The 124,634-nt window shown below is 60.2% G+C and overlaps 10 protein-coding genes across 23 annotated transcripts; 6 read left to right on the top strand and 4 right to left on the bottom strand.

Annotated features, from left to right (window-relative positions):
• Positions 1–7,604: 7,604 nt before the first annotated feature.
• Positions 7,605–8,830, top strand: ZNRD2 (zinc ribbon domain containing 2). 2 transcript variants are annotated; one of them, XM_037518271.1, is made up of 4 exons: positions 7,605–7,662; positions 7,759–7,910; positions 8,042–8,126; positions 8,465–8,830. In XM_037518271.1, the coding sequence occupies exons 1-4, from the start codon at positions 7,644–7,646 to the stop codon at positions 8,806–8,808; spliced, it is 600 nt and encodes a 199-aa protein (XP_037374168.1). In that variant the 5' UTR covers positions 7,605–7,643; the 3' UTR covers positions 8,809–8,830. The 2 variants fall into 2 exon arrangements, with proteins under 2 accessions (XP_037374168.1, XP_037374167.1); XM_037518270.2 differs by having other exon boundaries at positions 7,609–7,910.
• An 800-nt stretch (positions 8,831–9,630) lies between these two features.
• On the top strand, positions 9,631–11,104 carry FAM89B (family with sequence similarity 89 member B). Of its 2 annotated transcripts, none has more exons than XM_037518269.2 (2): positions 9,631–9,930; positions 10,320–11,104. In XM_037518269.2, the coding sequence occupies exons 1-2, from the start codon at positions 9,631–9,633 to the stop codon at positions 10,557–10,559; spliced, it is 540 nt and encodes a 179-aa protein (XP_037374166.1). In that variant the 3' UTR covers positions 10,560–11,104. The 2 variants fall into 2 exon arrangements, with proteins under 2 accessions (XP_037374166.1, XP_037374165.1); XM_037518268.2 differs by having other exon boundaries at positions 10,281–11,104.
• A 1,876-nt stretch (positions 11,105–12,980) lies between these two features.
• EHBP1L1 (EH domain binding protein 1 like 1) lies at positions 12,981–27,547 on the top strand. Of its 4 annotated transcripts, none has more exons than XM_037517574.1 (19): positions 12,981–13,126; positions 15,477–15,534; positions 15,732–15,827; positions 16,101–16,154; positions 16,235–16,413; positions 16,488–16,630; positions 17,180–17,248; positions 17,342–17,504; positions 17,650–18,076; positions 20,042–20,199; positions 20,284–20,332; positions 20,717–21,346; positions 25,627–25,696; positions 25,805–25,860; positions 25,952–26,075; positions 26,342–26,441; positions 27,072–27,145; positions 27,236–27,350; positions 27,448–27,547. In XM_037517574.1, exons 1-19 carry the CDS (start codon positions 13,023–13,025, stop codon positions 27,545–27,547), a joined length of 2,769 nt encoding a protein of 922 aa, XP_037373471.1. In that variant the 5' UTR covers positions 12,981–13,022. The 4 variants fall into 4 exon arrangements, with proteins under 4 accessions (XP_037373471.1, XP_037373470.1, XP_037373472.1 ...); XM_037517573.1 differs by having other exon boundaries at positions 17,650–19,609; XM_037517575.1 differs by lacking the exon at positions 17,650–18,076 and having other exon boundaries at positions 17,342–17,382.
• An 804-nt stretch (positions 27,548–28,351) lies between these two features.
• On the bottom strand, positions 28,352–30,964 carry KCNK7 (potassium two pore domain channel subfamily K member 7). The gene is made up of 3 exons (XM_037518267.2): positions 30,646–30,964; positions 28,856–29,254; positions 28,352–28,571 (listed from the first exon to the last, which is right to left on the bottom strand). The coding sequence occupies exons 1-3, from the start codon at positions 30,962–30,964 to the stop codon at positions 28,366–28,368; spliced, it is 924 nt and encodes a 307-aa protein (XP_037374164.1). The 3' UTR covers positions 28,352–28,365.
• A 951-nt stretch (positions 30,965–31,915) lies between these two features.
• Positions 31,916–47,701, bottom strand: MAP3K11 (mitogen-activated protein kinase kinase kinase 11). Its single transcript, XM_037517572.2, has 10 exons — positions 45,207–47,701; positions 40,780–40,960; positions 40,502–40,650; positions 40,233–40,408; positions 39,872–40,115; positions 39,331–39,444; positions 38,640–38,775; positions 38,463–38,554; positions 33,676–34,083; positions 31,916–33,048 (listed from the first exon to the last, which is right to left on the bottom strand). Exons 1-10 carry the CDS (start codon positions 45,940–45,942, stop codon positions 32,711–32,713), a joined length of 2,574 nt encoding a protein of 857 aa, XP_037373469.1. The 5' UTR covers positions 45,943–47,701; the 3' UTR covers positions 31,916–32,710.
• Positions 47,702–48,040: 339 nt separating this feature from the next.
• PCNX3 (pecanex 3) lies at positions 48,041–66,983 on the top strand. 4 transcript variants are annotated; one of them, XM_037517569.2, is made up of 35 exons: positions 48,041–48,233; positions 48,573–48,760; positions 48,991–49,090; positions 49,193–49,232; positions 49,333–49,428; positions 49,650–50,777; positions 51,262–51,382; positions 51,470–51,648; positions 52,077–52,167; positions 52,461–52,596; positions 53,778–53,938; positions 54,579–54,732; positions 54,982–55,014; positions 55,272–55,443; positions 55,537–55,647; positions 55,945–56,036; positions 56,189–56,298; positions 56,437–56,542; positions 56,624–56,716; positions 56,826–56,976; positions 57,720–57,864; positions 58,151–58,328; positions 59,155–59,263; positions 59,416–59,545; positions 59,953–60,011; positions 60,100–60,315; positions 60,956–61,209; positions 63,756–63,986; positions 64,136–64,239; positions 64,558–64,705; positions 64,790–65,020; positions 65,151–65,425; positions 65,711–65,844; positions 65,943–66,241; positions 66,318–66,983. In XM_037517569.2, the coding sequence occupies exons 1-35, from the start codon at positions 48,081–48,083 to the stop codon at positions 66,510–66,512; spliced, it is 6,123 nt and encodes a 2,040-aa protein (XP_037373466.1). In that variant the 5' UTR covers positions 48,041–48,080; the 3' UTR covers positions 66,513–66,983. The 4 variants fall into 4 exon arrangements, with proteins under 4 accessions (XP_037373466.1, XP_037373465.1, XP_037373468.1 ...); XM_037517568.2 differs by having other exon boundaries at positions 51,259–51,382; positions 51,473–51,648; XM_037517571.2 differs by having other exon boundaries at positions 51,259–51,382; positions 53,817–53,938.
• Positions 66,984–67,591: 608 nt separating this feature from the next.
• Positions 67,592–78,667, top strand: SIPA1 (signal-induced proliferation-associated 1). The gene is made up of 16 exons (XM_037517566.2): positions 67,592–67,626; positions 69,761–70,521; positions 71,190–71,317; positions 71,403–71,579; positions 73,550–73,724; positions 74,329–74,432; positions 74,689–74,846; positions 74,933–75,542; positions 75,853–76,127; positions 76,967–77,185; positions 77,299–77,410; positions 77,503–77,611; positions 77,686–77,787; positions 77,872–77,926; positions 78,145–78,223; positions 78,314–78,667. Exons 2-16 carry the CDS (start codon positions 69,849–69,851, stop codon positions 78,440–78,442), a joined length of 3,105 nt encoding a protein of 1,034 aa, XP_037373463.1. The 5' UTR covers positions 67,592–67,626; positions 69,761–69,848; the 3' UTR covers positions 78,443–78,667.
• A 2,250-nt stretch (positions 78,668–80,917) lies between these two features.
• Positions 80,918–115,743, bottom strand: RELA (RELA proto-oncogene, NF-kB subunit). Of its 2 annotated transcripts, none has more exons than XM_054697467.1 (11): positions 115,553–115,743; positions 88,390–88,416; positions 88,146–88,297; positions 87,844–87,992; positions 86,951–87,042; positions 86,498–86,629; positions 85,637–85,741; positions 85,249–85,461; positions 83,403–83,483; positions 83,242–83,316; positions 80,918–82,536 (listed from the first exon to the last, which is right to left on the bottom strand). In XM_054697467.1, the coding sequence occupies exons 3-11, from the start codon at positions 88,236–88,238 to the stop codon at positions 81,914–81,916; spliced, it is 1,563 nt and encodes a 520-aa protein (XP_054553442.1). In that variant the 5' UTR covers positions 88,239–88,297; positions 88,390–88,416; positions 115,553–115,743; the 3' UTR covers positions 80,918–81,913. The 2 variants fall into 2 exon arrangements, with proteins under 2 accessions (XP_054553442.1, XP_037371589.1); XM_037515692.2 differs by lacking the exon at positions 115,553–115,743 and adding an exon at positions 88,987–89,075.
• KAT5 (lysine acetyltransferase 5) lies at positions 115,471–122,554 on the top strand. Of its 5 annotated transcripts, none has more exons than XM_037517561.1 (14): positions 115,471–115,586; positions 115,824–115,890; positions 116,207–116,275; positions 116,366–116,502; positions 116,788–116,943; positions 117,033–117,107; positions 117,215–117,289; positions 117,585–117,833; positions 117,908–117,997; positions 119,499–119,639; positions 119,716–119,809; positions 121,560–121,719; positions 121,845–121,926; positions 122,013–122,554. In XM_037517561.1, the coding sequence occupies exons 1-14, from the start codon at positions 115,494–115,496 to the stop codon at positions 122,145–122,147; spliced, it is 1,623 nt and encodes a 540-aa protein (XP_037373458.1). In that variant the 5' UTR covers positions 115,471–115,493; the 3' UTR covers positions 122,148–122,554. The 5 variants fall into 5 exon arrangements, with proteins under 5 accessions (XP_037373458.1, XP_037373459.1, XP_037373461.1 ...); XM_037517562.1 differs by lacking the exon at positions 115,471–115,586 and adding an exon at positions 115,660–115,724; XM_037517564.1 differs by lacking the exons at positions 115,471–115,586; positions 116,788–116,943 and adding an exon at positions 115,663–115,724.
• On the bottom strand, positions 121,106–123,839 carry RNASEH2C (ribonuclease H2 subunit C). The gene is made up of 4 exons (XM_037517565.2): positions 123,606–123,839; positions 123,220–123,413; positions 123,024–123,143; positions 121,106–122,752 (listed from the first exon to the last, which is right to left on the bottom strand). Exons 1-4 carry the CDS (start codon positions 123,775–123,777, stop codon positions 122,726–122,728), a joined length of 513 nt encoding a protein of 170 aa, XP_037373462.1. The 5' UTR covers positions 123,778–123,839; the 3' UTR covers positions 121,106–122,725.
• Between the last annotated feature and the right edge of the window lie 795 nt (positions 123,840–124,634).

Here is a 124,634-nt window from a genome sequence, read left to right as displayed (position 1 = left end):
GCCTTGCACCTGGCTCAGGTCACGCTGAGGTGGGAACTCACAGGAGCTCTAGACACCTACCTGCAGGCGTGCGGCCCAGCGGCTGCAGCCCTTGTCTCCTCACAGTCCTGTGAACCTGTCCTCCCACCAGGGCATAGTCTAATGGGGGGCGGGGGGGGGTGGTGCGTTGTTCCACCAAGTCTGTTTCCTCAGCCATGAAATGGGAATCTCCTCATCCCACAAGCTGAGGATCTGCCACATGCCAGGGTCTTGTCAGGAAATAGAGCCGCCCCTCTCCCTGCCCTCGTGGAGTGTCTGTACTGGGGAGACAGGGAGACCGGCATGTGACAGCAGTGTGCGCACAGGGGGCAGCCACAGAGGGTGGAGACAGGAAGGCAGAGGCCTAGGGGCTGCCGCTGGTGGGACCTGCACGTCCAGGAAGCCCCTCTGGTAAAGGGACTTCTGAGCTGGACGCTGAAGGAGGCTGGAGTTAGTGGTGCGCAGCCTCGGCTGAGGGGAGCCCATTGGAGGCAATTAACAGAGGATTAAGGGGTGGGGAGGGTCCTTTCTGTGAACTGAGAAAAAGTCAGTAGAGGTAGGAGGCCTGGGTGAGGAATTTGGGTGCAGGACAAGAGAGAGTGCTGTGTCCTCTCAGGGGAGATGACATCGCTGGGACCCATGGAGTCGGATTTGGGAGGTGGACTCTAGCGTTGGGGTGAAGTGGAGGGGCAGGTGGTGTGAATGGCTCCCAGGTCCCTGGCCTCCACCCCTGAGAGGGTGGGGAAGACGGCAGGGGGTCGGGAGGCCGGGAGGACCTGGAGCTGTCTGGGGCCTGCTGAGTTTAAGAGGTTTGTGAGTTACCCCAGAGGAGACAGATGTCTCCAGGGGTCTGGAGCTCGCACAGGACATCGGGCTTGGAGACACAGGGCCCCAGGGTACAGGGGCGTTTGCAGCCTCAGCTGGAGAGAGAAGAGGGCCCAGAGCGAACCCCGTGGGTTACCCCGCCCAGGTCAGGGGGAGGAGGCAGCCGCTGAGGGCCCAAGGCGGGAACCAGCGGGAGGGCGAGGGAGACCTCGTGCAAAGCTGCTGAGTAACATGGGGGTCGTGACTGCCTTTCCCAGGACTGTAGAGGGGCCTCGACACTGAGCCCTGAAAGCAAGGCCCCTCTGTGACACAAGGCCGCGTGTGCTGGGGAGAGGGAACCAGGCTCAAGAGGGCGGAGGGGCCCTCCAAGGGCCGTGAAACCTCGGCGCTGGCAGCAAGGGACACTGAGTGCCACAAAGGGATTGGGGTGGGAGCCGTCACCCCCTTGCTAACTGGAATGCTGGAGGGCTGCCCCAGCACGGGAGCGGGGTGCCTGCTCACCTGCGGCCTGCAGAGAGGGCTCCGGGGAAAGAAATAGCACCCTCCCCTCCTCCTAACCTCTGGGCCTCCCAGGCCCTGGCGCTGAAAGCAGGGCCGTGGGCAGAGAGCTGGGGCGGGGGTTTCACGGCGAGGTTAGCCCCCTAACCTCTAGAGGGGCACGGGTGCAGCACAGGGAAGACAGGGATCCGGAGTGGCTCTGCCGGGCCCAGCGTGACGCCAGCACACCCGTGGCCTGATGGTCCTCTCTCGCCTCACCACCGTGCGCCTCCACGGGCCACCAGCCTAGCAGCCGACATCCATACCTCGACACCAGGTTCTGGGAAAAGAAACTATTGCAAATCGCTTGGCAAGGAGGCAGGACATAAACTCAAATCTGCCCCCCCCCCCCACATTCCAGGGGTTTATACTGACGTGGGGGAGCAAGGTTGAGAACAAAGGAGTTAAGTATTATCGATAGGAAAGTGGCTTGGGGCAAAGAAATATGTCCTTGGCCATAAGCTCGTTGGCTAATCGCGGGGTAGAGCAGATACGGAGCCATGTGGAGAAACTCTTCTTCAGGTCACTGCAGTTTGGGATTTCTGTCAGGAGATGTGGCCTCCGGGTCACCCCTCCTCTGTGGGGGCTCCTTTGCAGTCTCCTGGCTCCAGTGGCCTTCAGGCTCACCCAGCTCGAGGTTGGTTTCGTCTGCCTGCTCAGTCTGGGTCACCTAGATCGGTGAATACAGCCTCAAAGAGAAAGTGAGATTGTGTTTTGTTTTGTTTTTCATTTGTGTCCTAGGGTCTGAGAGCAATTTGACCATTTGGTCTTGGTTTCAACCACACCCAGCCACCTCCCCTTCCCAGAACCCACTGGTGTAATTTTCAGACCTCCCAAATGTATGATGTCCTGTGAGTCCAAGGAGTCCATGACCTTTGCATTCATTCCAGAGTGTTCTGCCACCTAACCAGTCTCCCCTCGACCCTGCCTGCTCCTCCACCTGCTGCCAGAGCCATTTTTTTTAAAGATTTATTTATTTATGCATATAAGAGCTGGGGTACAGGCCAGAGGTGTGGGGGTGAGAGAATTCACCAGAGTGGGGAGCAGAACAGGCAGACTGACCAAAGTGCACTGCTGAGGGGAGCAGCAGGCAAGACAGGAAAGGTCTGCTGTGCCATGTGGGTTGCTCTGTGGCCGGCCAGGGATCGAACTCGTGCTGCAGAGGCTGCAGATATCTTCATAGGTTTTGTCTTAACCCCTTGTGCCACCAGGGAGCCCCTAATTCCTCATTCTTTAGTGAAGTTTTTTTCTAAACATCTCATTAAACAACAGCCCAGGGCCTCCCTGGTGGCACAGCGGTTGAGCACTGGGTTGCGAAGCTGCCCACAGCCTCTGCAGCACCGGTTCGATCCCCGGCTGCTCCCGGCCACCGGAGGAGGGTCCCACATGGCGCGCAGACCTCTCCTGCTGCCCGCTGCTCCCCTCAGCAGTGTACTTCGGTCTTTCTGCCTGCTCTGCTCCCCGCTCTGGCTCTGGTGAATTCTCTTACCCTCCCGTGCTTTCGACTGTACCCAGTGCGTGTATAAATAAATAAATAAATCTTCAAATAAATAAATAAATAAATAAATAGATAAACAGCCCAGAGGAAAAAAGAGAAAGAAAATTGCAATGGACTATATATATATATATATATATATATATATATATATGTATGTGTGTGTGTGTGTGTGTATATATAAATTTTTTGAATAAAAGAAAATTGAAAGAATTGAAGCCAAAAAAAAATGTTATTAGCATGGTGTCTGATCCAAAGACAACATACACCAAAAGTTGACTACAGTTGACCTTGAACAGCGCAGGGGCTAGAAGTGCCACTCTCACATGTCCCGTATAACTTTTGAGTACTCCCAAACATGAGTGCAGCTGTCCCTTGGTGTCTGCAGGGGACTGGTTTGAGGACCTCCTCAGATCTGAAAATCCGAAGATGCTCCAGTCCTTTGGGGCGGTCATCCACATCCTTGGGTTCTGAATCCTCCGGTTGAACCCAGGAATGTGGAACCCCTGCATATAGAGGCCAGCTGTGTTGATTTTTAAAAAATCCACATATGTGTGAGCCTGCACCATTGTTCAAGGGCCCACTGTGTCGTCTTTATTACTGTATCAGCTAGCTCGCTCCTGTTCACAGACATGTAAGGTCAATTCACACCACAGTGAAAAACCAGCAAAAAGCCTGCCCCTCCTCATGCCTGTTATTGTGGAAATACAACAACGTGTATTATGTTTCTGAGCATCACCACTATGTGGTGCAGCCACGTAATCTGTCTGCCGTTGGCACTAAGCCTTCTCCTCCACCTGCTGCCAGAGCCATTTATAAAAAACTAATTCCAAGGCCTCCTTGGTGGTGCAGGGGTTAAAGACACAGCGCTATCAAGCTGTCCGCAGCCACTGCTCAACAAATTGGATCCCCGGCTGGCCAGGGAGCAACCCACATGGCGCAGCAGACCCCTCCTGCCTCCCCGCTACTCCCCTCAGCAGTGGATTTCAGTCAGTCTGCCTGTTCTGCTCCCCGCTCTGTCTCTGGTGAATCCTCTCACCCCCACACCTCTAGTCTACACCCCAGTTCTTGTATGTATAAATAAATAAATCTTTAAAAAAAAAAACAAACTAATTCCAACCACAGTTCTTTTTTTAATTTTTGTTGATTTTATTTTATGAGGTTTAACTGAAACACACTGCTGAGGGGAGCAGCAGGCGAGACAGGAGAGGTCTGCCGCGCCACGTGGGTCAGCTCCCTGGCCAGGGATGGAACTCAGGTCACAGTGGTGACAGCCCTCCTCTCCTAAGAGACCCAGCCAAAGTTCTGATTCGTGTGTCTTTCTCCGTAGCAGTAGCAAATTCCCCTCGTTCACGTTTAGTGTGTGTGTGTGTGCATAGCAGTAAATGCTGTCCGAAAGCGGGTGGAAGTTTCTGTACTCCCATGATGCCTCTTAGTGCTGGTTTTTACAATGGGGCAGACCTGAGACTGACCACTGGACGGTGAGGAGCTACCCCTCTGTCCCAGCCCCACCCAGAGGAGAGTTAGCAATAACCAGGACAATGTCTGGCACCTGACTTTGAACCTGCTTCCTGGCATTCAGGAAATAAAGTGGAAGATCATCTGTTCCTTGGCTGATTATACAGATTGGTCAACAGATGTACTGCTAATCACCTAGCCTTCCCTTAAAACTTGGGTTGTTGGGTTTTTGTCTTTCTGTCCCCAAAACCTGTTAATCAACTCATGAGATCCTCATCCCTTCTCTTACAGAAAACCATGCTTCTATCAGCATTTTGTCCTCATTGTCAAAGAGCTAAGAAGCGTGAAAGGGGCCTCCTTGGTGGCCTAGGGGTTAAGTCTCAGCGCTGTCATTGCTACAACCTGAGTTCCATCCCCGGCCAGGGAGGTGACCCACATGGCGCAGCAGACCTCTCCTGGCCCCCCTGCTGCTCCCCTCAGCATTGGATTTCAGTAGATCTGCCTGTTCTGCTCCCAACTCTGTCTCTGGTGAATCCTTTTACCCCCACCCCACACCTCTGGCCTATACCCCAGTTCTTCTATGCAATAAATAAAATAAACAAAAATTAAAAAAAAAAAAAAACAGTGAAAGGCCTCTGATTTTACCATACTTTCAAATAAACGAGTTAGAGTGACACAATTTCATGGATGTAGGCAGAAGACATGAGATTTCTGCGTCAGAGACAAAGGATTATCACTCACAGCACAGCGAGGTTTATGCATGTGGGCACATTTGTGTCACACTCCTTTACCCTCAAGCCTCATGCAGTCAATGCGGATGAACTCCCATGGGTATCGACACACATGGGAAACTGTGCTACAGAGGAGGAACGCTAACCTTACGGTACCCAGGTATTTTTTAAAGGGCAGTGTGTATACCTGCCCTTTGCACTAGAGGGAGCCATTATCTCTGTCATCCAAGACTGTTCACTATAACACATCCTGGAGAAGATAGTCCAGACAAAGGTAATGATTCTGCTCACTAGACCTGCATAAACATGAGACTGGTAGAGAACTGTCTCTTAATCTCTCTCTCTTCTGGCACTATTTTACAGATGAGAGGAACTGGAATCTAGACAGATGGAGTAAATTACCCCAGGGGACATTGTCAGTGAGCAACAGGCCCAGGATCAGGCCCAGGGGTCACTGACTTTGGGCCTGGGCCTTGTCCACTCTCCTGAGGAACTTGAGGAGGGGCCCTGAGGGGAGAAAAGTGAGGGGGATCCCCTTGAATAGTGTGAGAGAGGAAGAATGTAAGCAGAGTGAAAGGAGGTGAGGGGGTCATGTTTGTAGGACCTTAGAGACAGGAGTAAGAACTTTGGCTTTTTGTCCAAATGTGATGAGATGCCTCAGAGTTTAAGCAAAAGAATGACAAGATCTGACCCATGTTTTATTTATTTTTTAAAGATATTTATTTATTTATTTATGCATACAAGAACTGGGGTGTAGACCAGAGGTTCGGGGGATGAGAGGATTCACCAGACACAGAGTGGGGAGCAGAACAGGTGGATCTACAGAAGTACACTGCTGCAGGGAGCAGCGGGGAGACAGGAGAGGTCTGCTGCACCATGTGGGTCAGCTCCCTGGCCGGGAATCAAACTAGCTGCAATGGCTGGGGATAGCTTGACAGCGCTGAGACTCTAACCCCTGCACCACCGGGAGGCCCTGACTCATGTTTTAAAGCAATTACTCATTTTCCTGCTCTGTAAAATGGGGATAGCAGTAGTACCTCCTCCGTAAGGTTGTCATGAGGAAGAAACGGAAGGAATTAAGTGGGAGGATGTCTGTGTGAGGTCTTAGTCAGTGCCAGGCAAAACAGACCATTGAGTGGATCCTGGCCATGATGACAGCAGAGGGTGGTGGGTGGGGGTGAGAACTGAAGACATTAATGACCGGGAGGTTCTGGAGTCCAAGAGACAGCCCAGGGGTCGCTCACCTAGTCACCTGGCAGCACTGTCCTGGAATCAGGCCCTGGGACAGGCATACTGAGTCCAAGAGACTGCTGGTAGCTGGAGAGATTGAGAGGGGTGTAAGCCCTGCCTCTAAGTAAGCAGGAGGCAGCCAGAGTCAGAAAATGGCAGCCCCAGGGAGTTTGTGTAGGAAGACGGAGCCAGTAGGGCACTCAATCTCCAGGTAAGATTGTAAAAGCAGGTGCTGTCTAGTCCAAGAAGGCTGCCGATGAGATTAGGGAGTCTAGTCCCAGCTCCTTCTCCAGGCCCCTCGTGGGCCTCGAGGCACTGGCAGGCTTCATATCTGGGGAATGCTGCCTGCACCACCTGCTTCTCCAAACCTAAAACGGGAGCGGCTGCATATGGAAGAACACGGGAGAGGGAAAACAAAAGTAACCACGGCCAAATAATTTTAGTCACCGAGCAGTAGTAATTTTAACAGCAACCTACCTAAGGAAGGCGTGAGGGTCGCGGGCACAGACGTGGTAAGTCGCTCACCCCCACCCTCCAGCAGGCATCGCTCCGGGGCAGCTACAACCGGAACTGTGCTGGCCCAGCACCCCTCGTTCTCCACCCACCGCCCCTCACCCCCGCGCCAGTCGGCAGGCTTTGGGAGGGCTCAAATTTCGACAACACAGGAGTCTGCTTAGGCGTTTACTTTGCATCCGTCTCAGGCCTTGAGGGAGGGGGTGAACTGAGGGAGGGGCGAGCAGAGGGAGGGGCGAGCAGAGGGAGGGGGCACCGATCCTGCAGCAAAGGGGCGAGCCTTGAAACAGGCGAGCCCTGAACGGTTTAGCAGGCGGTTGCGACCCGGGCCGGCGTGCGTCGCCCAGCCACGAGAAGCAGAGGCCTGAAGGGCGCCACGCGCTCAAGGGGCCGTTTGTTATCACGAGAGGCTTGTTATTGCGATGACGCCACTGCCCCGCCGACCCCAGCTAGGCCCACGCGGACAGGGAGAGCCCGGGGAGGCGGAGGCCGGTGGGGACTTGACACGCCTGGGAGTCCCCTAGGTCCGCGGCGGGCAGGAAGGGCGACCCGGCACCGCCACTTCCGGGTTCCGAGCGTAGTCACCATGGAGACGCCCCTGCCGAGGCCACGCCGATAGAAAAGTTTTTGTTTTCTCGGCTCCCGCCTAGGGGAGCGCCCCCTGGGCCGGGTCCAGAGTGCGGCCGGCACGCCCCACTCCGGGCAGCGCGGCGTCGGAGCAGCACCGGTGCGTCATTTCCGCCCTCACCTTAGGCCCCTCAGGGAAGGGGCGGGCCCGAGCGGCGGGCGCGCTGCTTGAGCGTCACTTCCGGTGAGTCTGTCGGGAGAACGGCAACATGGCCCTAAACGGCGCCGGTGAGGGCTTGGGCTGCGCGGGCCTATTGCTGCGGGGTACGGGAGGCAACCCGCTGGGGCGAGACCCCCCGGCCCCTTGTGCCTCTCTCCCCCCAGAAGTCGACGATTTCTCCTGGGAGCCTCCGACCGAGGCGGAGACGAAGGTGCTGCAAGCGCGACGGGAGCGGCAGGATCGCATCTCCCGGCTCATGGGTGACTACCTGCTGCGTGGTTACCGCATGCTGGGCGAGACGTGCGCGGACTGCGGGGTGAGGACACACTCGGGACGTGGGATGCGCGAGGGGGCCGAGGATCCGGCCGCACGGCCCCTCCCCAGCTTTCCCCTCTGTACCCCACGGCCCGTCGTCTCACCCCTGCCCCGGTGCTTTCTGGCTCCTAGACGATCCTCCTCCAAGACAAGCAACGGAAAATCTACTGCGTGGCTTGTCAGGAGCTCGACTCAGACGTGGATAAAGATAATCCGGGTGAGGGGCCGAGCGTGGTTGGTGGAGAAGCGTGTTGATACAGTGGGTGGGGCGGGGGACAGGGCGCTTTCTCTGTCAGCTCTGGAGAGGGCCATTAATTCAGTGAGAGCACCAAACGTTTTCTGTGTGCCATTCCCAATGGGAGAGTTCAAGCTCAAATCAGGATTAGTCCTGATGGGGGAGATGAAGCAAAAGCATAAATAACTCTTGATACAAAGAAGAAAATGGTCTTATAGAGGGTCAAGGGAAACATCTCAATCACAGGAACGGTTAAGGAAGTGACTCAGGGTTTTGGTGGGCAGGCATCTGACCATTCTACCTACTTTCTCCTCTTTTAGCTCTGAATGCCCAGGCTGCCCTCTCTCAAGCTCGGGAGCACCAGCTCGCCTCTGCCTCGGAGCTCCCCTTGGGCTCTCGACCCACTCCTCAGCCCCCTGTCCCCCGCCCAGAGCATTGTGAGGGAGCTGCAGCAGGGCTCAAGGCAGCCCAGGGACCACCCCCTCCTGCTGTGCCTCCAAATGCAGATGTTGTGGCCTCCACACAGGAGGCCCTCCTGCAGAAATTGACCTGGGCTTCAGCAGAGTTAGGCGCTAGCACCTCCCTGGAGACTAGTATCCAGCTGTGTAGCCTCATCCGGGCTTGTGCTGAGGCCCTGCGCAGCCTACGGCAGCTGCAACACTAAAAAATCCCTCCTGAGAAAAACCTCCAGAAAAACAGCTGTTCCTCTTGTATGGTTTGTTCTTTTCTTGCTTCTGGGAGTGCATGTCGGCTCCAGCTCCACTTGCCTCTCCTTTTCCCTGCTTTTGGCCTCGCACCCAACCCCTGTCAGCTCTCTTTGATGCCCTGAGGGATGACTTGAGCTTGTTTCTGCTGTTTCCCCAGAGCAGAGGATCAGGAGGGGGCTGGGGAAGAGGGCTTGGAGATGGACCCTGCAATCCCTCAGCCACTCAGTTCTCATTCCCCACCCTTAAGTGGGATTCCGGGTTCCAGGTCCCTTGATAGCTTCTCCTTCCTCAGAGCATCCATCCATCCTGTGCCATCACCCTGCCCCACCCCATGCCTCTCCCAGGCACTCAGACACTGACAGGTTGTCAACTTGGACCTTAGGAACCAAGTATGGCCCTAAAGTGTCCTGTTCCTTTTCTGTCCCTTTCCTTGGGAGTTATTGGGCAGAGTAACTAAATAGCGGGGAAGGAGCAAAAGGAGCTATGACGGGATCGCTCCCGCGCTCTGGGGCTCTTCCCTCCATCCCATTTTGTGGCCTCAACCCCTCCCCGGCCCTCGGGTTGTGGCGCTGTGCGGCCCCAAAGCCATTGCCCTTTTAAGAGAGGCCCCGCCCACCCGGGGCGGGCAGGGGCGGAGTCGGCGGAGTCGGGAAGGAACAAAGCGCGGCCTGCGGGCGGCGGCTGGGCTCGGCCGGCGGGGCCTGCGGGGCCTGCGGGCGGCGGCCCCGGCGGCGAGTCGGAGGGGACGAGGCGGCATCGCGGTCCGCGCCGGCCGGGCCATGAATGGGCTGCCCGTCGCAGAGGCGCCGGGCGGCGCGGGCTGCGCCCTGGCCGGGCTTCCGCCGCTGCCGCGCGGCCTCAGCGGGCTGCTCAACGCCAGCGGGGGCTCGTGGCGGGAGCTGGAGCGCGTCTACAGCCAGCGCAGCCGCATCCACGACGAGCTGAGCCGCGCCGCCCGCGCCCCGGACGGGCCCCGCCACGCCGCCGGCGCCGCCACCGCGGGCCCCGCCGCCGGAGCCCCCGGCCCGCGCCGCCCTGTCAACCTCGACTCGGCGCTAGCGGCGCTGCGCAAAGAGATGGTGAGTCGCCGGGCGGCCGCGCGGGGGAGGGCGCTGTCGCGGAGCTCGGGGGCCCTGGCCCGCGGCTGCTGGCCTGGGGCTCGCCGCACCCGCAGAGGCGGGTTTCTGCTCACGCCAGTAGCTGCCGTGCCGTTTCAACGGCTTCGTTCCTACCGTTTCACGCTCCCCTGCTAGCTGAACGCCGTCCCCGTTGTGCAGAGGCGGGCCCGTCACTTTGCCTAAAGAGTTACCGTTTGGGGGGATCTGATGTCCACGAAAACTGTGCTAAGGAAGGTGTGGGAAGATGGAATATGGGCCAGGCCAGGGGGTGACCTCGACCCCAACCCCAGCCCACCCTCAGTCTTTTGCAGGTGGGGCTGCGGCAGTTGGACATGTCCCTGCTCTGCCAGCTGTGGGGCCTGTACGAGTCAATCCAGGACTACAAGCACCTGTGCCAAGACCTGAGCCTGTGCCAGGACCTGTCCTCCTCCCTGCACTCAGACAGCTCCTACCCACCTGATGCCGGCCTGTCCGATGACGAGGAGCCTCCCGATGCCAGCCTGCCCCCAGACCCGCCACCCCTCACTGTGCCTCAGACGCACAATGCCCGCGACCAGTGGCTGCAGGATGCCTTCCAGATTAGCCTCTGAAGTGTCAGGGAGGCAGGGGACGTGCATGCCCGCAGCAGGCTCAGAATCTCAACCCTCAGCAAGTGCTCAGATGGTAGTGCCTGCTTTTCCTCACAGCAGCTCCCTTCATAGGCGGCAAGGCCCGAGACCCCAGAGGCAAAACTGCCAATCCTCCTAATCTGGGTTAGCTGGCACTGAGGTGGGCACCTCAGCTACACAGCCTCTGCCCGTGGTACTGCTCCCACACCTGTGTGCCCCGATGTGGCCACCCTTCAGTCTGGTGGTGGGCCCCACGCATCTCGCCTCCGTGGCTTCTCGACTTGGGACGAGTGTCCGGCTCCCGACTCCCTTTCAACCTTTTGCTGCTCTTGGCAGCTGCTGGCTCAGGGGCATCCCACCTCCGGTCCCTGGTGCCCACTGCCTAGACCAGGGCTCCAGAACCCATTCCTGCGCCCACCCACGGCCGGGAGGGTCCGTGCTGGATATTTAAGTGTAGGGGCGGCCCCCGGGCGCTAGATGAATAAACGCTCTCAGCGATCCTGTGTTCCGACTGCCTGGCTCCTGGCGGGAAGCTAGCGGGTCTCGGGCAAGTGCGGCCCCGCGCTTCGCCGGCAGGTGGCGCCCGAGGCCCCCGAGTGGAGACGGGCTTGGCGGCGGCGGGGCGCGAGTCCTCCGGCCGCCGGCCCTGAGCGCGCGGAGGGGTGACTGCGGCCGAGTCACTTCCCCTCTCTGGCCCGAGGCCTGGGAGCCCAACCTACCCCCCTCGCCTAGGGCTTTCCTGGCCTGCGGGGGAGGAAGGAGCCGCCCATCTTGAGAAGAGAAACTTTCCACCCCGAGTGGGGGTGGAGTTGGGGCGGCGCAGGAAATGGGTGGGCCGGAGCCGGCGGGCCGAGGGGCCCCTCGGCGGGGAGGGGGAGGCGCCTCCAGGAAGGCCCGGGATCCCGCGAGGGCCTGCGGGTGGGGAAGAAGCCCCAGAGGCGGGCGGGGTGAAGTTCCCGCGCCCCGGCCTCCCCAGGGCTCGGCTCGGCCCCGGAGAGGGGTGCGGAGCTCTCTGCGCGGCGCTGCGGCGGCGGTGAGGGGCGCCGGGGGCCCCAGACACCCCCAAACGCACTTAAGTCTCATGCCGATGGCCGGGCCCCGCAGCGCTGCACCTCGAGGGCCGCGAGTGGAAGGGCCGCAGCGCGGGCCCAGGGGAGAGGCCTGCGCACCGGGGGCGCCGTGCTCGGGCCTGGCGCAGCGGGCGGCGCCGCCACAGCTTCGGCGGGGGGGGGGGCTGAGGCGACACACAGGCTCCGGCTGCTCGGCCCCCGCCCTCGGCCCCCTGGAGACGGCTCAGCCGGCGCCCCTGCCCGGTCAGATGCCCTGCTCGGGCCGAGGACCTGTCCGCGCCCACTTCGGCCCGTTCGCAAACCCGACCGGCGCCCGCGGGGGGACGCGCGGCGCGTGCCCGGGCGGGTCTCCCCGGCGACACCTGCTGCGCCTCCGCGGGGCGGGCCGGCGGCTCCGCGATAAGGGCGCTAATCTGGGTGTGAACAGCGCGGCTCACGCCCCGGGCCAGGCTTCCCGGGGAGCGGAGCAAACACTCTGCGTCGCGATAACGGGCTCCGCGGCAGGAGACCCGGGGCCTGGGCCCCGCTCCGGTGCATCCTCGCAGTCGCCCCGGTTTCACAGGCAGAAGCGTCAGAGTCAGTGCTCGGCCCAGGGTCACGGCCCGCCGCAGGCAGCCGGCGGACGCTTGGCCGTCGTCCCTGGACAGCCGAGGAGTCCGCAGCGGAGACCGGCCAAGGGGGGCCCCCTCGGAGGCGCCCCCGCGGGTCTCTGCGCTGCGGCTTCCCGCTTCCGAGGGCGTCGGTGTCGGCAGGCGTCGCCCCGTCGCGGGTGCCAGGCCGGCTCCGTGGCCAGACTCGCGGGGCGACCCTGCGCCAGCCCCTCGCCTTCTGGGTCGCTGTCCCCGGCCGGCGCAGCGCGGCCGCCACGACTCACCCCCAGGGCCGGGCAGGAAGGGAGGCGCCGCGCGGCGGCCGAGAGGGCGGCACCGAGTTGCGGGGCTCCCCAGCCCCGGCCCCCCACACGGCCGGCGCCGCGGCCCCGGCACCCCCGCCCCCAGCCCCAGCCCCAGCCCCAGCCCGCGGTGGCGCGAGGCCCCGGAAGCCCGGGCGCCCCGCCCCGCCCCCGCCCGCGCCCGCGCCCGGCCCCCGCCCCGCGGAGCCCCGCCCGCCTTCCGACGGGGGGTGCGGCTCCAGGAAACGGCGCGCTCGCCGCTCGGCGCTCCGCGACCCGGCGCGCCCCAGACGACCCCGCGACTCCGCCTGGCCACCCGGCGGGCCTCGGCGGCCCCGGATCCAGGCCTCGGACACCTCCGCCCGGACGGGGCGGGCGGCGCGGACGGGAGCCCCGGAGGCCATGGGCGCCCGGGTCGGGCCGGCGGTCGCGGGCCAGCGGGAGCCCCGGGTCTGAGCAGCGGGTGGCGGGCCTGGCGGGGCCATGACCTCCGTGTGGAAGCGCCTGCAGCGCGTGGGCAAGCGGGCCGCCAAGTTCCAGTTTGTGGCCTGTTACCACGAGCTGGTGGTGGAGTGCACCAAGAAATGGTGAGTGGCACGGGACGCGCGGGGGCTCCCCAGATTTCTGGGATTCCAGCTTTGGAGCCTTGAGAGAATCCTGCCTCCAGCCCACTGCCCAGAAGGGTCCCCACCCTGCCTTGGGCCCTGGTGTCCCAGCCATGAGATTCAAAAGTGCCCTTGCAGCCTGTGGGGCCCGCAGAGTTGGGAGGTGTGGGCAGCTTTCGGGGTGAAGGAGTCAAGACTTCCAGGCCTGAGAGTCCATCTGTGCCTGAGAATCAGCTACACTCAGCTCCCGGTGGTTGGGGCCAGAGGGATGGCGCAGGGTGCTGTGGGAAAAGGGAGCAAGTTTTAAGGTCCCTGGCGTAGGGGCTGGGGCAGCAACTTCCATGGAACTTAGTCCAGCTGCCCCCACCTCCCCTGCCCGCTGGTCAGCTGGAGTGGGCCCTTGGAGGTTGAAGCTGCTCCACCATGTCCTTAAAAGGGGAAACTGAGCACTGAGAGGGATGAGGAGGGAGGCGGGAGTTTGGGGGCCTGGAGGGCCTCAGAGGCTGTGGGGGCCGGGAGGCGAGGGCCTGGGGAACGCCAGGTGGAAGAGCAGGAGAGATACGTGAGGGGGTGTGGGACAGTCCGGACTGCTGAAGGGCCCAGGGGCATCTTGTTCTCAGCCCCCCCCCCCCCCCCCGTAGCTGCCCGAGCCCCTGCGTCACACCCTAAATATACGCTGGCTGGTGTCAGCTTCCCTTGGCTGGATTAGGGCACAGCTGTGGGGGCCTCATTGGCCAGGCGGGGCTAAATTTAGGCTCCCAAGGGGAAGGGCTGCCCTGGCAGGAAGGGACCATGGTGCTCAAGGGGAGGGAAGGAGCAGGGGCTGGGGTCCCCTGGGCGACTGCCTTAGCCTGGTGTTGACAGGATCAGCCGGGGACTGGGCCTGGGTCGGCCTGGTCACAAGGCTTGGGGCTGGGACTTGAACTCTGGCTTCTGCCTTTTGCCTTCTGCCCCAGTATCAGGGTGAGGCCAGAGGGACACCAGGCTTGGCCTCGGAAGGCATGCCGAGGGTGAGGGCAGTGGCCATGCGTCTGAGTCACAGGGGGTAGGCAGGGCCTCCCGGAGCCCAGGTTAGGACGCTGCCTGGCCCAGGTCGCAGCTCCGCAGGCGGGCGTGCACAGCTTGAGTCAGACTGCCCGGCCAGGCCCCACCCTCCGTAGGCACCCTGGTTGGTTTCCCTTTTCTGGGAAGGCCGCCCTTGCTCGGCCACTGCCTGCAGTTTGGGGCCAGGGAGGATGGCCTGGCGCTGGGCCAGGGGCTCGAGCTCAGCTGTGTGGCCTTCCCAGGCTCCAGCATCTCTGGGCCGTGGCATCCTCTGGGGTGAATAGGAGACCGCTGAGCCCTGCTCCACCCCCAGCAGTGAGCCCGCTGAGCCCCAGTGTCCTGGAACTGAGTGGATGCAGGCAAGAGGGCCCTTGTGCTACCCTTGGCCTGGTGGCCCCCCTCAACCGTGCCCCACCTCCTGGCAGTTGGCCCCTCTCAGCAAAGGGCCCCTCTCCCCCAGGCCCAGCCGTGTGCCCGCCTGCGTGCTGGACTGTGCCCTCTGTGCTCTCACTGTCTCCTCCGAGTCTGCCCTGGCATATGCAGTTCAACTTAGAGGGCACCTTCTGGAAGTCTTGTGGGCCCTGCAGAATTCGGGTCCAGGGTTCTGGGTGTGAGAGGTTGGAAGCATGGCTGACCCGCTGGGCCCCTGGGCTCGGCAAAGGGTTGGGCAGGGAGGGTCCTAATCACGAGCTGGTCCTGCGCCGCTCTACCCGCCCCCCAACTCTGACCCACACCTCAGGCCTCACGCCCTTGCACTGCCACCTGGTCTCCCTGGAGGCCTCCTCCCCGGGGCCTCGCCTGGCCCATCCCTCTCTGACCGCCTCTGCTCAGACCCCCGACCTCAGGGCGGCCCAGCGGCTCACTCCTGACCTCTGTGGTCAGCTGTTCATTTCTTTCCTTCTCCCCCTGGTCCTCAGCCCCAGCAGGTCACTCCTCTCCTTTGCTCTGCTCTGCCCCTCCCAGCGGGGCGTGTGCTGTGCACCCCAACACACTCCCGACCCGGGGCTGCTTCTCTCCCTGCCTCCGAGTCGGTGTCTCGCTGGGCCCTCGCTGTGTCTGTGTCTCCGGGGCGGCTGCCTCTGCACCGGCTGCCTCTCCCGTCCTCACAGCCCGTGCGGTCTGGGCCTTTGCCCTCTGCCCCTGTCCCCACCCTGCCTCTGCCCCACCCTACTCCACTTGGGCCCCAGATAAGGGATGGCCAGCCTCTTTGGGGGGAGGGGGGCCCTGAGAGAGATGGGGAGGTTCAGTGCCTCGCTGAATAGCCCCTGTCTGCCCTCGCGCCCCCCAGGCAACCAGATAAGCTGGTGGTGGTGTGGACACGGCGGAACCGGAGAATCTGCTCCAAGGTGGGAGAGGACGTCAGCAGGGGTCCGGGTTTTAGGGGGACTCGTGGGACGTTTGAGGTTGGTGGGTGGTGGAGGAGTGGAGGCTCGGTTCAGATCAGAACCCACAGAAGGGGGGGCTGGACGGGGTCAAGGTTGGAGACGAGGCCTGGGGAGCAGGGGGAGTTACGATCTGGTGAACACTCACACTGCCGTTGTAGGCCCACAGCTGGCAGCCGGGCATCCAGAACCCATACCGGGGCAGCGTGGTGTGGATGGTCCCTGAGAACGTGGACATCTCCGTGACCCTCTACAGGGTGAGTCTTTGGTGATCGCGCCCTGGCGAGCTCTCCCTCCAAGCAGGCAAGAACCAAGGCCCAAGACCGAGCATGGCAGTCGGTGCGGGGCTTCTCGGAGTGAGCGCCCCGGGAGGTCTGCCTGGAGGAGGTAGCACTTACCCACCACATGTCATCTAGAGACAGCTGCAATCTGGAGGAGCTGGGCGGGCCAGTCCCCACCCAGCACTTCCCGAGGCAGGCCCTTCTCCCTGCGCTGCCCCCACCCAGCGGCCCTGTGCGCCCTCTCCCCAGGACCCCCACGTGGACCGGTACGAGGCTAAAGAGTGGACGTTTATCATCGAGAATGTGAGTGCCTAGGGTGGGCTGTGGCCTCGCGTCTTGGGGGCCGAGGAGGAACAGCACTGATGCTCCTTCCTGGCCCCCAGGAGTCCAAGGGTCAGCGGAAGGTGCTGGCCACGGTGGACGTGGACCTGGCCCGCCACGCGGGGCCCGTGCCTGCCCAAGTCCCGCTGCGGCTGCGGCTGAAACCCAAGTCGGTGAAGGTGGTGCACGCCGAGCTGAGCCTCACGCTCTCGGGGGTGCTGCTGCGGGAGGGCCGTGCCACGTGAGTGCCCACCTGCCCTCCTTGGCCCTTGCCTGAGAGCTGTGACCCCAGCCTCACCTGCCCGCTGCCCGCAGGGACGACGACATGCAGAGCCTGGCCAGCCTCATGAGCGTGAAGCCCAGCGACGTGGGCAACTTGGACGACTTTGCCGAGAGTGACGAGGAGGAGGCTAATGGCGCGGGGGCCCCTGACGCCCGGGCTCGTGTGCCCCAGCCAGGTGGGCTGCCAGCCTGCCGTGGATTGAGAGCAGGAGGGGGGATAACGGTGCCACAGCCACAGCCGGTTGGGGCAGTGTCAGCAGCCGCGCGCCCATGAGGGGAGCTCCCGCCCCAGGAGTCCGCACCTGCGTGGCCACTCTGACCGCCCAGGCTTGCCCCGGGCACCCCAGGGCATCCCAACTGCTCAACCCAGTCCTGCAGGCCGGGTTCCCAGGCCTCTCCATGACTGCATCCGCCTGGGACAGTTGGACCAGAAGCACAGAGTGGGGCTGCAGCCCCAGCTCCCCCACCCCCCACGCCTGGTCACTGGATTCCTCGTCCCTCCCATGGCTGGTTAAGGCTTTTCCCTGTCCTCCTGGTTCTCTCTCTCTCTCTCCATCTTGAGCCTGTCTCTTCTTGAAGGCAGGGGTGGTGCCCTGAGGCCGGGGTGTTTAGGTAGACTCAGGTAGACCCAGGTAGATCCAGACTCTAGTGGCGGGCGTGTCGGATCTGCAGGGTCTGCCCTGGGCTGACGCTGCCCCCCACCCCTTCCCCATCACCTACTCCAGATCCCTCTCGGGAACTGCAGACACTTTGCGAGGAGGAGGAGGAGGGTCGAGCAAGGCCCTGGCAGGCAGGTAAGGCCCAGGCGGTGGTTGGTGGTGGGCACTGGACCTCAAGTCACAGGGCCCAGCCCTCAGTGCCCCCTCCCTGCTTTGCCTGCACCCCAGCTGCCAGCCCTTCTAGTGCTGAGGAGACCAGCCCAGCCTCTGTGAGTGCCCCAGCGCTGCCAGCCAGGGCCTCCCGGGGCCAAGGGTCAGAGCCAGCTACTGTAGCGGGGGGCCAGGTGGGGCCTCAGGCCCCCAGGCCCCCAGGAACCCCACCGGAGACAAGGTAAGCTCTGGGAGCCGCCCCAACCCCGGTCCCTACTGGAAAGTTGCCTTTCCGGTGCCCCAGCCCACAGTCAGAAGGGTGGGGACACGGCTGGGAGTGGGGAGCAAATGAGCCCCCGCAACACCTCCTCTTGGTCTTTCCTCAGGTCTTCAAGACAGCTGGGTCAGGATGTGGCCCCCACCCCGGCCCCCCGGCTCCGGAAAGGCTCTGATGCCCCCGGGCTCCCAGCCCCCCAAGGGAAACACGAGGCTGCAGAAACCTCAGGGGCTCCCGCTGCAACAGCGGGTCCTACTAAGGCGACCCAGGACCGGGCAAGCCCTCAGGAAGGAACCGAGACCCACGGAGCAGGGCAGAGCCCAGGCGCTGAGGACCGAGGCTCCAGAGACTTTCAGGGGGAGCAGACACCCAAGGCTGAGGAGGGAGACACGGGGGACAGACCGGAGCTTAGTGGAGTAGACGCTGAGCATGGGCCAGAGGTCAGGGAGGGGTGCACTGAGTGTCCGGAGGTCAGAGCTGGGGGCGCTGAACAGAATTCAGAAGTTAGCCTAAAGGGTGCCGAGCAGAGCTCAAAGGTGAGACCTGTGGGCACTAAGGGGCCAGCGGCTCCAGGGGTAACATGTGAAGCAAGAGCCAAGGGGATTCCTGAGGCTCCTCCAAGGGGTCCAAGGGGCTCTCAGGGAAAGATGGGGGTCAGGACCAGGGACGGGGCTCCCATAATCCTGGGCCCACCCCCAGCAGAGCCTGCAGGGCACTCTGGGCATCTTGGTGACATCAAAGGGACCAGGGCTGCTGCAGGCCAGGAGGGAGAGAGTGCAGAGGTGAGGGGCAGAGCCCCTGGTATCGGGGGGACAGGCCTGGAGCAGGTCCCCTCTGTTGGAGAAGCAGATGCCGGGCCCCAGGTGAGCAGGTCTCAGGGGCCGCCCTCAGCAGTTGGCCAGGGGGCAATATCTAGTGGTCTGGGAATTTGGGGGGTAGGAACTGGGGATTTGAAGCTCCTGGGAACAGAGACTGTGGAGGCAGAGGTATTGGTGGCCCAGGAGACAGAAGTGCTGATGTTCCCAGAGATAGAGACTAGGACAGCAGAAGCTGAGATACTGAGGGCCCAGAAGACACAGGCAGAAAGGTCAGGGCTCCTGGGGTCAGAGGGTGCTGGGATAGCAGAGTCTGAGGGACTGAGGACCCTGAAAACAGAGGCTGGGGGCTCAGGAGTTCTGGGGACAGAGACTAGGATGGCAGTGAGTGAGATATCTGGGCCCCGGGTGATATCTGGGGACTCAGGGATACTGAGGGGAGAAGCTAAGATAGCAGAATCTGAAATACTGGGGGTCCAGGAGACAGAAGTAGGCAGTTCTGGGGTGCCAGGGAGAGAGGCTGAGATATCAGGAACCCAGAAGACAGAGGGGAGGGGTTCAAGGACAGCAGGGATGAAATCTGAGGCAGCAGGCGTCCAGGAAACACAGGTAGCGGGTTCCAGGGTTCCAGGATTTGAGACAGCAGACAATGAGATATTGGGGACCCAGAAGATAGCAGCTGAGGGTTCAGTGGCCCCAGGGATAGAAGCTGAGACAGCAGGAGCCCAGGAGACGAAGGTGAGGGATCTGGGAGTCTCCGAGCCGGAGGTTGGAGTCACAGAGGCTGAGAGATTGGGGACTCAGCAGACAGAAACTACACTCTTTAAGGTTATGACTTTGGGGGCCCAGAAAGCAGAGTCTGAACCCTGGGGGACCCTCAAATATGGGGGTTTCGCTAAGCATGGAGTTTTAGGATCCCAAGAAACAGAGGCGGAAACTACAGTTTTGAAGGTACAGGAGGCAGAGGCTGGTATTTTAGGGGGTTCAGAGGCCAAATCTGGGATTTGGGGGGCCCAACAAGCAGAGGTAGAGCTCTTAGGGCCTCCAGAGAACCAATCTGATATTTCTGAGGCCCAGAAAACAGAGGCTGCTGTCTCAGAAATCGAGAAGGGAAAAGCAGTGGAGGGAAACCTCCAAGAGTCCAGCCGAATTGAGGCGCAGGCGACCAAGGGGTCAGGGGCTGGGGTGCCCAGGCCCTCGGGGGCCTCTTCCCCAGAGGAGCCTGAAGAGGACAGAAGGCTCCCGGGCAGCCAGGTAGGGATGGGGGCCGCCGAGGACCCAGCCTGTTGCTTTCCACTAACCTGGGCTGGGCGGACGGCGGCTCTGCATGGACCCACCTGGTGCTCAGGGCAGGGGCTCAGCTACCAGGAGCCCCACGCCTCTCAGGATGCCCCCCCCACCCCTGCCTTCCCTGCGCTGCATGGAGCGGGGACCCCCCAGCTGATTTTCGGGGCTGACCTTGAGGTGTGGCTGCTGGTGACTTTTGACCTTGCCTGGGGGCCAGACCTTGCAGGTGACCTCGGTAGTTAACCCTGGAGCTGAAGACCCTTTTGCGCAGGCGACCAGAGGCTCTGGGCCATGGTCCTGGTGACTCCTGCGGACTCCCAGCTCGGCTGTTTTGTGCCCAAGGGGCAGAGGGCACGGGTCCCTCATGCCCATTCCCTGAGCCCAGCTCTGTGTCCCCAGGCGCCAGCTTCCCTGGTCAGCTCCAGCCAGTCCCTGCTGGAGTGGTGCCAGGAGGTCACCGCTGGCTACCGTGGCGTCCGGGTCACCAACTTCACCACATCCTGGCGAAACGGTCTGGCGTTCTGTGCCATCCTGCACCGATTCTACCCAGAGAAGATGTGAGCACTAGTGGGCATGGGAAATGTGGGGGGTGGCGCAAAGAGGGCACTGGCTGCAGCCCCTGACCCGAGCTCTCTCTGCAGTGACTTCGCCTCCCTGAACCCTCTCAACATCAAGCAGAACAACAAGCAGGTGAGACGGTAGCACCCTGGAGGGAAATCTCTGCAGCCCCCCCACTGGCCCCAGATTGGGGTTCGTCCTTCAGTCTGTAGGAATCTGTGGGCGGCAGCACCCCAGCAGTGGCTTTTGAAATCCTGCCACTTTGGACTCTTGCTCATTAAAATTTTCATTTTACATAGTTCAGTTATATTTTAAGCTTTTTTCCCTTAGATTTTCCAAAACCCCCGTAGGTGTGGGGTTGCTAGGTAACGCGGGGGCGGGCCCTGCGGCTAGACGTCCCCCCCAAAACAGGGTGAAGGCGTTGTCGGCAGACCCTGGGTGCGAGTCCCAGGACCCCCCCCCGGGGTGCCCGGTGGGGCGGCCGCGCCGCTGACCCCAGCGCCCCTGGGTTCCTAGGCCTTCGACGGCTTCGCGGCCCTGGGCGTGTCGCGGCTGCTGGAGCCGGCGGACATGGTGCTGCTGTCCGTGCCCGACAAGCTCATCGTCATGACGTACCTGTGCCAGATCCGCGCCTTCTGCACCGGCCAGGAGCTGCAGCTGGTGCAGCTGGAAGGCGGCGGCGCGGCCGGCACCTACCGCGTGGCGAGCGCCCAGCCCGGCCTGGCCGAGGACCTGGACGCCGGCGACCTGGCGCAGCGGCTGCGGGAGCACCGGGCGGAGGAGCCCGAGCTGCCCAAGGAGGCCGCGAGCCGCGCGGACGGGCCGGCCCCCGAGGCCCCCTCCAGGGACCCCGCGCCCGAGGCCGCCCAGGACGCACGCCCCGCCGAGGCCCCCGCCGAGGCCCCCGGAGCCCAGGCCTCCGCGACCCCGGCCGAGGGGCTGGTGAACGGGGCGCCGGGCTCCGGGGGCGGCGTGAGACTGCGGCGGCCGTCGGCGAACGGGGAGGCCGCGCCGGTGCCCCCGCCGCGCGCGCACGGCTGCTTCTCCCACGTGCGCGACGCCGACCTGCTCAAGAAGAGGCGCTCGCGGCTGCGGAACAGCAACTCCTTCTCCGCCGACGACCCCGACGCCGGAGCCTGCCCCGCGGTGAGTGTCCCCGGCGGCTCAAGGGCTGGTGCGGGCCCACGGGGACCCCAGGGCCGCAGAGAGGGGGCGCGCCGTCTGGCCCTGCCGGGCTCAAGCGGCCCTTTCCCGGGGAGGGAGCAGGTGCAGGCGCAGAGGCCCCTGGCCCGGTCAGGGACACCTGAGCCTCTGCTGCCAGCCTCCGAGTCTGCTGGCGGTTTCAGCGGTGCGTCCCTTTGTGGAGTCACGTCCCCGAAAGCCCCCCACTCAGCTCAGGGCTCTTCGGGGACTGTCAGGGGGCTCTCAGGGGCCCCCCAACCCCCAAATTCTCTGTCTTGGATTTTTTTCAAAAAAAGATTGATTTATTTATAGGAGCACTGGGTACAGTCAGAAGCGCGGGAGGGCGAGAGAATTCACCAGAGCCAGAGCGGGGAGCAGAGCAGGCAGAAGGACCGAAGGACACTGCTGAGGGGAGCTGCGGGCGGCAGGGGATGTCTGCGCGCCATGCGGGACCCTCACCAGGGGCAGGGGATCTAACTGGCTGCTGCAGAGGCTGTGGGCAGCTTCGCAACCCAGCGCTTAACCACTGCGCCACCAGGGGAGGCCCCTCTGTCTTTGATTTTTAACTCCAGATGCCAGAGGCCAGTTTCCCTTCTTTTCTGATAACGGAGATAGGAGGCCCAGCTGGGTGGCTGTGGCTCCTCACCCCAGCAGGTCTGTGGCCCCCCACACCTGCAGGTCTGTGGCCCCCATCTCTTGCAGTCCCCCAGGGTGTCAGGGGGTCACTCCACCGAAGGGGAGATGTTCCCAGAGAGGGAAGAGATTGTCTCAAGGACACATAGCAGCTGGGGTGCTGCCCACTGCACTGCTCTGCAGGCTGCCCCCAGTCTTTGGCTGCCCGGGGTGGACCCCTGAGTTCTAAGGAACAGTGGGAATAAACTGGGAAAGGCTTTCTGAAAGAAGCAGCCACGTCAGCTAGCTGCTGAGTTGGGCAGGGTTTTGCAGGTGAAAAATGGCAGGGGTGTGGGGGCGGGTTCTCCAAGGGAGGGGCCCACTCAACCCAAAATGTGGCAGCAGGAATGCTCAGGTCTCCTGTGGGGACTGGCCGATCACCCATAAGGCCCACAGGCTTGGAGAGCAGAAGCCTGGAGTGTGGGTCAGAGGCCCGGCCTCTGGGGAGGCACCCCTCAGAGACATGGGAGGCAGGACTCAGGGGCACAGCCTCCCAGGCCTGTCCTTTGGCCTCTGGCCACAGTCTCGTTAATGTGTTGGTGGCCTTTTAAATCTTGAAGGAGCGGCTCCCTCCTGTACTCTTCTGGGCCCAAGCCCCCAGCATCTGATCCTTCCAAGCCAGGTGCCCCTCCAGCCCTTGTGCCACAGGAAGCATTTGAACCCAGGGACTGGAAGGGACTCTCCCTCCTGGCCATCCCTGTACCTCTGCAGTGGGAGGTGGTCAGGCCTGGCTCTACCTGTGGGAGCTCCCAGAATCCTGGACTGAGGTGAAGTCAGGTACCTTGAAGCTGGGGTGGGGCTGAAGCACGAGGGCAGGGTGCATTTCATGCAGCCCAGGAAGGCTTCTTGGAGGAGGGGCTACACATGAGGGTGTGGAAGGGGAATTTGGGTCACACAAGAGGAAGCATTGGAATTCCCATCAGAGCTGGCATGAGTAAGCTTAGTTGTTGCTGAGGTTGGGGTTTCTCCCCTCTCTTGCGTCTGCCTGCTTTGGCAGTGGAGGCCTCTGTCTGTCTGGCCTGTCCCCAGGGCCCCTCCCTGCTCCTCATCATGATGCCTGTCTCCCAGGGAGGAGTGATTACCCCATTTTACAGGTGAAGAGTCCATACAGGTGTGAATACAGATTCTGAGCCTGAGTTCTTTTTTTTTTTTGAAGATTTATTTTATTTATTTATGCATATAAGAACTGGGGTGCAGGCTAGAGGTGCTGGGGGGGGTGAGAGGATTCACCAGAGACAGAGTGGGGAGCAGAGCAGGAGGATCTACTGAAATATACTGTCAAGGGGAGCAGCGGGCAAGGTAGGAGAGGTCTGCCGCACTGTGTGGGTCAGCCCCCTGGCCGGGGACTAAACTCATTCCGCAGTGGCTGGTGCTAGCTTGATAGTGCTGAGTCTCTAACCCCCGTGCCACCAGGGAGCCCCTGAGCCTGAGTTCTTAAATGGCCCAGCACTAATAACTGGCTGTGTGACCTTGGGCAAGCTCCCTCAACCCTCTGCGCTCTTGCCCTGAGGATGAGGCCCATGAGTGCTCTCTCCAAGTGGCATCGAGGCATCTCTGCAGGGTGCTGTCACAAAGGGAAATCGTGTTTCTCCCCAGAGGCCTTTTTTTTTTTTTAAGATTTATTATTTATTTACGCATACAAGAACTGGGGTACAGGCCAGAGATGCAGGGGGTGAGAGGATTCACCAGAGACAGAGTGGGGAACAGAACAGGCAGACTGAGTGAAATACACTGCTGAGGGGAGCAGCGGGCGAGACAGGAGAGGTCGGCTTCGCCACTTGGGTTTCTCTCTGACCAGCCAGGGATGGAACTCGTGCTGCAGAGGCTGCGGATTGCTTCATAGTGCGGTGCTTAACCCCTTGTGCCACCAGGGAGGCCCCCGGAGGCCTTTTTGGAGCCCTGCAATCCCAGGTGTCTCTGGGCTGGCATTTCTCCCCCATTTATGTTCAAGGACACAGGGACTTGGTGGGTGGGACTAGCCCAGTAGCAAACAGCAAATGGGTGGCCAGGCCTGGGGGCAGCCTTTGGATCATACAGCCCCAGGCCCCAGGCCAGGCCCCTGTGAGCCTCTCTCGAAACCTCAGCTTCCTCCCCTGTGAAGTGGGGATGATGTGGCTCCTGCCTCACAGGCTGTTGAGAGAACGAAATAAGTTAGCAGGGCCCAGGGTTCTGTGCCTAGCACATGAGTGTTTTACAGATGTCAGCACCTGCTGTTCATCCAGGCTCCCTGGGCACGTTCTCTGGGCTTATTCTGTCTGCCAGTGTTACCTCTGGCAAGGGAGCCCTGGGTAACCAACTGCATGGTGGGGTGGGCTAGGGATCGGAGCTGTGATGGGGGAGGCCCAGGAGGTGGTGGTGGGAGCCAAGGGGCCTCTGGAGGAGGCGAGGGGAACCGGGTCATGGAGACCTACTTGGTGCCTGGGCTGCGGAAGTGCTTTGGGGAAGTGAAAGTCTGTCACTGTGGCTGGAAGGAGGCATCTGGGTGGGGTTTGGGGTGGTAGGACTTGAGATGGGAGCTGGCAGTAGGCCTTGGCGATGGGGGAGGGAGGGGAAGCGTGCTGGGGAGAGTGACACCGTCCAGTAAAGGTTTTAGGAAGACTCCTCAGTTGTGACTTGAGGGTAAGAGCCGCTGGGAAGCACGTGTGGCCTCTGGGTGGCACTGTCCTGGCCCCGGGCCAGAGAAATGGCACCTGAGTGGGGCGAGTGGGGCTATCCAGGGCTGCCTGGAAACAGCTTGGAGGCACAGCTCTGGCTTCTGGGAAGCCACACGTGAGCAAACCCCCTCCCCAGTCCCTGGAGCCCTGTCCTGGCACAGTGTTGGTGGCAGGTGCAGAGAGACACAGGGTGGGGCCGTTTAACCCCTCTCACCCTGCACAGGCGGCTGGGGCAGGAGCCATCAAGGGGGTCAGGCTATCAGCGGAGCTGAGAGTTGGGGGCCCCCGAGGGATGACAGTCCCAGCAAGTTGCCAGGACCGGGCACATGGGAACCAACCCTGCCCTTCCAGGCTAAAGGGGCAGGTCCTGCCAACCTGTCCTGTTGACTTCTGTGAGGAGCCCAGCTGGTGTGGGAGCTGATAAAGCAGGAGGGCGCCCCCTTTTGGCCAGGAGCTGGAGGTGCTGGCTCAGGATGCTCACCTCAGATGGTTTCAGTTTCACTGTGAGGGGGGTCCTGGCCATGATCGAGGTGCCAGCACTAGGTGACAGGATTCAGAGGTCCCCTGAGGGGGTTCCGTGGAGGAGGAGGGAAGAGAGGGAAGGAGAGATTCCACCTGGAGCCTTCACGCCCTACTCTCACAAAGCCCCGCGAGGCCCAGGAACCAGGATATCCGAATGTGAGGCTGGGAGAGTGAGTTTCAGGTGCAGGGGCCAGGGAAGGCTCAAAGCCTGGGCTTTGCTAGAGGAGGCACTTTTGGGGGATGAGGGGAGTTCTGTGCTTCCAGGACTGGAGAAGCAGCAAGTAGCAGGGCCTGGAACTGAGGGCCCCTCTTCTCCAACAAGTGTGAGGCTCCAACTGCGCCTAGGTGGAGCTTCGGGGTGCCCCTCCAAGCCCTCACTGGCCCCTTGCTCCACAGGAAGGCCTGAGCTCTGACCCCAGCCCTGCCCCTGGCCTACCCACTGTCACAACCCCACCGCTGCCCCCTGGTGAGTAGTTCAGACCCAGCTCAGCTCAAGCTGTGCACACAGCCTGAGCTGGGGACCTGTGGGGGCAGGTGACAGTTGGAGGTGGCTTAGTCTGGTATCTGTCTGCAGGTGGAAGTTCCCCCTCGGAGGAGCCACCCCCTAGCCCAGGGGAGGAGGCTCGGCTGGTAAGGAGGGCCGAGGGGGAGGAGCTGACGGGTGGGCTGACGGGTGAGCTGACAGCTGGGCTGCTGAACCCTCCCTGTCCCCTGCCCCCAGCAACGCTTCCAGGACACCAGTCAGTACGTGTGCGCGGAGCTGCAGGCCCTGGAGCAGGAGCAGCGGCAGATCGACGGGCGGGCTGCTGAGGTGGAGAAACAGCTAAGGAGTCTCATGGAGTCAGGTGAGGCGGCCATCTTGGAGCCCCCCAGTACCCCCTGCTCCTCCTGGCCTTGGGGGCAGTGGGAGGAGGCAAGGCTGGGGCAAGCCCCGGGCAAGCTGGTGCACTGCGGCCCTGAGCCGGGAGCAGCTTGCTAGAGGCACACAGCTCTGGGAAGTGACTTTCTGGGAAGTCGCAAGGGTGCAGGCCCCCTCCCCAAACCCTGCACCCTGCTCCCCACCCCAGGGCTAGGGGCCATCCTGTGACAGCCCCGGCCCCGCCTGCTGCAGGTGCCAACAGACTGCAGGAGGAGGTGCTGATCCAGGAGTGGTTCACACTGGTCAACAAGAAGAACGCGCTCATCCGGCGGCAGGACCAGCTGCAGCTGCTGTGAGTGCACCTGCCCGCCGCCCGGGGCGCAGCGGTTTGCTTAGTGCTAGTCACCGCTTCTTTCTAGAAAGAACTCCTTGAGAAATGGCTCAGCCAGCTCAGATTTTTAGATTTTTAGATTTTTCTATCTAAAAATCCCGTCTAAGGCGGGCATGCCTTAGGCTGTCACTAGTGAGAAAACCGAGGTAGGGCCAGAGGCACACGTGGCTCGGGAAGGTCAGTGTTGAGTGCAGCCTCCTGCCCGTTTCTTTATCGTAGGGAAAACTGGGAGGCCCACGGGCATCTGGGCTGCTTTCCTGAGTGGGGTGAGAAGCCACTGCCCTGGGGGCCTGCGAGGTCTGGCAGGTGGAGGCCATGTTGTCTCCCTTTTGCATCAATCTTCAGAATCACTTTAGGCCCCTGCTTGCTGCTCACGAGTAACGTTGATCCCGTGGATCCCGACGGGTTGTTTCTTTGTAAAAAAAAAAAAAAAACAGGCGTGGGGGAGACGGTGTAAACACCAGCGATTGGACCGGAGTGGGGGGAAGGGGACTGGCACTGGGGGGAAGCCTTGGGGGAGGTGGGGGCCGGCGCATCAGGGGCCGGCACTGCCCCCATCCCCTCTGCCTGACCTGGAGCCCCGCCCCGCAGCATCGAGGAGCAGGACCTGGAGCGGAGGTTTGAGCTGCTGAGCCGGGAGCTGCGGGCCATGCTGGCCACGGAAGGTGGGGCGGGGGCCGCGCGGGGCCGGACGCAGGGCGGGCAGGGGCCCCCCGCGCCGGCGCGTCCTCACCCCCGGCCTCCTCCGCTCTCAGACTGGCTGAAAACGGCCGCGCAGCAGCACCGGGAGCAGCTCCTGCTGGACGAGCTGGTGTCGCTGGTGAACCAGCGCGACGAGCTGGTCCGGGACCTGGACCACAAGGAGCGCATGTGAGTGGCCCCGCCGCGCTCGGCCAGGTGCGGGCGGGGCGGCCGGCGGCGGGTGGGTGCGGGCCCGAGCTCACGCCTTGACCGCCCTGCTCCCCAGCGCCCTGGAGGAGGACGAGCGCCTGGAACGCGGCCTGGAGCAGCGGCGGCGCAAGCTGAGCCGGCAGCTGAGCCGGCGCGAGCGCTGCGCGCTGAGCTGAGGCCGCGCCTGGCCAGTCCCCGCCCCCTGGGCCGGCTCAGACTTCGGCCCGCAGCTTTGCCTCCCGCCGCCGCGCCCGCGAGCGCCGCTGCAGCCCCGCGCTCCCGAGCACCCGGGGCCTCCCCGCGGCCGCGTGAGACCTCAGGGCCTGGAGCTGGAGAGCAGACCCTCGGCCCCGACGGACCGCAGGGGCTGGACGGCCGCGCCGTCGGGCCTGTATTTATTCATGCGTGTGAGTGTGTGTGCGCGCGCACGAGTGTGTGCGAGGGGAGGGGGAGCTGAGGGCCCCGGGGCACCCCGCAGAGCTCCTCCCTAGACGCGGGCCTAGATGCCCGCCAGCCCTGGGGAGTGGGGTGGCCCGAGGCTGCCGCGCGCCGCCTCCGCCCCTTCCTGTTCTCCCCAGCAATAAAGTCAGACAAGGATACACCCGCGCAGCCTGTTCTCTTGACCACCGGGCTTTCAATAGAAGGAAGGGGGTGGATCTCGGGCTGATAAGGTTGTCTGGGATCCATAATGGGGCTGTGCCCGCGGGGGAGGTTCCCAGATGCCAGTGGAGGCTGGACCTGAGCCTTGGAAGGATGATACATGAGGAGGGTTTGGACAGGGAACTGGGGGGCTGGGGTTGTAGATCTGGGTAGGGAAGTCCCTTTCCAAAGAGAGGAACACACGCTTGGTCGGTGCCCAGTTTCTTTTTTATTAACACAGCTTCCCCAGGCCCTCACCCCCACCCTACCATCTCGGAGGCTCTCCAGCCGCTCCCTGCTGCTTCCTCCCAGGCTTCTCTGCCAGGAGCAGCTTGGCTCCATCACCTGACACCTGTCAGCAAGCTGGGGCCTGCTCTGACGCAGCAGCTGTGGAGGGCAGGGTGCTCAAAGCCAGTTCGTCCTGGCTTAGGATGCCACCCTGGTCCTCAGCGCTCGGAGGGACGCTGGACCCGAAGAACTTCACCATGGCACGGACCTGTGGCAGCTCTGAGATGGTCTCCACGGCCAACAGCATGGCCAGGAGCCCCAGGAGCAAGTAACCTGGGGAGGAGAGGTTGCTAGGCAGCTGTTGGGGTGCCAGTGATGCACCCCACCAACCTCCCAGTGTGCTAACCCCTTCCCCCCAGCACCTAGTGCCACTCACAGCCCTTTTAACACAGCCACCAGGGGGGAAGGGGGCTCTTGTGGACTCCAGTGGTACATGGGACCCTAGGGCAGGGCTCTACCCGGTCAGGCTCAGTCTCCCCAGTGGCTTATGGGAGTTGTAGTCCAGGCTCCTCTTCCGGCCTCCCCTTCCCCTCATGCTCCTTAGTGGCTGGACTCACCGAGAAGTGCGAACTGGCCCAGATGGAAAAGCGCTGGGTGCAGGCCACGGCCTCTGCTGGGCAGCAGGTCCCCCAGGCCGATGGTGCTGAGTGAGCCGAAGCAGAAGTAGACAGCTTCCAGCAGGCTGCTGTCGCCCTGCACACTCCACAGCACCACGGCTGGCAGCAGCACGAAGGTGCCAGCCACGAGCAGGCCCAGTCCGGCAGCCTGCAGCAGCGCAGCTCTGGCCGGTGCCAGCTGCCAGCGGGCAGCTACCCAGGCACACGGGCAGCTGAACAGGGGCAGCAGGCAGTGGCGCAGTGTGGCCACAAGCACGAGTGAAGCCGGCAGCCCCAGGGCTGCGAAGACCACGCAGAAGGCCTTGCCACCTGCTGACAGTGGGGCCATGTGCCCATAACCTGGGGAGGAAAAGAGCCGAAATGAGCGCTTGGGCCTGTCTGCTGCGGTCCCCATGTCCCCCCCTGCACCTCCGGCAGAAGGCTGCCCTCTGGTGGCCGAGATGGCTGCACCCAGGCAGGCCCTGCTCCTCATGCTCTGGGGGGAGCTTGGACAAGTCCCTTGGCCTCCCTGGGCCACTGTTTGTTTTCTGGAAAAGGAAAGGATCGACAGAGACAACTCCTTGGGCCTCTTGTAATGGGGACAATTCTGACCTGTCCCCGAGGGAGCTTGGCTGTTCTGAGCGGTTCCCCAGCTTGGCCCTTAACAAAGTATGTCCAAATCCACTAGGTGGCATGTCACCCACTTTCATTCCCCAAGGGGTATCGCATCACCCTGTGTTCCAAGACTGTGCTAAAGCCTGACTGCCCAGGCCCCACCCTTTGGTGGGGGAGGCAGGCAGAGGGCTCTGTCAAGACCCCTGAAGGGCTGTGAAGAGCAGGCTGTGAGCAGGCTGTGGAGAGAGCATGAGAGCAGGCTGTGGAGGCTGGAGATGTGCAGAGGTGGGGAGAGGTGAGGACAAGGAAGTGGGATGTGCTGGGAGAACAGGATCAGCTAGACAGAGGCTGAAACACAAAAGCCTAGATGAGCCAGACGTGAGGCAAGAGGGAGTGGTGGGGAGTGGGGTAGACTGGAGAGCATGTGCTCTGCCCCAAAGGGCTGGCTGGCTGGCCCTGTTCCACTCCAGCCTGTATTTGCCTGGCAGGGCTACTGGCTCAGTGCAAGTAGGTTTCTGGAGTCCCCGAAAGAAATCAGAAATACAAATTTAATTTAAAAAAAATACTTGGATCCTTGGCAGGACAAAAAAATAAATAAAAACAACAACATCAAACACAAAAGAATCCCCAGGACTGTGCATCCCATTGTTTTATTTCTTTAGATCTTTGTATACACTGTTCCCTCTGCTAGGAATTCCTTCCTCCCTCAGCTCTGTGCCCTCTTGCCTTGTACCATCTCGCCAGGACTTCCGCCCCAAGAAGCCTCCCCTCGCGGCCCCCTCTCCCCGAGTCAGTGGTCCTCATCTCTACTTCCCGGCTGCGCTCCATTTCCCTTTCATGCCTCAATCCACCCCACACTGCACGTTCCCTGCCTCCTCGCCTCAGGCCCACAGGGGCCGAGTACCTCTCCTGGGTCTCAAAGGGTGCCTAGGGGTGGGGCTGGGGAGGCCACACCCCTCCTGGCAGCTGAAGTTGAGGCACCAGTTGGGGTGTGTTGGTGTGGGGAGCCCCAGCTGTGATGTCAGGCCTAATGGGGCCTGGATTCTCTGTCACTTTGGGATGGGGGAAGGGGTGCACCCCCAGGAACCCCAGTGGCCTCCGGATCCCCCTCCTGCCCGGCCGTCTGGCGGCCTTACCCGTGGTGGTGAGGATGCTGGCAGTGAAGAGCAGGGCTGAGGGCAGATCCCAGTTGCTGGCCTCTGAGCCATTGCCCAGGCCAGAGACCCCATGGGCCTGGGCCACCAGGGCGGTGCCCAGCAGCTCCTCCAGGGCCCCGGGGGGCAGGCAGTCCCCGTATTTCTCCCGGAAAGTGACCAGCTGGGCCCTGAGCTGGGCCTGGCGCCGGAGTGCTGACGGTCTCTCCAGGGCCTGGAGCACCACAGCCCCCAGCCCCAAGACCAGCAGGTGGGCCACAAGCAGCAGCCCATATCGGGCCCAGGGCCTCAGACCCCCCATGGTGCGCCGCCAGGAGCCGGGGCGCCTTAGGAGCTGGCTGCTCCACCCGGGCACCTGGGAGGGGCCGGGCTGGGTGGGGCCAGGAGGAGGTGCCGTGTGGGTGGCTGGAGGGGGGAGCAGCTGAACACTGTTGAGGGAGGGCGAGCGGGCAGGAGAGGTGGCTCAGGCTTGGCGATGAGCTGGATCATCGCTCCCGGGTTCTAGGGCAAGAAAGGCCTGATTTGCTCAATTCCCTGCGGCTGGGACAGGGGTGGGCGGGGCAGGCGAGGCCCGGAGAGGTAAGGACCGGCTCCAGGTCCCACTGATGGGGCCGCGGGCACACTGGGTTCCGCGCGCTCCCGCCACCCGGAGCTTAGGTCCTGGGCCACCAGGCAAGAGGAGAGTCGCGTCCTTTCCCTCCTGGGGTCCACCCCGGGACCGTCACGCGCCCCCTGAGGGAAGGCCCGGGGTGATGGCAGGGAGGCTTCCGGGGGAGGCAGCCAGGGCACTGCTCCTCGGAGGAGTGCGCTGCATCTGGGGCACCCGCCAGTCACGGTGGGGTGAGTGGGTGTGGTGCTGGGGGTCTGGCCATGGGGCGTGAGGACAAGTGGGGCCCCAGGGTCCCCGTGGGGGGCTACTGGGCAGCAGTGGAGTCGGAGGGGAAGGGGCCCAGGGCTGGGGGAGTGGAGGATGCCCAGTGCGCCTGGCACATGCTGTCTTCATTCTGGATCCTTCCCAGAGGTTTTTGGGCCCCTGAACACCTGCCCCACCGAAGGCCCCCGGGTGTGCAGGGAGGGGCCTGGGCTCGACTCCTGAGGGCTCTGCCCTGGGGCTTGGTTGGGAGCTGGTACCCAGAACCCCGGGGCTAGCATGAGCTGAGCGGGCCAGCCACGGGGCGGGCAGCCTTCCTGTGCTGCCCAGAGGGCCGGGGGGTGGGGGGGGGCTACCAAGGTCAGCACGCCGCCCGGGGTGGGAGTGATCTTCAGAGAGGACAGTGCAGCTGGACCCAGAAGGCCAGCGGGAGCCACCAGGGAGACCAGCCATTTGAACCATGGGGGTGGCCTGGGGAGGGCGGGCAAGGCCAGTGCCCCAGTGCTGAGAAGAGCCTTGAACGCCTGAGGCCAGTGGACTTGATCGCAGGAGTGTGGTGCCAGGTGCCCCAGCCCAAGCCCAGGCTGACGTGCCCCCACCCTATCGGGGGCAGGAGGTCCCCAGGGTCCTGTGAGAGGTTGGAGCCCTGGTACCCCAGAAAGGTGACAGGCTGTGCTTGGGGAAACAGTTTATGAGTTTATTTGGCTTCATTGGATCCCAAGGCCGAGGCCCCAGCCCCGGCTGGGGCAGCAGGAAGGCACCCAGAGAGCCCCTGGCCCCAGATGACCCCAGGGTAGGGGTCACTAAGCACTAAGCCCGGGGCAGGGGCCCCAGTCACAGGACTTGGTCCAAAGTGCTGGTGGCAGCTGAGGCTGGCCCCTCGCCCGCGCCTCCCCTCCCCCGCACCACCTGGGTGCGATTCCCTGAGACAGGCTCTGGTCCTCCCAGTCAGCTGGGTACAGTGTTGGGCCCCATAGGGCAGGAAAGTCGGGGACCCACAGGTTGCAAGTGTGTGGGGGTGCAGGCCCCCCATCCAGTGTGAAGGCTTCCTGTGCAGTGTAGTGTTCCTGGCCCTGTGCGGGGCGGCTCCCCGGGAGAAGCAAGGCCTGCCGGCTCCCGTTCCAGTGTATGCGGCTCCTCCAGGGCAGCTGGAGCGTGAGGCAGCAGCCGGCCTGCTCAGGGCCCTGCCTCCGGCGTCCATGGGGCCTGGGCACCCATGTCTTTGGTCTGCGCCCTGCAGTCCTGAGGGCCTCCCCGGAAGGGGTTGGCCGGTGGGGAGTCCCAGAAGGGGTCCGAGTCTGGGAACAAGGTCCAGGGTGCCCGGCGGGGCACGGGCTGTGGAGAGGGCAGGGGCGAAGGCCGTGGCCCCGTGGACACGAAGCTCCAGGGATCGATGCGGCTGCGGAGGGGTGAGGGCCGAGGACGGCTGATGAGGCCCAGTGGTGGGGAGCGTGGGGTGCCTGGGGTGCCGGGAGCGGAGCGGGAGATCCCAGGCGGGGGTGAGACAGTGCTTCCTGTGAAGGGCGGGGGAAGGGACCTAGTCAGGCAGCCGCCAACTCCTGGGGTGTCTCCAGGAGGCACTGCCTCAGTTTCCCCACCTGAACAGTGAGCTGCTTGGCTCACAGCTTCCATGACCCCCTTTGCTCCAGTGTAGCTGTTTATTAGGTAGTGGTGAAGGGGGAGGTTTCTGGAGCCCAAGTGCCTGGGCTTGAATCCCAGCTCTGCCATGACCTGGTGGGAGCTGCAGCCCGTCAAGAGGACGGCATTTAAGGCCCGGTCCCTGACATTTAAGGCCCGGTCCCCGACATTTAAGGCCCGGCGCCATGAATGTCCTCCTCCGAGAGCGGACACAAGAGGAGCCCGTGGCGCTCACAGCTGCCACGGTCCTTAGAGCACCAGTGCTGACAGCACAGGGAGGGGTGCAGGCGCAGAGCCAGCCAGGAGGGGTCGCCGGCCCCCACTCCCTCTGGTCTGGCCCACCACACCCCAGCCCCACCACTGGGCTGCTGGCCTGGGAACTCAGTTCCCTAGAGGGGTCCGCTGCCCTGAAGGCCCGCCTGGGGGTCCAGCGGGTAACTGTGGCCCAGGCCTGATTTCCCCGTGTCACCGGGCCCCCGACCCTCGGGCCCCAGGAGACTCACCGCGCCCCTCCTCTTCGCGTCGGGGGCTCTTGGCTGACGGCTGGCCAGTGGGGACACCCAACTCCAGTAGCAGAGGCGCAGGGGTGCGAGGGCGGGGGGCGTCAGGGCTCAGCGGGGAGGCGGGGGCCTCCGGCCTCTTGGGTGAGAAGCGGATGAGCGGGGATGGGGGTGGCTCGGCGGGGGAAGGTGGGGGCAGCGGCGTGGAGGGCGTTGGCGGGGGCTCCCCACGCTCGCGGCCAGGCCCCCCGGGGGACTGCAGGTCCCGGCCGAGGCCCAGCGAGGCCAGCAGGGCGGTGCCGCGCAGCAGCGCACGCTGGATCAGCTTGGGTGTCCCGGAGCCGCTGCCACGCTCCGTGGGGCCTGGCCGCCGGGGCTCTTCCGGCTCGGGGCTCGGCCGCGGGGGGTTACCTAGGGGGGTGAGGGGTGGCACAGGTCAGGTTATCTTCTGGAGAGGTTGGCTGGACCCTCAGTGGCCCTGGAACAAGGCCTGAATTCGGTTCCCCGCCATCCTCCCTCATTTCGCTGCTCCCCTACACCCAGCTCCTCCCTCCCCCACCCCCACAAGCCTGCTCTCCACACACATTCCTGCCTTCCCAGCGTGAGGGTGGGAGGGCAGTGCAGGCAGAAGAACCTGCAGGAGCAAAGCTGGGGAGGCGGCCAGCTGCCCCGGAGCCCAAAGAGGTGGGGAGAAGCCCTCTTTAGCCCCTCTCTGGCCAGGAGGCAAGCCGAGTCTGGCCTTTATGCCAGCCGGGCAGCATCAGGGCAGGCTGGCCACAGGCTGGAACCAGGCCCTGTGTCCTGGGCCCACCTGCCCGCGGGGTGGGTGTGGGACACAAAGGTCCACATGACCCACATGACCCACATGACCGCCCAGGAGGCACACCCACCGCCTCGGGCCCAGAAACGAGGAAGCTGAGGCTCAGAGGGTCCATCGTCCGGCCTGAACTTAACGATTCAGGGGCATTATGTTGTCTGACCCTCATTCCTGTGGCTTCAGGTTGAAATGGCTGCGGGCTGCTCAGCCAGGGAAGGTGGAACGGACCTGGCCCCAGGCAGGCAGTGGGGCCTCGGCTCTCCACCACTTCACCGCCAGGCGTGGCTCTGAATTTTGTGACATTCGTGTCCCATGTGTGGGTCTTCAGTTGCCTGATTCCAGTCTAGACCCCTGGTGGTGAAGGGGCTGGGGAACCCTCACTGATGAGGTAGGACCTGACAAAACCCCAATTTTTTTGGACAAAACCCCCAAATTGGGGTTTTCTCAGGTCCTCCTTGGCTCTAGAACCCGCTGTGGCTTGCCACTGCCACCGGGAGAAAGTCTTCGCCTCCTCTTGGGCCCACATGGCATGGGCGTGCGGGAGGGGGCCCTGGGCTGGGAGTTGGGAGGAAGACACGCAAAACTGGAAAAGGGAGCTTCTCCTAAGAAGCAGGACTTGGCTGGGGGGAGGGTGTTTCCCCACAGCCCTCGCGCAAACACAGCTCCCACTTCTAAAATGCAAACCTGCTAAAGCTCCGTCTCCGTTTACAAACCTCCCTCGTGTCCAGGCCCTTCCTGAGTGGGCTCCTGCCTGCTCTCCCAGTTTCGTTCACACAGTCATTCAAGAAACACCTACTGAGCGCCGTGCTGGGGCTGCCCTGGGCCCCACTAACCCAGGGGAGGCAGGCCGGGCCGCTTCAGGCCTGTGAGCCCCTGGCCCTCCGCTCCAGTCAGGCTTCCTCTCGCTCAGGTGAGCCGAGCCCCCTGTGCACACACTACCTCCTCTTCCTAGCACACTGCTCCCACCTAGGCTTTCAGGCACCTCCAGGTACCCTCATGACCCACTGAGATGTCACCTCTTCTCCGTGTGGCTGTGATACTGTGATCTGTTGTAAGAAATATACCTAACGGTTCACTTCTCATTCCTGGCACAGACGTCCTGGCACTTTCCCGGGTTAACAGTGGTAAAGGCAAAAAGAGCACCTCCCGTTGTGTGTAGGAAGCCCCTCAGAACCACACCTGAATTAAATCAAGGTGACTTTTGGGAAGCTCCACGGGAGGGGGTGCTGGTTGCCAAGGGACCCAACCATGGGATTTTAGAGGATGGGGTTCAGGGAGGGGAGAAGAACCAGACAGGCAGCCTGGTTGCCACGGCTGGGGGGAGGAAGCTGCACGACGCCCTGGAGAGGGACACCCTGGAGAGGGGCCCGGGGAGCTGGGGCAGGTGAGCAGGCGGAGGCGCCGGGAGAGGCGTGGAAGCCCCGCCCCGCCCACAGACCTTGCCCTGTGCCTCTTCCATCTGGCTGTCCTCGGGCTGTGTCCTTCATAACAAACGGGTCGCCTAGTAAGTAAAGCGCTGCCCTGACTTCTACGGGCCAATCTAGCAAGTCATCTGACCCGAGGAAGGGATCACGGGAACCCCTGATGCCCGGTCAGTCAGAAACACAGGAGCTGGCCCAGCCTCAGGTGTAGACAGACTTGCGGGGCGCCCTTGACTGGACCCTACTCCTTGGTGTCAGAAATGAACTGAAGGGCGGGCACCCAGTTGGGGTTGGACAACTGGTGGGGACAACCCCACATAAGGGTGTCAAGGGGAGGGAGCAGGGTGTAGGGGAAGGAAACCCAGAAATTTTCCTCTTTCAGAGGCCTTCCTGGGACCCCAACGTGGGAGCTACCCCAACACAAGCCCAGTCTGGGCCCAGCCCGGGCCCAGCTCTTTCTACTCGCTATAGTACTGGCTAATTTCTAGTCTGTTCTTCCAACAGACTCAGCCCCACTGGGGACAGGGCCCTCTGGGACTCTGACGTGTTGACTGCTGGCTCATAAAATGTGCCCATGTTTGATGGAAGGATCCGCTCTGCCGATCTTCACAACTACCACTCAGCAGTTGTTGAACCTCCCTCTTATGGGTGAAGACACCGAGCCTTTACAGTGAGTTTCAACAGAACGGGGCGCGGGGGGGACATTTAACATAAGCAAGGAAAATGGGACCAAGGGAAGTGGAGACAGAGGTCATGTACAGAGAGCAGAGAGAAGTTCCTGCAGCCATTGCTTGAGAAACTGAGGTCCCAAGAGTACGTGACTTGCCCAGGGTAACCCAGCTAGGATTTCAATTCACCTCGAAGCTTCCTGGCAGTAAGAGTGGGGACCCTGTGGCTTAGGAGAAAACAGCACCATCATTCTTGCCCCAGAGGTGGGGCCTCACAGAGAGGGCACGGCCACGGGCTCGCTAGCGGCTGCAGGGCCACCAGGCGCGCGGGGCAGCTGCGGTCAGCGGAGGCTGGCAGTGCCCACCACGGCAGCTTACTGCACACAGCCCCCAGGGTCAGAACCGCTGGGAACGGGGGTGGGAGGTGGGGCCCCCGTGATGCCTGGGACGATCCCACAGGTTCTTTGATTCTCAGGCAGGTTCCTGACAACGCAGACAGCGGCAAGGTCAAGACCATGTACTCTCATGGGTGCAAGACGGCGACTGGGCTGTGCGCTTGCACCAGGGGAACCGGTGCTCAGCTGGGCTGGGGCGGGGGACATTCTCTCAGGTAAGGAGGGAGGCTAGACAAGGGTGGGGTCCAGGCCCTTAAGTTTCTGTCTCTGGGAGCACGGGGAGGGCAAAGGCAGAGGAATGTGCAGAGCAAGGTCAGGGTTGTTTCAACCCACGTGTGTGGGTTGAAGGACCAAGTTAGTCAATGGCCCTTTGGGCCTGGTATATTCTAAACGCAGGTGAATCCAAACAGCCCCCTTGACCTTCCAATTCTCAGTTTAGCTCCTGCAGCGCAGCCAGCTCAGGGCAATGCTACTGCTGGAGAGGAATACAGCTCGCCAGATGGGCGTCGAGGGTCCTGGCTCTGGAGTCAGATCTGGGTTCAAACCCCTATTCAGCTGTGCGCTCGGCATTAAACCACTCAACTCTCCCCTCAGTTTGCGCCTCAGTTTGCATCCCACAGCAGCACCTGGCGCCCGGGGCAGCCCGTGAACACCAGCTGTCATTAAGTCTGAGGCTGGTGGAGGTGAAGGGTCGGGTGGGTGCAGGGCGGGAGTCTACACTGCCGAACAGGACTGTGCTCTGAGAGTGGCAAGCCAGCTCCTGGGTGCTGCCGTGAGAAGCAGGTGTAGCTGGGATTCCTAAAAGGACCCACAGGAAAAAAAAAAAAAAAAAAAGGACCCACAGACAAGGGAGGCTGCAACTTCCTAGCCCCTGTCCGTGCCAGGCAGCACCGAGGAGAGGAGAGGCCAGGACAGCCACGGCGAGCCCAGTGCCCGAGCCCCCAAGCAGCCTGCGACCAATTCCCGGTGAGCTTTGCTACAAGCATGGAAGCCAATGTCTCTGGCTGCGGTGGGAATGGGCCCTGACCCCTCTGAACCTCCGCTCTCCTTCCCACCGACGGACTCCCCAGAGGGGCGCTGCACAGCATGGGGGGGCAGGCTGGCCTGCCCCTGCCCCAGGCGGGTGCTTTCTTGGGCCACTGGGGCCCAGCTTCACTTGGGTCCCAAATAGGGGGACCCATCCCCTGTCTTCCTTCCCTCCTAGAACCTGCTGATGGCCAGGAGAGAACATTCTTAGGTCAGGCCTGGACACAGGGACCAGATTCTGGGCCCCCTAAGGCCTGGGCTGGGTATTCAGCTCAGGTGTGGGCCTCTAGGTCAGACTGAGGTCTTAAGACACGTCTGCTGATCTCAGTCTCAGTTTCCTGCTTTCTAGAACGAGAGCCGTGAGTGCAGGGTTCCTGCCTGGTGTGCTGGGTTTTTGGAGCCTCCCCGTGGTGCCCACAGAGGAAGTGCAGCAGAGCCTGCTGCGGGAGACAGGGCCACTCACCATTGAGAGTTGGGGGTGTGGAAGGCGATCCTAAGGGAGATGAGTCATCTGAATCCAGGCACCACGTGGCTTCTTCCATGCGGGACCTTCTCCTGGTGAGGAGGGGAGTTGTGCTCAGTGAGCCTCAGGGCTGCTGGGAGGCAGCTGATGCTGGGGTCTGGGCACTTGGGCACTCACCTCCCATTTTGGGCTTCCCCAGGCTTGGGGGAACTGGGACCCCAGGCCCAGCACGCTCGCCGCTCGCCGTTGCTCGAGTCTTCCAGACGCCGGGGGGACTGACGGCCCCAGGTCTGGCCTGGTTCTGCAGGTTCCACTGTGGAGGAGGTGGAGGGGAAACCGCTGAAGCCTGAGCTGAGGTGGAAAGCCCTGACCCTTGTCCTCCCCCATCACGAGAGACAGGCTCCGGGAGCCACCTTTCCGGGCAGGGGGCAGGCTGTCCCCAGGGTGGGCTCTGGGCCCAGAGAACTGGAACAGAAATGGGGCAGGGTGGGTGGGTTTGGGCCCTGGGGGGCCAAGGGGATGGAGCGTCTCCTCTGGCCCTTCAGTGGGCTTTTGCCGCCCAGTAGTGAGAAACCCTGTCAGATGGCCTGGGTTTGAAGTCTGGCTCTGCCACTTGTCAGCCGCGTGACGTTCCTGTTCTCACTTTTCTCTGTGACGGTAATAACAGCTCCCTCACAGGGTCACCCCCTATGCTGCTAACTTAACACAGCAAAGCACTTAGCAAAACGAGTAGGACCTAGCCGACTAGGAAAAATTAGTAAACGCTGCTTGGGGGGCTCAGAAGTCCACTGCGAGACTGACAGGGGCGCCGGGGTTAGGAGGAAGCAGAGACTCAGAGCGAGGGGAAGGCAGGGAACAGGTTTCTTACGCTGGATAGCCCGAAATCGGGGGAAAGTGGGCGAGTCCCCAGCCCCAACCTCGAAGACATTTCTCCTCCGATCCAGGCCGGGGGAGGCCTGCACGGTGATGCGGTGCTTGAAGTCTGGGTTGGAGGGAAGCAGGCGCAGGTTTGTGGTTGAAGCAGCAGGATCCCAGCGCGCAGGGCCCGCGGCGCTCTCCCAGGCCAGCAGGCAGTGCAGTGCCCCGCCTCGGCCAGGGGCTGTCTGGCTGGGGGGAGCCTCACTGCCGCCCGGTAAACCCCAGGCTCCCGGTACAGGAAGGCGGGGCGCGGGGGGGCCGCTCAGCCGCCGCGCGGCGCGAGCTCCCGGCCCCGCCCCCTCCCGGCGCAGCCGCTCCCGGGCCGTCATGCAAATACTCCGCCAGGCCCCGCCCGGAGAGGGGAAAACCCCGCCCCACCCCTGGCCCCACCCCCCAGCCTGTCAACACTCCAAGCCAATCGCAGGGCGGCGAGCGAAGCCTGACCCCACCCCCCGCCCACGCAGCCAATGGCGGGCGCCGGCGGCCCTCACCCAGCGGCATGCTGATGCGCTCGCCGCCGTCGCGCGCGCGGAGCTTGCTGCGCTTGAAGGTGCCGCGGCGGCGCCGCACGTGCGGCCGCTCGCGGTCCACCTGCTGCAGCAGCAGCGTCAGCTCGCGCTCGAACACCTCCAGCTCCCACTGCGCCAGCAGGTGCTCGCGCCGCCGGAGCTGCTCCGCCTGCGACCGCTGCTCCCGCGCCGCGCGGGTCAGCTCCTCCTCGCGGCTCAGCAGTTCCTGCGCCGGGAGAGACGCGGTCAGGCCGGCGCGGCGGCCCTCGGAGCCCCCAGCCCGGCCCCGGGAGCCTCCTTTCCGCGGCACCCGCTCCCCACCCTGGGCGCCCTCTCCTCGCACCTTTTCCTTGGCCCGCAGCTCGTCGAAGAGGCCCTGGATCTCGCGCTTCCAGCCCTCCTGCATGGAATGGAAGGAGTCCCGGGGCATTTCCCGCAGGACCTGCTCCTCCAGTGCCTCCAGCTGCTGCAGGATGGAGGCGAAGTCGGGCCTGCGGTGGGGGTCCTGAGCCCAGCAGTCTGGGTGTGGAGGAGGGACAGAAGAAGGGGCCTGTGGGTCGGTGTGGCCTGGACCAAGGAGCTCTGCCCCTCACTTCGGCCCCAGCCGCTTACCCGCCATGAGTTGCACGAACGGCTCCGGGCAGGTGGATGGGATGGGCAGCGTGAGCTTGTTAACGGCCACTCCATAAGCCACAGCAAGACAGTCGATGCCACGATAGGGCACCTCCCCCGTCAGCAATTCCCACAGCAGCACCCCAAAGCTGCAGGTGAGGCAAAGGGTCACCGTCTCATCTACCCCCTTGTTGCCCCTTTACCCCAAAAGCAACCAGGAACTTAATGGTTTGGACCCCGCCCTCCCTCTGGCCCCATCTCCCCCGCCCAGGCCGCACCTCCAGACGTCACTGCCCTTAGAGAAGGTGGAGGCCTTGATGACCTCGGGGGCCATCCAGGCATAGGTGCCCGCAGCGCTCATTTGCGTGGTTTTGTGCCACTCTCGGGCCAGGCCAAAGTCAGTGATCTTCAGGGTCTTGTGCTCCATGTCATCGCCCTCGATGGGCTGCAGCAGCAGAACTGGGGAGAAGGAGAGCAGGATGGTAGGTCCTCCAGGCTGGGGGGCGGGCAGAGCAGACTCATCTGACAGACACGGGGCTGAGTCCTCAGGTGATCCTGCCTGCAGAGCTCCCGTTTAGAGAGCACACCTAGCCCCGGTGGCCTCCGGACCCCGCCGCTGAAAAATCTCTTGGGCCCACCCACTATCAAAATTTACTCCCAGCTTTGCAATCCCATGGCCTGACTGCCGGAGGCTCAGAACTGAACCTTACTAATTAGTAAGCCCTGCACAAGCTCATTCCAAAGAAGAACCGTTATGGAAAGGGGAGGCAGGTGGCTCAGGCTGGAGTAGAATTAGACAAAGATAACGATGCTGGGAAACACTGACACAGGGGCCGGTAGAGGCCAGGCACTTTTCACTGAGCGCTAAAACATCTGTAAGGCAGACGTCATCATTCCCATTTTATAGGTGAGGAAACGGAGCAGGAAAATGACTGGCTGTGGCCGATGTATGCAAACAGCCAAGATTCCAACCTGGTTTCTGTGGCTGCAAAGACAGCCTCTCAGCGTGGGTAGTTTTGATTTCAAGAGAAACCTGTGTCCTGTCCTTTTGGTGGTGCAGGAGAGCCTGGCCTCTCCTCTCTGGGGGTGAAGAGCAGCAGGGAACTCCTGGCGAGAAAGGAAACCCCGCAGGGCCAGCACCTCAGCACATCACTGCTGGTGCAGGCGGCCAGAGGGAAGAGAGAGTCCCCAAAGCCCGCCCCCGTGTACTTGGATATGGAGAGAAAGGGAGGGTCTGAGAATGTCATGGTTCTTGGCCAAAAAGGAGGCGTTGGGGACAAATGTAGGAGTGGAGGGTCTGATCTGGCAGGGGTTCTCGGCTTTGACCCCCCCATGCTCTGGATGGAGGGGAGAGGCAGCAACTTATCAACCTCTTGCCGGGACAAACATGGCTCTAATGAGAAGCGTAAGAGGAACAGCAAAGGTCAAGGGCAGGAGGGGCCTGTTCTGGTCAGAGCCCACTGCCTTGTCGAGAAGTGACATCCAAGCCAACTACGCCGCCAAACACGTGCCTCTCGGCTTTCCTGCGCAGGGGACGGCACCAGATGAGGACAGCACAGGTACTGGGGCGGGGACAGCAGGGAGGGGAGATTTCTGAGGTGGCGGCGGAACCAGGGAACTCACGTTTCTGTGTGTAAAGCCACAAGCCCTGACCCCGCGGCTAGCCAAGCTCTCTGGGTCTCGTGGGGGCATCTGGCCCTGCTGCCCAACCCCTCCCCGCTGGCCTTGGCTCTTGCGCTGTTTCCTCCAGGGCCTCCCCCACCCTCAGCCCTTTCAGTGCCAGTACTCCTGAGAGCCTCCCTCTCCTCAACCTCTGCCCACCACTCCCAGGCTCCCTGGGGCCAGCTGCCCCCTCCCCACTGGTGGCTCCCACCTGGGGCGCTCCAGGCCTGAAGGTGAGACCAGCCACTCCTCAGCCACTGTCCCACCTGATGTTCATACACCGTCTTCGGCCCACTGTGCCCAGTAAATCTTCCTGCAGTTCCTCCTAATCCAGACCGGCCCCGCAACCCACCCACTCCTCTGGACCAGAAGGGGGCTGAGTCGGAACAGTTAGTCGAGCCAAGGGCGACATCGACCTAGAGTGCTCAGATCCGCCTTGTCAAGGCCTTAGCCCAGGCCCTGTCGCTGTCCACGCAGGCTGTCCAAGAGCCGGCCGCGCGCGTCTCCCGTGTCCTCTGTCCCACCCACCTTCCAGCACAACTTATCCCTGGCACCGCAGCAGCCTCCCGTCTGGCTGCTGGAGGCTCCTGACTGGACCACGCATGAGCCCCTGAAGAAGGGGGTGGGGGTGGAGCGGGACCAGGCAAAGGGGTCTGTGTGCTGGAGTCTGGGGGCACCGCAGGCCCCCTGTGGTGCCAGAACTCACGCATCCTCTTGAGGACCAAGCCCTGCGGCTTCCTGGCAGGGGCTGGGGCAGGCGGGCCCAATGGTACCTCCTAAAATCTGACAGACAGGCGGCTCAGGCTGGGCGGCCAGCCTTCCCTTTCGGTCAGGTCATCTGAGGCCCAAGTCCCGGGACATCTTTGTACCGGTGACCTTTCTGCCACCTCCCGCCTCCGGCTGTCTTGACACCTGCAAGCCTCACCCCCAGCCTCACCCCCGCACCCCCTGCTTTCCTCCAAGAGCCTTGAGTTGGTCTCAACCCAAACGGCTCTTCTGGTGTCTGATGTAGACCTTGGGGAGTGGGCGGTCAGGGGTCACCTGGAGGACCCCCAGGCTCTCTGCTCCCCACCAGGGCTCCCCAGCTTCTGAAAGGGACCTGGCTCCCAGCCCCCTCCTCGCCCAGGCTGGCCTCTGTGGGGCTCGGGAGTGGCCTAAACAGCTCACACCTCTTCCGCTTCCCTCCTCTGGCCCCACTTCTGCTTTCTGGGAGGACCGGGCCAGGTCTCCAACTGGGCGAGGGAGGGCCCTCTGGGGGAGAATCGAGGGAGGTCAGACCCAGGCCGGGCTGGCTGGTCAGTCCTGTGACTCGTGGGCCTGGAGAATTCCCCCTCCTCTCCCCTTCAGGCTTCCTCACAAGGCCCCCATTGTCCAGGAAAATCACGCCATTGTTTCCTGCCTGTGCCCCCCCAGCCCAGGGGCTCCCCCCCAATCCCACAGACGGCACCCCGAGCCTAGGACTGCGGTCTGTGAGGTGGGAGGCCGGGCTCAGGGAATCTGAGTGCACCTGCCTGCCCGTCGCCACTCCCCAGACTCTGGGAGGAAAGCGGGAGAGCTGGGGGCACAGGGGGGCACCATCCCTGGCTCCTTCCTCTCCCACAAACCCCCCACCCCCCAGTTCTTTCCTCCCCTGCAGGCAGCTGGGCTGGGGAGGGAACAGAGGCTGGAGCAGGGGCAGGAAGCCTGCTCAGGGGCAGCAGGAAATGCAGGAAGCGGTGGGGAGGGTGGGGAGCAGGGGCCTGGGCTATTGTTCCATTTTCTCTGGAAAGAAAACTGGAGGAAAAACAGAAAACAGGAGTCCCCTCCCCCCCCCACTTCGGGGAATCCCCCTCAGGCTGGGCCAGAGAGTGGGGGTCCCTCCATGGCTAGGGCCTAGAAGTGAGGCTGAGAAGTGGGAAGTGCCCCCTGATAAGGGTAAGTGGAGTGGGTGGGGTGGCTGGCAGCCTTCCCCACCTCCTCCAGCCCTGGCAGGGACTTGAGTAGAGCTGGGATCTAGTGTTCTGCCTCCTCCAAGCCTCTGGTCCATGGTCAGCCCAGGTCAGGAAGCTCAAAATATCCATCCCCACCCCTGCAAGAGCCATCCACGTCTCGCCAGTAACTGCTCGGAGCTCTGGCTCCTCCTGCACCTCCTTGTGCTCTGTGGCCTATACAGGGGCCCTTACAGGCCCAACCTCAAAGCTCCACCGCTGTGCTGGGTCCTGCTGCCTCGCCTTTGCCCTTGTCAGGCCCTGTTTGGACATCCAACTGGCCGCCTCACTAACGCTGCCTCGCTTTTGGCCTGGTGGGAAGCCCGCCTGCTTCAGGAAGCCCTTGGAACCGGTTCCTCGCTCTTCTGGGCCCCTACAGGGCAGTGTGGGGGGCCAGAGATGGCTGTTGAGGGGGTGCCTCGCCGCTTGAGTCTCCCTTTGCCCTTCCACGCCCACCCCAAGGGCCGATTCAGGCGATCCTCTTGGTGATCCAACCCTCAGATGTCCACTCCTGCCCCGCTGGGGACCCACTGCATGTCCGGCACCAGATGCCAGGGCTGCTGTGCCCATTAAGCCATTTCACTTAACCCTTTTAGAGCCTGACATTGAGACTGTGAGTTGAAATAACCATCTAGAGGTCACACAGCCATGGGGAGGGGGAGGGCCAGAATTCTAGCCCTGGCCCCAACTTTCACCACCCCCCCATCTCTGTCCAGAGGAGCTGCTCAACATGAGTGGAGGGGAGACCAGAGCACCAGCGTGAACTCTGGGGGGCGGGGTGACGATGAGCAGTGCCAGTCTGTAACTCTGCTTCCTCGGGGTGGTGGCCATGGCTAAGCAGGAGCCCAGCTTTTTAAGTTGGCAGCTGCAAGCTGGGGTTAAGGACTCCTGATACTGGGTGTGAAGGATGCCTGCCCCAGGGCCCATATGAGTCCTTGGGCACCCTTGGTCAAGTGGGACCCCTGAGGGCAGGAGCTAAGCTACCAGCGGACTCCCAGAAGGCTCAGTGTAGCGCTGGCATCGGGTAGGCGTGTGCTTGGGCCATGCCACCCTCCATCCATGCTCCCCAAACTCACTGTTGTTGGACTTGAGGTCTCTGTGGATGACGGGCACCAGGGCCTCACAGTGCAGGTAGTGCATCCCTCGGGCAATCTGCACAGCCCAGTTGACCAACACGTGGGGGGGCACACGACGCCCAGCCAGTGCCCGGCTGAGGGGTCCACCCGCCGCATACTCCATCACCAGGCACAGATTGGGCTCCTCCAGGCACACAGCCTTGAGGGCGATGATGTTGGGGTGGGCTAGCATGGCAAAAAGCCGGGCCTCCTGGCGCACGCTCTCAGCTGTCACACTGATGTCCTCATCAGGGTCCTGGCGAGCAGCCTTCACGGCTACCAGCTCGCCTCGCCAGCTGCCGCGGTACACCTTGCCAAAGCCACCGATGCCGATCACCTCCTCCAGCCGCAGCTCCTGGAAGCTGGCCACTTCACAGGGGGGCGGGCCACCCCGAGACACATAGTTGGATGGAAAGATGCCCACTTGGCCGCCCACCTGGCCTGCCCACCAGCCCTCATCGCCTGAGATGGCTGCATCCCGGGACAGCACCTCCACACGGTCGCCCTTCCGCAGGGCTAGCTCGTCCTGCCCATTAGGCTCGTAGTCGAACAGGGCTGTCCACACAGGATTGGCATAAGCTGCTGCCTTCGGGGGTCCCTCTGGCCAGCCTCCGCTGCCACCCCCACTGCCCCCACCGCCCCCACCGTTCCATGACCCCAGTGGGCTCTTGAGGAAGAGGTTCTTCAAGGGCTCCATGGCTGGGAGCCGGCGTAGGGCGTGGGGGGACCTTTTTGGGGTGCCCCTGGTCCCTGCCCCTGGTGGCTTCGGAGGCCCTAGTCCCGGAACCTGGGCATTCGGGCTCTGGCCCTCAGCCCCAGACCCACGCCTCTCTGGGGAGCCAGGAGTGTCGCCTCCCGGCCCCCCGCATCTCCGGTCTCTAGAGGCGGGCAGCCCAGGGCAGTGTGGTCAGGCTTGGGGGGTGGGACCCCGGGGCCTCCGGCATCTCACCATGGCCGGCTTGGAGGGCCTGGGCGTCTGTCCCTCAGTCCTGGAGCAGTCCTGGGTGCCTGGCTTCGGCACCCGCCAAGTGTAAGGTGGGGCGGGCGAGGAGCAGCGCCTGGGCTCCGCTTGATCTTTTTGTGCAGGGGGTGGCTGGAGTGTCCCTGGTTGGGCCGAACTGCCTCTTCCTGGCCAGACTCTTTCACCCGACGGCTCCAACCCCGCTCCCTTCTTCCTCCTCCCTTTGTACTTTGGCCCCGGGGGCGGGAGGCAGAGGTGGAGGGTGGAGTTTCACTTTTTTCCGCTCTTCTCCCTCCTGCAGGAAACAGCATCAGATGACGCGGGCGGGGAGCACCTCTCCCCTCCCAGAGGCTGCGGGCGTCTGGCTGGGGAGTTCCTGGGGAGGCGGGGCGGGAGGGACAGGGTAGCCCTGGCCCCCGTCACAGCAGACTGAGGACGGAGGAGCTTGCCCAGGGCGGCCACCGCATCAGCAAACGGGGCTAAAGAACCTGGCTTGGGAGCGAGGCAAACCCAGTCTGGGTTTGGTCCCGGTCAAGAAGTGGCAGGACGCCGTGGCCCATCTCCTCTGCGCCTCGTTCTCTCCGTGTCTGAAACGTGGGCCAGAAGCTGCTTGAGAGCCGGCGGGATGGGGAGGGGGCGAGACGGAAGGTGGACCCTTCTGGGGGCACCTCAGGCTCCTGGAATGGGCTGAGGCCAGCTTCTTCCTCTCAACTTCAAGAACCTTCCCCAGTCGGAGGACACCCGTGACTGTTGTCCCGAACTTCGCCTTGTACTTCGCTTAGGTGTGTCTATAGTAGCCCTCATCCCCGTTGCGTGGACCCCAATTGCCTCGAGCCTGCCACTTTAAGAAAACGACGTTATCCTGTTTCGATTATTCCTGCCTGTTCTAGTGGGTGGCTCTCTACACGCTAGGTCTGCGCTCTGACCCGGAAGTAGAGGCTGCTCGGGGAGCACGACGCTCCTGACGTTTGAGGTCCTGTAGCTAAAAGGGGCGGGCCAGGAGGGCAGCTCAAGCACAGCCGGGCTCTTCCTGTGGCCCTGGGGAACCCACGCTCGCATGCTTTTTCCCGCCTCCTGTAACTCATTGGAAGAGCTGTGCGCAGAGTTCCGCTGTAGCCAATGGTCACTCAGCTGACCGTCCCGTGGCCTCCGCTTCGTTGGCAACGCCTAGGTGTACGCATGCGCTCAAGCACTTTTTTTTTTTGAGCTTTTTCCCTCGCCAAGGACTCTGCGCATGCCCAAAGGGCTCCCCCACTCTTCTCCCTTCACCACCTTCCCGAGCTTGCGCATTCCTGCCGTCAGGTTTTCCTTTTCCGGGTCCCAACTGGACCCGTGGGGCGCATGCGCCTCTGCAGGCTGGCGGCTCGCGGCTCCTTCTTCCGGCCTCCCCTTTGGGCCGGCTGCTACTGAAGAGGGGCGAGCGCGGAGCCCTAAGCCAGTGACCTGTGACCCCGGAAGTGGACCTCGGGGTCCTAGGGCTCTCCCAAGGCCGGGATCGAGGGAGCCGTCCCCGGCACCCCCGGAGCACCCATCCCACGCCCACCTCTGGATGCCGCCGACTGGTTCCCGGCCAGTGCCCCGCGCCCGCCTGCCGGCTCGACCCCTCGGAGCAGTTCTGGGCCGGGGGTGGGGGCCCGGACCCCGCCCCTGATGCGGCTCCACCCCCGCGCCCCGGCCTCGCTCCGCTGACTGCCTCGGCCGGCCCCGCCCCCTGCCCGCACCCTCGCTCGGCCGACCCTGCTCCCCCACCGGGGGAGGCCATGGCGTGAGCGCGAGGCCGGGCCCCGGGGCCCTCGGGCGCCAGGCGGGGCATGGACCGGGGGCCGCCCCCATGAGGGTCCCGGGAGGGGGGCGCGCGCAGCAGCGGCGGGGCCATGGGGTCGCAGGTGTTGCAGATCCTGCGCCAGGGGGTGTGGGCCTCGCTCACCGGCGGCTGGTTCTTCGACCCGCACCAGAGCACCTTCTCCAACTGCTTCCATCTCTATGTCTGGATCTTCCTGCTCACCTTTCCCTTCTTGCTGTACATGGTGAGATGCCGCCGGCACCTCTCATTCCCGCGGGAAAGGGTGGGCAGATGTCACGGAGGCATGGCAGCCTGGCGGGCTTTGGGGGACAAGGAGTCAGTTTGGGATGTGAGTGGTAGAGACTAAATTCTTTTTTTCCTGGGCCGGGTGACCTTGAGCACCTCGTCTGATCTTCTTGTGTAATACCAGATTCAGAGCCTAGCTAGAGGGTCTTTGTCCTCCTCCCGGGAAGGGTGGTGGGGTTTTCTTGTGAAATGTGGACCTTGGCAGGGTGAGGGTGATAGGTCCGCTTCTTGGAGGCAGGGCTGGGTGAGGAGCCACCTGACTTGTAGCCTCCTCCAGGTCCTGCCCCCCAGCTTTCTGGTGGCTGGTGTGTACTGCCTTGTGGTGGCTGTCATCTTCGCTACCATCAAGACTGTGAACTACCGTCTGCATGCCATGTTCGACCAGGGCGAGATTGTGGAGAAACGCAACTCTACCATTGGGGAGCCTGAGGAAGAGCCTGCTCAGGGGGACAGCAATCCGCCCAGGTGGGCAGGGCAGCCGTGGTGTCAGAGACTGGGTGCCTGGGTCCCTGGCCTGAGCACTGGGGGATGGAGGAAGGCTTTAGGGGACGTTGGCCCCGGAGTGGCGCAGCATCTCTCCCATGGTCAGCCCTGGCCGTGGAAGGGACTCCTGGGGAGAGAGGAGCACTGGACTGAGAGAGTGCCATGCAAAGAGGAGAGGTCAGCCGGCAGCTGATGTTCTTCTCCACTGCCAGGGACCCCGGAGTGGAGATGACAGTGTTTCGGAAAGTGAGCTCCACACCCCCAGTGCGCTGTAGCTCCCAGCATTCTGTTTTTGGCTTCAACCAGGTCTCGGTGAGCAGTTCTTGTCCTCAGCCTTGCTCTCTCCTTTCCTGGCAGCCTGACCCCACCTGGGCCCATCCTAACCTATTCTGATATCTCTCTCTCTGTGCTCAGGAGCTGCTGCCCCGGATGGAGGACTCTGGACCCCTCAGAGGTCAGTTGCTGCTGCTCAGGGCTGAAGGGGCTGGGGTTGAACAGGGGATGGCACAAGGCCACCCCGGGGTCCTGGTAACACCTCTGGGCGATGGTTGCAGACATTAAGGAGCTGGTGCGCGAGCAGGGTAGCAACAACGTTATTGTGACTTCTGCTGATCGAGAGATGCTGAAGTTAAGCTCTCAGGAGAAGCTGAGTGAGTGGGCCCGCTGTGGCAGGGGCTGGGGAGGGGGAAGGTAGCTGTCTTGTCTCTGAGTCACCCCAAGTCTTGCTCCCCTGGGACTTTCTTTGTTCTGCATGGGGCCTCTGTGTTCTATCCCAGCGACTGGGCTCTTGGAGAGCAGAGGCCGTAGGGTCCCCACAGTCATTCTTTTCGTAGTGTGCCCTCATCTCATTTTCGTTTCTTTCTTCTGGCAGTTGGAGACCTTCCCCAGACTCCTCCAGGGGCTGCCCCAGACCCTTCCCTCCCCAGCACAGACTCCTCAGACCGTTCTCCCCTGGCTGGAGATTGCGTGCCCTGGAGTGGGAGCAGCATAGCTGACACTCCCATGAGCCCCCTGCTGAAGGGGAGCCTCAGCCAGGAGCTGAGCAAGAGCTTCCTGACCTTGACTCGGCCTGATCGGGCCCTGGTGAGGACCAGCAGTCGACGGGAACAGCGGCGGGGAGTGGGCGGCTACCAGCCTCTGGACCGGAGGGGCTCAGGCGAGCCCACGCCCCAGAAAGCCGGCTCCTCAGACTCTTGCTTCAGCGGCACTGACAGGGAGACACTGAGCAGCTTCAAGAGTGAGAAGACCAACTCCACCCACTTGGACAGCCCCCCTGGGGGGCCGGCTGCCGAAGGCAGCGATACAGACCCCCCCTCCGAGGCCGAGCTGCCTGCCTCGCCAGATGCCGGGGTCCCCTCAGATGACACGCTGCGTTCCTTTGACACAGTCGTAGGAGCGGGAACACCACCAGGCCCCGTTGAGCCCCTCCTGGTTGTGCGGCCCAAGGACTTGGCGCTGCTGCGGCCCAGCAAACGGCGGCCGCCCTTGCGGAGACACTCCCCACCTGGCCGGCCCCCTCGGCGGCCCCTGCTCGAGGGTGGGGGCTTCTTTGAGGATGAGGACACCAGCGAGGGTAGTGAGCTCAGCCCCGCCTCCAGCCTCCGGTCCCAGCGCAGATACAGCACTGACAGCTCCTCTTCTACTTCCTGCTGCTCCCCTGAGAGCCCCCGGGGCGCAGCGGGAGGAGCCCGGAAGCGACGGGCCCCCCACGGGGCTGAGGAGGGAGCTGCTGTGCCCCCCAAGCGGCCCTATGGGACCCAGCGGACGCCTAGCACTGCCAGCGCCAAGACACACGCCCGGGTGCTGAGCATGGACGGGGCAGGGGGTGATGTCCTGCGGGGCCCCCTGACTGGCTCCAAGGCTGAGTTGGAGGCCCAGGCAGGAGTGGAGCTGGCTGCTGGGGAGCCTGCTGTGCTGCCTGCTGAGGCCCGCAGGGGACCAGCTGCCAACCAGCCTGGCTGGCGGGGGGAGCTGCAGGAGGAAGGTGCTGTGGGGGGAGGTGAGTGCTGGTTTTGGATCTGGGGGAGCGATGGGGGGGCAGGAGGGGAGGCGAATTAGAAAAGGTTTGGGTTTGGACAAGGGGTAAGCTGGATGGATTTGGTCAGAGTTGACTGCCTGTTGTAGGCAGCAGATGGGGGTCTGCCGGTCCCCTCAAGCCGGCGGGGAAACTGAGGCCAGGAGACCTCAGACAGCTGGCTCCTGGTTCCACAGTTAGCACCTAAGGCCTCTATCCTTTGAGGATTCAGTGTTCGCATTTGTCTTCTTAGACCACCAGGGCAGCAAAGCCAGTCAAGGTTGCCCTTGATTGTAAACATGGAAGCTGAACGATGTGCGGTCAGGTGTTTGGCTGGACCCCGGAGCCAGGGCACGGTGGGCAGTGGGACTCTGCCTGACTTTCTACTTTGCGCAGGAGTCCCTGCCACGGTCCCTCTGTCCAAGTCTCTGTCACTGATGCCGTGGTGGGGCCTCTCTCTGGGCAGCAGCCGAGGAGACCGGCAAACGGGACCGCTCGAGCAGTGTGCGGCGCACTCAGGCCATCCGGAGACGCCACAATGCAGGCAGCAACCCCACCCCTCCAGCCTCTGTCATGGGCTCACCACCCAGGTGCGTGCCTGCCGGCTGGGTGAAGAAGCAATGAGCTTGGGGGGAGCGGCTGGTCACTTGGGCTGACCGGGGCTGACCCTTCCCCAGCAGCCTGCAGGAGGCCCAGCGGGGCCGGGCCGCCTCCCACTCGCGGGCACTGACGTTGCCCTCGGCCCTGCACTTCGCCTCTTCGCTGCTGCTCACCCGCGCCGGTGCCAATGTGCATGAGGCCTGTACCTTTGACGATACCTCCGAGGGCGCCGTGCACTACTTCTACGATGAGAGTGGTGAGCCCTCCTGTGGCCTGAGCCTCTGAGCCCCACTGGCCCTCCTTGGGGGTCTTCACCACGCTCACTCTGTGGGCCAACTCTCCTGCCTCCAGCGTTTCACCCGAAGCTCTGCTAATGGCCGCTCGCAGTCCCCCTGAGGCCTCAGTAGCTTAACCGGCCCTTCCGCTGGCGAGGAAACGGACACAGCTGAGCGAGTGGTGGAGCAATAGCTCCATGCCCAGGACAGGCTGACTGCAGAGCCCACTCTTGACTGCGAGTGCGCGTTCCCCCAGTCTGGGTCCCCAGGCCAGGCCTCCTGTGGCGAGGGGGCGGGGCACAGCCTAGGGTTCTTCCTTGTTCCATCCCACGGCCCTGGTGCCCACTTGGCTCAGGCCTTGACTCTCCTGCCCCTGACGCGCTGCCTTGTGCCCTGCACCCTCGCCCAGGTGTGCGGCGTTCATACACCTTTGGCCTGGCTGGAGGTGGCTACGAGAACCCTGTGGGGCAACAGGGGGAGCAGGCAGCTAACGGAGCCTGGTGAGTTTCCGAGCTTGGCCGTCCTGGGGAGTTTTCTGTCCTACGCTGGGCTGGGGCCGGGACTGGGGTGGGGGACAGCAAATGCGGGGCCTATGGAAATTGCCAGGATCCCTGCGCTTCAGATGCTTCTAAGCATGAGGCTTCAGGGCCTCCTTCCAAAGTCCCCAGACCCCTCCCTACTCCTCCTGGGCATCAGAGCAGCCCCGGCAGGGGCCCCAGTCATGCTTGGCCTCACCCTCCACCTGTCCCAGGCCTTGCCGGTGACCTTGGCCCCCTGGCCGCTGTTCCCACAGGGACCGCCACTCGCACTCCTCCAGCTTCCACTCGGCTGACGTCCCTGAGGCGGCGGGCAGCCTGAACCTGCTGCAGCCCCGGCCGGTGGTTTTGCAGGGCATGCAGGTGCGCCGAGTGCCGCTGGACATCCCGGAGGTGAGGCCCCAGTGGTCAGAGAAGGGCCTGGAGAGGGCAGTTGTGGGGGATGTCATTGCATCTGGGCCAAGTAGGAGCTGACCCTGGCACCAGGCAGGACAGGCGCTCTGAGAGTGGCATCAGGGAGCCCTCGGCTTCCCCACCTTTGATGGCTGCCGGGGTGTGCTGGCCCTGGGTCTCATCGGTTCCAGGAGTTGTTCTCTTGCTTGCCTGTGAGCGTGTCTGTGTTCTGGAGGGACCCGCAGGTAGAGAGAACAGTGGGCATCAGCAGTGACCCCTGCAGAAGGGGAGTTGCACCTCCTAGTGAGGCTGGTGCTGTCCCCTGCGCTGGCACAGCTAGGGCGCTTCATTCACGCCCCTCGCCTCTGCCTGGTTGACGACTGTGCTCCTTTCACTCCTGAAAGCGCCCCACCGGGAGGTTACTTGTGTGGCCAGGCTCGTGATAGCTGAAGTTTGGAGAACGAGGGAAGGTGAACTTGGTTTAAAGGGAGATGCCAAAGGCGCACCCTCCCTTCTAGTACCCTGGCCACAGATCACCGTGGGCAGCACCCAGGAGCCCCTGCGTCCAGCTCATGGGCTTGTTCTTTTCACCCGTCTCGTGGGAGGGCTGTATTGTCCCTTGGCAGCTGCTAGCACCTCCTGAGGCAGGGGCCCCGTGCGTCTGGCTCCCCACTGTCCCCCAGGGCCAAGGGCAAGGCTAGGCCCACAGCTGCGTCCCACACGTACTTGTCGAATGAAGTCCCCAGAAATGCAGAGGTTGATGCTTGGCCCAGGCCTCTCAGCACTGACTGGCCCCCAGGCCTGTGGTCAGGGCCAGTGCTCTGCGGCCCAGATGGGGCGGTCGCGGTGACTGACGGCTCTGTCGGGAGGAAGGTAGCTTCTCTGTGTCCCGAAGGACAAGGTGGATGTCCCTGAGCCCCGCAGAGGCGGGCGACCCTGCCTGAGTGGGGAACACAGCCAGTAACCGGCCCCCGCAGCTCCAAGGTCCCTGGCATCACTGAGCCACGTGCTGGGGACGTGGCGAGAGGAGCAGGCCCTTGTGCTGATGCAGGCATGGCACCGCCGCGTGCTGGGGGCGCCGCTGAAGGAATGGCCAGCCAGCCTGTGTGCGCGGGGGTGTGGGGTGGCGATGAATGCCGTGGGGGGCGTGGGGCTGATGGCCGCGGCTGTGGGGACTGCAGTTTGACCTGCTGGACCAGGACTCCCTGCACGAATCCCAGGAGCAGACGCTGATGGAGGAGGCGCCGCCCCGTGCCCAGCACAGCTACAAATACTGGCTCCTTCCGGGCCGCTGGACCTCTGTGCGCTATGAGCGGCTGGCCCTGCTGGCCCTGCTGGACCGGTGAGTGCCCCCCCGCGCACCCCAGCCCCGAACCAACCCTGGGTCCTGCCTTTGATGTGGAAGCCATCCTGGTGTCAGACAGGGTCCATTGAGGGGTTCTTCAGGTTCTTCTGGGGTGCAAAGGGGTGTTCTCTCAAAGCTTCGCTCAGGACAGGCTTTCCTCTGGTGTGTCCTCCTGTTTCCTTTTGTGTTATCTTTCACTGGCTTGAGTCCTGGGGCCTAAAAAGCATTCCACACCTTTTGTGTCGGTATTCCAGCTTCTTCGGGGACACAGAGGTCCAGGATGTCAGATAAACGAGGTGACTTTTGCTCGCTGTGTGGGCGCTGCAGGCCTTGTGTGCACAGCCTTGTGTGCCAGTGTGGCACGTGTGAGCTGGAGACGCATGTCCCAGCGTGGTGGCCCCGGCACCCTCAATGCCTGGAGGGAAAAGGCTGGGGTGCAGGACACCACCAGGCGTCTTCTGGGGCAGGCACAAGCAGGCCCTGCCCCCAAGAGGCCCTCGGTCCAGACACTGAGATGAGGGCTGACCTGGGCACAGGACACGATGTGGGTCTCGGTGGCCAGGTCCTGCCTGCGACCCTCCCCCCCTATTTTGCCCCACAAGGGAGCAGATGTGTCCTGATCTGACTTTCTCTCCAGGACTCGGGGACTGGTGGAGAACATCCTCGGCGTGGGCCTAAGCAGCCTCGTGGCCTTTCTGGGCTACCTGTTGCTGCTCAAAGGCTTCTTTGCTGACATCTGGGTCTTCCAGTTTTGCCTGGTCATCGCCTCCTGCCAGTACTCCCTGCTGAAGGTAAGGCCTGCTGCCGGGGTCTCCTGTCCCTACTGCTGTACCGCTCCTAGACGCCCCCTTTCCATGAGCTGTTTTGAGAAGCGCCAGCTAGCGAGTAGGCTGCTGGAGCTCCCCGGCAGCCAGCTTCCCATCTCACACACGTCTCAGGGCCGTTCAGGCTCTTGCCAGCTCACCTGTAGCGGCCACGGGAGAGCTGGTGGGTCTGGGGGTCCGAGCGCTCGTTGCCAACACAGCTGCTGTTTCTTTCAGAGCGTCCAGCCTGATGCGGCGTCTCCCATGCACGTGAGCACCAGCGTCTCCCCAAGAGGCCAGGCCTGGGGCCCCGGGCAGGGCTAAGACCCAGTGGGACAGGGGTTAGCCAGGGAGGGCAGGGCTCCCTCCTCTCCACCTCATCGGGCCCGGATCCTCAGTCCTGCCGCCCCGGCTGGCTAGATTTTGTCTTGGGCCCAGGCCACACAGGTGTGAGGCCGGCATGTGTGAGTGCACACACCGTGCCGGGTCAGCAGAGGAGACTGGCTCCTCACGGGCCCCCTCCACAGGGCCACAACTGGGTGATTGCGTATAGCCGGCCCGTCTACTTCTGCATCTGCTGCCTGCTCATCTGGCTGCTGGACGCCCTGGGCTCGGCTCAGCCCTTCCCGCCTGTCTCCCTCTACGGCCTCACTCTCTTCTCTGCCTCCTTCTTCTTCTGTGCCCGAGACGTGGCCACCGGTGAGATTGGCAGGGCTGGGGCGGCCCCAGGGTGCAAGGGTGCGCTGGGGGTCAGCGGTAGGCTGACTGGGCCTCCTCTTCCCTCCCTGCCAGTGTTCACCCTGTGCTTCCCGTTTGTCTTCCTCCTGGGCCTCCTGCCCCAGGTCAACACCTGCCTCATGTACCTGCTGGAGCAGATAGATATGCATGGCTTCGGGGGCACAGGTACGGTGCCCCCAGGTGGTTGGGGGTTGGGGGCAGCGCAGGGTCACACATGGGTCTGTGGCTCCATCCGTTTGCACATCTACACCCCACATTCAAGAGCTCTCTTCACTCCCACACTCTCCCAGGGAAGGTTTAAACCCGAGACTGCTGGAAACTCACAAGACCTCTCAGGACTGGGGGAGCAGGGAACAATGGGCTGGGTCTTGAGGGGGTTGGCCTCTAGGTGTCTGGGGGTAGGGAAGGTGGTGACCCCAGCAGGGAGAAGCTGGGTTCCACTCGCTGTTGCTCACCTCACAGCCGCCACCAGCCCGCTCACTGCCGTCTTCAGCCTCTCCCGCAGCCTGCTGGCCGCCGCCCTGCTCTATGGCTTCTGCCTTGGGGCCATCAAGGTAGGGAAGGCTGGGGAGCAGGGGGCATGCTGCGGCCCGGCGGTGTTGTGGGGACAGGGCTGTGAATTGGACTCAGCAGTGGCTTCTTCTCCCTTGTGGGGGGCCCCTTGGCTTACCTCTGCACCCCTCACCAGCATGGGTTCTCTTCCTAGACTCCTTGGCCGGAGCAGCACGTCCCTGTCCTCTTCTCGGTCTTCTGTGGCCTCCTGGTGGCGCTGTCTTACCACCTGAGCCGGCAGAGCAGCGACCCCACCGTGCTCTGGTGGGTGCCTGCCTGTGCCGTCCACCTGGCTTGGCGAGGAGGCTGGGCCTGTGCTCCTGCCTGTCACCGCAGGGCCCTGGGGCCGGCGGGAGGGGCCAGCCTTCCCAGCTGGGCGTTGACTCTTGTCACCCACCCCAGGTCTCTGATTCGGAGCAAGCTCTTTCCTGAGCTGGAGGAGCGGAGCTTGGAGACCGCCCGGGCCGAGCCCCCAGACCCACTGCCAGACAAGATGCGCCAGTCGGTGGTGAGGAGCCGCGTAGGGCGGGGTGGGCGAGGGGTGGCCGGCCCCGGTGCGATGGGTGCCCCAGCAGCTCTTTCTCTGCAGCGCGAGGTCCTGCACTCAGACCTGGTGATGTGTGTGGTCATCGCCGTGCTCACCTTCGCCGTCAGCGCCAGCACTGTCTTCATCGCCCTGAAGGTTCGTCTGGCACAGGCCACCCCTCCGCTTGGTCTTTGCGGGAATCCAGCAGCCGTGGCCTCCGCGGCCTTCTTGGCCCCAGGCTGAGCTCCCGCCTCCCCTTTTGCAGTCGGTGCTGGGTTTCGTGCTGTACGCGCTGGCCGGCGCCGTGGGCTTCTTCACACATTACCTGCTGCCGCAGCTCCGCAAGCAGCTGCCCTGGTTCTGCCTGTCGCAGCCCGTGCTGAAGCCGCTGGAGTACAGCCAGTACGAAGTACGCGGTAAGTGCTGCCGTGCTCACCCTCCTGCCCACTCCTGGCTGCCGGCTGCCCGGGCAGTGCGGCCCTTGGCTCTGAGTGCCAGCAGGGGGCAGCCCCTGCCCACGCGCCCCGCCTGGTGCTGACCCTGCCCCCCCAACCCTGGCCTCTGTGCCCTTCCCTTCCTACACGGCCCCCTTCTCGGCGCCTTGCTCTGCTTGCCTGCTCTGCCCGCGCTGCTTGCTGTAAGGACGTGAAGTGGAATTCCCTGTTTCTAAAGGGCTCTCTTGTCTGCAGCTGTAAACTGTTACCCGAGGGCTAGATCCGCCTTGAGCCCGTTTTCACTTGGGCCGTGCCAGGCAAACGTCCTCAACGCTGATGTTGAGCTGTCTAGGCTGGTCCTGTGAAGGCCCGGCGCCCTGTTTTCTTAAAGAAAGTGCTTGCCGCTGGCCGGCGTGCCACGTGGTGACCGTCGGCCCTGGGACATGGCGGCAGGCCCTGCTTTCCTGGGCCTCTGGGATGGCCTCTTTGGCCTGGTTACCACAGACAGACCCTGACCAGCTCCACCTGGCCTCCCCCTGTTCATTTGTGGGGCCAAGGACCAACTTGCCCCCCAGCCCATCCCGCCTACCCCATCTCTAGGGACCCAGAACCACACGTTCCCTGGGCTTACTCCGGCTTCTCTCCAGGGGTATGGCCTGGCCTGCCCTGCGGTGGGGGGCATGCAGGGGGCCAGGTGCAGCTAATAGTCCCACCCTCGGTTGCAGGCGCGGCCCAGGTGATGTGGTTTGAGAAGCTGTACGCTGGCCTGCAGTGCGTGGAGAAGTACCTCATCTACCCCGCCGTGGTGCTCAACGCCCTCACAGTGGATGCCCACACTGTTGTCAGCCACCCGGACAAGTTCTGCCTCTAGTGAGGACCCCCACTCCACTGTGGACATTCCCGTCTGCCTCACAGGGCCCGGGGCTGTGAAGGAAGGAGCCCTGCTGCGGGCTGCCCTGCCGGCAAAAGTGCGGCCCCGGCTCCCACACTCAGAGGCTTGGTCTTTTGAGAGCAAACGTGTCTCCCAGTGTGCCAAAAGCCGGGTGACTCCTTGGGGGGGCAGAGACTAAGTCCAGAAGATCAGGGCTGGCGAGGGCGGAGACCTGCCCCATACCCTGAGCCCCACGGGGCACTCATGCCTGCTCCTCACCCACAGTTGCCGGGCACTGCTGATGACTGTGGCTGGGCTGAAGCTGCTGCGCTCGGCCTTCTGCTGCCCACCCCAACAGTACCTGACCTTGGCCTTCACTGTCCTGCTCTTTCACTTTGACTACCCACGCCTCTCCCAGGGCTTCCTGCTGGACTACTTCCTCATGTCCCTGCTCTGCAGCAAGGTGAGCTAGGGCCGCGTGGCAGACTCAGGCTGGGGGGCTGGAGAAGAAGTCTGTAGGCTGGGTGTGGGGAGAGCTGCCCCCCCCACACACACATACACACTTCAGCCCCACTGTTGGCCTTGTAGCAGCTGCTCGGGGAGCACAGAGGAAGCCGAGGTCTGAAGAGGTGAAGCGGCTGCCTTAGGTCCCCAGAGAACAGGTGGCCAGCCAGGATTTGAATCCAGGCCTGCCTGCCTTGCAGTCCTTGCTCTGATTTGTTACAGTTGGCTGCTTTCCTGTGAGTGGTTAGGGTGGCAGGGCATGGCTTAGTCCTCCGGACACCAGTATCTGAGCTCCCTCATCCAGCCGCAGCCTGGAGGCCAGTAAGAGCTGAGTTCAGATGCTCTGAGGCCTGGTGTGTGCAGACAGCACCATGCTGCAAGTGCCCCTGGCGGGGCGCAAAGCCCAGGGCTTTCGTGGGGTTCTGCCCAAGGACCTGAGCCTTTCTCACTCACGTGGGCGCTCATCTGTTTTCTGGTTTGGCCCAGGAGAGTGGTGATCCAGGCTGTGTCTCTGAGGTCGGGGCCTGTGAAAAGGACAGCGACGGGGTGGGGCTGTGTCATAATCAGCCGGGGCTCCTTCCAGTGGTTGTCCTGTCACGGCTCGCTCGTGTCACAGGTGCTCTGAGCCAGGTGCAGGGAGAAAGGCGGGGAGGGACCTTGAGCTGACCACACATGGGTAGCCAGTGGCCCCAGCTTCTGACCGGGGCCTGGCATCCAGAGCTCAGTGGACCCCACCCCTGAGTGACCCGTGCCTCTTCTGCCTTTTGTCCCCTCCAACCTGCCAGCTGTGGGACCTGCTGTACAAGCTGCGTTTTGTGCTGACCTACATCGCGCCCTGGCAGATCACCTGGGGCTCAGCTTTCCACGCTTTTGCCCAGCCTTTTGCTGTGCCACGTATCCCGGCTGCCGCCCGCTGCCCAAGTGGGGGTGTACAAGGAGGACCGTGCCTGGGGTGGCAGGGTGCAGGGCGGGCTGGGGGTCTGCGGGGCAGTGAGGGAGGTTGGGGAGGGTCCTGCGTGCCTGCCACCTCCTTGACTTAGGCCCAGACTCGGCCATGCTGTTCGTTCAGGCCCTGTTGTCGGCGCTTTTTTCCACGCCGCTCAACCCCCTGCTGGGCAGCGCAGTCTTTATCATGTCCTATGCACGGCCCCTGAAGTTCTGGGAGCGGGACTACAAGTGAGTCTCCTGGGACAGGCGCATCTCAGAGGGACCTGAGAGGAGCGGGCTGCTGGGCCCAGAGGTTGCTGGGAGGGAGGGAAGAGTCTGGAGCACAGGCTGGAGGGGGCCAGAGAGTGGCCACAGCCGTGGCAAGTGCCAGGGCGCCACGGGCCTCTGGTGGCCGATCTTATGAGGGTGAGACTCCAGCCAAGCCACAACCTTGGATTCTCCCCCTGGCTTCCTGCCAGTGAGGCTCTGGGTGAGACCCTTCGTGTCTCGGAGCCTCAGTTGCCCGTGCTGTCGGCCATCATGGCACCCACCTCAGCATGGGCGGGGGCTGGTGAGGATGTGACGCTGCGTCAGTGGGAATGTATGCCTGCTCCGCAGCCTCACGCTCAGCCAACCGCACTGTCCTCTCTGAACAGCACTAAGCGTGTGGATCATTCCAACACCCGCCTGGTCACACAGCTGGACCGGAACCCCGGTGGGTACCCAGCTGGGCAAGGCCTCCCTGGGGTGGGAGCCTCGCTTGCTTGTCGCTGTGTCCACTCACTTCTCTGTCCCTGTCAAAGGCGCGGACGACAACAACCTCAACTCCATCTTCTACGAGCACTTGACGCGCTCGCTGCAGCACACGCTCTGTGGGGACCTGGTGCTGGGCCGCTGGGGGAACTACGGCCCCGGCGACTGCTTTGTGCTGGCCTCTGACTACCTCAACGCCCTGGTGCACCTCATCGAGGTTGGCAATGGCCTCGTCACGTTCCAGCTGCGAGGCCTTGAGTTCCGGGGTGAGTGTGGCCGGGTGCTGCGCTTGAGGGGGTGTGAGGGATGAGGGCTGCATTCTAGTTCAGCGCTGCCTGGCTTCCTGGGGGCCCTGAGCCAGGAGCTCTTCCTCCCTGAGACTGGACTTCCCGGTCTGAGCAGTGAGGGCCCAGGTGTCCCGAGCCCAGCCCAGTCCCTCCCCCCACCTCGGATTTGCAGTCCAGGCAGGCTGCTGGGCTGGGAGCTCAGCCGGGTTCACCCATCAGCTCCCAGTGCTCTGGTTTTGGGCTGATCCACGTTAGGTGCCACGCACCCCTGTACTGAGCTTACTCCCTTCTCTCAGAAGATGTATGTTGGGTGCTAACTTCAGAAGAGACTTCCAAGGGTGCAGAGGGCGGGCCCTAAACAGCTGGTGAGCGCCATGATGTTGAGCAGGTTACTTCTCTGTGAACTTTGGCTTTTGCATCTCCAAACAGACCCCGTCCCCCACCCACCAACACTCTTATCCCATGGTGGCCGCTGGGAGTGAGGAGACAGGCTCATCGGCTAATCTGCTCACCCAGCACCATGGCTGGGGGCGAGCCACAGCAGGCCTTTAAGGTGCTCGCTCGGGGAGCGGCCAGGGGGATGACTCAGCACCCCCTGACCGGGCCCCTCTCCCCACAGGCACATACTGCCAGCAGCGCGAGGTGGAGGCCATCACGGAGGGTGTGGAGGAGGATGAGGGCTGCTGCTGCTGTGAGCCTGGCCACCTGCCGCGCGTCCTGTCCTTCAATGCCGCCTTTGGGCAGCGCTGGTTGGCCTGGGAGGTGACGGCCAGCAAGTACGTGCTAGAGGGCTACAGCATCAGCGACAACAACGCCGCCTCCATGCTACAGGTCTTCGACCTCCGCAAGATCCTCATCACCTACTACGTCAAGGTATGCAGGTGGGCGGGTGGCAGGGCCCGGCCGGGAGCAGGGCAAGTGCCGTCTCCTGGCTGGTGGGGGGCCTTGTTTGCCCAGGGGAAGCGAGGCCTCACAGCATCTTCCAGAGTGCCGCTGCAGACAGCAGGCCTGCGGGCCTAGCGCCGGGGCGCGTGCATATCAGGGTGCGCAGGGCAGGGCTCCTTGCCACTTCCTCCAGGAGCTCACCTTGGACAGTGGGAACCGGAGATGGGGCGGCGTGTGCGTGGGTCCCGTCACTGGCCTGCTGCCCCAGGAGGGACTGCGGCGGAGGCCGGCCCGCTAACCCACCCGACCCAGTCCCACATGCCCCGGCCAGAGGGGCGATACCGAACCGTGTGGCACTGTCTATAGTCACGGTAGTGCCGCTTACTGGGGTGGGTTTGGGGCCAGGAGCCCCTTCCGAGCTGGGTTTGGCCCACCCCACCTCCAAGACAGGCCACTTCCCCGAGTGGACACTGGCTTGCAGAGGGGAAGCCGTTTGCCTGGGGCCCCTGAACCAGGCTCTAGACCAGGCCTGGACCTCTGTCCAGGTGCTTCGAGCCAGGCCTTGGGGTTTCGAGACCTGCCTGGAGCTGGAGGAATCCCGAGGAGCCCTGGGCTGACTGGCTTCTGGGCCGTCTCCTCCCTGGCTGGGCCTGTCACTCCTTGAGAAGTGGGATGACTGAAGTTCCGTGGGGTGGCAGGAGCAATGAGGTGGTGTGGGGGAACTGGAGGGGTGGCCTGTGGGACCCCGGCGAGATTGACCACCTGAGGCCCCACGCGTCGCCACTGTCGTTTTCCTTTAAGGGGCGCCTCATCCAGGTCACAGGTCAGGGGAGCTGTGATTTCTCCAGCTCTCCTGTGCTCCCAGCCACTCTAGAGAATGCCCTTAGAGAAGGGCTTCCCCCACTTTTACTGAGGAGGCTGTGGTCCGGTCAGGGGCATTCCTAGTCCTGGGTCACGCAGGAGTCACGGTCCTGTACACCCTGCTCCCATGCCGAGGGAGTTACTCTTGCGAGGTCACCCGCGCGCCTGGCGCAAGGCCAGCATAGCCTCCACGGCTGCACCAGGAGCCAGATTCGGAGCACAGAGGACCTGGGGCTGGTTCCGCCAAAGATGGCGTTGAGGGAGGTTGAGAAGGATAGGAGCTGGCCTGAGTCTGGGGGAGGCGGGCCTGCAAAGAGCCCCTCAGGCCTCGGGCTGTTCAGAGAGGTGTCCTTCCTGCCCTTGGGGTTGGCAGGCCAGACGGAATCCTTTCTGTGCAGCTTTGCCCTTAGAGCCTTCTCCCTGCGTTGCCCATACCCTGGTCATTGAGTGCGGCTGGGCAGGGATCAGCTCAGGCCCCTCAGCTTCCTGCAGCCAAGCTTCGAGGTCTCTCAGTGTTTCACAGTCCAGGCTTATTCGCTGTCCCATGTGATCCCTTCAGCAACCCACGGGAGAGGCAAGGCCTTGGAAAGCAAGGAAACAGGCTTAGCGGTCGGGTCCGCGGGCAGGTGGGCGGGGCCAGAGCAGACCCGGCGCCAGGTCGGGAGGTGGTGAGGGCTCGGTGTGGGTCAGGCACAGAGCCAGGCCCCGCACTGCCCACGCACAGAGCCTCGTCCTCTGAGCGCTGCCTTTCACACAACAGGGGCCCTGGCCAAGGTAGCCGGGTGCTTACTGTGGTGCCAGGTCAGCTCCCCCCACCAGCCAGAGGCCTGTCTTCTGGGGGGTTGTGGTGGGGTCTGGACCATGGAGACATCCTCTAGGCAGGCAGGTTAGTCTGGGGCCAGGAGCTACCCCACTCGCCACTTCAGGCTCCGGGTCCCTCTTCCTGGTAAGGGGGTGACCCAGCTCTCCCACTAGCTGAGGTGACGCTGGGGCCAGGCTCCCCACAACCAGCCAAGCTGAGAATGGATGTAGCCATACTCATAGCCTAGTTCCAGGCGCTGCCCCCGCGCCCAGGGAGTGGTTATGGCCTTGACTCTTCCCAGCGGGTGCTGCGGTCGTTTTGTCCTGGCTCTTGGCCTCCCATGCCCCACCAGCACCCCACTGCTTAACACCCCTACTGCCTGTTAACGGCCAGCTGCACCACCCTCCCCAGCCCTGGACTTCCCACCCTGACCCAGGCAGAGGGTCACCCTGCCTCCTTCCAGGCCTCTGAGGTCTGGATCCCACGGCCTCATGGTGTTGAAGGTCGCAGGGTTGAATCTCAGCTCAGTGTGCTCTGCTGTGTCACCACAGGCAAGTCTGTCATCTGAGCCTCTGTTTCCCTGACAAACGGGGCATCTTTCTAGCACAGGCCAGAGGAGGCAAGCACCACTTGGAGGGTCCTCAGTGCGGGACCCCCCGGGGGATGTCCTGTAAGGAGGGCTGCTCCCTCTCAGCTCTGTTGCTTCCCCTCCCTGGCCCGGGAGGGTGGCAGAGCCGAGATAGGACACAGGATGGGAGTCTGAGGAAGCAGACTTCCACTCGAGCTGAGGGGAGCTCTCGGCTGCTTTCTTCTCTGGTAGGCAGGACTCAGGCACGACCCCCCAAGCCCTGACACCTCTCTCTCCTTCCAGAGCATCATCTACTACGTGAGCCGCTCACCGAAGCTGGAGGCCTGGCTGAGCCACGAGGGCATCGCGGCGGCCCTGCGGCCTGTGCGGGCGCCCGGCTATGCCGACTCAGACCCCACCTTCTCGTTGAGCGTGGACGAGGACTATGACCTCCGGCTTTCGGGCCTCTCGCTGCCCTCCTTCTGTGCGGTGCACCTGGAGTGGATCCAGTACTGCGCCTCCCGGCGAAGCCAGGTCAGCCGCCCCTCCCCTGGGCCGCCCTCTCCCCTCCACATCCCTCGCCGTGCGGGTTGCTCACTCCCGGGGCCTGGTCTCAGCCCCACCCCAAGTGCCTGCTTCCTGGGTCTGAACCAGGCTCTGGGGACGGGCTTCCTTTGCCGTAGCCCGTGGACCAGGATTGGAACTCGCCGCTGGTTACACTGTGTTTCGGCCTGTGTGTTCTGGGCCGCCGGGCCCTGGGGACGGCCTCGCACAGCATGTCAGCCAGGTGAGTGCCTGCAGGCCCAGCCCAGCCTACCTCTCCCTTTCCCCAACCCCCCCGCCTGTGAGGAGCTGGGGCCTCGGGCTGTGCAGCCCCTTGGAACCATGTCAGCCTGCCTTCAGCGTAGTCCGTGGGCAAGGGGCCTCCTGGTGTGACCTCGCCTGCGCCTCACTGCCCTGTGAGGGCCGCAGGGCGGCCGACCCCCTTCCATGCCGGGGAGACCAAGGCCCGGCATCAGGAGCTGTCTCGGCTCAGACCACAGCAAGCAGACCCAGCGTTCTGCCACCTGAGGCCCCTCCTCACACCTCTGCCCTTCCTCCCCAGCCTGGAGCCCTTCCTCTACGGCCTGCACGCCCTGTTCAAGGGCGACTTCCGCATCACCTCCCCGAGAGACGAGTGGGTCTTCGCTGACATGGACCTGCTTCACCGTGTGGTGGCACCTGGGGTTCGCATGGCCCTTAAGCTTCATCAGGTAGGGAGAGGTGTGCCAGGCAGGGGTGAGGGGGCGCTTCCTGGGACAGCGACCGCCGACCGGCCGTCTTGCCCTCCCCACCAGGACCACTTCACATCCCCGGATGAGTACGAGGAGCCGGCTGCCCTGTATGACGCCATCGCAGCCAATGAGGAGCGATTGGTCATCTCGCACGAGGGCGACCCGGCCTGGCGCAGTGCCATCCTCAGCAACACGCCTTCCCTGCTGGCGCTGCGCCACGTCCTGGATGACGCCTCGGATGAGTACAAGATCATCATGCTCAACCGGCGCCACCTCAGCTTCCGAGTCATCAAGGTGTGTGCGCTTCCCCCCCCCACACACACACACAGCTTCCCCCCCCACACACACACACCCCCATGGGCAGCAAGACCTCTTGGGCACAGGACCCCAAAGCTGTCCTGACCTCCCGCCTGGCCGCCCGCAGGTGAACCGAGAGTGCGTCCGGGGCCTGTGGGCGGGGCAGCAGCAGGAGCTGGTGTTCCTGCGCAACCGCAACCCCGAGCGGGGCAGCATCCAGAATGCCAAGCAGGCGCTCCGCAACATGATCAACTCCTCCTGCGACCAGCCGCTGGGCTACCCCATCTACGTGTCGCCCCTTACCACCTCGCTGGCTGGCAGCCACCCCCAGCTGCGGGCGCTGTGGGGTGGCCCTGTCAGCCTGGGCGCCATCGCCCGCTGGCTTCTGCGCAGTTGGGAGAGGTGAGCCCAGACCGCCACCCAGGTCGGGTGGGGACGGTTCCCGGAGCAGGGCGCCCGGCTCCGGGAGATGGAGCGGCTCCCTCCTCATCTTAGCGGACAGCCGGGATCTGACTGGGGCCTAACCTTCCCCAAGAGCTGCAGGAGGCCTTTACCCATAAGTGCCGTTGACGGAGCCGCCCTTCAAAGGGCCTGCAACATAGGCAGCAAGATCTCTTAGGGACAGGACCTGGGGGCTCAGAGACAGGAACTGACTTGTGCTGGGCTGCTGGCCTTCCCCGCCCCCAGGCTTCATAAAGGCTGCGGTGCTGGCTGCAACAGCGGTGGGAACGTGGACGACTCAGACTGTGGTGGAGGTGGCGGCTTGACTTCCCTCAGCAATAACCCCCCCTTGGCCCACCCCATGCCTGAGAACACAGCAGGTAAGCAGGCTCGAGTCTGGGCGGAACCAGTGGGCGAGGACAACCCAGTGACAGACTTCACAGGCCGAGGCCTCCGCTCTCTTATCTGTCTTCCACAGGTGGTGGCGACCAGCCCCTCCCACCAGCCCCTGGCTGGGGCCCTCGGCCCTCCCTGAGTGGCTCTGGTGATGGGCGCCCCCCTCCTCTGCTGCAGTGGCCACCCCCTCGGCTCCCTGGACCACCACCTGCTTCGCCTGCCCCTACCGAGGTTCCCCGACCCTCGAGGCCCCCTGGTCCTGGTCTCCTCAGTTCTGAGGGTCCCAGTGGGAAGTGGAGCCTGGGGGGTCGAAAGGGGCTGGGGGGATCTGAAGGGGAGCCAGCCTCAGGGAGCCCCAAAGGAGGCACTCCCAAATCTCAGGTAAGGGTCCCATGGGAGGATCCAGGCCTGGGCAGCCCAGACCTGCTCTCCCACCAACCTCTCATTCCTCCGCCAGGCGCCCCTAGACCTCAGCCTCAGCCCGGATATTAGCACTGACTCCTCACCACCCAGAGCAGCCCCGGATGTTCCTTGCTTGGACAGCAGTGCTCCTGAAAGTGGCACGCCCACTGGGACCCTGGGCGACTGGCCTGTCCCTGCTGAGGAGCGAGAGAGCCCGGCCGCACAGCCCCTGCTGGAGCATCAGTACTGAACGGCCCAGCAACCTCTGGATCCTGGCCCAGGATTCAGTAACTCGGACCCCTGGCCTTTGGCCCTCTCTGTTGGACCACAGAACTGAGTGGCTTTGGCTCCCACATCTGAACCCTGACCTCTGGCTGCCTCAGCCAGAGCATCAGAACTTAGTGGCCCAGACTTCTGACCTTGACCCCTGATCTCTCATCCCTAGTCCAGGCTGTGGGATCCCCAAATTGAGGCAGGCAGCTTCCCAGCCAGGCCCTGAAAACCAAACCCAAGGACTGGTCCCGCTTCAAGCCGGAGGCCAGGACTGACTTGGCTCCTGGGCCTGCACTGCCTCTGGGGGCAGCCTAGCCTGGACCTGGGGCTGAAATGTGGGAAGGATGGTTTCCTTTTTTTCCTTTTCTTTCTTTCTTTCTTTTTTTTTTTTTTTTTTTTGTGCTTCGGAGACTCCAGAATTAATAACACTATTTTTGATTTTGGTTGGCAGTGTCTACTTTCTGGGGGTGTTTGGGTGGAGGGTAGACAAATGGCCAGGCCAGGGGAATGCGCACCGAAGGGGGTGAGATGTGGGGCGCAGTGAGGGCAGCTGTGAGTGTCAGACTAAGGTGGCGCTCAGAACCCGGGCCCTTCCTCAGAAGGGCTGCTCTTCAAGCCTTGATCTGAATTCATTACGTTCAAAGAATTCCAGCCTCACCTGCTGGCCCCTACCTCTAGCCGAGCCAGCGAAGGTCTCCGGCCTTCCGCTCTCCCCCAGGAGGAGGAGGCCCCTGTCTCGGGTGCGTGAAGAGCCCATGACCGCGCGCCCGGAGCAGGGCCCTGCTCAGCCCCGGCGCCAGCTCCCGAGCCCCGTGGGCAGCTGCAGCGCGTTCTTTTGCTCTGGAAGCTGCACTTGTTCCGCTTCTCAGCCCGACAACGCGCCGGGCGGGCCCGCGGGGTGAGGCTGGCGGGCGGGCGGGCCCGCCGCGGGCCTCTGATTCTCCGCCTGCCGCGCTTCCCGCCCCGGCGGCCCGGCCCCGCCCCGCCCCCGCCCCGCGGACCCGCCCCCAGGCGGAGCCGGCGCCCCGAGCCGCGGCCGGAGAGCGGGCGGCGGGACTGCGCGGGAGGCGCCGGCGGCGGGAGCCCCAGAGGTACCGCGGGCACGGGGAGCCGAGGCCGAGGTCGGGCCGGACGCGGGACGGGCCTGGCGCGCGCGGCCGGGTGGTTCGTGCGGGGGGTGGGGGTTCTCGCCGCGTTTGCCGCCCGCACCCTCCTCCCAGCCTGCGTCCGGGCTCCCCAGTCCACACGTCCAGCCCCTGCCGGCGACCCTCAGCCCCGCGCTCCTTGCTGTCGCCCGGCGCGGCCGGTGGGCGGGCGAGTGGATGCGGCAGCTCCGCGCGCTCTCGGCGGCGCTGGCAACTGATTTGTTGCCCGCTGTGTCAGGGACTCCCCCTTTCTGGGGCTCCCCGTCTCCCCGGCCATCTCCTTCCCAGCCTTCGCACACTGTCCCCCAGTCTGTATCCTTGCCTGGGAGGAAACATCTGTCGCGCCCCCTGGCAGCAGAAATGGGGTCATGACCTCCAGATGTGCTGGGAAGTGTCCAGCGCCTCCTCCTGGGGCAGCCAGGCCTTCCGGATCTGTGGGGGTGGGGCCAGCCCCTCCCCCCCAGTGACACAGGCTGCGAGGAATGTCCCGGCCTCAATGGACCCTGTGTGAAGCTGCCGGGTGGGGGGCAGAGCCCAAGAACATCCCCCGAGGCAGGACCATCGCCAGAGGCGGCCCACAGAACTTACTCTGCTGTACAGCGCTCGGCCCCCACGGCGCGGGTCTGCCCAGCCCCTCACTGCATGTCGCCTTGCGGCCCCATCACACGCACCACACGCCACTGCTCGGGCCCCAGAGCTGGGCACATGGAGCTGGGACCTGCATCCTAACTACCACACACTAAACATGGCCAGCTCCACCCTCCTTTCAGTCTCCCAGCGGACTTGCGGCGGGTCAGGGGTCGTCAACCCCATTTAGAGATGAGACAACAGAGGCTCAGGGTCAGTGTTAGAGCTTGTTGTAGGTGAAACCGCAGAAGAAGGCGCCCCGTGCTCTGGGACAGCGCCCTCTGGAGCCCTGGCCAGGGCGCCTGCACTCCCTGGGGAGGTTCCCTGTGCCTGGGCTGCCACTGCACCCTGGGTTCACCTGGAGGTGCCCCCCTCATATTCTCACACCACCCTCTGCACCTGCCCCAGCCCCAGCACATTTCCGCTCTTAGCAGGCCCAGGGGCCTTAGTGGCTCAGTCTTACATCCTGTGAAGCCAACCCCCACCCACCCCACACCTACACACCAGGGGCAGGCAGCCGCAGGTGCAGCACCGCTTAGGCCTAAGACAGACCCGTTCAGATCCAAGCTCTGACCTAGATGTGCTTCAGACCAGAGCACCCCCTTATCTGCAACTCGGTTCGGCCATCAGTCACATGGGGTTCAGACCTCCCTGTCAGCACCAGTGAAGCCAGGAAGGCAGAGGTGCCCATGGTCCTGATGCCAGCAAAGGGTTCCATCAGCATGACTCCATCCTCTCCCCAAATCAGGGCCACAGCAGAGGGTGAGCCGGGCCTGCTCTTCAGGTGGCCTGGGTGACTTGAGTCCCATGACTGAGCTAACCTTCCTCAGGATGTGGGACTGGGCAGGGGGCTGGGCCCAGGGTTGAGGCCACTTCCTGTACCAAAGAAAGTACTCTTTCTGTGCCTGCTGCCCTGCCAGTGTCCCCTGAAAGCACTGAGGTATTGAGGTTGTGAGGGCCAGGGCCTTTGGGTGCTAGTCTCCTCAGGGACCCTAGAGGAAGAGGGAGAGGCAGGGAGGAAGGTCTCTGGGGACAGGACATCCTCCCTTTGTCAAGTGGGCAGGACCCAGACACCAGAGGCCCCATAGGTTTCCCATTCCTTCCGGGACGAGTCATCTGTCCAGTTGGGCCAGGCCTTGGTAGGGACCCTCACTCCAAGCCTGGACCAAAGCCAGGGTGAGTAGGAACGGGGGAACCCAGCCCCCGAGCTGCCCAGGTTCTAAGACCTCAGAGCCAAGGTCCCGGCAGCCCAGCCCCTGGCCTGGCCAGCACCGAGCAGGAGGAGGGGGCTGGAAACCGCGGCCCGGTAGACAAGGAAGTGGCCAGGAAAGCGGAAGCCGCTTTGATGGTCTCGGAGGGGGCCGGAAGCCAACTCGGGTGGTGGAGGACCAGGCTAGGGGCCGGGTTCCTGTTTTCTCCCCAGGCCCCTCTGAGCAGCCCCCTCCTCCCTCAGGGCAGGAACTGGCCTGCCAGCTGGGCACCAAGCCGCCGCGCCCGCCAATGCGGCCCAGCCCACGGAGAGCCAGGCCCGCAGCAAGCCCATGTGGGCCGGTGGTGTGGGAAGCCCTCGGCGGGGCGTGGCCCCGACACCCACCGATGACCTCTTCGCTCGCAAACTGCGCCAACCATCACGGCCCCCACTGACACCACACACCTTCGAGCCAAGGCCAGCCCGGGGCCCACTCCTTCGCAGCGGCAGCGACGCAGGCGAGACCCGGCCCCCCACACCGGCCAGCCCTCGAGCCAGGGCCCACAGCCACGAGGAGGCCAGCCGCCCTGCAGCAACCCCCACCCGGCTCTTCACTGATCCACTGGCACTGTTGGGGCTGCCGGCCGAGGAGCCTGCGCCTGCCTTCCCCCCAGTGCCCGTGCCCCGCTGGTTTGCCCACTATGATGTGCAAAGCCTGCTCTTTGACTGGGCTCCAAGGCCATGGGGCCCTGGGGGCCCTGCAGAAGCCAGCTCTGGAACCCTGGCCTTGGCCGAGGACCAGGTTGGCAGCTCGGACCTGCTGCTTGGGGCACCTGGCTTTGTGAGTGAGCTCGGGGGCGAGGGGGAGCTGGGCCTGGGTGGACTGGTATCTCCGCCTGTGCCCCCCGCGCTGCCCAATGCAGCCGTGTCCGTCTTGGAGGAACCACAGAACCGAAGCTCAGCCTACAGCTTGGAGCACGCAGACCTGGGCGCCGGCTACTACCGCAAGTACTTCTATGGCAAAGGTGAGGCCCGGCTGGTCCCAGGAGGAGGGGTGGGGGTGGGGCAGAGGTCCCTGTCACCTGCCATGCACACAGCAGCGCCCCTGAGTCGGCCTTGCCCAGTCAGCCCCTGCAGTGTGAAGGGTCAGGCTCTGCCCAGGTCAAGGCTACCCTGCCGGTTCCAGCCGTCACCACCTCCTCAGGGCCCACCCTGGCTCCACCACAGCCGGGCACGCCCCTCTGCCTCCATCTGGTTCTTCCTTATGCGGCCCCTGGCTGGGGTCAGATATGTCCACATCTCTGTGAGGTGGAAACTAAGGTCAGCACAGCCCTACACCCCGGAACCTTCTCATCACCGCCCAGGAGGGGAACCAGGACAGCCACAGAAAAATCCGTGCAGGGGGGCGGGGCCGTGGCCGTGGCAGGATCAGGGCCTGGAGATTGGCTCCTTGGATGCGCGGCCAGGGGAGACGCGGGACCCGAGAGCAGGGGCAGGGGGAGCGGCCACGGGCCGAGGTCACAGGCGCGGGCACCTGTCTGGCCTGGGCTTGGTGGGTGTGGGCGGGGCCACTGGTGGGCGGGGCATGGCTTAGAGCCCGCATTGGGTGAGTTGAGGCCCGGGGCGGGGCTTAGTGGTGGGCGGGGCCATCAAGGAGGGGCAGGACCCATCACACAGGGCTGCGTTTCCCCAGAGCACCAGAACTTCTTCGGACTGGACGAGGCGCTGGGCCCAGTGGCAGTGAGCCTGCGGCGGGAGGAGAAGGAGGGCAGCGGCGGGGCCACCCTGCACAGTTACCGGGTCATCGTGCGGACCACCCAGGTGGGCCAAAGTGATGGGATCCGCCCGCGGGTTGCCGCCCCCACGCTCCATGTGGATCTTGACGGCCCCTACGCCCCCTCCTCAGCTCCGGACCCTTCGTGGGACCATCTCGGAGGACGTGCTGCCGCCAGGCCCTCAGCGTGGCCTGTCCCCAAAGAAACTTCTGGAGCATGTGGCCCCTCGGCTGAGCCCCACCTGCCTGCGCCTGGGCTCAGCTTCACCAAAGGTGCCTCGCACGCTGCTCACCTTGGACGAGCAAGTGGTGAGTGTCCCGCTGCCCCCAGCCCCGGAGCTAGACCTGAGCCGAACCGAGCCTGCCCAGCTCTCAGATGCCAGCTCTGACTTTGATCCTGGCCTGGACAGTGAGCCCAGGAGAGGTGATTTTTTTAGAGAGACAAAGGGCATCAGAGGGCATCCACATCACCTGGGAACTTGTTAGAAATGCAGATTCTAGGGCTGCTCCCAACCGACTGAGTCAGTGCCTGTCCTTTGAGATCCCCAGGTAATGCATGCATACATTTTAGCCAGGAGGCGCTGACACCCCCCACCCCCCCCAACACACACACACACACCCGTCCCTGCTAAGCAATGCCCTCATTGCCTGCAATTTACCCTGCAAAGCCCTGCTCGGTCTCTAAAGCATGGGGCGCTCTCTGTCCTGGGACACGCATTTATTTCATTGTGGATTATTTCAGGCGGGTTGGAAGTCCTTCCCTACCCTGTGCTGAAAGCTGCCTGTTGGCCCCCATTCTCTTTCTCCACCAATCTGTTAGTCATTCAACAAATATTTCTCACATTCTTGGTGCTAGGCCCCGGCTGGATGCTGGGGATATATCCAGACCAGGTGCTGTCCTTGAGTAGCTTACAAACTAGCAGAGGAAAGGGACCCATTAAGAATTGTGGGTAAATGTGGAGCAGGAAAACAGTGAGAGAATGTTGAGGGCTCATGGTGGTGCCGGCAGCCCTTCCTGGCTTGGAGTTTAGCATCATGGCGGAGGGACAAGAGCCAGGGAGAGTGGGTATCTGGGAAGAAGGAACAACTTGTGCAAAGGCTTAGAGGCTGAAAGTGGGTCATTCTGGGGTCTTCTGGGCAGTTCAGCGTAGCTGGAGTAGGACTTGGGAAAGGGGTGGGAAACCTTGCATATGAGGGCACTGGGGAGCCAGGGCAGGCCTGACAGGCAGAGTGGCCTCTGGCTGCAGTGTGGGGGCTGGACTGGAGGGTGGGCATGACCGAAGGAGGTTGCAGTCACCCAGGTCAGAGCTGGTGGTGACCATGGCGCAGGTAACAAGGTGACAGTCCAGGGGTCAAGTGAGTGAACTTGGTGACTGAAAGGTGGGGTGTTGGGACTCCCCAGCTCCCCTACCCCCAGGAGAGGTACCTGAACCGGGGACCCTGGGGGAGGGCGGGTGGGAGTGTTGAGGTGTGAAGTGTAGGGAGCGCATTGGGCAGCTGGGGAAATGGGTCTGGAGCCTGGGAGAAGGGTCTGGGCAGGAGGCAGAGACGGGGGCGTCACATCTGAAGGATGAAGAGGCCTGGGCATGAGAGGGTGGGTCCCTGCGGCCTCGGGTGAGGTGCTGCTCCAGTGGCTCCAAGTGGCAGCAGGGGGAGAGGGCACAGGATGAGGTCACTGGGGGCGGGCTGTAACAGGGAGCTTGGGGTGGAAGTAGGACTACAGGGCCGGGGCGGCAGAGCTTCAAGTAGGGACTGTGGATCAGAAAAGCTTGGCCTGAAGAAACCGGTGTGGAGAGGCCCGGGCTGTTTGCGGGGGCCAGGGTGCCTGGCAGGGCGCATGGCTAACCAGTAAACCCAGAGAGGAAGGTGCAGAAGGAGCCGGGAGCTGAGTGCGTGACAGTGTTGCAGGTCCAGGCCTCCAGAGGCTGGGGTAGGGGTGCCTGGGATTTGGGGTGGGGAGGACAGGCTAGCCTTGAGATGAGGAGATGACATGTGAACACTCACTGGGGTCCAGCATACCATGTGGGGGTCCTTCCCATGACTCCCCTCTTCTGTGGTCCTGATCCCGTCCCACCTGTGACTTCTTCTATCCCTCCCTCCCCCCACCACCATGGGCAGCTAGCCCAAACCCACCCCATAGGTGAGGACGCTTAGCGGGCGGAGCTCAGCACCTGCCCGGGAGCAGCCCAGCTCCCTTGCCAGTCCTGTCCACCCCCACGGCGGTGCTGGGGTTGGGGGAGGTGCTGAGGCGGGTGCCCTGCCTGTCTCCCCTCCCCCAGCTGAGCTTCCAGCGCAAGGTGGGCATCCTGTACTGCCGGGAGAGCCAGGGCTCGGAGGAGGAGATGTACAACAACCAGGAGGCCGGCCCAGCCTTCATGCAGTTCCTCACCCTGCTGGGCGACGTGGTGCGGCTCAAGGGCTTTGAGAGTTACCGGGCCCAGCTGGACATCAAAAGTGAGCCCGGGGGCCTGGGGTGGGAGTGACCCCGAGCAGAGGGGCAGGCGCCTTGCATCTTTGGTCCCACGCTCTGGGGATGGAGAGTTCTTTGGGTAGGCTGAGGACGAGGGTCGCGGCTGCCAATGCCAGGCGTGGGCTGGCAGAAGGAGCTAGGATGTCCAGGGCTGCCTGAGCTGGGACCAGGGGGCTTGGGGGCGCCCCTCCTCCCTCAAACACATGCCCCGGACAGCCCCGCCTTCCTGGCCAGAGGCCCGGGCCTGAGGTGAGCAGCAGGTGAGCGCCTCCTGCCTGTCTCCACTCTGCTCTGCTTCCAGGCTCCGGCCTGGCCTGTCTGCCTCTAGACACGGCCTCCTCCCCCTTAGCTGACCGTTTCTCATTCTGTCTTTCTTTTACCTCAACGCCCCCTTTTTGACGCCCATTCCGTCGTGGCATGGGCCGGAGCCTGTGGGGGGAGGGGGAGAGGGAACAGCCAAGGCTGAGGCCCTTGACCCTGTGGGCGGCCTTGCCTGGCTGTTCACCTGCGGGTCCCGGGCTTGGAGGCTTGGGCCGGACAGAAGGTTCCAGCCACCAGATTCCCTTTGTTTTCCACTCGCCGGCGCAGCGGATTCCACGGGCACGCACTCCCTCTACACCACATACCAGGACCACGAGATCATGTTCCACGTGTCCACGATGCTGCCTTACACCCCCAATAACCAGCAGCAGGTGTGAGGGGGCGGGGGTGGGGGTGGGGGCCCAGCGAGGTGTGCTGCGCGGGTCGCGGTGTTGGAGCCTTGGCCTGAGTCCCGTTCGCCTCCAGCAACTCCCCCCCCCCACCGGCACCCCTCCCCGAAGACAAGCCGCCCAGGCCTTCCACGGAGGCCAGAGGCAGAGCCACGCGCGCTCGGGCTCCGGGCGGCCTGAACGCGGCGAGCGGGGGGCAGCCCGGCCCCGCTCACACCCCCAACCCTCTGACCTTCAGCTGCTGCGCAAGCGCCACATCGGGAACGACATCGTGACCATCGTGTTCCAGGAGCCGGGCAGCAAGCCCTTCTGCCCCGCCGCCATCCGCTCGCACTTCCAGCACGTGTTCCTCGTGGTGCGCGCGCACGCGCCCTGCACGCCGCACACGTCCTACAGGTGGGCGCCCAGGTGGGCCCGGTTCTGCCCCGGCTCCGCCTCCCGGGCCCGCCCGGCCGCCCCTGACTACCCCACCCTCCCCGCAGGGTCGCCGTGAGCCGCACCCAGGACACCCCGGCCTTCGGGCCCGCCCTGCCCCCGGGCGGCGGCCCCTTCCCGGCCAACGCCGACTTCCGCGCCTTCCTGCTGGCCAAGGCGCTCAATGGCGAGCAGGCGGCCGGCCACGCGCGCCAGTTCCACGCCATGGCCACGCGCACGCGCCAGCAGTACCTGCAGGACCTGGCGACCAACGAGGTGACCACGACGTCGCTGGACTCGGCCTCGCGCTTCGGACTGCCCTCCCTGGGCGGCCGGCGGCGGGCGGCCCCTCGGGGCGCGGGCGCCGAGCTGCAGGCGGCGGGCGCGCTGGTGTGGGGCGTGCGCGCGGCGCCGGGGGCCCGGGTCGCGGCCGGGGCGGAGACGGGCGGCCCCGAGGGCCCCGAGGTGCCCTGCCTGCTGGGCATCTCCGCGGAGGCGCTGGTGCTGGTGGCGCCGCGCGACGGCCGAGTCGTCTTCAACTGTGCCTGCCGCGACGTGCTGGCCTGGACCTTCTCCGAGCATCAGCTCGACCTGTATCACGGCCGCGGGGAGGCCATCACGCTGCGGCTCGACGGGCCCCCGGGGCAAGCTGTGGGCGAGGTCGTGGCGCGCCTTCAGGTGAGGCCTGGGAGAGAGCCGGACCCACGCGCCCAGGTTACTCGGCGCCCTGCTTGGGAGGAGCCCCCGGTTCCTGCCAGCCGGCTTGGAAGCAAGTCAGGCAGCTGAGCCCGGGGAGCCCGGGCGCGTAGCAGGCTGGAACGGGGGTCCTCGGGCAGGCACTGGCACTGCTCGCTGGGCGGAGGGGGCTCGCCTCCGGGGTGCGGCTTCAAGGTCTTTTGGGGAGGGGGAGGGCGGAGGGGGGCCCTGGGGCTGGCGCAGGGGGGGCCTTTCCCGCCTGCAGCCCTGCTCACGCCCCGCCTCGCCCCAGCTGGTGAGCCGCGGCTGCGAGACCCGAGAGCTGGCGCTGCCCCGCGAAGGCCAAGGCCGCCTGGGCTTCGAGGTGGACGCCGAGGGCTTCATCACGCACGTGGAACGCTTCACGTTCGCCGAGACGGCGGGGCTGCGGCCCGGGGCGCGCCTGCTGCGTGTGTGCGGCCGGACGCTGCCCAGCCTCGGCCCCCAGGCCGCTGCCCAGCTGCTGCGCTCAGCGCCCAAAGTCTGCGTCACCGTCCTGCCCCCCGACGAAAGCGGCCGGCCCCGCAGGTGACCGCGCGAGGGTGGGGAGCCGACCCCGGTAGTCTGCGGGCCCAGACGGGGGAGGGGTGGGGGGGGTGGGGGGGGCAAATCCTCTGCGTTTCTCTGAAGCCCCTGCCCTCGGAACCGAAACCGAGTCAGTGCAGCGCCGCTGCCTCCACTGCTCAAAGACCTTTTAGTTTTTTTTAAATCAACACCCCCACCCCCCCATACACACACACAAGCCACCCATGCCCCCGAATCTGTAAAGGGCCAGAGAGTAACTTTCAGGTTTTCTGGGCCATCTGGTCCCGGGGCAGCCACTGGGCTCCGGGTGCAGCAGGAGAGCGTCCCCCGCCAGGAGGGGGACCTGGGCAGCCGGGCTGTTCTGCCACTTTACTCTGGGCACCGAGAGTGGCGCTGTGTTGATTTTCACGCGTCACGCGTACTCTCTTGCTTGCTCTCTACTACATAACAATATAAAAGCCACTCTGAGCTGGCAGGAGCCCCAAAGCAGGCACATCTGCTGAAAAGGAAAGAGAAGGGCAGGCTGGGCCCGGCCCCTGGCAGCGGTGTTTGGCGGCCTGTGCCGCGCGCCTGACCTGTGTGACTGCTACCTCCTCACAGCAGCTGGGCGAGGGAGCCAAAGACCCCCTCACAGAGGGGGAAATGTGGGGGGATTTACACCAGGGGCTCCACGGGGTTGAATGCAGGAACACGGCGGGCAACCGGGCCAGCCTTTGTCGCCGCTGTGGGGCCACAGAGCTCGCCCCCTCCCGAAGCGCGCCTCGGGCCGGCTGGCAGGGGCGCTGGTGATGCGGGGCGCTGGGTGGGGTGTTCCTGCCTGACGCTGCCCTTCCTCCTCCCAGGAGCTTTTCGGAGCTGTACACGCTGTCTCTGCAGGAGCCCAGCCGGCGGGGGGCCCCTGAGCCGGCGCAGGATGAGGCCCCGGGGGGAGCCCCGCTGCCGGTCGCCAAGCAGCTACTGCACATGTGTCTGCACGACGGCGGCGGGCCTCCGGGGCCCGGCGAGCTGGCCGAGGAGAGAACCGAGTTCCTGCACAGCCAGAACTCACCGTCATCCCGCAGGTGCTCCCTCCCGGCCTCCCCGTTCCTCCAGCGGGGTGGGGCTGACCCGGCCCACCGCTGTGAAGGCAGAGGCGCTGGGTGCAGCAGTGCTGAGTTGCCCCTGCTCTCCCCAGCTCCCTGTCGGATGAGGCCCCGGTCCTGCCCAACACCACCCCAGACCTCCTCCTGGCCGCCACGGCCAAGCCATCAGCACCCAGTGCTGGCAGGGAGACACCCCCTGCCCAGGTGAGCGGAAACGGGGCTCTGGAGCCCAGGGGGCAGGGGTGGGCTCAGTGGCGCCGGTGGGTGTCACTGCATCCACACCCGCCCGCCCCCAGGAGGGGACGTGCAGCCCCAGCGCCCGTGAGGACCGGGTGGCCCCGACCCCGGAGCTGAGGGCCTCCTTCCTGCCGCGAACCTTGTCTCTGCGGAACTCCATCAGCAGAAGTGAGTGTGGGCGAGGGGCGGGGATGGGCAGAGGGCCGCCCGGGCTGCCCTCCTGAGCCGCCCCCTGTGCCCAGTCATGTCGGAGGCGGGCGGCGAGACGCTGGAGGAGGAGTGGCAGTCCATCTCCGAGATCGCCTCCACCTGCAACACCATCCTGGAGTCGCTGTCCCGTGAGGGTGAGGCCGCCGGGGTGGAGCCGGGGGAGGCCCTTCCTCCCTGTACCCACCTGGTAAATAGCCCCTGTGTGCCCCCTCCCCCAGGACAGACCATCCCAGAGAGCGGAGATGCCAAGGGAACCCCCAAGTCTGATGCTGAGTAAGGCTTCACCTGCTTGCCCCTTCGCCTTTACCTGCACTGTCCGCTCCCCGCCGCCGCAGCGCAGCCTGGTCCCGGGGCTCTACTTCCGTGTACACTTAAGTCAGAGAAGATGGGGTAGGGGTGAGGGGGCGTCTCATTCAGGCAGGTCTGGGAGACACAGGTGGGGGGGTATAGCCCACCCTGGCCCCGCTGAGCCCTGACCCCCACCTGCTCAGGCCAGAGCCCGGGAGCCTGTCGGAGAAGGTGTCTCACCTGGAGTCCATGCTCAGGCAGCTGCAGGACGATCTGCAGAAGGTGACAGGGTGATGGGTGGGCTGGGGCTCGGGGGGGTCGCACCCCAGCAAAGGGCGGCCACCCTGACCTTTGCCTGCTCCTCTGCCCCAGGAGAAGGCGGACCGGGCGGCGCTGGAGGAGGAGGTGCGGAGCCTGCGGAACCTGCAGCTGCAGGCTGAGTCCCAAGGCCTGCTCCTGGCCTCCCAGCAGCTGGGCTCGCCCGCCACCGACCTGGCCTGAGCTGGCTGGTCCAGCCTGAGCTTGGACCTCTGGCAACTGCCCAGGCGCTCAGGGTGCCTGGGTGACCCGGGCCCTGGGCCTTCCTCAGGAATTCGCCCGCGTGTTAGCACTGCCCCCCCTGCCCGGACCCTTATTTGGTGGCAAAATACTCCCGCATCCCTGTTTGTATATATTCCGTGAAGGGAAAGGGCTGCGGGCAGTAAAGAAACCACCACTCTGTGCGTCTGTAAAGGTGTTCATGACCTGACGGGGGGGTGGGGGGGGTTTGCCCCAGAAGCCCCAGCCACGCTCCTGGGGCCAGTCAGGACGCTGGCTCAGGGAGGGCTGGTGCTCCCCGAGAGGGCCTCCGAGGCTGTCGGGAAGCAGGTGGCCACATCCCACACCGATTCTGCTGGTGGTCCAAGCCAGATCCAAGCAGGCCCTGCCCCGGGCCCTTAGGAAGGCCCGTGCACCTTGCGGGGGCCTGTTCTCCAGGGAGGCCCCACTCCACTCTGCCGTCACACCCCCCAGCCCGGGCCTCGCTTCACCACTGGCCATGTCTCCCAGGGCCTGACTCCAGGACTCTGCCTCAGTTGCCTGGGAGCTGTTTCCATGTCTCAGAGGAAATCAGCCCTTCACTTCTTTTGGCCCTCACCAGAGCCCCGTTACTCACCAGGCGGGGCCCGTCCCATGAGCAGCATCTGCAGGTCCAAAGTTGGGCTTTGTCTAGACCCCGTGTCCTCTAGATGTGGAGCCAGACAGGGCACTGACTGGCCCGGCATCCTCTGCCTAGACCAGCCCCTTGCCCGAGCTGCCTGAGACTTCCTGTTGACAGGAAGGCCCTGGGTCTACTAACTTGGGCTTTGGCAGGATGAGACGGGAAGGCGCCATGGAGGAGGTGATAGAGTGAGTTTGGAAGGTTGAGTAAGAGTTCGCTGGACAGAGATCAAAGGTATCCAAGGGAGGACGGGTCTGGGGGCGTGCGGGACAGGAGTGAGAGCGCCGGCAGGGACCCAGCCCTGTGCTGGGAATCAGAAAAGGCCGCGCGGAGGAAGAGCGCGGAGGCTCCTGCACTAGCAGTTCCCAGCACTGCGTCCTGGTCCTGGGGTGGACTGGAGTGAGCAGCCCTCAGGCCAGTACGAAAGCCTCCCGGCGGCCACTATTTGGCTGTGTCGGCAGAAAACGGATTGAGTCACGTCGTTGACAGGGCTTCAAAGGGACAGTGATAGGGTGAGATTTGGGGCTCGGAGCCCTTTGGCTGCAGGGAGACAGGGAGGGCAGCGACAGCCCAGTGGGAGCTAGTGGTGACTGCAACTGGGTGATGGCCGTGGAGGTCGGGGGAGCGGCAGGTTGGCCAGCAGCTAGCGAGGTGGGAACGGTTTGGAGGGGGAGACAGCGCCCAAGGTTACCGGCTGGAACCGCCAGGGGGTGGCAGGATCAAGGCTAACTCGGGGAGGGAGATGGGGGGACAGGCCGGGGTCACTTGGAACAGGGTGAGTTTGAAAGGCGGGAGGGGCGGCTGCCGGCGGGAGGCCCGGGCTGAGACGAGACTTCGGGGACGGCTGGGCCGAGAGCACGATGAGGTCGCCCGGGCATGGGAGTCCGGGGAAGGGCTTCCGGGGGTCACACTGGGAAAGCCGCGCGGCGCGGCGTGGGCGGCGGGACCTGGGCTCGCCCCCGCCCTTGCCCCCGGGTCGGGCACGGAGCGCCCCGGCCAGGGCCTCCTCGGACTCGCCCCGGCCCGCCCGCCGCACCGTCGAGCCCCGCCTGCCCGGCGCCCGCGCCCGGTCCCGCCCCGTCCCGCCCCCACGCGCGCGGGTGCTGCCCTCCGCGCTCGCGCGGCCCAGTCGCCCGGCCCGGGCCCGCCCCCGCCCCGCCCCCGCGGCTGCCGCCCGCGGACTCACCCCCAGGCGCTTTCCGGTTCCCCAACACTGAGCCCAGCTGGCGTCTCCCCCGCAGGCGCCGTCCGGAGCCTGCACCCCGGGCCCACGGCCCGCCCGCTGGGCCCAGTCCTCGGGCTCGGGACAGGGGGTTCCCGAAGCGCCTCACCGGGCCTCGCCCCGCCGAGCCTGGGCGTGCACATGCGCCTGAAGGCCGGCCCAGCGGGCCAGGGTCTTTCCCGGGCCCAGCCTCCTGCGTGCGCGGGGCCGGCCGGCCGCGCAGCTCCAGCCCTTTGAAGTAACGCTTGGTCTTGGTTTCGGCCTCTGGGCTGCGCATTGGACTGCTCCGGTCTTTGCGGCATAAGGCATCAAAGCACAGGCGGGGCAGGCACTAGACCGCTACCGGGCGCCTCCCCTACTCCCACAGGTGCGCGCGCCTGCGGGCCACCGGGAGGGGAAGCACACACCGCAGCCTCTGGGCCTGGAACAGCTTGGCCCCACGAGCCTTTCCAACAAGGTCTGTTACCCGGCTGACCTACAAACGCCGCTGGCTCCTCTCGGAGGTCCGCCAGCCTCTGCTGAGCTAAGACCCGGCCGCTAGTGCGGCTCCGGGAAGTCTTTCCAGGCAGCTCCCTTCCCCCACGGCGGGCGCCACACCTCTCTCAACACCCGGCAGGCCCACCACAGTCGCCCGCTTTCATCCACTGGACGGAAACGAGGGGTTTCCAAGGTCTTCCTCACGCTGCAAACTCCTAGATGCTAGTGTAAATAAATATTCAACCACGTATCACCAATGACCAGCCTCACATGACCAGCAAAGTGTGCTGTGTTTGCTGAAAGAAGGGAAATCTGGTCAGCTTGGCAACGACTTTATTAGTTCAGAATAGAAACAGCAAGAGTCCAACTGCTTTGATTCTTCAGTAAAAACTGCCACTTGACTGGAGAGCTGCCAGCTTGCCCTCCTCAAAGCTCTCCCTACTATTAAGGCACTTCAGAAAAGGGGGAACAGAGACATCTCCAAAATCCCCAGCTGCTGGATGGGGCTGGTACTGTCCCACCAGTCCTCTCCACCACAGCTGAGCAAGGGAAGAGCTGGCAGAGGCCTGGACAGGCAGGAAGGCCAGGCCCTGGGTGCTGATGTGAGGCGCCGGGCAATGCCCGAGCCGAGGAGCTGCTAACAGGCTGTTTAGGCTCAAGGTGTGAATGAATCCATGATTGGAGGAAGACACTTGGTAATAAGGCTTTGTGGCCTCAGAGGCCATAGCTCCAGCCTGCCCCACTCTCTAGGAGAGTGCTAGAAGCTGGAGGGTAGGGATTGGGGTCCCTAGAATTCCCACAGAAAGGAGCTGAACATCAGGAAAGGGGAAGAGCCAAGTCCGAGTCCGTCCAGCTCCCCCCTTGCCAGAGAAGTTAATGCTTCTGCTTAAGCACCTCCAAGAAGATACATATGGCCAATGAAAGAATAAAATGCACCCTCCCCCCGCCCCAGGAAGACATCACCCAAAGAAGTTGGGGACAGTTGGAACATACCCCCCAGGATCCATAAGTGCTTGCTTTTGGGGGGCATCAATCCCCTGCACCCACTACTCCAGGCTTGGCAGGCGTCCCCCGCTTAAGAGCTCATCTGACTCAGAAAGGCAGAGAAGTCCATGTCCGCAATGGAGGGGAATTCTTCTTCCCCGGGGAGGAGGCCATTGGGGAGCCCAGAGGCCCCCAGTGCGGTGGGAGTGGGGTCAGGGGGCCTCTGGGACCCTGTTACCAGACGAGTTATAGATTCGGGGTACTCCATCAGCATGGGCTCAGCTGCGGTGGGGGCCACAGACACACCCTGGTTCATCAGCTGCTGAAACTCAGAGTTGTCGACGGAGGCCAGGTCCGAGTACACAGCCGTGTCGGTGCCGTTGCCAAGGAAGGCCCCCAGGTCTTCCTCCGCATCAAACTGCAGGTGCAGCATGGCCTCTGACAGTGTCCCTTCCCCAGCCAGGGAGGGCTTGGGGGCAGGCGGGGCCATAGCCTGAGTAAGGCCTGGGGCTAGGACTAGGTCAGGGGCTGGGGCCTGGGGCAGAGCTGGCACCATGGCTGCAGCGGGAACGGGGGCCTGGACCAGGGTTGGGGCAGAGGCTGGTGCCAAGGCCGGAGGCTGGCCTGGAATCGGCCCGGAAGAATAGACCATGGGGGAAAACTCCTCGAAGTTGATAGTGCTGAGGGATGATGTGAAGGAATAGGGCTGGGGAGCTGGAAGAGAGAGAGGCAGGGGTCAGAGAAAAGCCCTCGAGACCCACCCTGTGCTGTCCACCGTGTTCAGGATCAACCCTTCCCCAGAGTCACCGCCGGCACCTGAGCTCCCTCCTCCCCACTCTGCCGGCGGGGCCCATGCTAGCTCCCCCCTCCTGTCTACTCCGGCCACGAAACTCTTCCCGCCTTCTCGAGGAAGGGATGCTTTTGGAGACCTGTGGGTGAGGCCTCACTTTAGACCTGACAGAGCGATGTCAGCGCGTCCCCCCAGAGCACGGCCCCAGGAGCAGCAGTGCGCGGTGCCTGAGCCGGCACTTTGTCACTCCATGGAGCCCAGCACCAGCACCTACACTGGGCAACTTCAAGGGGTTTTTGTTTCCCTAATTCAGCTGAAAGCTGAGGGTGCGATGGTTGTGCCTTTTAACACTCTGCACCCCAAGGTCTCCCTGCATGGGGGCACTGGTAGTGCTTCAACTCGGACCGCAGGGAGCACTGCTCCCGGGAGCAGCCTGTGTGGAAGTCTGCGCCGGAGCCCAGGAACCTGCATCGCCCCGCTCCCCAGGGGGCTCCGACCCAGGCTCTGAGACAAGCCCCTGGAAACAGAAGCGCCGGCATCAGACGTTGGCTGCCCAGGCTGCCCGCCCGCCTCCCCCAGCCCGAGCAGCCCTGAGCCGCAGCTCTGGGGGAGCAGCAGGAAAGCCTTACCGGGCTTGGGGACGGACGCTGAGCTCCGGGAAGGCACGGCAATGCGCCGGGGTGGGGGCCGGGGGTCGGTGGGTCCTGCAGGCAAGGCTGGGTCAGTTCTCGGCCCCCAGGCCACCCCGCCCTCCCCGCTGGGTCCCGGCCAGCCCCCCTCTCCCGCTCACCAGTGAAAGGACTCTTCTTCATGATGCTTTTGAAGGTCTCATATGTCCTTTTGCGTTTTTCCTCAATCTGGTGATGATCATCTGGGGACAAACGGGGAGAATCTCTTCTCAGCTGGGCCCTCGGAAGAGAGGTGACAAGCCGAGTTTTCCTGAGACCCCTCTCTGCGCCTCCCCAGCAATGAGAAGGGGGTGGCGCTCCACGAGTCTGAGACTGCACAGCTTCTCGAGAAGGCGGGGGCTGCGGGCACAGGGGCCCTACTGGGCGGCCCAGGGTCCTGGTGGGCCCAGTCTCCAGGTCTCCTCTCGCCTGCGCTGCTTACAGCCCTGCTGGTCTTCAGCCTCAACCCAGGCCTGGCAGTGACCTCTGCACCCCGGGGAAGGGGAGGCACATTAGGCTTCAGGGTTCAGAGACCCTTATTCTTATCTTGGATGAATGAACCTAGAGCTTGCAGAATGTTCTGGCTACCTCAGCACCTGGATAACCCCCGAGACGCCACACCATCCGTGCAAAGCCAACCACATCATCTCGCTTCAAAAGCCCGGCTCTTTCTCCCAAGTCCCTTCACACCCACCAACCCTGTCATCAAAGTTAAAAACCTCGGCTTCCTCCTCAACAGCTTCCTTCCCCACTCCGCACCCTCTACTCACTGGACACTTGCTTACCAAGCACCTACTGTGTGCCAGGCCCGTTCTGGCCACTGGGAATCCGGCCATGAGTAAGCAGACAAGGTTTCTGCTCCTCAAGAGTCGGCATCCTAGTGACAGACGGGCAATACACAGTGGCGGGAGACCTGAGGAGACACGGGGTGACGTGGGCAGGCCAGAGCCGAGGCCAGCGGCGGCCACAGTAGCACTGCCGTGAGCCTGTTACGTGAAGATCTGGGACGGAGAACCCCAGCCCAACGACAGCCAGAACCCAGCGCCTGAGGCGAGACTGAGCTTGGCGCGTGTCAGACACAAACGGCCCATGGAGCAGAAGGGAGCCAAAGTGGACGGGGCAGACGTGACGCTCTTGCCGCCGCCCGGCTCTCCTCTCTGATCCTCAACGTGCTGCTGTCAGATCTGCTCATGGTGCTACTTGGCTTATACCACTCAGGGGCTCCCCACTACCTTCAGGATGAAACCCCTGAAGGAGGCTGTGGGCCTAATGCTCCAGGCCCTCCTGTCTGGTCTGCCCCCAGCTCCCACCACAAAGCTGGCGGGGTGCTCTCTCCAACACTCCTGCCCTTCCAGGGCCAGGCCCCGCCTGCAGAACATGCTGTCTGTCTGTCTCTCTCCTCCACACAGCCACGTCCTGCCCCGCTGCCTCTGTGCGCCTCCCTCCTCCTTGCACAGTGCACCATGACCGGAGGCCTGTCGCGTGAGTGAGCTTCCGTGGTGGTGGGGGGGGGGGGCACATCTCAGCGTAATACAAAGTGGCACCAAGCGGCACTCTGATGACATGTGGAGTGAACTGACTGCTGTTCTGGGGGGGCTTCCCAACCCAGATCTCCTCGGAGACAGCACACTCAGGCCAGAAGGTGAGCATCGATGCGGACACCCTGACCCCACAAAGCCTGTGTAGCAGGGACAGAGGCACGCAGGGGTGACAGGGCCCTGGAGCCAGAGGTTGGGGTTCAGGTGCCAGCTCTGCCGCTCGCTAGCTGTGTGACCTTAGGCAAGTCAGATGCCCGCCTCCAACCCCAAAGCCTTCCAAAGAGTAGAATCAGGCAATTCACACATGTGCTTGGAATAGGATCCAGTGCGCATCAAGAGCTCTGTGTTTTGGGGTACGGCTATGAAATGACATGTAACCCCCCGCCCTGACTCCTAAAGACCCGGCCTTGCACCTCCCCCAGCCGGGTACCTGTGTCTGGCAAGTACTGGAACTCCATGGGCTCGCTGAGCTCCCGGTCGGAGGGCCGCCGCAGCTGCATGGAGACGCGCACGGGGGCCTGGAGGCTGCGGGTCATGTAGGGAGGGGTCCGGAACACGATGGCCACTTGTCGGTGCACATCAGCTTGGGAAAAGCTGCCTCGGGCCTCCCAGCCCGGTCCCGTGAAATATACCTCAATGTCCTCTGTAAGTGGGGGGGGCAGCAGGGTAGGTCAGGGCGTTGGACGCCCCAGAGCCCACCTCCCCAGATGACACTCTTCTCCTGAAACACGCCACCCCACCGCTGAACGCCAGCTCCCGGGCCCTCGCCCACGCTCGTGGCCTCCTGCGCCGAGGCCGGCCCGCTTCCGGGTGTGTACCTTTCTGCACCTTGTCACACAGCAGGAAGATCTCATCCCCCCCAAGGCAGCTCCCCGAGTTTCGGTTCACTCGGCAAATCTTGAGTTCAGCAGTGTTGGGGGCACCTGAGGGTGTGAGAGTACGGAAGGAACGCCTGAATCCCCAGAGGCCGCTGGGGCTGGCCTGCCAGAGAAGCAACATCCCTGCCCAGCCCAGACCCCAGAGCCTGCTGAGCGCATGTCTGCATCCCAGGTCCGCCCATTCCCAGCAGCCCCTCACCCAAGCCAGCCAGCACTGCCCTCTGCCTGCACCTGCAGTGTGCCCCGCTGTCCTGGCAGGCAGGATGCGCGCACAAAACCCGCACATCTATGCCCTCACGGCCGCCCATCCAGCGGGAAGCAGCGTGACCGCACCTCCTGCTCCACCTCACCCGAGCAATCTCAAAGGCCCAGTTCACACACCTTGGCGATGAGCCCTCGCCTCCTGAATCCCGGCTCATCCTGGCTCCCCAGCCTCGGCGCTCATTCACCAGAGGTTACTTAATCTAAAGCTGCAGCTGGCGACTCCCCTTCCCCTGTGAGGCCCCCGGCACCGCCGTCAATGAAGCACCGCTCCACCATCATCTCCATCCTGGCACTGCTCGCACCTTCCTGAGCACACTGCCTTCTCGTCGCAACGTCTGTCTCCCACCTGACTCCTTGCCTCCACCTCGAGGGCCACCCTGGGCCTCCTCGCCTCGCGTCCCCGGCCAGCAGTGTCGGGGATGAAGGCACTGCGTGCATGAATGAAGCCAGACCCTTGCCGGGGCTGCACCTGCCTGGCCCCCCTCGCCGCTCCCCAGCCCATTCCCCTTCCCTTCCTGCCACGCCCTGGCCACTCACGGTTGTCAAAGATGGGATGAGAAAGGACCGGCGACAGGCGGAGAGGCCTGCCTGCCGGGTCCCGCACCGTCACCTGGAAGCAGAGCCGCACAGCATTCAGGTCGTAATCCCCTCGCTGCTCCTCGATGGGAACTGCCGGGGAAACAGAGGGTCAAGAGGGCCTGGGGGACGGTGGCCACAAACAGGGGAGCAGAGCGCTCTGGGCGGGGCAGGCTGCTGGAGGCGTGTGAAATAGGAGTTCAGGAGGAGGAGGAGGAGGAGACTCTGATTCCACCTGCGGCCCTAGGTCTCAAGTTCCCTTTCAGGGTTTCAGTTTCCCCGATGGTAAAACGGGAGCGTGTGCTGAAGGGCAGTAAGAGCCCACCTGTACCCCGAGTCTTGGCCATAAGGGAGAGATGCAAGGCAGGTGGGCAGCAGAGGGTAGGGGAGGTTGAGGGGCCCGCGCCCCCTCACCTTGAAAGGGATTGTTGTTGGTCTGGATGCGCTGATTGATGGCCTGCTCCAGGTCTCGCTTCTTTACACACTGGATCCCCAGATTCTGGAAGCTGAGCCCCGCCCCCCTCAGTGTCAGTCCCAGTCTCCAGCAGAGCCCGGGCCCTCCTCACCCCCTCACCAGATCATCCCCATGTGCTTAACCCTCGAATGTCCTCCCACTGTGCATGAAACCCCTCACCTGGCCCTGCACCCGGCCACGCCACAGGGGCTTCCTGTCCCCCCAAGACATTAAACTCATCCGAGTTCAAAGCCATTGCAGGTACTTGTTCTGCGTAGAATATTCTCTGTGCTTCTCTGTTCTTTCTCACCATTCAAGTCTTGCCTAACAGGGGCCTTCCCTGGCCTTCTGATCCCAAGTAATTAGACTAGCTCCCCACCTCCCCCACCTAGGTGATTCTTCCAAACCTACTACTCTCATTAATTTTCATCACGGGCCTTCATCACATGCTCCCTGACAGTATCCCGTTTATTTACTCGTACATCTATCTGTGGCCCGTCTCTGGCAACGCCCGGTACATGAGCTCCAAGGGAGACTGTTGCTTCAACCGTTTTCTTTCTCACTACACGAGATGCAACACCAAGGGACTTGCCCTTTGGTCACAGAAGTTGGGGACCCATCCCTCTCCCGTGGAGCTCACATCTGCTCGAGGGAGTGCACACACAGGTAATTTTAAGACAAAAGAAGTCTGCCTGCAGAGCGGGGGGGCACAGTAAGGAGCGAGCGATTCTGCCATGTTCAGAAAGGAGTAACTGCAACGGCCAGGGGACTGTGCCTCTGGTCTCCCTGTCTCACGCCCAGCCCTGCTGCAGCCACCCCCCCACCCCACCCCCCCACACAGGGAGAGGCTAACCTGTGGATGGAGCGGTCTGGGCAGAGCTCAGCCTCGTAGAAGCCATCCCTGCAGTCCTTCCCCACCAGCTCATGGGGGTGAGGCCGGTGAGGGGGGTCCTTGGTGACCAGAGAGATGCGAACTGTCCCTGGCCCCGTGTAGCCATTGATCTGTCCAAAGTACACAGAGCACAGTGGAGGTTCAGGTATTCCAAGCCCAACTCCCTGACAGGGCTCCGCGGTCCGAAGCCAAGTCCGCCAGGGCTCAACTGTCCCTCCCGGCTGGCCCTGTGCCCCGAAGGCCACCCTGGAGCTGTTGCTGACCTTGATGGTGGGATGGGTCTTGGTGGTATCTGTGCTCCTCTCGCCCGGGATACTGCCTGCGGAGCGGCCCTCGCACTTGTAGCGAAAGCGCATGCCCCGCTGCTTGGGCTGCTCAATGATCTCCACATAGGGGCCAGTGGCTGCGGCCGGCTCTGTATGGGGTGACAAGGGTCAGCCCCCATCAGCAGCCTGCCCCCCTGCATCCAACCTGGGGAGTGCCACTGAGGGAGGATGGGCCACTTACCAGAGGAGAAGATGAGGGGGAACAGGTCTGCAAAGGAAGGGAGAGAAGGATCAGCACAAGCCCACTTCTCAGCCTTGCCAGGGACACTGAGTCAGGGCACGCTCCCTGGAACCTGGGCTGGGTGTAGAGGGGAGGGGGCAAGGAGCCAGAAACACACGTTCCCTGCGCGGAAAGTGGGAACAGTGTCGCCCCCCTTACGGAGGGAAACTGAGTCAGGACCTTTTCTGCTTTCATAAGGGACTAAGGGACGGCACACCCCGCCCCCCCCAACTGAGAAGAATCTGAGTCTGATACAGTCTCCCCTAACAAGGAAACGGGGTCAGAACTGCTCCCACGGGCCCCGGGGAGTGGGGGGACAGTCGAAGCTCATCCCACACCCCCTCCCCACGTCGATACTGAGTCAAGGCCCCCACGCCCCCCGAGGGGAAACTGAGTCAGGCCCCTCCACGCCAGCCCCGCCCCGCGCCACCATCCGGCCGGCCGCTCCCAACGCAGCGTCCATTGGCGCAGGAAGGGACGGAAGGGGGCGCGGGGGCTCCCGCCGCGGTCCCGGGGCCCCCGGCGCGGCCACCCCGCGAGGTCAGAGGGCGCCCTCACCGTCCATGGCCGGGGTCCCGGGGGCGGGGCCGGGGTCGCAGCTGTGCCCGCGCGCGCGCTACAGACGAGCCATTCGCCAGAGGCGGAAATGCGCCGCGCGCGCCCGCCGCCGCGTCACTGCCGGGAACCCGGGCGCGCCTGCGCGCTGAGCCTGCGCCGCCGCCCCGCCCGCCGGGGCCGCGAGCCGGGGCGCGCCGCGCGAGGGCGGGGGGCTGCGCGCGCCCCGGGAGGCCGCCGCAGGCGAGCGCGCGCCGCGCCGGGCTCGGAGCCGGCTGGGCCCAGGCGGTCCCGCGGCCGGCCGGCTGCTCGGCTCGCGCCTGCGCCCGCCCCGCCTGGAGGCGGGCCCCGAGATTACTCACAATGTTTTTAGGGGATTTCGCGGCCCCCGCCCGCCGTCCGAGCCTGGTGACGTCACCCGGGCGGGCCTGGCGCGCAGCCAGGGCCGCTGCGCCGCGCCGCGCGGGGAAAGGCCCGGGCCTGTGTCGCCCGCAAAGGCCGGCGGCTGCACCCCACATGGCTTCCTGATAGCTCAAGGCGCTTCTAGGTGCTTGGCGCCGCAGAAGCACTTTTAATTTCCTACCCTCCCCGCGCTGGGTGCAGCGGGGCGTGGGAACGCCTGGGCCTCGGCGCTCGGCAGCGCTTGGGCCGCGGGGGGCTTGGGGAGCCTGCTGCGCCCGGGGGCCCCTCGCCTCTTCGGCCCCTCGCCGCTCCCGCTCGCGCTCTCGGGTGTAAGATGCCCGCGCGCTGCGGGCTCTAGTGGGCAGGAGGCGCGCGGGCGTAATCGCCAGAGTCTAGTCTGCAGCAGGCCGGTGTATCAGGGTTCAGGACCCCCACGCGCATCTTGAGCCCTGGGGTCACGCCTCCCGCCCCTTTCTCAGGCCCGGGTCCAGCTGTCCGCCAAAGCATTTCCGCTAATTAACCGTCTTGTGACCACCGGGCGTGGGTTTCATCACCAAAATCGAGCCCGAGGCACGCTGGTGCGGGATGGGAAGGGGGGCACTGGGGCACCCCCCCACCCCCGCCCCAGGCTGAAGAATGAGGATGCCCCAGACGGGCGGCGGTGTCTTCTCCAGATGGAGACGGGCTTTTTCAGTTTCTCAATTCGTTCTAAATTAAGGAATCATGTGGGAATTGGAAAAGATTGGAAATTCTGACTTGCTTTCCCAGGCTCTGAAAAAAACAGGAAGAGAAAAGTGAAAACAGTTACCACCCCTCCCACTCACTTCAGTTTCTCGCTTCGTTGGCCCCAGAGGATTAGAAAAAAATCGGTTTACTTCTTGCGGGAGGCTGACTTCAGCTGACAGAACAGATTGATTATTTTTGCTTACCACAACCATCGCTGGTTCCTGCCTGAGCCTTTTGAAAATCCATATACATTTATAGTTTTTAAATGAACACAACCAATTCCAGTGTGTCCACGGCAAAGCTCAAAGGACTGTGTAGCACATCAAATCCCGGGCTCCTTACCCTCTCTCCAGGGCACTGCCACTCAAGAATTCTGTATTTGTTATTCCCATGATTTTTTTTTTTTTTTTAAAGAAAAAAGCCGGTCACACAGTCATGCCTACATGTTATGCTACTTGCTTTTGAAGAATTTTTTTTTTTTATGAGAGCTTAATATTATTTTTGCTATTTGCTTTTTGTGTGTTTGTTATTTGCTTTTTTCACTTAACCTATTACTGAGATTCATCTGTTTCATAGTTCCTTGACTTTTTACCGCTCTGTATAAATATACCATGTTTCACTGTGTGAATATACTACAGTTTATTCACCCTGTGGATGGCCATTTGGGCTTCCAGTTTTTTCGATGTTGTAAATCTTTTGAGATGTGTCTTTTTTTTTTTTTTTATAGAGGCATGCTTTATTTTATTTTATTTATTTGTTTGTTCATTTTGTTTATACATGCACTGGGTACAGTCAGAAGCGTGGGAGGGTGAGAGAATTCACCAGAGCCAGAGCTGGGAGCAGAGCAGGCAGAAGGACCGAAGTACACTGCTGAGGGGAGCAGCTGGCGGCAGGAGAGGTCTGCGCGCCATGTGGGACCCTCCTCCGGTGGCCGGGGAGCAGGCGGGGATCGAACCGGCGCCGCAGAGGCTGCGGGCAGCTTCGCAACCAAGCGCTCAACCGCTGCGCCACAGGGGAGGCCCTGTTGTAAATCTTTTGTTAAGAATATTCCTGTGGCTGTGTCCAGTTTTCTTGGGTATGTACCTAAAAGTGATTTATGAGGGCATAGAATTTATCAGTTTCAAAATAATGCTTTGACTCTCTAGCATCCCCAAAATTGATCAGTATTTTATTTTATTTTTTTAAAGACTTATTTATGTATAGAAGAGCTGGGGTGTAGGCCAGAGTTACATGGGTGGTGAGAGGATTCACCAGAGACAGAGTGGGGAGCACAACAGGTGGATCTACTGAAATACATGCTGATGAAAGCAGCAGGGAGACAGGAGAGGTCTGCTGCACCATATGGGTCACCTCCCTGGCCGGGGATCAAACTCATGCTATAGTGGCTGCAGATTGCTTCATAGTGCTGAGACTTAACCCCTTGCGCCACCAGGGAGGCCCAAAATTGATCAGTATTTTAAAGGTATCTTAATGAATGCATGGTTTTAAACATACTTGATGTGTTTTAATCTATAATAATCATTATTCCTAAAGTACAAATTATTCCTGTCTTTGGACAGTGGGAAGCTTTTAAAGTTGATTCTTCATTTCTTGTGACACAATCCCAGTAGGGTTGTGGGTCTGGAATCAGACAGCTTTGGTGGAGTCTTGGTTCCTCTTGGCGGGAAATATATTTTTTGGACACAGTCTCAGGGCTAGGAGGTAATTATTACTACTGGCCATTGTAGACTGTTTCAGTGGACAATTTGGACTTTTTTTTTTAAATGTGAAATGCATCAGGAATTCATACTGCCATCTACATTTCAAATTTAGGACTATAGAGTTGTTTTTTTTTTTTTTAATACAAGAACCGGGGTACAGGCTAGATGCATGGGACGATGAGAGGATTCACCAGGGACACAGCGGGGAACAGAACAGGCAGACTAATGAAATAAATACATTGCTGAGGGGAGCAGCGGGTGTGACAGGAGAGGTCTGCCACGCCATGTGGGACCCTCACTGGCCAGCCAGGATTGAACCTGCACTGCAGAGGCTGAGGACAGCTTCACAGCGCGGCACTCAACGCCTGCGCCATAGGGGAGGCCCTAGGACTACAGAGTTTTAACTTAACCTCGATCATCTTACATAATACCCCCCATCCAAAAAAAAAGTTTCCATTCTCTTTTTGCAGAAATAGAAGAATCATCCTTAAGTTCATATGGAATCTTCAAGGATCCTAAATGGCCAAAGCAATCTTGGAAAAGAGTAAAATAGGCTTCCCCATTTCAAAAGTAACTACAAGCTGCAGTCATCAAAACAATGTGGCACTGGCACAAAGACACACATAGAACAAGTAAATACAACCCAGTAGAGAGCCTGGTTTCTTAGTTTTGAACTAACTTCTATGAAAGTCTCATTTTATTTTTATTTGCTTTGTGTATATTTGTCATGTGCTACGTTTAAGAAATTCCCACATGTATGGGTGACTGATTCTTGACAAGAGTATCAAGACTATTTAATGAGGAAAGAACAGTGTTTCCCCATTTCAGTGGTGCTGGGGAAACTGACTATCCACATGAAAAAGGACAGAATTGGACACTTTCTTTATATGATACACATTAGCACAAAATTGGTGGAAGACCTACTTAAAGAGCAAAAACTATAAAACTCATAGAAGAAAACACGGGGAAAGTTTCTTGACTTTGAATTTGACAGTATCTCTTGGATAGGATATAAAATCATAGGCAACAAAAGAAAATAAATTAGACTTATCAACATTCAAAACTCTGTATCAAAGGATACTATTGACAGTGAAAAAGCAATCCACAAAATGGGAGAAAATATTTGTAAATCACATACTGATAGTGATTAATAGCCAAAATATGTATATCTAGAGGTACCTAAAACTATAGATATCCTAAAACTCAATAACAAAGTAAACAGCACAATTCAAAAACGAGCAATGGACTTGAATAGACACTTCTCCATAAAAGGTATAAAATGGGCAATAAGCACATGAACAGATAATCTATTAGCTATCAGGGATATGCAAATAAAACCCACAATGACTTACCACGTCATTAGGTTTGCTGTTATCAGGAGAGCAAAACAACAAGTGTTGATGAGGATGTGGAGAAATTGGATCCCTTGCACATCACTGATGAGAATGTAAGATGGTACAGCTGCTGTGGTAAACAGTATAAAGATTCTTCGAAAAATTAAACCAGATCACCTTATGCACCACAGTTTCAATTCCGGCTATATACACAAAACAATTCAAAGCAGGAACTCGATTGTATTCCTGCAACATTATTTGTAGTAACCTTATTCACAGTAGCCAAGAGATGGAAACACTCACATGTCCATGGATAGATGGATGTGACATATAGGATGGAATATTACTCAGTCTTCAAAAAGGAATGGTGCTGGGGCCGCCCCGGTGGCACAGCAGTTGAGCGCTGGGTTGCGAAGCTGCCCGCAGCCTCTGCAGCGCCGGTTCCATCCCCGGCTGCTCCCCGGCCACCGGAGGAGGGTCCCACATGGCGCGCAGACCTCTCCTGCCGCCCGCTGCTCCCCTCAGCAGTGTACTTCGGTCCTTCTGCCTGCTCTGCTCCCAGCTCTGGCTCTGGTGAATCCTCTCACCCTCCCATGCTTCTGACTGTACCCAGTGCTTGTATAAATAAAATAAATAAATCTTAAAAAAAAAAAAAAAGGAATGGTGCTCTGATACATGCTACTATGGACGAAACTTTAAGACATTATGCTAAGTGTGACAAGGTGGACACAAAAGAACAAATGTAAACTTATCTATGGTAATCAAGAAGGCAACATCAGAGAGAGAGAGAAAGCAGAATGATGGTTATCAGGAGTAGGGGAGAAGAGAAATGGGCAATTAGTGTTTAGTGGGGATAGTTTATGTTTGGGATGATGAAAAGATTCAGGAGATAGTTGTACAACAGTGTGAATGGACTTAACGCCACTGAACGGTACACTTAAAAATGGTTAAAATGGTAAGTTTTATGTTATGCATATTCTATCACAATAAAAACATCTCAATTCCCAGCAACACCAACCAAGTCCTCATTTAATTTACAGTCCCTGACTTAGGACGGCGCAGCTTATGATTTTTCAACATTACGATGGTGTAGAAAGGATATGTGTTCAATAGAAACTGTGCTTCAGATTTAAATGTTCTTTTCCCAGGCTAGGGATTTGCGGTATGATTCTCTCTCCTGATGCTGGACAGCAGCAGTGAGCGCAGCTCCCCCTTAAGCCCCAAGGTCAGGAGGGGAGACAACGGACTCTGTGGCTGGTTTTCACTTTCAGTATTTGATCTGCTCTCGAGACAGCCAACACTTTACCACAAAGCAGGCTGCTCTGTGTTAGGTGACTTTGTCCAGCTCCAGGCAATACAAACATCCTGAGGGAGTGTGGGGTGGGCCTGGCTGAGCCGTGCTGCTCAGGAGCTTAGGCATGTTCAAGGCATTTTCAACTTAGGATATTTCAACTTCTGATGGGCTCACTGGGGCCCACTTCATCATCAGTCTCAAACCTGCACACTCTGGGAATGACAATCTCAACGCTATCAATGATGTGATTACTGAAAACAATATATTTTCATGGCTCTCGTCTTTTGGTGCCTACTCATTATCAGGTTAAGGAAGTTCCTTTCTGGTTCCAGTTTACTCAGAATGTTTACCAAAAATGGGTGTTGAGGGGCCTCCTTGGTGGCACAAGGGGTTAAGCACCGCACTACGAAGCAATCTGCAGCCTCTGCAGCACAAGTTTGATCCCCGGCAGGCCAGGGATCTGCTGCACCCCCCCCTGCAGTGACCTTCAGGGCTAATGGCTGTTGCCATGGTCCCTGAGGTCCGGCGTGGGCAAGGAACCATGTGCGCAGGGGGAGAACAGCAAACTCCCTAAGATGCAGAGAAGCCGAATGCCTGTCAAGAAATAATGACCACCAGAAGCTGCCACAAAGATGATTAAAAGAAATGCTGACCACCTGGAACCTTATCTCGCTTTCTCAAGGCCCACAAACTTTATTCTGCTACAACTGTCTTTCTAAAATCTTTCCTTTTTCTGGTCATTGATTGCTAATTAAAAAACATACGTAATTTAATAATTAGGCTAATGCAAATGAAACATTACTAAACACTGTGTTATAATAGAATTGTTGGTTTAATAATCTTTCTATTATGTGCTTAACTTTAGTACCTTTGATATTAACTGCATTATAATATAAATTTACCTGTGACAATTAATTATGAGTAAACATAAGTAGGTAATAGTAGTAGTAGTTAGTACAAGAATATAGAAAGAGTTAATAACCTGTCCAATTAGGAATGAGGCTAGGTCCAGGTGTAACTTCGGACATAAATCACTGCCCTGTCAATTAAGCTAAGCCTATGAGCAAACTGATCTCTTTGATGTTCACTGTTCCTATGCCTTTAGAAAAAACATATATATACTGACCACTAACTTAATTAAAGCGCACTCAGATTTTCACTCTCTTGAAGTGTGTCTGTGTGTCGTTTATTCATCGAATCCCTGACCACCCTGCGCAATCTCTCAACCCTGAGACGGCCTCATCGTCCATCGCTGTGCTGGTCCGCGGCAGGGAGCAACCCACATGGCGCGGCAGTCCTCTCCTGACTCGCCCGCTGCTCCCCTCAGCAGTGTATTTTGGTCCGTCTGCCTGTTCTGCTCCCCACTCTGTCTCTGGTGAATCCTCTCACCCCCCGCATCTCTGGCCTGTACCCCAGCTCTTATATACATAAATATATTTTTTAAATGGGTGTTGATTTTTATCAGATGCTTTTCCTGCCTCTATAGAATAGTTTATATGATTTTTCTCTTCTCTCTGTTAATGTAGAGTACATTACAGCTTTGCTATCAGTAAACATCTTATATTCTTGGGGTAAACCTACCTTAGTCACAGTGTATTACCATGTGGTTGAATTTGGTTCACTGATATTTTGCAATCATATTTATAAATAAAATGATTGTAATTTTATTTTTTCCTGGCCTTGCCTCATTTTGCTATCAAAGTTATATCAGACTGATAGAATGATTTGAGGGGGGGGAAAGCCTTTTCTATTCGATATCAGTTTGAAATGATTTCTTCCTTGAAAGATTGGTAAAAACCCTCCAGCAAACACCTGCCTATCCCAGTTTTCCTCTGGAGAATGACTTTCTATAATTTAATTATTTTAACTGTTTCATTTGCACATTTTCTTTTCTTTTTTTAAGATCTATTTATTTATACAAGCACTGGGTACAGTCAGAAGCGCGGGAGGGTGAGAGAATTCACCAGAGCCAGAGCGGGGAGCAGAACAGGCAGACTGACGATATACACCACTGAGGGGAGCAGCGCGGGTGGCAGGAGAGGTCTGCGGCCATGTGGGACCTTTGCCGATGGCCAGGGATTGAACTGGCACTGCAGAGGCTGTGGGCAGCTTTGCAGCCCAGCGCTCAACCGCTGCACCACCAGGGGAGGCTCCTTTCTTTTTTTTTTTTTTAAGATTTATTTTATTTGTACAAAACTGGGGTACAGGCCAGAGGCATGGGAGGGTGAGAGGATTCACCAGAGACAGAGCGGGGAGCAGAACAGGCAGACGGACCAAAGACACTGCTGAGGGGAGCAGCAGGCGAGACAGGAGCGGTCTGCCGTGCCATGTGGGAATCTCCCCTGCCGACTGGGAATCAAACTCACGCTGCAGAGACTGCAGACAGCTTCACAGCGCTGGGCTCAACCTGATGCGCTACTGGGGGAGGCCCTTGCACATTTTCAAACACACTCTGCATTCGAAAGACTGGTATGATTAGCCCTCATCTACCCATCCAAGAACTTGAATAAGGTATCACCTCAGCTATTTTTGTTTCATTTCTATTTTTTTTTGAGGGGGGATGGAGTATTTCAAAACAACTGTTATTTTAAACTAGTCATTATATCACTTCGTTCATAAATACTGAATTATGTATATCTACATGCAAGAATTTTTCAAAAACAACTTCTTTATGGAACAATTTGAAACTATGACTTCAGTTTCTTTAAGAGCTAAGAATTTTTAGTATTTATAGGACTATTTCATTTTTTTTTTGAAGTCCATTGTGAAAACCTGATTTTTCTGGGAATTGATTTTATCTAAGTTTTCAAATCTGTTGGCATTAAGCTGATGACAGCTCTTGCACCTTCTGAATGTCTGCCATAGCAGTATTATGTGCCCCTTGTCCTTCACAACGCTGTTTGCACTTCCTGTTTTCCTGTGTTGGTTTTGCCAGAGGTATTTTTGAGAATCTTTTCATTCGTTTATTTGCTTTCCCTGCATCTTCTTTTGTGAAGTGGCTATTCACACCCCTATCTTGAAAACACTGGGTGGGGCAGCGGTTGAGTGCTGGCTTGCGAAGCTGCCCGCGGCCTCTGCAGCGCTGGTTCGATCCCCAGCTGCTCCCCGGCCACTGGCGAGGGTCCCGCATGGCGCGCAGACCTCTCCTGCCGCCCGCTGCTCCCCTCAGCAGTGCACTTCGGTCCTTCTGCCTGCTCTGCTCCCCGCTCTGGCTCTGGTGAATTCTCTCACCCTCCCGCGCTTCTGACTGTACCCAGTGCTTGTATAAATAAATAAATAAATAAATAAATCTTTAAAAAAAAAATAAAAACACTGGGTGGGCATTTTAAAGTTGTAAGCAATTTTTTTTAATTATTTTTTTTATTTATACAAGAGCCGGGGTACAGGCCAGATGCGCGGGAGGGTGAGAGGATTCACCAGAGACAGAGACAGAGCGGGCACCAGAACAGACAGACTGAAGAAATACACTGCTGAGGGGAGCAGTGTATCGGGCGAGTCAGAAGAGGTCTGCTTGCCATGTGGGTTGCTCCGAGGCCGGCGGGGATCGAACCGGCACTGCGGAGGCTATGGACAGCTTCACAGCGCTGCGCTCAACCACCACGCCACCAGGGGAGGCCCTAAAGTTGTAAACAATTTTATGTATAAAAGACCAGTCTTTTGTTGAATATATGTTTTGCAAATATTTCCCCCCAGCCTTTTTCATCTTCAAAACACATGAAATTAGATTTGCTTTTTTCCCCTCCAGTTAACCTATGTCAGTATTATTACTAGATCAGCTAAAGTGCCCAGCAGGGGAGAAAAGGGAAAGATTCTGCCCTCTGTCGTCTGGGCACCTAATTCGGTTTGTGCAGTGTCTGCAGTTCTGGTGGACAGGTCTTGCACACCTGCTGCCAGATTTATCCCTAAGGAAAGTGGACCCTTGAAAATAGGGGTTAGGGTGCAAAGCGGTGCTCATTCGGAAAGATGATGGTAACTTTTGACTCACCCCAAACTTGATCGATAGCCTGCCACTGACCAAAGAAAGCCTTAGCGATGACACACACGCTATTCACACATATTTCATGTCATATGTTTTATCCAAGATATTATTCTAAAAAGTAAGTTGGAGAAAAAGTGTGATTAAGGAAATCATAAGTGAGTGTTCACTACTGAGCAGGCTGAGAAAGAAGGATGAGGAAGACTTGGAAAAAAAAAAAAACACAGGCAAGTGGATCTGCGAGCTCAAACCTGGGCTGTTTCACTGTCAACTGTGCTCAACATTTTATGTTGACTAGTGTTAGCAATGTTTGCCAACTCCAGCCTGCCTGTTTAGGTAAGGAACTTAGCCAACTAACCCGTCAGTTTCACTGATATGGATGAGCAGGATCTCCACCAAGTACGGAGCTAGTATCTCTGTAGAACTCTCCTAGATTCAGCCCCTTCCTCCTCTCTCAATATTGTTCTCCAAGGAATAATTTACTGATTTAAATTTATTTCAATAAAAATTCCAATCATTCAGAAGGATATGCATCAGAATGATAACCAACCAGGAAAGTGCACCTGGATATTTAAAGAAAGCACTGGGGTGACCCTCCTGGCTTCCAAGGAGTTGATACTTCACAGGTGCTCTGTCTTAGCCCACGGCCTTGGGAAGCCCGGCTGGCCCATGTCCAGGCTGTAACAAGACTTAACGTTTGTGGAGCACGGGCTGTGTGCCGGATGTGGAGCTAAATACTGTACCCGGTGATCATCTGAATACAAGGCTTCAGCCAGCGTTTGAGGTAGGTTATCCGCTAGTATCTCCACACTATAGGTGAGGAACAGGTTCAGAGACCCTGGCTAACATGCCTGAGGTCACACAGCTCAGCTCGATGGAGGACCAGGCTTTACACCCAGTCTGGGCGCTGGTGAGTACCAGGGTGTGGGCAGCAGCCACAGCATGTGAGGGGCGAGGCTGGCTAACTGAGGGATAGACACCTCCATTGCAATCACCTCCCAGGACATGCATGACCCTCGGGCCATCAGGTCTGCCACGAAGCAAAGCATCTTCCCCACCTCCAGGCCCACCACTGGCTCCAACATGGTCAGGACACGCTCAGCAGCTCTGGCTTTTCAAGGTCTTTTTTTTTTTAAAATATTTTTAAATGTTGAGAAATTTTTTTTTAAAGATTTATTTATTCATTTATTATTTATTTATTTATTTATTTATACAAGCACTGGGTACAGTCAGAAGCGCGGGAGGGTGAGAGAATTCACCAGAGCCAGAGCGGGGAGCAGAGCAGGCAGAAGGACCGAAGGACACTGCTGAGGGGAGCAGCGGGCGGCAGGAGAGGTCTGCGCGCCATGTGGGACCCTCCTCCGGTGGCCGGGGAGCAGCCGGGGATCGAACCGGCGCCGCAGAGGCTGCGGGCGGCTTCACAACCCAGCGCTCAACCGCTGCGCCACCGGGGAGGCCCTCAAGGTCTTTTTTGCTATCGGGTCAAAATCGGTCCCTCTTGGCGGCCATGAGTTGGTCGTCCTTCTGCCTTTGGGGCTTATGAAGACACAGCGCTGCTTCCCACCCAAGGGAATCCCCCAACTCTTCACCCACACATTCAACAGACATTTACCACGTGCCCCCGTGTGCCCAGCACAGTGCAGTGGACAAGACAAAGCCGTGGTGGTGGACATGTTCCCTGGCGGCAGTCAGTTCCATGCGGACTGCTACACCCCCTGCCCCCTTCTAACCATTCTAGGTCATTCCAAATTCCAGACCCTTTGAAAATGTGGTCCTAGGCCGGGGGGGGGGGGGTGTTGGCTGTGATGGCCTCACTCGAAGTGCCTGGATTTCCCCGAGCTTTGGAGTGGACCCGGCTTCAGGGCCGGCCTCAGAGCCTCGGTTGGCGAAATCCTGGCCAAAAAACCTGCCTCGCCATGACCAAACACCACACAGGGGGATTGTGAGGCAGGCCCTATCCACTGTCCCTGCCCCCCATCCTTCCCCGAATTCCAGGGACCCCTCCCCAGCAATCTCCTGCACCACCCCTGCTAGAACCCGGTACTTCTGACTAAACTCACTTTCCTCCACACTGAATTGCTGCCTATTCTCAATACATTGCTCCTCCCACCGCCTGCCCCAGCTCACCCTCCCCAGCCCCACCTTCCGGCATCTTCTGCTTCCAAAACCACGCTCCAGTCCTGCCATGGCCCAAGATCAAGTGTCAGTGTCGCTCCCTCAGATCTTCACCTTCCTCCTCACCTCCCCGCCTGGCTCTGACGCGTGTGGAACAGAACATTTCGAGATAGTATGATGGCACCCCCACACCCCCACACACTTCCTTTTAGCCTGTAACCCTCCCTCTGGAGTCACTGACTCAGGACACAATGGAACAAAGGCGGAACAAAGGCGTCACCAGGCTGGTCTCGGTGTCAGAAACAATGGACTTGGGAGGATGACCGCTCAGACACTGAGCCCTGCTCCACACCAGCCCTGCCGAGGGGCTACAGAGAGGAGAGGAGGTTGGAAGAACTGGGGCGTCTCCAGCACCAACCCCCCACCCACAACCACATTTCCAAAGGGCCTTGATTTTGTACACTCAGAAAGAGCCCTGACGCCCGCGAGTGCTTCTGGGATGAGGCAGGGCCGGTGTGCTCAGGACAGTGGCCAGGGGGCGCCTGAGGGCCCGTCTGAGGGGCTTCTCCGGTCCCTGGGTGCAGGGACAGGCAGGCCCTGGGAGGAGGCCCCCCAGAGCTGTGATCTTGCATCAAGAGCCGGTAGCCTTGGGCAGGTGCTGCCCTTGGGGCCTGGAGGGCCAAGAGGCATCCCAGGGCCCCGAGGACTCCCTACAGGAGCAGTCGGAACCAGGGACCCCCCAATAATAATGTCTAGCCTAGTGGGGTGCTCACTGCAGGCCTTTCCTGTGAGTACATTTCATTAAAATCTCAAAACTACCTTAAGGGATACTTTGATTCCCTTAAGGGATACTTTGATTGACTGGGATAAGGTGAGTGAACTGAGGCACAAAGATGTGAGTATCCCACCCAAGGGTTCTGTACACAGTACAGAGGCAGCAAAGCAGCACCCCCACTTTTTAAAAATATTTATGCATACAGGCCTGAGATGCGGGGGTGTCACCAGAGACAGAGTGGGGAGCAGAACAGGCAGACTGACTTTTTTTTTTTTTTTTTTTAAATAGAGGCATGTTTTTATTTATTTGTTTATTTGTTTGTTTTGTTTACACATGCACTGGGTACAGTCAGAAGCGCGGGAGGGTGAGAGAATTCACCAGAGCCAGAGCGGGGAGCAGAGCAGGCAGAAGGACCGAAGGACACTGCTGAGGGGAGCAGCAGGCGGCAGGAGAGGTCTGTGCGCCATGTGGGACCCTCCTCCGGTGGCCGGGGAGCAGCCGGGGATCGAACCGGCGCCGCAGAGGCTGTGGGCAGCTTCGCAACCCAGCGCTCAACCGCTGCGCCACCGGGGAGGCCCCAGGCAGACTGACTTAAACACACTGCTGAGGGGAGCAGCAGGCGAGACAGGAGAGGTCTGCTGCACCATATGGGTCAGCTCCCTGGCTGGCCAGGGATCGAACTCGTGCTGCAGAGGCTGCGGATTGCTTCCTAGTGCGGTGCTTAACCCCTTGTGCCACCAGGAAGGCCCAGCACTCCCACTTTTTTTAAAATCAACTTTATTAAGACATATTTGCACACAATAAAGGTATGTGGTTTTGACAAACGCACATCCATCCATGCGTCCATCACAAATACAGAATATCTGTACTGTTGGTGGGAGTCTCAGCTGGTGCAGCCTTTATGAAAGACAGCTGGAAATTTCTTCAAGAACTAAAATGAAAATACCATGTGACCCAACAATCCCATTCTTAGGTATTTATCTGGAGAATATGAGAACACTAGCACGGAAAGATTTAAGCATCCTCGGATCATAGCAAAACATTAAGACGTGGACTCAACCTACGTGTCCATTGCAGATGCCTGGGTAAAGAAACTACACACAATTCCTCCCGGAAACCGAAAGCCTACTCTGTAGTACCTCCTGTCTGGACTCGCACACTCCACCAACTCCCAGATTCTCCTGTACACCCTCTTCTAGCCAGCCAGGTCCCCCATGCTCTGTCCAGCAGGGTCCCTACACTCTCCCCGGCCCCTCCCCCCACTGACATGGAGGTCTTGCTATAGGGCAGCCCCAAAGAGAAATGGGGTGGCCTGGATGTAAGTCCTGACCCACGCACTTAAAAAAAAACCCTGAGATTAAGACCCAATGGCAGGGCCTCCCTGGTGGCGCAGCGGTTGAGCGCTGGGTTGCAAAGCTGCCCGCGGCCTCTGCATCACCAGTTCGATCCCCACGGCCTCTGCAGTGCGGGTTCGATCCCCGGCTGCTCCCCGGCCACCGGAGGAGGGTCCCACATGGCGCGCAGACCTCTCCTGCCGCCCGCTGCTCCCCTCAGCAGTGTCCTTCGGTCCTTCTGCCTGCTCTGCTCCCCGCTCTGGCTCTGGTGAATTCTCTCACCCTCCCGTGCTTCTGACTGTACCCAGTGCATGTATAAACAAAACAAACAAACAAATAAATAAATAAAACACGCCTCTATTAAAAAAAAAAAAAAAACCCAATGGCAGGTACACATAGAAAGGCTAATAAAATGAAACGAAGTGGGGGCACTCAGAGAGAGAGAGAGACAGAGAGAGAGAGAGATTAATTGGTCAATACGTCCTACAGGTAACACTGCCTGAGCTGGGGCCCCGAGTGCACGCTGAAGGCAGGCCAAGCCAAACTCCCTGCATGCCCACATGCATTTGGTTTCATACCAGCGTGTCTGCTTAACTCCACCCTTAGTTCCCAGCAATCCCCCCTTTAAGAAGTCAGGATTCGGGCCTCCCCTGGTGGCGCAGCGGTTGAGCACTGGGCTGCAAAACTGCCCGCAGCCTCTGAAGCGCCGGTTCTATCCCCGGCTGCTGGGCGAGGGTCCTACATGGCGCGCAGACCTCTCCTGCCGCCCGCTGCTCCCCTCAGCAGTGTACTTCGGTCCTTCTGCCTGCTCTGCTCCCCGCTCTGGCTCTGGTGAATTCTCTCACCCTCCCGTGCTTCTGACTGTACCCAGTGCTTGTATAAATAAGTAAATAAATCTTTAAAAAAAAAAAAAGAAGTCAGGATTCATGGCAGATTCATGGCTTAATGGCAGCTGTAGTCCTGAGGGCCTGCGATCTCTTTGGCATGCACATCAGGGTGGAGTCCATAAAACATCAGTGGGTGGAGTTCATTCAGGGTACACTGTTCCCCCAAGAGTCCCACAGGTATTACAGTAAAGAGAATTTGCATCCTGTGAGTGGCCCATCCCTTGGGAATCTCCCTACCCAGCCCCCATTACCAGTTGCTCCACATCTTAACCTCCTTTCGCCCCTGTGCCCATCCACACCCTCGATAGAGCACCAGGCACTTGACTCCAGCTCCTAGAAACAGGGACTGAGGAAGAAGCTCTCAAACTTCAGGACACCTCGGCAGTGCCAGAGGCCAATGAGACCACAAGAAACACAGATTCGATGCAATTCATTTTAGTGAATATTTTTTGGACATTTATTCCACTCAGACCTTATATCCAGCAGCCCTTTACTTCTCACACCCGCCACCGGAGAGGTGTTGTTGGTCACATTCTACAGACTAGGAAAGGGAGTTCCGAGGAGCTGGGTTGCTTGTGCAACCAGAAGGCTACTGAGCAGTTGCTGACTTTCTTTCCAGAGCTTCGGCTTAATCAACATGAAGTTAGAACAGGCTCAAATATTTTGAAGACTGTCATGATTTCCTTTAACTTGAAGTAAATAAATAACAATGTAAAATACATTCTAGCCACAGTCTAATATTTAAAGGGTACGATCCAAGAATATCATTTACTACACTACATGGGGTGGAGTGACAGCTGACAGTGTACTGTAAGCTGCCACACTGGGGTGAAAAACCAAACCAGGCAAGCACAGCATGGTCCTGGCATAAAAACAGACATAGGGATACTGGAACAGAACCCAGACCCCAGATATAATCCCTTGCAGATGTAGTCATGAGTTTCTAACTGGTGTGCCAAGACCATTCACTGGGGCAAGGGTGGTCTTTTCAACAAATGGTGTTGGGCAAACAGAATAGCCTCGTGTAAAAGAATGAAGCTGGACCCTTATCTTCAGTTATAAATAAAAATTAGGGCCTCCCCAGTGGCGCAGCGGTTGAGCGCTGGGTTGCGAAGCTGCCCGCAGCCTCTGCAGCGCTGGTTCGATCCCCGGCTGCTCCCCGGCCACCAGAGGAGGGTCCCACATGGCACAGACCTCTCCTGCCGCCCGCTGCTCCCCTCAGCAGTGTCCTTTGGTCCTTCTGCCTGCTCTGCTCCCCGCTCTGGCTCTGGTGAATTCTCTCACCCTCCCGCGCTTCTGACTGTACCCAGTGCTTGTGTGAATAAATAAATCTTTAAATAAATAAATAAATAAAAATTAATTCGACGATACGGTGTTGGCAAAGACTAGACAAGCCGTACACAGAACCGAATTAGGGAGAGACCATAAATGCATGGACTACCACATGAGGATCTAATACAGCACACGTGGAACCTGCCCGGCAGCAGGAGCGGGCGGCGTTGGGCTCACGACGCAGCGGGTCATGAAGATGACAGGGCCTCTCGCACGCATCTCCCAAGTAAAGTCCAGAAGAAGCCAATGCTTAAATGCAAAAAATAACACAGTAAAATTCTTGTAAGACAATGAATAGATGAGAAGACCTCCTTATCCCGGGCTGTAGACCCAGAAGTTACGATGAAAAGCATATCTGGCTCAGTGAAAAGTGAATGCTGTCGCCCAAAGCGCTCACGGCAAAGCGCAGACACAACGGATGGGTTTAGAAGAAATACTCGCAAAGCAGAAGACGACAGCAGCTTAATCCCACTCTATAAAAAAAAATAGTCACCAAAGAAAGTGGTGATGGCTTCAGACAGGACGAACTCAAGAAAAATGAGCCGAACCTAAGAAGGCACGATTCACAGAAGACGAAGCCCGCGGCCAGCAAATGTGGGAGCGCCCGGAAACGCCTGCTAACCTACCAAAGTCGGGCCTGCAAATGAGTTACTGGGGTGGGACAGGTGGGAGGAGGAAGGAGTGAAGCAAAATGACAAAGAAAAAGCCAGCGTTTTTAAAAAGCATGTTCAGGTATCATGGGGTTCTCCAGAAACAGAGCCAGCAGCATCTCTTTCTCTCTCTGAATCGGCTGCAAAGTCCCACAGCCTGCTTTCTGCCAGCTGGAGAGCCGGGAAAACTGGTGGTCTCGTTCCAAGTTCAAAGCCCCAGAAGGAGGAGCGCTGCTGGTGTAAGTTCCAGTCAGGAGAACACTGATGTTCAGGAAGCCCGCGCCCGAGCCCGCGCCCTTGAGGACCGAGCGCTGCGCCCATGGGGGCGGGCAGGGCCAGCTTCTCATCCACTTGAGTGCTAATCTCACCCCGAGATGCTCAGACACACTCCAAAGTTATGTTTGCTCAAACATATGGGTACCCCGAGATCCAACTGATACATAAAATCAAGCATCATAGCCAACAGGTGCTTTTATGTAAAATGAGCAACAATCCATATGCCGGAAAACACTTCAAAATTTGCTCTCCCTGGGTCTCCCTGGTGGTGCAGGGGTTAAAGTCTCAGCACTAGGAAGCTATTCACAGCCACAGAAGCACGAGTTCAATCCCAGCCAGGGAGCTACCCACATGGCGCAGCAGACCTCTCCCGTCTCCCCCTGCTCCCCTCAGCAGTGTACTTCTGTTCTGGCCCCCACTCTGTCTCTGGTGAAACCTCTCACCGCCCCCACACCTCTGACCTGCACCCCATTTCTTGTATGATAAATAAATAAAAGTAAATCTTTCAAAAAAAATTGCTTTCCCTTGGAGCAAGACTGCCCCAAAAGCAAGGAACTGAGTGTTTACCCACCCTTGTCCCTCCGGCATCGGCCGAGAGCTGCATCCAAGATGCTTATTCTGCACGCCAGCTTTGCGCGGGGGCTGGCCATGCTCCCATGGTCAGAGGACACCTCTGGTCAGAGCGGCAGGCAGAGCCTGAGAGAAACCTTCATCATGTGCAGGCGGACGTGGAGGGGTGGGGAGAGCACAGCAGACTGTCCCGGACGCGTTGCATTTCTGCAACAACAGGTGTAAGTGGGCATGGAAAGCACTTGGCTACCAGGGCAGGAGGAGCCATGGAGCTCTGGACGCTCACCAGTACTGGACGGTGACCTGCACGCCCAACGCCTGGCCCCATGACACAGCAACAGGAACCTCTGCTTTGCTTCCGCACAGAAGCTCTTCTGGGAGTGGCAGCGCGGAGCTGGGGCCCTTGGCGATGGTGATGTGGAAAAAGAAAGGCAGATGCCACCTTAAAGGCGCCTGCTCAGCCTGGGGAGGGGTCCGCTTCCCCCAGTAAATACAATGCCAACACTAACAGCCTTCAAGTCAAATTCTATACCTGAAGGCTTTGCCAGTTTTTTTTTTTTCCCTGCTTAATGGGATGTTGGCACCATTGGAGGTGGGCAGGTCTTTATAGAGCTTGTGGACAGAAACTTTTTTTTCAAGATTTACTTATTTATACAAGAACTGGGGTATAGGCCAGGGGCGCGGGAGGGTGAGAGGATTCACCAGAGACAGAGCGGGGAGCACAACAGACAGAAGGACTGAAGTACTCTGCTGAGGGGAGCAGCGGATCAGGCAGGAGAGGTCTGCCTCGCTATGTGGGGCTCTCCCTGGCCGGTCGGGAATTGAGCCCGCGCTGCAGAGGCTGCGGACGGCTTCACAGCGCTGCACTCAACCCGCTGCGCCACCGGGGAGAAAAAACACATATTTGGATGAAATAAAAACTCTGAAGTGTCTGTAAGCGCTCTGTCCAGAATGGTCTGGGCACAGCGGGGGTGACCCTGATGGCGCAGGCGCCACCTGGCCTGTGCTTACTAGGACAAATGAGCAAGATCCCGCCACACCACCCGGGAGCACGGAGTTTGCCCGCATGAAGCAGAATGAAATCTCACCTAGCCCTGCAGGTGAAACATGGTATTAAAGGATCCTCTCTGCTGACAGCTGCTGCTGTGTCCAACCAGGCCACTCCCCAGTCTCTCCGCTGAGGCGGGGGGCACACCTGAGGTCCCTGCTCCACAGGCTTCCGGAGCAGGGTGGGTGGCGGCTTGAACAGTGGCTGGAAGGCAGAGTCTGTGCTGACTGGTGTCTTGGGGGAACCTGCCTGGGCTAAATCCCCAAAGCGCTGGGGCTTTGCTGTTTTCTTGTCAAATGGGCACAGCACTTATCCCCATTCACGCAGTGGCTGTGGGGTCCCATTCACTCCCGCAGCAAAGGGTTGCTGAGAGCCGCCTTTGGGCAGGCACCTGTCCGCTAGGGACATCGGGAGGGCAATGCAGACATGACCTCTGGCCCCATGGACCCTGAGTTTGGGAAGCCAGGGAGGGAAACAGACATGTCATCGTGGGGTGATAAGCAACCTGGGCTATGAAGCCAGATGCCTCCCTGGAGGAAGAGGCATAGGAACTAAGAAAGTGTCGCTGAGGGGTGGGCAGAGGAGCAGCGAGAGAGGGAACAAGTCCTCGAAGTGGTGCATGGGCGGCATCAGAGGCGCCTGCCCACTCTCTGCCCCTGCCCATGAGTGATCCTGCCTCAACCAAAAGTTATTTTGTATCTTCCACAATACTGCACGTTTTTTTAAATGAAAGTGACACCATTTTTCATTACAGACTTATAGTCCTAAAAGTTCAGAGGTTTCTGTAAAAACAAAGAATGGAAAGATAATAATATGAATCAAAATATCACAAGACCATATGTCAATGACAACTTATCTCGACCTGATTCGGACACTTGATGATAGAAAAGACTAAAAGGGGCCTCCCGGGGGGTGCAAGGGGTTAAGACGCAACCTAATAAAGCTACCGGCAGCCACTGCAGCACGAGTTCCATCCCCTGCCAGGGAGGTGACCCACATGGCGCAGCAGACCTCTCCTGTCTCACCCCCTGCTCCCCTCAGCAGTGTGTTTCAGTCAGTCTGCCTGTTCTGCTCCCCACTGCATCTCTGATGAATCATCTCACCCCCGACTCCTCTGGCCTGTACCCCAGTTTTTGTATGCATAAATAAATAAATCTTTTTAAAAAGACCAAAAGAAAAGAAATAAATGAAAATTAAATGTCAATTATTGAGAAATAACACTGTAAATATTTAACATTTACAATATTTGCATTGTAAATATTTAACATTCAAGCCATCCTTGAAATGAAAACCTTCAACATGCAAAGCCTGAAGCCCCTTGGCTGTCGCCCTGACAATGGCCCCATAAACAAAATTCCAGCTGGGAAGGCCTTTCTCCCGGGAGTGTGGATGCGGGCCCTGCACTAATGCAGGTGCACGTGCGGCTTTGTATAAGCTCACTGCCTTTATGTAATGAGGAAACTATTTTATCTGCAGCTCCTGATTTTGGTTTTGCTGTTGAAATGGTCATTACTTCAGATTTCAGATAAGTTTCTGGCTTCCTGGTGGAGTATTTCATAACATTCATGTTTTTCCTCTTAAGGTATTCACAAAGAACTGCAGCCTGTGGAGAACCTTTAAATCCTGGCCACTCCAGTCCACATTATTGGGTGTCATTCAAAGACCGTAACATCTGGATCAACTGGCAAGACCCACTGTAGTCAGAGGGTCCACAGATAGATGACCCATGCAAGGACTTATTTTACTTTCAAAAGGTGCTCACTCTTGAACACCGCCACAGGGCTTGTATTTCAGCTGCATTTCAGCTCTCGGATGTGCTCTAGCCACACCATGGAATATGATGCAGCCCTTGGAAGGAATGGCATTCTGACACTGGCTCCCAGGCTGAAGGACACAGAACGCATGACTCTAAGTGAAGTAAACTAGGTGCAGAGGGAGAGGTGCTGGGTGACCCCACTTACACAAGGTACCTAGAGTGGTTAAATTCTAAGAGAAAGTAGAATTGAGGTCACCAGGGGCTGGGGGGCAAAGGGCACTTAGTGTTTAATGGGGACAGAGTTGACACTGGGGATGATGAAAAGATTCTGGGGGTGTGGATGGACTTTAAGGCCACTGAACCGTATGCTTAGAAATAGTTAATGGTAGATTTAGTGTTCTTAAGTTTTTTAAAGATTTATTTATGCATGCAAGAATTGGGGTGTGGGCCAGAGGTGCTGGGGGGGGTGAGAGGATTCACCACAGACAAAGTGGGGAGAACAGGTGGATCTACTTGCACTGCTGAGGGGAGCAGCGGGCCAGACAGGAGAGGTCTGCTGCGCCATGTGAGTCACCTCCCTGGCTGGGGATCAAACTCATGCCACAGTGGCTGGTGATAGCTTGACAGTGCTGTGTCTTTAACCCCTGTGCCACCAGGGAGGCCCTGTTCTCATGTTTTATTACAATTTTTAAAAACGAATGATTCACTGTTAGCAGAGTCAGGGCCACAAACTCAGTACCAGCAAGTCTGAACCCCCGTGAAGACTCGTGTCCGACAGACTCCTGTGCCCACACTTGCTTTGGAATTGACATCAGTGGGTTTGTAACAGGGTGGTCCCCAGGAGAGGGGGAAGTTCCAGGTTTCCTGCCCCACCCAAGGGAGGGTGGAGCTGAGCAGGGAGAAGAAACTGGAGAAGAGAAAGCGAGGAAGGAAGCAGGATGGAGAGCCAGGAGACCTGGAGGAGGCACGTGGAGCAGAGAGACACGTGAAGAAACTGCGCTTGCCTTTTGGTCGTTGACTGAGTGACACAGATGTGGGTGAGACCGTGGGGAGGTGACAATGGCGGTTTTTGTGCTGATTTTGATTTTGTTCTTTTCCTCCTACACTTGTCTGGTTGTTCCTGATCCTTTTCTGTGGGTCCCCACTGGAAGATACTTTAGACTTTGGCAGGCTTTGGGGTCTTGCTCTGGGCCAATCCCGTTTGGGTGGACCTTTACGCACGAGGGGACGGGTAACTTTGGGTGCTTGATTTGAAAACTATATTCTTTGCCTTTCCTGTATTGTTTACTAATTGTATTAAGTTCCTTTTCATTAAAGTCTCATATGTTTTGTGTTGATGCGGCGTTGGCAGAACCTATTTAAAGCAGGCAGTTTTGGGGGCTCTGGTGTGCCCCTCTCCCTGCCCTGTAACAGGTTCTTTTGAAGCAGTAATGTCTCCACGTTGATAGTCAAACTTTAGCTGTTGAGGGACAATTATCATAGTTTTTCCTGGTTATTGGGCTGACTGATTTCAGGATTAGAAGCAGCCATGTAACTGGTGGGGCCCAATGCAAAATAAAAACCACAAAGGACTTTCAAGATGGCCATGACCGAGCTTAAAACTAAGCAGAAGACACCGCTAAGCCAGGGGTGGTGTTCAGCTGCTCAGATCACGTGCCCATGAAATCGATTCTGCTCTGGATTCATAAAAGCAGCAATCTTCAGAAACTCCTGGTGGAAACTCCAGGTTTCAAAGTAAAAGGATGCGGCTGCCGCAGGCAATTCACCACCCTGAGGGGAATCTCCTGGAGAATGAAGTCCGCCCCTGCCGTGGCGGCAGGCAGAGATGAAGGGACCAAGGCGGTGATGGCCAAAGCTGAGCCACTGGGAATATTTGCTTCACCCCTTCGATGGTGAATGCCTACTTGCAACAGACATCATTCTAGACGCTGGGAAAACAGCACTGGGTAGAGCCATATGACTCTTGCACTCTTGCATTCATGGAGCTCACATGCGAGAGAGACAGCCAAAAGTGAGCTAGGAAAACATATGCACCGACAGCTGTGGATAAATTCTACACAGGGAAACCAAGGGAAGAAGGATGGAGGTGAGGTGGGCTGGTGACAGGCAGGTCTAACTGGGAAGGTCAGAGAAGCCCTCATGGGGAAGGTGACATTTGAGCAAAGACGTGAATGACGTCAAGTGGATAAATGGAAAGAAAACATTGCAGAGAGGAGAAATGTGCCTTTTAAGTTCTAGAAATGCCTGGAGGCCAGTGCGGCTAACGTGTAGTTGGGTTGTGGGGCAGGGGAGAGGCAGGGAGCAGGGCTCGAGGAGGGGAGCTGGATTTATATCAGGATTTTGGGAGTTACCCTGCGTATATGACAAACCATCAGTGATTTTGATCATAGAGTGTCATGGTCTGAGTTGAAAGAATCCCTTTGCTCCTGTGGCTGAGGCGATAGCAGTCGTTCTGGATGGAGATGACGCTGGCTGGCACCAGAGGGTGGTGAAGGCCAAGAGAAGTGGTGGGCCCAGAGCACTTGCTGATGGGTCAAATGTGAAAACAGCAGAGAAGCCACATGAAGTCATCGCTGATGGGGACAGGAAAGATGGTGGAAGGAGCAGGCTGGAAGAAAGATCAGGGTGGTTTGCACACACCCTCTAGCTAATCAAATGACGAGGCTGAGTGGGCAGTGAGCATTCAGGGGAGAGAGTTGGCTACAGTTACACATTTGAGTACTCTCAGCATATGAATGGAATTAAAATCCATGAGCTGCTAGGGGACATGTGGGAGCAGAGACATAGACATGAAGACGAGGACTGAACATGGGGCTGGTTTAGAGGTCATGGACAGGAAGAGGAAGCGGCAAAGGAGATAAGGAGCAGCTGGGGAAGTTGGAAGGAAACTACGAGGAGGGTCTGGTATCCTGGAAGCTGGGACAAGAGTGTTCCAAGGAAGAGGGAGTGACAGCCCACGCCAAATGCTGCTGATAAGAGGTCTGAGGCCATTGGCTTAGCAACGTGGGGGTGACTGATGACTTTCACCAGGGGGCAGGGACTGAAAATGCTAACAGTGAGACAGAGTGGGCCCTGGGTAAACACGCATTGACTGTGCGCAGTGAATGGCCCATCTCAACAGCCTTCCCATGGTCCTGTGCTGGACTCACCTCTTGCCATCCAAAGACACCACCACCAGGGTGGCCTTCCTAAAATGCAGACATGTCACTCCCCACTCATGTCTCCAATGCAAATCACGCTGGGATAGAAACATGGACAGTTACATGGATAACGATGTTCTTCATGGCATAGACTGTAATAGGGGAAGACTAGAAAGATCTAGTCCAAACAGGAAGTTGGCTGGGGCAGCTAAGATGCAGCTAAGCTACAACACTACACAGCCTTTGAAGCAGCACTATAGAAAATCTAATGACATATTGGATATATTTTACAAAGTGAAAAAGTTGGTCACAGAGCAGCGACTAACTTTTAAGGAACCATTTTTGTATTAAACAGCATAATCGTCCATTGATCAGGAGTTGGCAAATAAGGTCAGTGAATAAATCTTAATTAGGTTCTGTGGGCCTCTTTCAGGCAGTAATGCAGTTTTGATGGGAAAGGAAACAGACAAAAATGTGTGGCTATGTTCCAACAAAACTTGATTTATGGACAATGCAATATAAATTTCCTAATTTTCATGTGTCATGAAATCTCCCTCTTTTGATTTCCTCTCCCCAATCAGTGAAAAAAAATGTAAAAATCATTCTTAGCCCATTGGTTATAGGAAAGTCAGCTTTCAGGGTTGGATTTGTCCAAGGCCATAGTTTAACCACCTGTAGTGTACAAGGCACTCATTCAAAATGATTCATTATTGGGCCTCCCTGGTGGTGCAGGGGTTCAAGTCTCAGCACTATCAAGCTATTGCCAGCCACTGAAGCCTGAGTTCAATCCCCAGCCAGGGAGCTGACCCACATGGCTCAGCAGACCTCTCCTGTCTTGCCCTCTGCTCCTCTCAGCAGTGTATTTCAGTATATCTCCTGGTTCTGCTCCCCACTCCGTCTCTGGTGAATCCTCTCATCCCCCACACCTATGGCCTAAACCCCAGTTCTTGTATGCATAGATAAATAAATATATGTTTTTAAAAAAACAACAAAGTGATTGGAAACAACCCAAATGCCCAAAAATAGGTGACTGGATCAAGAAGATGTGGTACATATACATCATGGAATATTACTCAGCATTCAAAAAAGATAAACACATGCAATTTGCAGCAACATGGATGGCGCTGGAAGGGATCATGCTCAGCGAAATAAGCCAGAAAGAAAAAGAAAAATACCGGATGGTCTCACTCATAGCAGGAATCTAGAAAACCTAAATAAGGGACCAGGAAAAAGAATAACTATAAGAAAGAAAAAATCAAAACCAACAAACAACTGTGAACCAGAGACACACTATGCGGGGGGGGGGTCGGGGAAAGGAGGGATTGGGGTCAAAATAAGGGGGTTGCAAGTGTATGGGGAATATAAGAATAAAATTTAAAAAAAACAACAAAGTGATTCACTACAAACATTTCCCCAATATTATCTGAAGATATAATTGTGCTCCCCCTTATTGTGTATTTTTCTGAAAGTTTTCCCCAAGATACCTGCACAGCTGCTCCCTTCATTCCCTGAAATCTTTGCTCAAACAATACACTTTCAGCCAGGGCTGTCCTGAGCACCCTACTCAAAATTTCAACTGTAGGAGGAGCTAGTACATTTCTCCCAAACCCTCAGGGTTCTTCTTGGGCCAGTCAAGCAATCAAATTAACATCAGATAGATTACATAAAAGAAAATTACATATTGATGGAAAATCAACATGGAAGTCACTGCTAAAGCGAATGGGGCAAAATGAAGAGAGAGAGAGCGCTATCTAGATTTAAGGAACAGGATAGAGTGCTTGGGCTTTCAAGAGGAGGGAGTCATATTGTAACAGGGTGGTCCCCAGGAAAGGGGGAGGTTCCAGGTTTCCTGCCCCTCCCAAGAGAGGGTGGAGCTGAGCAGGGAGAAAAGAAAATGGAAAAGAGACTGAAAAGGAGGGAAGCAGGATGGAGATCCAGGAGACCTGGAGGAGGCACGTGGAGCCTAGAGACAAGTGAAGAAACTGCGCTTGTCTTTTGGTTGTGGACGGGGTGTCACAGATGTGGGTGAGACCCGTGGGGAGGTGACAATGGCAGCTTTTATCTTGATTTTGCTCTTTTCCTTCCGGGCTTGTCTGGTTGTTTCTGACTTTTTTCTGTGGGTCCCCACTGGAAGATGCTTTAGACTTGTGGCAGGCTTTGGGGCCTTGCTCTGGGCCAATCCCATTTGGAGAAAGTTTTACCCACGAGGGGACGGGTAACTTTGGGTGCTTGATTTAGAAACTAAATTCTTTGCCTTTCCTGTATTGTTTCCTAATTGTATCAAAGTTCCTTCCCATTAAAGTCTCACGTTTTGTGTTAATATGGCGGATGGCAGAACCCTATATAAAATAAGCAGGTTTGCGGGGTTTGGGCTGCCCCTCTCCCTGCCCTGTAACAATATGATGGGAGGGCAACTAACATGAGGAAGACCAGATGCTCTAATTGGATGTTTTCCATGCCACATAGATAGGTTTCCCCAATAGAAAGGTTTTTCTACTAAATATCCCAGTTCTGGGTAATAACCCCCAAATCTTCCTTTTCTTATGTAGTTAAAGGGGTGGCAAAAAGTTTCCCAAGAGCCTGCAGGGCCTCAGGACCTCAATACTCCACGTGCCAAAAGGCCCAACTCCGGTAAGACTGTTGTGACATCTTCCCAAGGCCTACACTTCACAACCTACCTACACATCTTTAACTTGCTGGATTTTTTGCGGCTTCTGTAACACATCCCACTTTAACAGACTTCATAACTTACTTTATAATAAGTGTTTAAAATCTATGTCCCTTTCTCTCCCAATTCCCAAGAACAGCTGCTCCACTAGGTTCTCCACCCACCGGCGGCGTCCAGGCGCCAGGCACAATGCCTGCCACGTGGCGGCGGGGAGGAAGCACTTGCTGAATGCATGAATACTTCTGTATAGCTTTTAAAATTAGAAGCTCAAAACAAAAAACCACCTAGAAATCTGAGTCCCACCCCAAGGAACCAAAGCCCTGCCAGTCCCATCGTGCACTTCTGCAGCGCGAGCACAGCCCCGCGCCGAGCATGCGCAACTCACTCCCGGCGACGCCTCCCGCCGCCGCTAGGAGACGCCGCCGGTCCAAACAAACATTATTCCCACGTGACCCGCGTCGCAGCCACGTGATCGGCGTCGCACCCAGTGGGCGTCACGTGACGGACTCAATTTTCCTCCAATCGTCATGCACGTTGCGGGGATTCCACTCAGGACCCGGCCCGAGGCTTACAACGCTCCACTCACCCGCCACCCAAACGTGCCGGCTCTCCGCTCTCAAGTAAGCAGCGGCGTATCTCAAGGAAACTCTTCCGCCCCGGCATCGGGAGGTCGGGGCCTGTAGCGCGCTCAGTCCCGGAAGTGACGTCTCCCAGAGGGGCCGGAAGTGGCAGTGGAGGGAGGGAAGATGGCGGAGGTGGTGAGTCCGGTGCCCGGGGCGGGGCGGAGGGAGCTAGGGGAGGTGGGTAGAGCCCGAGGCCCCCCAGTAGCCGACCCTGGCGCCGCGCTATCTCCCCAGGGGGAGATAATCGAGGGCTGCCGCCTGCCAGTGCTGCGGCGGAATCAGGACAACGAAGATGAGTGGCGTGAGTGACGTCGGGGGGCGTGGCTAAGGAACCGGAGGGCGAGAGGCGGGCGGGAGTCAAACGACTCCCCAGAAGGGGAGGGGCCTCAGAATCCTGGGGCGGGCGGGACGCAGATCTACTCCGAAGGGGCGTGGCTTCCAGCTGCTGCGCGATGGATGGGGCGGGGCCAGGAGAGGGGGCGGCACTTGGTGACTAGGGGCTTGGGCGAGAGCTTCCCGGTGCTGGGGCTCCGGAATCCGGGTGTAGCTCAGGTCGTGGGAAGGTGGATCCCCATGGCCTGACCGGGCTAAGGCCTCTGCCTATGCTATCCCCACAGCCCTGGCTGAGATCCTGAGCGTGAAGGACATCAGTGGCCGGAAGCTTTTCTATGTCCATTATATTGACTGTGAGTTCTGGGCTAGGGTGAGGTGGGGTTGCGGGTAGGATTGGGGGGCAGCCTCTGGCATTCCTCCCTGAGCCATCCCCACTGCTGCAGTCAACAAACGCCTGGATGAATGGGTGACCCACGAGCGGCTGGACCTAAAGAAGATCCAGTTCCCCAAGAAAGAGGCCAAGACTCCCACCAAGAACGGACTTCCTGGGTCCCGCCCCGGCTCTCCAGAGAGAGAGGTGGTGAGTAGGTCCCCTGCTTCACCTCTTTTCTCCTGCTTTCTCCTCTCATCTCTTGGCCTCAGGGTTCCTGGATGGGCAGGAGGCAGTAAACCCCCCCCCCCACTTCTGCTTGCAAAGAATGGGGGCCAAATTGCAGATGTAGCTCCCAGGCTCCAATGGCTATTGCTGTGTCCTTGAAAGGGCAGAGGGCGGGGTTTGATCACTACACACTGAGGGGTCCTGCTCCCCTCCCCCACCCCACTACCATCCCCGCCCCAGTGGAAGACCCTGGACCTATCTCTACAGCCGGCCTCCGCTCAGGCCAGCGGGAAGACTTTGCCAATCCCGGTCCAGATCACACTCCGCTTCAACCTGCCCAAGGAGCGGGAGGCCATTCCCGGTGGCGAGCCCGACCAGCCGCTCTCCTCCAGCTCCTGCCTGCAGCCCAACCACCGCTCAACGGTACCCTCAGCAATTCCAGGGACCTTGCTTTCCTCTCAGGTCCCGCCTTCTCTACCTTCTGACCCACCTTTCTTGGTTTCTCTCTGCAGAAACGGAAGGTGGATGTGGTTTCACCAGCAACTCCAGTGCCCAGCGAGACAGCCCCGGCTTCCGTTTTTCCACAGGTGAGTTCCCAAACCCTCTCTTTGTCTCCACCTCTCCCCTCCCCTCCGGCAGCCCCTTTCAGGCCCCTCTCACAGCACCTCTTCTCTTCCTACCATCTCACCTGCAGAATGGATCGGCCCGCAGGGCAGTGGCAGCTCAGCCTGGACGGAAGCGGAAATCGAATTGCTTGGGCACTGATGAGGTAGGTCTGGGGAAGGAGGAAACTGGATGAAGAGAGGGAGCATAGGCAGGGTGGAGGGAATGGCAGACCACGATGGGCTTGGTGGGATGAACCAGGCAGCGCTGGCTCAGGTCAGTCATTGGGTGATCTTTTACACCTGTGGTTGAAACTTCTTAAGTCTCTCAGGAAAGTGGGAAGTGCAGCACCTCACCCGTGGCTATTAAGCTTGAACAAAAAGACCTGAGGGCTGTGGGAGCTGTAAGATCTCCCCCTTGTGTCATTTCTTGTAACCCAGTGCCTCTCCCTGCCCTGGCAGGACTCCCAGGACAGCTCAGATGGGATACCATCAGCTCCACGCATGACCGGCAGCCTGGTATCTGACCGGAGCCACGACGACATCGTCACACGGATGAAGAACATTGAATGCATCGAGCTGGGCCGGCACCGCCTCAAGCCGTGGTACTTCTCCCCGTACCCGCAGGAGCTCACCACACTACCCGTCCTCTACCTCTGCGAGTTCTGTCTCAAATACGGCCGGAGCCTCAAGTGTCTGCAGCGTCACTTGGTATGCCAGGGCCCAGGACCCTACCCTCTCAGCACCCTCCACCCGCCCGCCACTCATCTTCCTCTCTTCTTCAGACCAAGTGTGACCTGCGGCATCCGCCAGGCAATGAGATTTACCGCAAGGGCACCATCTCCTTCTTTGAGATCGACGGGCGTAAGAACAAGGTCAGGGCCTGGGGCCTGGGCACCCGGGAGGGGGCAGGGGCAGTCAGATGAGTAGCTTCCTCCTGCTCAGAAAAACATTCACCAGTCGGGCCAGCAGAACAGCTCACCCTGTGTTTACTGAGCTCCTGCTTTAGTGCAGATGCAGGCAGGGACAAGGACGGCCAGGAGCTAGACAGTCTGCTGCTGAGAGCACCGTCCACTGGAGGGGAGAACAGCTGGCTGCTGCCACTGGGCTGCCGTGTGACAGGGCTGTGAGAGAGACAGGGTGGGTCATCGGGACCCGGAGGAGGTGGCTGGCCAAGCTGCAGCGGTGGCCTTTGAGCATTGAGTGGAAGGCTAAGGTGGGTGCGGGCACCCCAAGCAGTGGGGCTGGAGGGCGCAGAGACAGCACATGAAAGGCAGGGGTCATTCGGGCCAGAAGGCATGAGGTCAAGCTGTTACAGCGGAGAGCTTAGCTGGTGCGAATGAAGTCAGTTGGGTGGGGGACACTACGGGTTTGGGGCTCAAAACTGCCTTAGTCTGTGGCTTTGGGGTACAAGCAAGGAGTAACCTGGAGAGACTGTTGTGAGACACTTCCATTCTCGGGCTGGAGGACGGTGAGGGACAGACAGCACCTGGTGCGGAGGCAGCGCCCGCTCAGGTGTCGGGGCATGAGGGGAGATGCTGCTGTAGTGACTATCATGTACCCGTAAGTGCAGGCCTGGCATCCAGTGCCGTGCCCGTCAGGTGGTGAAGTGTTAGGCCTGAAGTGCAAGAAAGAATGGGTAGAGGCAAAGCAGAAAGGTTAGTCGTTCTGTTAAGGGATCTCTAATGCCTCTCTCTTGTTCTGTTCCAGAATTCTTTACCCTCGTTCTAGAAAGGCTGGTTTGTTTTTTGTTTTTGTTTTTGTTTTTTAAGATTTATTTTATTTACTTATGCATGTAAGAATTGGGGGTGTAGGGCGTGAGAGGATTCACCAGAGACAGAGTAGGGAGCAGAACAAGTGGATCTTTTGAAACACACTGCTGAGGGGAGCAGCGGGGAGACAGGAGAGGTCTGCTGCGCCATGTGGGTCAGCTCCCTGGCTGGGGATTGAACACAGGCCGCAGCTGCCGATAGCTCGTTAGTGCTGAGATTCAGCCCCTTGCGCTGCCAGGGAGGCCCCAGCCAGTCTCTCTCTAGGCGTGGCTGCAGGGTGTCTTGACAGGCAAGCTGCTAATCCTGCCACAGGGCAGAGTTGCTCTCTCTGCTCTCAGGTCTGTCTCCCGGGGGACATAGCTCAGTTTGTGGGCTGTTAGCAGAGGGCAGTGCCCCACCCCACCGCGGGCCTGGTGGAAACATAGGGAGCAGGAGCACAGTGGTGCCAGGGCCCCTCCACACTGAGAAGTGGCCTGCCCGAGCAGCAGGGAGGGCCTGATCGGCTTTTCTCCTGGAGCCCAGGGCAGAGGAGCTGGCTGTCCCTGGCCCAGTGGCCACACTTAGGGCGGGGCCCCAGAGCGGTGACAGGCCTGTCCCCTCGCAGAGTTACTCCCAGAACCTGTGTCTCCTGGCCAAGTGTTTCCTCGACCACAAGACTCTCTACTACGACACAGACCCCTTCCTCTTCTACGTCATGACGGAGTATGACTGCAAGGGCTTCCATATCGTGGGCTACTTCTCCAAGGTGCGTGCTCCCTGGGCTGGGGCTTGGCCCTGCCCTGAGCCGGGCCCTTTCCCTCACACCCACCGCCCTCTTCCAGGAAAAGGAGTCAACGGAAGACTACAACGTGGCCTGCATCCTGACCCTGCCACCCTACCAGCGCCGGGGCTACGGCAAGCTGCTGATCGAGTTCAGTAAGTACCTGTGCTCCTGGGGCTGGGGTGGGTGCTGGCAGACCCAGGCCTGGTGCCAGCGTGCCCACTGGGGCTTCTGGCGGAGGGGCTGGGCGGCTGTGACTCTGCCCTGGCCTTGCAGCCCAGTCACCAAGGGGCTGACCAGAAATGAGAGGGGGCTCTTCTCCGGTCTCTTCACTTTCAGGGTGACTGACCTGCAGCCCTCCGCCCCTCACCAATTCTGGGTCAAGGTTCTGAGCACCATGCACCTGTTCCCCAATCTGAGTCTGTGCCCAGCGAGCCAGGGTGGGTCATCCGTCTGGTAGTGTCAGACGAGCTCCTGGCCAAGGACCCGGGGTCCTGCCCCTGTGCTCCCCTGAGGCCTACGGACATGCTCAGAATGCCGCTAACCCAGCAAACAGATGTAGGCAGTGAGGTGGCTCTGCTCCCACACATAGGCAGGTTAGTCTCAAGGCCCAGAAGGACTCTGCCCCTCATCACACGTGGACTCTTCAGCGTCCCCCAAGCTCTGAGAGTCCCTGTTTCCCAGCCTCATACCCTCAACTCCATCAGCTCTCTACTCACTGACCCGCCAGCCCAGCCTGAGCAGGGGGATGGGAGGGAATCCCAGCTGTTTGGGGAAGACATGGCAGCTTGACGCTGTGTCCACTTGACTGCTAGTCGGCAGGGGCTGTGTCCTCTCAGGACCCTGTGAGCCTGGGAGAGCTGGTGGAGGCTAAACCCAGGGAAGCCCCGGTGCTCAGACCTTGGGGGAGATGCGACGCAGGTGGGGTGGCCAGGTGTGCTCCCTTCTGCCCAGTGGGGGTGCTCACCACCCTGCAGGTTTCACTGGGGAGGGGCCAGGAGCCCCTGCAGCTGAGGAGGGGTGTGTAGCACTTGCTCCTGCACCATGTCCCTAGCACCCTGAGGACCCTGGCATGTCCCTTCCTCTCGCCAGAGCACCAACCTGTCCCTCGTCCCGAGACAAGAGGGTCAGATTGGCTGACAAAGATGTACTAAGGGCCAGAAAGCCCATGAGGCTGTGGTCCAACATGGGTTGATGCTGACTGAGGGTGAGGACAGCTAGTAATGGACACCCCAAGTCCTGACGGAGAAGGAGAATGCCCAAGAGATGTGAACCCGCTCGGGGCTGTGCAGGGCATGAGGGTCTCACCTGCCAGTGCCCAGGGGAGAGGAAGGCTGGACACTTCGGTCAGTGGGAGGGAAGGAGCCACAGGAGAGCTCAGTGGCCAGCAGAGCGCACCCCACCCCCATCCCCCTCTGACTGGGCGGTGCTGGGTGTGCCTCCCCCCTCACCACCCACTCAGGCCAGCCTGTCTTGGCAGCTAACTCCTGGGGTCACACTAGAGGAGCTGAGCTGAAGCGAAAGAATCCAAGCGACCTCGGGCCTGGACCCGGAGTGGGGTCTTCCCCCTGCCCTCCTCACATATCCAGGCACCCGCCCCACCTGACCAAGGACAGTCCGTGGCACCTTCTTTCCAGAAGCCATTTTCTCCACACGCCCCTGCCCACCCGTAAGCCTTAGCTGGCTCCTGAGGGCCTCCTCGCGGATGGTAGCTACCACCAGCGCCCTCAGCACCTCCTCAAGGGCGACGGGAAAGCGCAGGAAAACTTGGAGGAAACTAGGGCAGAGCAGACAGCGCACGCCAGGGTCACTGAGCCGTCCCAGGACAGCCAAGGTGGCCAGGCTTCTGGATGTTGGTTGCAGGAACTGACCGTTTACCTGCTTGCCCCTCCCCCGTCGCTTTAGGCTATGAACTGTCCAAAGTGGAAGGGAAAACGGGGACCCCTGAGAAGCCCCTCTCGGATCTTGGCCTCCTCTCCTACCGAAGCTACTGGTCCCAGACGATCCTGGAGATCCTGATGGGGCTGAAGTCAGAGAGTGGGGAAAGGCCTCAGATCACCATCAAGTGAGCCCAGCGCGCCTCCCCTGGGTGCATGGCCTGTCCCGGGCTTTCTCACTCCCTGCCGGGGGCTTCTGGGGGCTTGGGGCAGATGAAGACCCCCAGGGGACCTGATCTTTGCTCTCCCACAGCGAGATCAGTGAAATCACCAGTATCAAGAAGGAGGACGTCATCTCCACGCTACAGTACCTCAACCTCATCAACTACTACAAGGTAGCAAGGCGGGCGGGGAAGCAGGTGTGGGGGTGTGGTGTGCAGGCTCCAGGTGGGCTGACCTGCCTGGCCCCTGTCCTGTCCAGGGTCAGTACATCCTCACACTGTCAGAGGACATCGTGGATGGCCACGAACGGGCTATGCTCAAGCGGCTCCTTCGGATTGACTCCAAGTGTCTGCACTTCACTCCCAAGGACTGGAGCAAGAGGGGAAAGTGGTGACAGGCACCGCTGTGGCAGTGTCAAGTCAGCGGAACTGCGACTGACAGCCCCTCCCACCCCCACCAGAGCCCCCACGAGGCACACCCGTATAGATGGGGCTGAGGACAGGTCCACGTGGGGAGGACAGGCCCTGTTGGGGCTGGCTGGTGCCCAGCACCAAGACGAGTTCAGGGCTCAGGTCAACTCCAAGGTCAGCTGGCTGCAGGCCCGTGCTTGCTGCGGACCAGAGACTGGAGAGAGCCAGGCAGCTGTGTACAGTGAGATGGGGGGGGGGTGCTCTGTACAGAGGGCTGGTGGCTGTAAAAACGTCTTTTGTAAAGGAGGAGTTGGGGGTGGGCTGGGTACTGCTGCAATACTCTGGCCTGTCTTAACCCTCACTGCCCCAGCAATAAACTTTCTATAGGCCAGTCATGAGGGTGCTTGTGGGAGAAAGGACAGTGGGGCCTAGGGGCTCCAAGGTCCCCACAAACTCACAAGGGCTGGAAGAACTTGTTTATTGGGGTGAATCAGGGCTCCAAAGTGAACAGTTGGTTTACTGGAGTGAAGGGGTCGGTGCTCTCCATTTCAAGCCCTGGGTCTCAGTCTTCAGGCACCTGTGCGTGAATCTGCAACAGGAGTCACACCTCTGCTATAGGCTTGCGGAGATGTGGGGGCTGGGCAGGCGCATGTTCAGGGTGGGGCCCAGCTGCAAAGACCTGGCCCCTACCAGTGGGCAGCGGGGAGGCGGCGAGGACCCGCCATCTGTATCCAGTCACACCCGCGCTCCAGCCTAGCGCCCTGAGTGCGCGTGGGCAAGACTCTGGACCCCCAGGCAACACTGAGGTCGGGAGTGGGGGGGGGGTGGGGTCCGAGAGTTAGACCCAGGGATGTACTCACCGCGGCAGCGAGGCTCGGCCAGGTCAGGGCCCCACGCACTTTGGCATCCGGGCCAGGGAGGGTCTCCAGGCCCCACAGGGTGAAGCCGCTGAAACTGGCGGTGGCTCCCATAAAGCGGTCCTGGGGAGGGGCCGGGTTCAGCGGCGGGAGCCCAGGCCCGCCCGCACCCCTTCCAACTCTGTCCCCCTCGACTCACGAAGTCCCGCTCCAGCGCCTCCGGGGCTTCCGCCAGTTCCCGCTGCTCCGGCTCCCGGCCTGCCCGCGGGAAGTAAGGCGTCCGCCCCGACACCTCTCCCTCCTCTTCCATGACCATCACGTATCCGACGAGGCCAGGCGGCACCGTCACTTCTTCGCCCCGGAGGCTGCGGCCACGAAACGACGCTTCGAGTCCTGGAGGAGGCGGCGCGGGGCCTCAGCGCGGGCGGGGGGGCAGGTCGGCTCCGCGGAGCAAGCCCGGGGCGGCCCTCCCGCCACCTCCGCCGGGACCACGATTCCCAGAAGCCCTCGTCGCGCTCCTCGCCCAGGAGAGCGCGGCGCCGGCGCGGGGGCTGCCGGGAGCCGTAGTCCGGCGCGCGCGCTCACCGTGGGCGCCCTGGCGGAGGGCCGGGGTGAAGAAGCAGTCCACCGGAGCGGGCCGGCTCGCCGGGATTTCGCAGGGCAGAAGGTGCAACGTGCCGGGGGCGGCGTCGCGCAGCGTGTCGGGGCGTATGTGGACCCGCTGCTTCTCCACCGCCCTCTCGTCGCTGCTGTCCATCCTCAGCGTTTCCGCGTCTCGCGGGCTGAGGCCAAAGCTGGCGGGTAAAGCGCGCGGAGCCTCTCGGGAGGGCGGAAGAGTGAGCGCACAGCCTCCCGGGAACTGTAGTCCCGCCCTGAGGCTCCACTGCAAGCCCCGCCTCGCCGTGTTCAAGGCCCAGCTCTTACTCTTGAAATGAAATAAATGGTACACTCTGACAGTAAAAAAAAATTTTAAAGATTCTAGAAAGTTCACTTTTTATGTTGACTGGTATGGAGGTTTCTTATCTTTAGCTTACTGGGGATCTACCTTCCTCAAAAGCACTGAAGACATTTTATCCGGGTTTGTGGGTTGTCTTGCAAACCTGTATGTAAATAAATTTTACCAGATAGAATATTTTTATGTATTGCAGTGAGATATGTCAGTCCTTCCCTTTTTTTTTTTTGATTTTCCCTGTCTCTTTGTTTTTCCAATACCGTTGGTTCCTTTTCTCTAATGTTTATTTGTTCAGATACTCAACTTAGATATGTTTCGTCAAGTTTTCTGATTTACAAAAACAAGCATACAAAACTAGAAAATAAGGTTAAAACTAAAGATTGCATTTAATTTATTGATTTGAGAAAGAGAAAAGACCTCCCAGGACATTGAGGAACTGGCCTTGTTGTCCTGTTGACAGTGAACCATTTCACAAAACATCAACAGCAGAGGCTCTGTCCAGTGGAGAGAACAGGCAAAGGCAAGAGCACTTGGGAATAGTGTTAGTGCCACCTAAGACACAGCACTGTCCAGGCCACGAAAATCACAAGACAGCCCTTATCCCTGGAAATATAAGTGATGATTACTTCTTTTTAAATTTTATTTATTTATTTTTATTTATG

Source organism: Talpa occidentalis, unplaced genomic scaffold (genome assembly GCF_014898055.3).
Source record: "Talpa occidentalis isolate TD23 unplaced genomic scaffold, MPIMG_talOcc4v2.1 talOcc4.17, whole genome shotgun sequence".
In the NCBI taxonomy this organism is placed as follows: domain Eukaryota; kingdom Metazoa; phylum Chordata; class Mammalia; order Eulipotyphla; family Talpidae; genus Talpa; species Talpa occidentalis.
Note: the sequence above shows the minus strand (reverse complement) of the source record. Positions and strands in the feature narration are given on the sequence as shown.

Bases quoted from the DNA above. Each gene is read 5' to 3' on its own strand.
- PCNX3 (XM_037517567.2), top strand. From the start codon at position 48,081: ATGGGGTCGCAGGTGTTGCAGATCCTGCGCCAGGGGGTGTGGGCCTCG. The intron at 56,299-56,436 runs GTGGGTGCCTGC...CACCCACCCCAG, and splicing joins AGCGACCCCACCGTGCTCTG to GTCTCTGATTCGGAGCAAGC. The intron at 56,543-56,623 runs GTGAGGAGCCGC...CTTTCTCTGCAG, and splicing joins ACAAGATGCGCCAGTCGGTG to CGCGAGGTCCTGCACTCAGA.
- EHBP1L1 (XM_037517573.1), top strand. From the start codon at position 13,023: ATGACCTCCGTGTGGAAGCGCCTGCAGCGCGTGGGCAAGCGGGCCGCC. The intron at 16,414-16,487 runs GTGAGTGCCCAC...CGCTGCCCGCAG, and splicing joins CTGCGGGAGGGCCGTGCCAC to GGACGACGACATGCAGAGCC. The intron at 17,505-17,649 runs GTAAGCTCTGGG...GTCTTTCCTCAG, and splicing joins GGAACCCCACCGGAGACAAG to GTCTTCAAGACAGCTGGGTC.
- ZNRD2 (XM_037518270.2), top strand. From the start codon at position 7,644: ATGGCCCTAAACGGCGCCGGTGAGGGCTTGGGCTGCGCGGGCCTATTG. The intron at 7,911-8,041 runs GTGAGGACACAC...TCTGGCTCCTAG, and splicing joins AGACGTGCGCGGACTGCGGG to ACGATCCTCCTCCAAGACAA. The intron at 8,127-8,464 runs GTGAGGGGCCGA...CTCCTCTTTTAG, and splicing joins CGTGGATAAAGATAATCCGG to CTCTGAATGCCCAGGCTGCC.
- RELA (XM_037515692.2), bottom strand. The intron at 87,043-87,843 runs GTTAGCCTCTCC...GGCGGGGCTCAG, and splicing joins CCAGACCGCTCCATCCACAG to CTTCCAGAATCTGGGGATCC. The intron at 83,317-83,402 runs GTGAGCGGGAGA...CCTTGCCTGCAG, and splicing joins GAAGAAGAGTCCTTTCACTG to GACCCACCGACCCCCGGCCC.
- MAP3K11 (XM_037517572.2), bottom strand. From the start codon at position 45,942: ATGGAGCCCTTGAAGAACCTCTTCCTCAAGAGCCCACTGGGGTCATGG. The intron at 40,116-40,232 runs GTGCGAGGAGAG...CTCCCGGCGCAG, and splicing joins AGCTGCGGGCCAAGGAAAAG to GAACTGCTGAGCCGCGAGGA. The intron at 34,084-38,462 runs GTGAGTGGCCCT...TCACCCCCCTAG, and splicing joins CACACCCCCAACTCTCAATG to GTAACCCCCCGCGGCCGAGC.
- KAT5 (XM_037517560.1), top strand. From the start codon at position 115,713: ATGGCGGAGGTGGTGAGTCCGGTGCCCGGGGCGGGGCGGAGGGAGCTA. The intron at 117,108-117,214 runs GTGAGTTCCCAA...TCTCACCTGCAG, and splicing joins CGGCTTCCGTTTTTCCACAG to AATGGATCGGCCCGCAGGGC. The intron at 117,290-117,584 runs GTAGGTCTGGGG...CTGCCCTGGCAG, and splicing joins ATTGCTTGGGCACTGATGAG to GACTCCCAGGACAGCTCAGA.
- KCNK7 (XM_037518267.2), bottom strand. From the start codon at position 30,964: ATGGGGGGTCTGAGGCCCTGGGCCCGATATGGGCTGCTGCTTGTGGCC. The intron at 29,255-30,645 runs GTAAGGCCGCCA...TTTCCTCCCCAG, and splicing joins CAGCATCCTCACCACCACGG to GTTATGGGCACATGGCCCCA. The intron at 28,572-28,855 runs GTGAGTCCAGCC...TCTCCTCCCCAG, and splicing joins GGGCCAGTTCGCACTTCTCG to GTTACTTGCTCCTGGGGCTC.
- SIPA1 (XM_037517566.2), top strand. From the start codon at position 69,849: ATGTGGGCCGGTGGTGTGGGAAGCCCTCGGCGGGGCGTGGCCCCGACA. The intron at 73,725-74,328 runs GTGAGCCCGGGG...TCGCCGGCGCAG, and splicing joins GGCCCAGCTGGACATCAAAA to CGGATTCCACGGGCACGCAC. The intron at 78,224-78,313 runs GTGACAGGGTGA...CCTCTGCCCCAG, and splicing joins TGCAGGACGATCTGCAGAAG to GAGAAGGCGGACCGGGCGGC.
- RNASEH2C (XM_037517565.2), bottom strand. From the start codon at position 123,777: ATGGACAGCAGCGACGAGAGGGCGGTGGAGAAGCAGCGGGTCCACATA. The intron at 123,414-123,605 runs GTGAGCGCGCGC...CGCCTCCTCCAG, and splicing joins CCTCCGCCAGGGCGCCCACG to GACTCGAAGCGTCGTTTCGT. The intron at 123,144-123,219 runs GTGAGTCGAGGG...GCCCCTCCCCAG, and splicing joins AGGCGCTGGAGCGGGACTTC to GACCGCTTTATGGGAGCCAC.
- FAM89B (XM_037518268.2), top strand. From the start codon at position 9,631: ATGAATGGGCTGCCCGTCGCAGAGGCGCCGGGCGGCGCGGGCTGCGCC. The intron at 9,931-10,280 runs GTGAGTCGCCGG...AGTCTTTTGCAG, and splicing joins CGGCGCTGCGCAAAGAGATG to GTGGGGCTGCGGCAGTTGGA.